The 121,896-nt window shown below is 41.1% G+C and overlaps 1 protein-coding gene across 2 annotated transcripts; it reads right to left on the reverse strand.

The window, feature by feature from the left end:
* Positions 1-13,425: 13,425 nt before the first annotated feature.
* On the reverse strand, positions 13,426-115,662 carry LOC136874999 (phospholipase A1 1). Of its 2 annotated transcripts, none has more exons than XM_068227950.1 (7): positions 115,537-115,662; positions 87,347-87,424; positions 74,550-74,698; positions 70,595-70,834; positions 53,987-54,190; positions 21,350-21,518; positions 13,426-14,644 (listed from the first exon to the last, which is right to left on the reverse strand). In XM_068227950.1, the coding sequence occupies exons 3-7, from the start codon at positions 74,647-74,649 to the stop codon at positions 14,569-14,571; spliced, it is 789 nt and encodes a 262-aa protein (XP_068084051.1). In that variant the 5' UTR covers positions 74,650-74,698; positions 87,347-87,424; positions 115,537-115,662; the 3' UTR covers positions 13,426-14,568. The 2 variants fall into 2 exon arrangements, with proteins under 2 accessions (XP_068084051.1, XP_068084052.1); XM_068227951.1 differs by lacking the exon at positions 87,347-87,424 and adding an exon at positions 83,122-83,164 and having other exon boundaries at positions 115,537-115,620.
* Positions 115,663-121,896: the final 6,234 nt, after the last annotated feature.

The raw sequence follows: 121,896 nt of genomic DNA on the forward strand, positions 1-121,896 counted from the left end.
CAATACAAAACAACCATCTATATTAGAAGGGACGATATCTATACATTTATCAGCTTATCTAAAGTTGAAGCTCAAATATTACATTTATGCAAACAAAGAAAAACACTGACGTAGTGTGTGGAATTTAAATACAATGATCATGATTGACAAAGTAAAAACATGTTGAGGTAGAAAATTCTCTTGTCTAAAAACTCGTTTGGTTGACATAAAACTTGCAAATCCTTTCAAAAATGTGGAACACTGTGTTGTGTTTATCTACGTACAAATTAAGAAAAAAACTATTTCGACGGATTCTACAATACCGCCCTGATCATTTCCCTGCAGAGTGACATTATGCTAGGGTATATTATTTTTACTTTTTTAGGAGGAGTCTCCGGGGCCCCTTAAGACCCGGGCCCGCCTCCTGCAGGCTGTAACGTTACGCCCCTGTATCTGCCCAATATTAAGTGTGGATCATTCGTATCAATAGTGACACGAGACCGACAAGGTCGTATGACATGTGACCTACAAGGGCGTACCATTTGAGACGACAGACTTTTAACGAACGATTGATGCACACTTATTATTCCTTTTATTGACGGTCTCACTACGTTATGCAACACATTGTTCCACTTTATGAAAAAGGATTAGCAAATTTTTGTCAACCAAACGAGTTTTTAGACGAGATGATTTTCTACTTTATCAATTATGATCATTGTATGTTAATTCCACACACTACATCAGGGTTTTTATTTGTTTCTGAGGAACGTGTAGTGGTGTTGCAAGCGATAACAAGGGCATATGTCTTATTCAACACAATAAACAGCTGCTAGATGCAACCAAGTGGCGATTTATCTACGTACAAATTAAAAAAAAAACTATTTTGACGGATTCTACAAAACCGCCTTATCATTTCCCCGTCCCTTGCAGGCTCTAACGTTACGCCCCTGTGTCTCCCCAATTACTTCACCCTCCTTAACTTTAATTGAGCACTTAACTTCTGAGTATATGCTTTTCACCGCTCAGGTCATCTTATGTGACAAGTGCCTTTGAGCATCTGTATTACCAAAATACACACATAAACGTAAATTATACACTGACAAAACCTATATTTAAGCTCATTAAGTCTTAAGGATTTTTCAATCGTAAAATTACCAGCGCTTCGCCCCAGTGTAGCAGTGAGCTCATCAGTTGGAATGCTACACCTTTCCAAGACGCTGGCGCTAGTGGGCCGTTGAGACGCCACTGCAAGCCTCCTATGTAGGACAAAGGTGTTAGCACTCCAACTGATGAGCCCACTGCTACACTGGGGCGAAACGATGGTAATTTCACGATTGAAAAAACCCAGAGACTTCATGAGCTTAAATGTTTTTAACATTACGCAATCGATGAAATTAAATTATGGTTTCCTTTCAGGAACCTTAGTTTTTGAAAACCTATATTGTTACTTATAGGAGGCATATAGCCGGACAGAAATAAGATGGGAGTAAATATATGCTACCTAATATTCATCGTCACTTTCTTTAGCACTACTATCGGATTCACTATAGTGGAGTACGATTGGAATATCTTCAGTGTACATGTCGTACAGTCGAATTTGGGACTCGATACCTGGAGGAATACGCACAGAGTTCAGCAAGCGTTTTCCTCCTGGAGCGTTTAGCAGTGTAATGCAAGCTATCTCTTGCAGTGTAGGTATACATCTTGGAAACAGAACTTGAACTACTTGCAGTTCATTTCTGGTAGACAGAAATATATAACTATCATTATGCGCCCATTCTAAAGATGAAGCTACAGGACTGTTCGCTATGGCTACGCGTTGCAAAGGGAATCCACGCTGAGAAAGTATGAGCAATGTGGTGAGGTAGGATACTTTCTCGTATCCTATAACAGCCAACCATTCTCCAGAGTGACTCCACTGGATGACCGAACCAAGTAGATCCGTGTTAGTTTTGTACGGTTTAAAATCATCGAAGTCTTGTGTGAAAAATATCGCACCATCAGCTAGAGCGAAGGCCAATGTGAAACTTTTGTCTTTCCAGTCTGATGTGCGGTAACGAGGGCAGTTCCACTGTAAAGACAGGATGGCACAACAACCAACGTGGTACTGAGTGAGTTCGTCAACGATCATATTGTACTCGAGAACGTCGCCATTGCTTGTGCCAAGGTAAATGCGGGTATCTTCTGGTGAAATAGTACAACAGCGTAGCGTGAGACCTGAGCGAAGTAAAGCGTACGATCGTTCATTCTGATGTCTGTGAACACTTCCGTCACTTCGGCAGATAAAAAGCGTTTCATCACTGTGAGACCACACCATGTCCACCACCCTAATATCACCACACGATTTCTTAGACTGACCAACCTGTTCCTTCTCAATCCACTCATCCCCGTCCACTATCCACTTGGTCACCTTTCCTGAAACGTCACATGCAGCTAATTCCCTGGAATGTTCGTTCCACTTGGCTGTTACCATTTGTGTACTAGGCTGGTAGGAGAATGTGAAGTCTAACTTTTTGCCCTCACTGCCCGCGACGGTACGTGAAAACGCAATTTCTTTCTTTCCACCACAAACAGCCAGGATTCCCATATCTTCAAGATCATTCTCCCACGGCATCCATGCTAATATCAGACTTAGTCCTGAAGTCTTTGGAAATACGAATACTCTATCGAAGAGGAGTATCATGTTAACTTGGTAGAATGTGAATGATCAGAGTACTAAACGGTCGTCCAGGGAGCAATGTTTCCACGGTAACATAACCTATTGTTGTGGCAGACTCGAGTATAAGTACGCGAACCTTTTCTTGAGCCCTAGTTCCCATTCACCACTATGGAACTCAGGGCTCAATAAAAAGGTTCGCGTACTTTTTTATATATCCTTCTTTAACTCATCGACATTACATGGTTGGTGGGAAATATTATCATCCTCACGATAGAGGTATTCTCTCTTCTTTACAGTGGGTGGCTATGTCTCTAGAAAATAGAACTTAGAGAATTACCGTAGAGTAAGCGAAGCTTTATATGTCCCTGCAATAATTAAGAGGGGAATTCCTCAAGGCAGTATTATTGGACCTTTATGTTTCATTGATGTGTGTAAAGGAGTGGAATCAGAGATAAGCTTTTTGCAGATGATGTTATTCTGTACGCCAACGGCCGTAACTGTGTTGAAACACCGGATCCCGTGAGATCTCCGAAGTTAAGCAACATTGGGTGTGGTCAGGAGTTGGACGGATTGCCACGCGCTGTTGGTGGGGGGTAAGGGAATGGAGGAGCGGAAAGGAACTGGCCACTCTACCGCACGTAAACTCCGGCTCAGGAACACCTCTGCGGAGGTTCGGACCTGCCTTCGGGCAGAATAACCCTTACCTTACCTTACCTTATTCTGTACAGAGTAATCAATGAGTTGCAAGATTGTGAGCAACTGCAAAATGACCTTGATAATGTTGTGAGATGGACAGTAGGCAATGGTATGATGATAAACGGGGTTAAAAGTCAGGTTGTGAGTTTCACAAATAGGAAAAGTCCTCTCAGTTTTAATTACTGCGTTGATGGGATGAAAGTTCTTTCTGGGGATCACTGTAAGTACCTAGGTTTTAGTATAAGGAAATATCTTCATTGGGGTAATCACATGAATATGATTGCAAATAAAGGGTACAGATCTCTGCACATGGTTATGAGGGTATTTAGGGGTTGTAGTAGGGATGTAGAGGAGAGGGCATATAAGTCTCTGGTAAGACCCCAACTAGAGTATGGTTCCAGTGTATGAGACCCTCACCAGGATTACTTGATTCAAGAACTGGAAAAAACGAAAGGAAAGCAGCTCGATTTGTTCTGGGTGATTTCCGACAAAAGAGTAGCGTTACAAAAATGTTGCAAAGTTTGGGCTGGGAAGATTTGCGAGAAAGGAGACGAGCTGCTCGACTAAGCGGTATGTTCCGAGCTGTCGGTGGAGAGGTGGCGTGGAATAACATCAGTAGACGAATACGTTTGAGTGGTGTCTTTAAAAGTAGGAAAGATCACAATATGAAGGTAAAGTTGGAATTCAAGAGGACAAATGGGGGCAAATATTCGTTTATAGGAAGGGGAGTTAGGGATTGGAATAACTTACCAAGGGAGATGTTCAATAAATTTCCAATTTATTTGCAATCATTCAAGAGGAGGCTAGGACTGGCCAAAATGCAGATCAGTACTGATTGATTGTTTGATTGTTGTTGTGTACGATCGTTCGTTCTTTGTCTTCCTCTTCACTTTTTGGCCTCCATCCTTCCCCCCATCAGACTGATGCTCCAGGTTGAAAGTCTTTGCAGGTGACCTACGAATCGTTCCCTTCTACTTCCTAAACTTTTCAATAGCTGGAATTCTTCATTCAAACATATCATCACTTGCCTACCTCTTTTATCTCTCGCCATGAGAGCCCAATTTTCTGACCCATAAAGTCAAACACTCCCATCTCGTCTGGATTTTTGAGGCGTGAGATGTGAGGCTTAACGTTCTTGATTTCATATTAGGGGTGGCAACCATGGAGCCTCTAACATAAGAGAGTACGGTGATGGTGGTAGTGGTGGTGATAGTGATTGCTTTGTTCTCAGGAAGTACAACTGGGCAACCGTCCTCGCTTATCACTCACTATTCACAGGGCAAAAAATGGAAGCGATCCGACACTTCGAAAAATGAATGTTCGGCCAAAGGAATGAGAGAGCCACGTAGGGGTAAAAATAATCCCTTAGGCTTCGCAAAACTTCTTATAGAAGGCTTCCTTGGCTTATGCTATTCTAATCCTTATCTGCTCCGTTTGAGGTATATTTTATTAATTTAGATTTATTCTTATTTATTTTAAGTTTACATTTTTCGTTGAGCAGGTTGTTCAATAGTTCTAAACTTATCTCCATATCACGCCCGGTTTCTGTAACCAGTGCAATATCGTCTGCAAAGAGTACAGCCTTCCATTGATGTTAACTTCGCACGTATTCCCTGCCCAGTATTCTTTGAATGCTTCTTCAATATAAATGTTAAAAAGCATTGGTGATGGACTATATCCCAGCCTCACCCCTTTATAGATCTTTGCTTCCAATTTCTGCTTCCCTATTAGTGCTATCTGGTGGTTATGTAGACCAAAGGTATCTACGAAATGTCACTGTAATATTTGTCCCAAATGGAACATAATTGCTTTTACACAAATAAAGTCTAAAATCTGCGTAAATAAAGAAATAGTACGAAATATTTTACTTGCAGAGAATAATATGGATACATACTTTACTACCTTACAACTATTTTTTCTGTTAGGTTGCAGCGCTTCCGTATGTGTTTTACACTTTCCTTTGTGATGTCTTTGCTCACTGAAGTTGTTTGTATTAATGTGTCGTTTTCTTCTTGCTGTTCATTCGTTTTTTGCTCTAACTCATTCATAATGATGTATTTATTAATCCAGAGTTCATGCTATTTTGCTCTTTGAACTGCCCGCGCTAGTCATATGGATAAAGATAACGAGAATTCACAGACATAGCACTCCCATTCGTCGGTGCTAGCCCTGGACCTCAAGAAGGAAACAAAAGACGGCACGAGCAGCGGAATACAACATAAGGGAGTCCTGTCTACAGCCCGTAAGTACGTATACATATTTCTCCAGATATTTCTCTAGTAACGACGGTATTTCTTAATTTACCGCAGATTTTTCACTTTATTAGTGTAAAAGTAATTATTGTGTTCCATTTGGACATATATTACAGTGATATTTCGTAGATAGCTTTCGTCTACATAACCCTATATGGTTCTTGTATAGCTGGAATATAATTCTGCGATCCCTGTAGTCTATTTTGAGATCTCTTAGGGCTCTGAACAAAACATTCCAATTGGCGTGATCGAACACCTTTTCCACGTCAATGAACAGTAGAGGCGATCGGCAGTTAGAAGTGGGAGTGGGGCAAAACATGTATAAAGAACCAATTGTACTCGGGTCAAGGACTATAACGGGGAGAGAAGGGGAGGGTAACAAACTGAACAATCTACAAAATGGTAAGTTTTTTATGCTTTCTGAGCAAATTTCGATAGAGGCGTAAAGGTTGAGTCTACCTAATTTAATACGGTAATGTCCAGCTCCATGGCTAAATGGTTAGCTTGCTGGCCTTTGGTCCAGAGTGTCCCGGGTTCGATTTCCAGCCGGTTCGGAGATTTTAAAACCTCAAACGGTTAATTCCCTTGGTTCGGGGACTGGGTGTTTGTGCTGTCCCCAACATTCCTGAAACTCATACACCACGCATAGGACTATCCTCCACCACAATAACACGCAGTTACCTACACATGGCAGATGCCGCCCACCTTCTTTTTTTTTTTTTTTTTTTTTTTTTTTTTTTTTTTTTTTTTTTTTTTTTTGCTTGACGTCGCACCGACACAGATAGGTCTTATGGCGACGACAGGACAGGAAAGGGCTAGGAGTGCGAAGGAAGCGGCCGTGGCCTTAATTAAGGTACAGCCCCAGCATTTGCCTGATGTGACCGCCCACCTTCATCGGAGGGTCTGACTTACAAGGCGGCTGGAAATAGCCACACGAAATTATTATCAGTACGGTAATAATAGTACTATACAATAAAACTTTCATCAAAGGAACAATAATTAGACATGTATTACAATTAAATAAGTTCGGCGTGATTATGCAATTAAAATGTCATTTAGTATTTGACTACACACTAACAGAGTAACAGACCCTAAATAGAACTGCACAGACATATTTACTGAGTAATAATAACAATGTCGTGTGGCTATTTCTAGCCGAGTGCAGCCCTTGTCAGGCAGACCCTCCGATGAGGATGGGCGGCATCTGTCATTTGTAGGTAACTGCGTGTTATTGTGGTGGAGGATAGTGTTATGTGTGGTGTGTGAGTTGCAGGGATGTTGGGGACAGCACATACACCCAGCCCCCGGACCATTCGAATTAACCAATTAAGGTTAAAATCCCCGACCCGGCCGAGAATCGAACCCGGGACCCTCTGAACCGAAGGCCAGTACGCTGACCATTCCGCCAACGAGTCGGACATATATTTACTGAGTGAGACGACCAGACTAATGACTGTGAACGGTAAGTGGGTGAATGTCCGCCTCTGTGGTGTAGTGGTTAGTGTGATAAGCTGCCACCCCCGGAGGCCTGCGTTCGATTTTCGGCTCTGCCACGAAATTTGAAAAGTGGTACGAGGACTGGAACGGGGTCCACTCAGCCTCGGGAGGTGAACTGAGTAGAGGTAGGTTCGATTCCCACCTAAGCCATCCTCGAAGTGGTTTCCTATTTATCCTACAGGCAAATGCCGAGATGGTACCTAACTTAAGGCCAGGGCCGCTTCCTTGTCTATCCCTTCCAATCTTCCATCCCCCCGCAAAGCCCCTGTTCAGCATAGCAGGTGAGGCCGCCTGGGCGAGGTACTGGTCATCCTCCCCAGTTGTATCAACTACCCATAGTCTGAAGCTCTAGGACACTGCCCTTGAGGCGGTAGAGTTGGGATCCCCCGCTAAGTCCTAGGGAAAAATCAGATAAAGCAGAAGAAGAAGGAGAAAAAGAAGAAGTGGGTGAATCATACCTCCAAGTCCATGATCTTGGCAAAAATATACCCGTGCTGTCCTTCCTCAAAACACATGAGCCTACTACATGCTGCTGTGCGAGTCTCCACTACTTGCTGTGACGCTCTACGAATAGGTTAGCCACAACGAATGATATTTTGTGCGTATTCCGGCTAAGTATGTTTTCTTAATAATTAAATACATTAAAGGAAGGAATTAGGTAGAAACAACAAGAGGGATTTTACAAATTGCTTTTTTTAATAATTCCTAGTTTCAGGATATTTTTGATATAATTGTTAGGTTTTTCAGTCTGCCGAAACTTAAAACAAATCAGGTGGCTGAAATGGAATATCTTTTCCTCGACAAAGGAGGGGGAGGGTGGGGGGGGGGGCGACCGCTCCCCCTCGCCCCAGCCCCTAATAGCCGCTACAGTCAATGAATGCTATCACTAAGGAAGCCTCTGCAATTTCTAAGAGGTTACCTTTACTTTTCCTTTCCACGCGATGGTAGATAATTATTGTTAGATTTGTGAGGCTTAATGTTACTCCAGTATGGGTATGCTGACCCTGTATAACAATGCTCTCTCAATCCCAGCTTCCTTCCTAACCATGCCATTCCTTAACCAGTCCAGTTCTTTTTATTTGTAGACCTCAGGAACATCTCAGATTAACAAAATAATAATAGATTTTTAATTATCATTTCCCGCAATACCCAAACCTGTAAAATAATACATCACTATTTTTGGTATTTTAAAAATATAGATAGTTCCTTAGAAAAGTATGTCATTGGTTAAGATGAATAATCATTCTGCATCAGGACCAAGCGATATGGCCGTGCTGTTAGGGTCGCTCAGCTGTGAGCTTGCATTCGAAAGGTAGTGCGTTTGAACCCCGCTATCGGCAGCCCTGAAGACAGTTTTCCGTGGTTTCCTATCTTTACACCAAGCACCATTGAGGCCACGGCCAATTCCTTACCACTCCTAGCCCTTTCTTATCCCATGGTCTGTGTTGGCGTGACTTAAAAACGAAAGAAAAACTGACAGGCAGTGCAGTGACGGCACTGCATAATCTAGTGCTTGTGATAACAGCTCAAAACGTGACCAGTCTGAGACAAGCGTCCGCAAAGTAGAGGAAAAGTTAAAGCAACAGAGTCCCATTCCCTAGTTCCAGATCGCCTCGAACTGTGGACAGAGTAATCATATTGCAATTCGTATTATTTTGATTATGAATTCTTTTTTTATTACATTTAAATTACCTACTACTATCTTAAACATTACACACACCTAATTACTATTTCCACCTAATCTCTAAATTGTAGTTTGAAAACAAGAAAACTATTTATTTTAGTCCTAGGCACTAACAGTATTTTATTTATCTTTCCTTTATTATTAATTGGCACGAGTATTTGTTTGTTATGAGTCCGAACAGATTTCTCCTCAGCTTACAATGGGTACCGTGAATTCTCGACCTACAGCTACGGAATTCCAGCAACTGAGGAAGACACAGTTCATCCATTGTATTTTAAGCTAAGCAGATTCACACGCAATTTAAAACATTAACAGTGGCAACAACAATACAACCATGATTCTAAACGTTGACTTTGTTCTTGGTTTCTTTTCATACTTTTAGTTATTGCTAATCTCTTTTCATTTCATTTTGCCACATAGTTCTTAAAATACAATACAAATTTTGCTGTTAGTCCCGGTGTGATTAATTCTTTATTAAACATTTAGAAATTGTATAGAATTTTTTCACTCTTTCTATTTCATTCTAAGTACACCAGTTCCCTGCACACTCTCAATAGATGAGCCTCTTCTATTATTTCTCCACAGAGTACACAATGATTTTCATAATGTTTTTCTCTCAGCCCCTTATTCTCTATTTGGGAGCTTTCTTTCCTTATGGACATATTTAGGATAACTTCACAAAATTCTGATAATGTTTGCCTAGTCTCACATCTTGCCACAATCGTCTGCTTCTCAATGTCCTTCACTCTGATCGTTACTTTCTTGATGAATCTCTTCTCTTTACTGTGCCTCTCTTTATCCCAATATTCTCCCATTCCTATTCTGTCTAGCACGCTTTTCACTTTCGTCAGCCAATAATAATCATTTAGATGTTTAATCTGGTTTGGCATGCTAGGTTCAATATCTCCCTCCCATCTCCCCTTCTTAATCTTAACCAACATTTTACTATTTTCCTAGTTATATCTGCTTGGATGTTGATATCTTCGCATAGTCTTCTAGTTGATTAAAGCAGCAGTCGCGTTTAATGGTTACGCTCACGTGAATATAACATGGAATGGTACAATTCTTCTACAGAGAAGGTGCTTCGGTCGGGAAGTGTTCTTGTGCTCCATCAGAACACACCTCCACACTTTGCCAAAGCAGCAATGGGCACCCGGCACAGTTTGCACTGAGCTCTTACGGATCACTCGGCTTAAATCCAATCCAAGATCTCTGCCCCTAGCGACTGTCACGTATTTTATTCGTTGAGGAAGACTATAAAGGACAAGTGTTTCGTCACTGATCAAGTAGCTCCTGATGCTGTGGCAGACTGATTCAACAGAAACGCATGTTAAGTATTGGGATAGGTGCCTCGACGGTGAAAATAATTTTCCGTAAACTCTCTCGAACTATCATCTGCAGGGCTAGGATTTATGTTTAAAAATATGGCTAAATATGTTAAATATACGAGCTACCAAATACCAAAATATGGAGTGAAATATGGACTATTTAATAAAAGGGTGAAAAAATAATATGAAGAATATTTATTGTTGTAAACAAGGTTGGGTTTACAAAAACACAACTTCTTTATTTAATTCACATGTAAAATTACAATATTTATACTAACAAAACTGAAAGTTATCTCGAAGCAAATTGAACTATGAATTTGGAAAAAGAGTCTGTCTTTGTACACTATATACACGTTGGAGTATTCACGTTCACTACTATTTCGGAAAGATAGTCCTTGTGACATGAAAAGTTCTTGATAGTCGAAAACTATCAGAAGCACTGACGTAAATATCTCAGAGAGTCCTTCCTTGTTGAAGTGTCTGAGTTCATTAACGTAAGTTCAATGACTGAAGAGTTCCTACTTAGCAAAACTAAGTTGATAATGGGAGCTCGCATTAGCTAGGGAATGATAGTGGCATATAATGGTAAGACTGGGCATGGACAGCGGAATAGGCAAGAGGAGTGGTGACCCGAGGTGAGACCTCTTACTGCCAGAAATTCAGTCCACCTGGCCGAAGCACATTTTCAAGAGGAGTAGCCTCCGTGCTCGACGTAGGGTGTATTCTGGAGCTGGACACCGGGGTCAGTGGGCGTCTGGACCACGGGTGGCCCAGATTGGTTGCGCAGTAGATGTTAGTTTTCCCTCGTTATGCTCGTGACGTCATCACAGGAGCACCGTGACTGTGTAGCATACAACCGCAAGTGTATCTCATTTCGTTGTTTATATATTATTGTCTTATAAATAAATGATTTCCACGTAATAACTATACGTTATTTCTTTCCGTATATTGCTGTTGGTTTATATAGTGGCCTACTGTATTTTGCGTAGTGTGTGTGTCGTAGTTCGTTTCTGTGAGATCTCTGACTGTGTAGCATACAACCGCACGTGTATCTCATTTCGTTGTTTATATATTATTGTCTTATAAAGAAATGATTTCCACTTTACGTTATTTCTTTCCGTATATTGCTGTAGGTTTATATAGTGGCCTACTGTATTTTGCGTAGCGTGTGTCGTAGTTCGTTTCTGTGAGATCTCTGTTAAGTAGCTGTGTTTCGTGCAGTGAGGTGCACTTATTTTCTTTTCGTTAGTTGCGTGAACAGTGTAACAGTAGCTGGAGTGAAATTTATGTGTTCATAGTACAATATCGTTGCGATAGAAAACCGTGCCGTTAATGATTCACCGACCGAGCTCGATAGCTGCAGTCGCTTAAGTGCGGCCAGTATCCAGTATTCGGGAGATAGTGGGTTCGAACCCTACTGTCGGCAGCCCTGAAGATGGTTTTCCGTGGTTTCCCATTTTCACACCAGGCAAATGCTGGGGCTGTACCTTAATTAAGGCCATGGACGCTTCCTTCCCATTCCTAGGCATTTCCTGTCCCATGGTTGCCATAAGACCTATCTGTGTCGGTGCGACGTAAACCGAATAGCAAAAAAAAAAAAAAAAAAAAAAAAATTCACCGCACGCAATCTACAGCGACACCTGATTGTTCAGCAGAGGGATTTCGGTACCTCGCCGCCTACATCGCCGACCGTGAAAGAAAATATGACAGGTCAATGCGAAGTCCCACTGGAGAAATGCTTTACATTTCTTCTGGTACAGCGCCTGTGGGATGGATAGAAATGTTATCTCCGGGAGGTCTACTCGTTCCATCGTTAGAATGGTAAACCAAATAAAGGAATTTGAGTTAATTTTCAGGGACACTCACGGACGTGCTGAACTGTGACGCATACCTAATATTATACGCAAAGTGTGTCAAATAATTAGCAGTAAATTCCCCGCTGTACCACCAGAAATATTAAAAAAGTATGTTAGAACGAGAATATTTATACGCATAGGACAAATGAACATTCGGAGAAGAACTGAAAAATTCATAGCAGCTCATCGGCGAAAGGCACGACAGTGGATTTCATCTTCAAAAGCAACCACTTCATGACATCTAATCTCACAGGTAGGACTGTGTTCTAATGAAGTGTTTTCCTGTTCTTTCTTATTGTTTAATTTTTAAAAAGTAAACTATCTATGCGGAGCCTCCGTGGCTCAGACGGCAGCGCGTCGGGTTCTCACCAGTGGATACCGTGGTTCAAACCCCGGTCACTCCATGTGAGATTTGTGCTGGGGCGGGACAGGTTTTTCTCCGGGTACTCCGGTTTTCCCTGTCATCTTTCATTCCAGCAACACTCTCCATTATCATTTCATAGCATTTTCAGTCATTAATAAATCACTTTGGGAGTGGCGACGCCATTGTAATAATAGGCTATATATGGTTCATTCATTAAATCCCTGACCCGGTGAAAGACTGGAAAACAGGTTGCAGGTTTTCCAGCACTATCTATGCATGGTTTCGAATATGAACTTACTTCTGCTGCTGTTATAATATGTGTTAAACTTTAAACTCGATACCTGCGGAAGTGAGTCAGTATATCGTATGTTAACATACGCTAGTTCCATAACGGAATTTCTGCTGTAAAGATTTAATATGACAAAGATTTCATATCTCTAAATAGTTAGACTATGTTTACAGATTTGAAAGCGCGTAACCTTCCTCAAACTAAATAGAGGAACTTGGAAATGTTAATACATTTTAAGCGTTGGTCAGTGTGCCGTCACGTTACATTTACGGCTTATTCGTAATGGAAATAATGAAAAGTTACTATGCTGTACTCTTTTTCAATCTTATAACAGCAGTCATCTTTGTCTGGTCTGCAATTAGTTCTGAGAAACTGTAATGTTTGCTGATAATATGAGATTCCTACTGATTTGCGCGCTCTGGGCTCGGCTGCTTTGCTCCTACTGTGACGTCATTTCGTTAACCAATAGCAGCTCGGCTCGCGTTGGGCCCAACCTTTAGTAGTGTTTAAGAACCTTGGTCTGGACAGACTAGGAGCTCCTTTTTATAGCACACACGACGTTCCAGGCACGCGCACTGAGAGCTGCGCGTCGAGGCTCGAAGAATAACACACTGGCACGCGTGTAGCTGGCTGGCGGATCGAGAAGGGAGCGACGGACATACAACATTTATTACATTAAATTTTAATATTTATACAAATAATACAATTAAAGGTGCTTAAACACGAGAACCATAAAAATAAGAATTAAAATTAAAGTCACAGAACAAGAGTTTAACCTTATTGATATGGGTCACAGCGAGTTTAGTGACAAGGCCAAAGCCAGCAATGTACACAGAGTAGAACTTTCCACATTTCACAGAAACAGTAGAATCCAGCTTTCAGTTATTGATACTAGTACAATGAATTTCAAATTATTTTCTGGTAAGATTAATTTGAAAACCATAAAATGAACATGAAAATCTACAGCCTGTTTCCGGTCATTCGACCGCCCATGTAGCGGCGAGGATAGGAAACGTGCCGGCTGCCGAAGCCTGTATCACTCCCCTGGGGCAATGATTAATGACTGAGAGACGAAATGAAATGATATTGGAGAGTGTTACTGGAATGAAAGATGATAGGGAAAACCGGAGTACCCAGATAAAAACCTGTCCCTCCTCCATTTTGTCCGGTAAAAATATCTCTTGCAGTGACCGAGATTTGAACCACGGAACCCAGCGCTTCCGATATAATGTTAAGTTATATTTGCAAGTTTTCTTCAAATATGTGGAAACATGTCCTGAAGATGGAAATATGAACAAATATGGAAAATAAAATACATTTTAAAATGCTCCAAATATATTTTGTAAAGATATGACAATATTTTCAATGCAGCTAATGAAACAACGAATGAAGACCTCTCCGAAATAATGATGTAACTAACAAATCAGTATTTTTTCAGGAGAGAGGATAATTATTTTTGGGGTTTATTTCATAATATACACTACTCGAACCAATTGCATAAGCAAGTGCATAAATGAGGTCATCTCTTGAAAATCATATTTTATTGTTATAACTTACGGTTTTAAAAATAATGTATGAATAAGAAGTGATACAATTGAAAGTAATCTGCAAATATGCCTTACGTTTTTATATAACGGAAGAGAAAATCCTTTACATGCATTTGGAACACAAATTATAGCAAATAATAACAGTGTAATAATAAAAATAACAACACAATGTCAAGATAATATTTCAAAATATAGATATGATTTCGTCTACAGCTTTAATAATTTAAATAATTTAAAGTTTAAATGTTGTATTACACCTGGTGATGAACCAACACAAGCACTTGACTGATGTTCCATCCTTACACCACGGAGGGCAAAGTTCTGCTGGCAGTAAACCACACGCAGTGACTAGCTCTTATTTTAATTCAGTCTACTCAGTATTATTTTCTTACAGTATACTAGACATCCGTATCGAGATTACGTCGTGGCTCCTCTTGCTCCCTCGCCGAAAGGAGAGTGGCAACTGGTTCTGAGAAAATAGCTGCCTCGTTTGCTGTGGACATAGATACGACGATAATTACAAGTGTGACTTAATAAATAAATAAATAAATAAATAAATAAATAAATAAATAAATAAATAAATAAATAAATAAATAAATAAATAAATAAATAAATAAATAAATAAAAGCTTAACAATACAAAATCATCATCACGCATTTTCAGTCTTGCACTGGTTTCTCACTACAATGCAGCTCCTTCAAGTGAGTCTATCTTTAGGCTGTCCTTTTAAGGGAGGAGACCTAGCTTAACACGGGGAAAATAGGCCAATATTCATTCGATTGTTACATATGCTACAAACGTTGTTGACAAATGCTGCACATATCCCAGTATTGGCATGCTTCAGAGCAATCAGAAGCAACTTCAATAATGTCAAAATTCTAATTATAACATTTTCAAATGAAATGTTCAAAATTTCCTGCCTTTTTAACAATATATTACGGTTTCCTTCATAACCCTCTTACTGATTCACGGATAATTATGGATTTTTCAGAGTTTCCTCCTATAGTGTTGTACTACAATCTGTACCTCGTTCAGGTCAATAAGATTTTAATTAAGTTTTATATAACATTTTTATTTAAAAAACTATAAATATTTTCTGGTGCTCAGAATGAAAACGCGACAAAAACTCCAAATCACAGTCTATGTTAATGATTGAGGTTCATTTTGTACCTGGAGTTTTGATACACACTTTAAAAAAGGAAAAGTACGAAAATTCTTATAAACTTGGAATTTATAAAGAAACAGTGATATACTGTTAACAAGGCGGGAAATTTTGAACATTTTATTTTTAAATATTAAAATTATTAAAATTCTGACATTATTAAAGTTGCTTCTGGTTGCCAGGAAGCATGCCAATACTGGGATATGTGCAGCAATTGTCAACAACAATTGTAGCATATTTAACAATCAAATGAATATTAACCTATTTTTTTCCATTGTTAAGCTGGGTCTCCCCCCTTAACATTTCCTGAGATCTTAAGGCATCTGCCAGTGAAGAACGTCTTCATTATCGTATGTCCTAGCTTTCCGCGGAGCATATTCCAGGTATTTTAAGCTGTAGGACATCTGTCATCAATCCGTCACATCACAGTCTGTCCCCCAGCCACGGCGATCTCCTTCTCTAGAGCTGGTTCATCAGCTGCCGTTCTTCACTAACTCGATCTAGCAGATGTGTTTTGGTCATATACTGCACACACCTGTGTTCTCCAAACGGCGGGAGCACCACCTTTCAGAGGTTTCCATTTTCTTAATGTGAACTTTGTTCAGAGTCCATATATCACTACAGTACATCACAAGTCACTAAACGTATATTTTAGCGAGTTCTCTTCTTTAGCTGAGGGACATGATGAGCTGACATATCAGAGACAGTTGAAAATCAGACAAATCAGTTCAAGATATGGCCTTTTGGGTTTATGCTGTGTCAAGAAAACAAGGCGAAATTCTGTACGTTTCGAAGAGAACTTTGCTCTGTGTCTTCAGAAAAGAAACTCGACTGTCCACGAGGTTCTAAATAATGAGGGTTTGAATTTAAGAATGCTTTACCATTGGAGAGCTGGAATGGTACGCTAGTTCGTCACCAGGTGGCTCTCTGTATGCTGACACAGCGCTCAAAGTGGTAGCTGACGACAACATTAAGCTTCAGTCATGGCCGACTGGATCGCTCGCTGCGCTCCGAGCTAGCTAGAGCGACGCATCAAGCCGGCCGTGCTCCAAGTAAGATCTTAATTGGAGCTCAATGTTGTCGTCAGTTCACTCTTGGAGAATACAGCGAGCCACCTGGCGATGAACGAGCGTACTACTACAGCTCCAACGGTAAATCATTCTTAAATTCAAACCTTCATTATTGTAGAAGACTTCCTCGTGAACAATCGAGATTTGTTCTGAAGACGCGGAGCGAAGTTCTCTACGAAACATAGAAGAGTTTCACCTTGTTTTCTTGACACGGCATGTCAATGCTAAAAAAACAGATCAAAACAAAGATAATGGAGGAGTGTCTTTTCATAAGGTGCTATTTCCGCCTTAAAAAGTTGTGGGAAAAGCGCAAGAAACGTAAAATAAAAGGCACATGGAACGTTCCCATGATCAGGTTTGGCACACATTCTAAGGAGTTACATCTTCCTGGCCTGAGTTGCTCATTGCAATCTATACTATTCAACTACAGTGATGCATGTGGACGAAATGATAATTTGTTTCATCGAATTGGAAGTAGCACCTTTTGAACGTACTTAGGCCTACCTCAATTAAAGCATGTTAGCAGGAGAAACAGCTGCTGATGTTGCCTCCAGTACTAGTATAGATGGCTACCAACTGAGACTTTTATCGTTACCTTAGCAGTGAGGGTAAACGGGGTTAAAAGTCAGGTTGTGAGTTTCACAACTAGGAAAAGTCCTCTCAGTTTTAATTACTGCTCTGATGGGGTGAAAGTTCCTTTTGGGGATCATTGTAAGTACATAGGTGTTAATGTAAGGAAAGATCTTCATTGGGGTAATCACATAAATCTGATTGTAAATAAACAGTACAGATCTCTGCACATGGTTATCAGGGTATTTACGGGTTGTAGTAAAGATTTAAAGGAGAGGGCATATAAGTCTCTGGTAAGACCCCAACTAGAGCATGGTTCCAATGTATGGGACCCTCACCAGGATTACTTGATTCAAGAAATGGAAATAATTCAAAGAAAAGCAGCTCGATTTGTTCTGGGTGATTTCCGACAAAAGAGTAGCGTTATAAAAGTGTTGCAAAGTTTGGACTGCGAAGACTTGGGAAAAGGAGGCGAGCTGCTCGACTAAGTGGTATGTTCCAAGCTGTCAGTGGATAGATGGCGTAGAATGACATTAGTAGACGGATAATTTTGAGTGGTGTCTTTAAAAACAGGAAAGATTACAATATGAAGATAAAGCTGGAATTCAAGAGGAAAAATTGGGGCACATATTCGTTTATAGGAAGGTGAGGTAGGGATTGGAATAACTTACCAAGGGAGATGTTAAAAACATTTCAAAATTATTTGCAATCGTTTAAGAAAAAGGCCAAGAAAACAACATATAGGGAATCTGCCACCTGGCCAACTGCCCTAAATGCAGATCAGTAGTGACTGATTGACTGATTGATTGAGGGTTATCATGCTGTTTATGATTTCAAATTTCTTACCAGTTTAAGCATCCTTTTACACCTTTCTAATATTATGATATTATTTATTACTGTGATAAGGAATTGTTGGTAGGTGTCTCATTTTCCTACATTTATTTCCATCGCTTGCTCAGAGCCTCCGTGACTCAGGCGGCAGTGCGCCGGGTTCTCATCGCTGGGTTCCGTGGTTCAAATCCCACTCACTCCGTATGAGATTTGTGCTGGACGAACGGAGGCGGGACAGGTTTTTCTCCGGGTACTCTGGTTTTATCTGCCATATTTCATTCTAGCAACACTCTCCAATATCATTTCATTTCATCTGTCATTCATTAATCATTGCCCCAGAGGAGCGACAGTCTTCGGCAGCCGGCACAATTCCTATCCTCGCCTCTAGATGGGGACTTCATTCATTCCATTCCTGACCCGGTTCAATGATTGGAAACAGGCTGTGGATTTTCATTTCCATCGCTTGCTCGGGGATGGATTCAAATCTGATTCTTTGATGCAGAATACAGGTTTTAAACGATTTTTTTGGAGGCAATAATGTCAATCTTTCAAGAGTCGTTGGACCTGCAGCCTCTCCGAAAATAATGAATCTAACCTCCTTCAAAAATGTTACCAGAATTTTATTTTGACATGAGCAGTATTTCGTCGTGATGAGAGAAGCAAGTGTTTATATCTCACCGAGTCATCACCCGACTTCCTTCTGGCTACGTCATTTGCAGAGTCTCATTTATAGTCTTATAGTTGCACCACGCATTGCATTTCTAAAATATTTTACCCGTTGTCTTTCAGAAAGTAACTGTGCACATGACGGTGTGTACGGAGGCCGATCGAAAAGTAAAGCATTACATTCCTTTTACGAGATACTTGATGAGTACGAAATACACGTATTTAAACACAAAGAAATTGCAGATTTAACCTATTTTTCAACATATGAACCAGGTCCCACAAGACATCTCTCCCATCGTGACACCAAGTTGATATACCTCGTTCGTAGAACTTGGTAACATAGCCACCTGTGCACAACCGATTTCTTTCTCCATCTGAACCGAAGCGTTGACCTCCAAGGAATTTCTCTAGAGGTCTGAAGAAATGAAACTCAGTCGATGTAAGATATGGGTTCTGTAATGGATGACTGAGTACCTCCTAGCCATATTTCTCAATGTTTGCAAGAACAACACTCGTGAACAGAGCATAAATTATTAATCTCAATACTATTTAAATAAAATGAGAGAAAACCCGTTTTAGGGAATCAGAATGAGCGGCTTCCCAATAAGTTCATATTAACAATATTTAATTACTTATCTGTTGTTTTAATTTGAAGCAAGCGATGTTTGAGTTATGATTTACAATCGAAATTGCCATACACCAGGTGGATTTTCTCTTTCCATTATTATTATTTCTTCGATTTTGGCCATTGTACGACGGTAAACAATTTACTTGCTGGTTAATACTTTTTTCTTCCCACAGGACTTCTTCCTCTTCCTTTTCCTTTCCTCTGACCACATGTTCTTAGACTTTTCATTTTGCTTTTTCTGGAACCCCTTGAATTTATCAATTTTAGCTCGAAACGTATCTCTATTAAAAATGTATTTTGGATTGATGCCAACTTCCTTCATGTTTTTTATTGTTTCTTCTAACCACTTAGTAGTTGATTTTAATTTGATGATGTAATTAAAAGAATTTCTTTGTTAGTCGACCATCGTTCATTCTTTTGAGGTACCCATAAACCTTCAGTCTCCTCTTACGCATGATGTCTGTGATCTTCTCTATCTTCTCTTCCTCCATGTACCATCCTTTTTTTTTTCAGATCTTAAGATATTTCTCAAGATTTTTCTTTCTTCTCTGGCTCATCCATTTCCCCTTTTTTTATTCACTATCAGACATGCTGTAAAGTCTCTCTGGCTTGATAACCGTGGTATAGTGTCTGATCTTTGCTCTGGAAGATATCGTTCTTTTATTGTGTCTATTCTGTACTCATCTGTAGGCTAACTCCATTTTTCTGGCCCTTCCCTTATTTGTTTCTTTATCAAGCCCATTCGCTGGATCCATTTACCAAGATATTTAAATTTATCTGACCTCTTGACTTTCCCATAAATTGTTTCCAAATGCTTTTCTTTATTATGTCTGTATTCTGTGAACTCTGTCTTTTCACATGCGATCCTGAGTACTGTATTCTCTGCGATTTCATATATTTTCAAGTATTATTATTGTTATTATTATTATTATTATTATTATTATTATTATTATTGACATAGTCCTACTTAGCAACGGCTGAGATTCCGGAAGAGTTTCCTGAGGACGCCTGAGAAAGCAAAGCTGCTTCTGTGGAAGAATAGGACCCCTCACCTAAGCGGATGGAAGCCAGCAGCTGAGCAGTTACCAGCTGAACATAATGAAAGCTGGCTGGTGTGAAAGTCCCTGAACAGGCTACTATCAGGAGCGGGAATGTCCAGGGATAACTTGAAGAAATAGGGGTTCAACATAAGTGATACAACATGTGAATTTGGACAAGAACAAACCACGAGCCACTTGCTTCAAGGGCACTCTGTGCCCCACATCTTGCACAGAGGATGATTCCGAGTGCATTGGACATGTGTAATATGATCTCACATGTTATGTTTTGTGTACCTCAAAGTGACTTGTATATCAGCTTTAAATTTGGATGTTTTAGACTCGAGTATATTAATAATAATTGAAAAATAAAGTCCAATACATGATATATGAAGGCAGCGAGTACAAATCGTGTCTAACAATCCCCAAGGAATTTTTCAGCGCAGTCCGCTGTGGTCTGAACTTTGCCGTCCGGGATTTTGTTTATACTTAGGGAGTCCAGCGTCTCCTGAGGAATTGTCCCTTTAGCGCCAATCATAAGCCCAATTACTTCCCACTATTTAATCCCATCCTTTCAGAGATCATCAGTGAAGATTCATATATGTCTTTCTTCTTCTCGCACACTAATCGAGATTTCTCTTCATTGTACTTGAATCTTAAAGCGAGATCAGTCACCATGCTCGTATCTTTTGTCCGGTTAATGACAAAAATATCAGTTTGCCTCATGGATCCATTTGCGGAAAAACATTCAGTTGTGTAGAGCTCGACGTGTTGTTATTTATGAAGATTTCCAGACATCAATAAGCGAACTGTATTGTGCCAATTGATTCTCATCAGCTGTCCGTTATGACAGAGCACTTACACATGAGGTAACGTTTCGAACTCATCGGATCTTCTGCAGCGGGATGTATTGTCATCTTGTAAAATGAACCTAAAAGTGACTTGTATATCAGCTATCAATTTGAATGTTTTAGACTCGAGTATATTAAAAATAACTGAAAAATAAAGTCCAATACATGATATATGATATATGAAAATAACTTGAGAGTTATTCTGTGTCCTTTGTCAAACACAACTTGATGTTGGAATAAAAAGTATTTTACATGGTTGAACATCATTCGGTATTCGTTTTGAAACTCTCAGTTCTCAGTAACTCGAAAATCTCATCTCATACGCGCCTGTAACGCAAATTCAGAAAGTAGTATCTTTCATAAGTTAATCATATCTACCTTACCTTTTATCACATTGACCTATGTGAATTGTAGGGTTATTATTGCACTGTCCTCGGTTAAAAGCATCCAGTGACTGACACTGTCTAGCTAATAATGCAGAGCTATTTCTTATCGCCTCGGCTGCGTAGAACACAGCCCGGTCGTGGCTGCATGAAAGCCTTATGGTAGTTACTGAAACAAGAAGAGTTATTCATTAAGGAGACAACAAACACTATCAAGGGGTGAAAGAAATACTCAGAATATAAATTATTATTCACATAAAAGAATATAAAATTCATGAACAACTATGTTTTTGGAATTTTTAATTTTATTTATTTAATTGACCTGTTTTTGGAGCATCATTTAGTCATCCTCCATGTACAAGGAACACTCACAGCACACATACAAAAATATAAATTCTCAGTGCAAAGTACATATAAGAAATGAATACCAAATCGTCCACATTCTTCAAGTACATACTGAATCTCTCTTCCGGGAGAAGAGGGCGAGAACTAACAAAACACTGGCAACAATGCAATGAGCACGAAGTCAAATTCTTAAATCCGTGGTTCTCAAAAAGTCCATAATTGAGAAGTGAATTGGTTCACCGTGCAACATCAATGCAGCGCTGGTCGGGAACGGCACTTGTAGATGAGATAGCTCAGATAGAAAGCGGCTTCGAGAAGCATCACAAAGGCCACACTTAAACAAAATGTGGTTGAGATCTCCATTCTCCGCATACTGACATCGACAGCGCGGTGAATCCAAAACCCCCATGCGATGTAGATGTGCAAGGGAATGATCCACGATTGAGCCTCATTCAGATTACTGAAACTGTTAGAGACCTCGTGACCAATGAAACTCAGAATTGGCTTATGAGGGATGTTGGGTTGTACGAGAGCATACGCTCTACCTTTATGCAGTTGAGATGTTTAATCTTTTTAGTATGAATAAGCTGCTCCACTCGAACGACAACGCTTTCATTCTGTAGAAAAAATCACAATATAAAGTTGGAATTCAAGAGTAACAATTATTACAAAAAATCGTTTATAGAAAGAGGAGTTAGGGATTGGAATAATTTACCAAGGGAGATGTTCGATAAATTGAGGAGCATATTTCCAAAACGTCCTCTCTCCAGCAGCTTCTAGTTTACAGAACGGAGAAAAAACGAATAGAAAATGTAATTTTGAGTTTGACTCACCCATACATTCTTCTAGCTAATTGTTATACATTCCATAATTCCCCACAGTCAAAGAATGCATTTAATACCATACCGTTAATTAGATATTAATACAAATGAGTTGGAGAGGGGACATTTTGGAAATATAAAAAGGATAAGAGACGTTTTGGAAATACATTTGAACATCCTGCATAGATAACTCTTTACACTTCAAAACACTGCTGACATGCGTACACTTCGGCATCTGTGGTAGTCTCTTCTGAGCATAGAGTTTTCGTTTCTTAACATTTTTCCTCCACTGCTCCTCATTCCTGGTACGTTTTCTCCCTTTTCTCAAGGGAGCAGGAACTACTCCACTGTTTTTCACACTATCTTCATTTGACTGTTTTTCTGCCATTATTTTGCGTGGAAACGAATGTAACAGTAAACACCTGACAAAAAGTATGTCCAAACTTATTAAATATACCGAAGAATATGCGTAAAAGCACAATAACTTAGCAAGAAACGCACACGAAGTTCAAGGACTTGAATATATTATTACACCATAACCTGTAGTTCAATTTTTTTCCTAAATCTCATAGTCATGCAACAATGTTACCACTACACAATTATTACCATATTTGCAAAGAAATTGCATAAAATGCTCGTTTTGCATTGGCTTTATATCTAGTTGTATTGGAGGATAAGGGACAGCTTTGAAACAATAATGGCAGTCCTTGTTATACAGTATAGAGCAGAAGAGACATTTTGTAATCATACTTGTGATGCACTCCAGTCAACCATATTGCTGTGGAGAAGAGACTCTTTGGAAACATAGCTCATATTTAACCGTGTTTTGTGCTTATAAAAAGGACATTCTGCCTAAAAAACTCATCACCATTCCACGGAGAAGGAGATGGACATTATCAATGTACCCATAAGTCAATTTCCTCAAAAAGTGGAGAAATGACGTTCTGGAAACATGCTCCTCAATTGCCAAATTCTTTGAAAGTATTTAAGAAAAGAGTGGGTAAACAAGAGACAGGGTATCCCCCACCTGGCGACAGTCCTAAATACAGACTAGTGGTGATATATTGAGAGGTGGATATTTGGCGGTCGGACACAGTTTAAGGTCTTCCATTTTAAAGAATTAAGGAAATTAAAGTAGCATTGACAACAGGGTTGGAGTGAGAACTAGTGTTAAAATGAGTTTCCATAGTCGTTACAAGGGGCACCGAGCGATTTGGCTGTGCGGTTAGTTTCGGGCAGTTGTGAGCTAGCATTCGGGAGATAGTGGGTTCGAACTCCACTGTCGGCAGCCCTGAAGATGTTTTTCCGGTGTTTCCAATTTTCACACCAGGTAATTGCTGGGGCTGTACCTTAATTAAGGCCACGGCCGCAATCTTTTCCTTTCTTCCATCGCTGTCGCCGAAAACCTTCGATGTGTTAGTGCGGGGTCAAATAATTAACAAAAACTTTTTGGAAGGGTCAGACAAGGCCGTAGCATTCATAACCAACCTCCGGCACAACAGCCCCGAAGGGCCATGGCGTACCAAGCGACCGGTTCCATGGAAGCTCGACGAATCCTCTCGGCCATTATTCTTGGCTTTCTAGACCGGAGCCGCTATCTCACCTTCAGATAGCCCCTCAATTATTATCACGTCGGCTGAGTGGATCGTACTTTCTCTTAAGTTAATAGTCACCACCAAACCTCAGATCCAGGTGAAAATCCCTGGCCTGGCCGGGAATCGAATCTGGAACCCTAGAGGTAAGGGACACCACGTAGTATACACGGATCGTTTTATCTAAGGTATACAGTGGTAGAGTGTCCGGCTCCAGGGCTAAATGGTTAGCTTGCTAGCGTTTGGTCAGAGGGGTCCCGGGTTCGATTCCCGGCAGGGTCGGGAATTTTAACCATCATTGGTTAATTTCGCTGGCACGGGGGCTGGGTGTATATGCCGTCTTCATCATAATTTCATCCTCATCATGACGCGCAGGTCGCCTACGGGAGTCAAATCAAAAGACCTGCATCTGGCGAGCCGAACATGCCATCGGACACTCCAGGCACTAAAAGCCATTCTATCAGAGGCAGAGTAAGTTATTTGGCCTATGCGGACGACGTGGTCCGAATGGCAGACTGTGCTGAAAGCCTGCAGTCTATTGGAGCTTGAAAAGACGAGCCGGGATGAGTAGCTCAGACAGTAGAGCACTGGCCTTCTGAGCTCAAGTTCGCGGTTTAGATCCCGGCTGAGGCCAGTTGTACACCAGCCTCGTGTCGGTAGACTTACCGGCACGCACAGTAACTCCTACGCGACAAAGTTCTCGCACCTCAACGTAAAAGTACTGTAGTTAATGGGACGTAAACCAAATGACATTATAATCTAAAAAGAGGAGCAGCGAGTGTTACATGAAATATCCAAAGAGGACTAAATGTCAGGCGGAGAATGCAAAACTAAAACAGGTAGATCATTTCAAGTACACTGCCTAAAAAAAAACAAAAAAAAAACAAACACCCGGAAGAAATGATCTGACGTCAATGTAACTTTGTACACGTACACACTATAGATCGATATATAAATGATTAGCGTTGCAATTCTCTGTGACAGGTTGTTTTTATTTTCTATAGGTGTTCCGTGCCGTAGGGGCTGCCTGGCCGAGGCGGTAAAAGGCGTGCTCGGTTCGTCCGGAAGGACGTGGGTTCGAATCCCCGTCTGGAAGTCGTAAAAATTTAAGAAACGAGATTTTCACTTCCGGAGGTGCATATGGCCCTGAAGTTCACTCAGCCTACACCAAAAATGAGTACCAGGTTAATTCCTGGGGGCAAAGGCGGCCGGGCGTAGAGCTAACCACTCTACCCCATCACGTGCCGAGGTTAACAATGGTTGACGCCTTTACCTTCCACTCCTCCAAGGGCCTTCATGGCCTGTTCGGAGGTGATTTTGCTTTGCTTTGCTTTGTTCCATGCCGTAGAAGAAAAGAGTCAATCTGAACGAGCGAACTTATTCGTATCAGATACTCTACCATACAAGCGCCATCCTGTGTTAAATAAGAGTCCACCACAGATGAGACAAGAGAATATCTCATAATTCTCATATCGGTCCACTTCACCTGTAGAACAATAACAATTCCTTTTAGCATGACAACAACGGGGCAACAATATGACTTCATTTTTTATATGTAACAAAACAGTGTGTATTGATGATGATGATGCTTGTTGTTTAAACGGGCCTAACATCTCGGTCATCGGCCCCACACAGTGAGTGTTAGGAGGAGTCATGGCTGAAACTTGGGTATTCTACAATTTACCACTTATCAGAACCAAATTTAAAACACGAGCGCATTTTAATACGATATAGCACAATACAAAATTTGGACTTCATTAGTTAGGCCTAATTTTTTCAAAGTTATCAACAATTTTTTATATGTGCATGGAAAATGCTCCTTACGGCGGAGTTTTCATTATTTTTGGACTATTATTTTGCAGACTTATCAAAACTACTCATATTCAGGTAGGAGGACCACATTTCGTCCCCTTAGCAGATTTGGACCTGTAGAAATTTAGGAATATTATGAACAATACTAGAAATTGGTATATATACACTCCTGGAAAATGAAAAAAGAACACCATGAATTCGTCGACTCAACAGAGGAAAATTTTATTGACACACTCTTGAGGACGTATAAAAAACACGATAACACGGACGGAAACATACGCATTTGAGTGCAGTATCAGCGCTAGTAGCGTGCGTACCCTGATTACGCAGCAATGCAGGCTGCAATTCTCCCATGGAGACGTTCGTGGAATGATGAATGTAGTCTTTCGGAATGGCCTGACATGCAGTCTCCACCTGGTGTCTCAATTGGGTCAGATTTCCTGTCGGTCGTGCAGACCGCGCGAGATGACGTTTCATCCGGTCCCAAACATGCTCAATGGGGAACAGATCTGGGGATCGTGTTGGCCGAGGTAGTTGACGTAGGCTACACCCTGGAGTGCAATTTGGGTGGCACGGGATACATGTGAACGTGCGCTGTCCTGTTGGAAAAACACATCACCTTGTTGGTGCATAAAATGTAGCACGACGGATTGAATGATGGTTCGGATGCACCGTGCAGTATTTACTGTTCCCTTGACGATATCCAGAGAACGGCCAGTATAGGACATGGCTCCCCACACCATGATGCCGGGTTTTGGCGCTCACCTGCATGACGCCACCCACACGTACGACCATCATTGGTACCAAGGCAAAAGTGACCCTCATCACTAAAAACGACACATCTCAATCGTCCTTCCACAAGCGCCTATGGCGACACCACTGGAGGCGGGCTGCTCGATGTTGGGGCGTAAGGGGAAGACGCCCTAACCGTATGCAATATCGTATCCCTGCTTCACGGAGACAGTAGCGAATGGTCCACACTGATACCCCCAGCGCAATAGTGTCACTAATATGTTGTGAAGTCGCGGTGCGGTCCAATATGGCACTTCGTAAGATGCGACGGTCTTGGTGGGCATCTGTGCAGCGCCGCTGTCCGGACCCAGGCTGACGGGCATGTGCACCTTGTGCTGATCACAGGTGACAACATTGATGCACTCTGGAGACCCTTCACCCCACGTGTTGCGCAATTCTGCGGTACGACCACCTGGCCTCCCACAGGCCCACTATACGCCCTCGCTCAAACTCCGTCAGTACCACAAACGGTTAACGTACATGCTGTCGTCGTATGCTAACAACGTTGCAGACACAGACAGAGCTCCATATGACATGGAAAATTGGCTGCCACTGGCTCTGGAAGTGACCAACTGTTGCAAGCTTGCAACCAACATTCCACGGCTGATAACACGGTTCCTGGTGGGTCCGCAGCGCTGCGCGTTTGATCATCACATGCACTGCTCTGTCGCAGTGTCCCGTGCAGGTATCGCAGGCCTTATTCACTTGCATCAAAGTGTTCGTTTTTCTGTTTCCGGGAGGGTGTTACTGAATATATTCTCCACTTACGAGCAAGTTACAATGAAAGTGGTATAACGTAAGATGGTCAATATTTGACATAAACGTCAACATTACAAAACTGAACTACCAAAAATGTGTTCGCAATTTCGCCCCCCCCAACAAATTTATGAAAATATGAATTTATGAAAATACGCCTTCACATATACCCTTTATCACACTGCTTGCGTTTTTCCAACTGAAGATAATAATAAAACTCATAAATAACAAATAAAATGTTGGGGACGAAATTACGAACATTTCCTGATTTATTATAATGGACGCTACAGTAACTCACGCCAACCACCTCACTGTAGCGTGTGCACGTCAGGAACTGCATCACACCAGTACTTCATACACATATCAGCGCTCACTCTAGGAATAATAGGCTCTTAATTTGAATGCTACACTAACTCAGCTCAGCATGAAAAATTAATCCTTCTTGCACACGGAAACTAAACGTGGTGCACGCAACCAATTCTCACAACAAGACAACGGGATGAGGCTACGCGTAAGCGCGCGGCTAAATATTTGGTACCAACCGTGCAAACTGGAAAACTCTATTGGGACGAAATAGGTGTGGGGACGGAATTTGGACCCACTATTTTAAACTTAACAACAAATTCGGGTTTTGCAGTAGGTATAAACTATTGGTAGCACTATATTTTCAGTTTTCCACTGTGCATACAATAGGCAAAAATCTAGTCTGGTGTAATTTTAGGAGCAAAAACATGAAGGTAATATTCAATCTAGGTCTATATAATATATAAAAGAACATGTCCTGACTGACGCATTTATCATCGCCGACCCAAAACAACTGGACATAAAGAAATGAAATTTTGAGGATACATTTATATTACAACGCAGGTGCTCGCTAAGGGAGGGTTTTTGGATATTCCGTCGCTAAGGGGGTGAATTTTTAAAATGATTGTATGTATATCTCAAAACTTTAAAAGTTTACAGGTGTAAAAATTGGTATTTAGAATCTCCTTTAAAAATAAAGAAACGTAATTTTTGTTTTCGGAAAATCTCACTAAGAGGGGTGAAAAAGGGCGAAAAATGGGTTGAATGCCTTTAAGGATATATCTCAGAAAATGAAGATATTACTGACCTGAAAATTGGTATTTTGAATCTCCTTTAAAAATAAAGGAACACTAATTTTTCTGTTTTTGGAAAATCCAATTAATGTGGAGTAAACAGGAGTGACAAATGGGGTGAATTTTTAGAAAAACTATATCTACAGTATATCTCAGAAACGTAAAATGTTACAGACGTAAAAATTGATATTTGGAATCTCCTGTAAAAGTAAAGAAACATAGGTGATTTGTTTTCGGAAACTTCAGTTCAGGGGAACTAAAAAGGGGGTGAAATTTTAAAATGAGCATGTCTACAGTATATCTCAAAAACTTAACATATTAATGAAGTGAAAAATGGTATTTGTAATCTCTATTAAAATAGAGAAACATGCATATTTGTTTTCGGAAAAGACACTTGGGTGGGTGTTAAAATGGCTGAAAATGGGGTTGAATTCTTTTTATACGGATACTGATATCTCAGAAACTGAAGATGCTACAGGCGTGAAAATTGTTTTTTGAAATACCCTTTAAAAATAAAGAAATACGTATTTTTTGTTTTCGGAAATCCACTTAGGGGGGAGGGGAGAATTTAAAAATTACGTGAATTATTTGTATGAAGATACTATTATCTCCAAAACGAAAGATGTTGCAGACTTGAAAATTGGTATTTGGAATCTGCTTTAAAAATAAAGAAACACGTTTTCCTTTGATTTCGGAAAATTGCTTTTTACACCACTTATCGTGAACATCTCTATTGTTTTATAAATGCCTCCGTTCGGTTCATGTCCCAGTTGGTCATGCTCTTGTAAGTTGACTTGCTGCGTTCCAGTCTCGACAATAATCTGTTTCAATTTCTTTTTACTCGAATGGAGGGTTTGATGTACTAGTCTGTAAGTAATAAACTAGTCAATCTGACTGGCATTGGATACTAACTGTGTATATCAGCTAGTTAAATTGGTTTTTGACTATTTTGTCTATTTTTTGTTCTTCAAACATGTCTCGGTGTCAAGAACTTTGCCAATCGAATTTCACTAGTATCATGTTTGTGAATAATGTATAAATACGCACCTACCTAATGTCTAAAGACTAAATACTGTACTGTATCTATAAACAGACAAATTAGATCGTAAAATATGTATGTATACGCAAATGATGTTTAAGACGAAGTTTCTTTTTAAAAAATCAAATGTTAGATTTATTTTTGTAACCTTTCTGTGTACTTCAAATTTGTGGGTAATTCGAATTTTTGATGGTTCCTTGAGGTTTTAATTATCCAACTTCCACTGGATATATTTTATAAGTTGCTTTACGTCGCACCGACGCAGATAGGTCTTATGGCGACGATGGGACAGGAAAGGGTCAGGAGCGGGAAGGGGACGGCTGTGGCCTGGTGTGAAGATGGGAAACGACGGAAAACCATCTTCAGGGTTGCCGACAGTGGGATTGGAACTTGCTATCTCCCGAATACTCAATACTGGCCGCGCTTAAGCGACTGCACCTGTACCTGTTAGACATTTTTCCGGATGTACACTACTTTGATTTGACAATGTATACGCATAGTTCAATTTGTAGTTTTTCTCACATTTTCGCCACTAAATATTTGTAATTAACGCTGTTCCTCCACCCCCCGCCCCACACTTGCGCTATCGGATGCGAAGGGCGATCTCTTCACTGCCCGAAGGCCTGCGGATTATGAGGTATTCATCGTCAGCGCGACGAATGATCTTGGCTGTTATTGTTGGCTTTATAGACCGGGATCACTATCTCACCGTCAGATAGCTCCTCAATTGTAATCACGTGGACATCGAACCAGCCCTTATATAAAAATCTCCGACCTGACCGGTAACCGAACCCGGGGCCTCCGGGCAAGAGGCACGCACCTTACCCCTACACCAGGGGGCTGACACATAATTACCGTAATGGGAACCAAAACTGATACAATGGGATTTGATTACAACTGAATTTTCCGTCGTATTGTATAATATCAGTCAGACACTTCGTGAATTTCCTCGTGAGACCGAGATGATGAGACCATAACGGTTGCCCTACGGACTTCAGAAATAAAGTTACACGGGATTAAAGATGTGAGCTCTTCATTTGCTTCAGGTCGGCGTCTGAAAGAAAATTCTGAAGTCGGGCTGAGTGGCTCAGGCGGTTGAGGCGCTGGCCTTCTCACCCCAACTCGGCAGGTTCAAAAATGTCTGAGTCCTGTGGTGTCTGAAAGTGCTCAAATACGTCAGCCTCGTGTTAGTAGATTTACCGGCACGTAAAAGGACTCCTGTGGAACTAAATTTCGGCACGTCGGCGTCTCCGAAAACCGTAAAAAGTAGTATATGGGACGTAAAGCAAATAATTATGAACAATAAGGTATGTATCATTGAACAGAGAATCTTATGCCCTGTGTAATGCTAGCATTGCACGATATTTAGTGGGGTGGGGATGGGGGCGGAATGAAGGAATGATTAGCTCAGTGGCTTAGCTGCCGGCTTCCCATCCGGAAGGGTGAGGTTTGAATCCCGGTCGATCCTGGGTCGAGATTTTCATCTCAAGAATCACGTTGGGCATTCGGTCGTAAATCTCCTGCCAAAACAAAAAGTGAGCCCTGGTGGCTACTGTGACGCCAGAAATAATAACTGGGATAACGTGAAGAAATTTACTTACGATTCTTTGGCTGAATGGTTAGCGTTTCGGCTTTTGGTTCGGAGGGTCCAAGGTTCGACTCCCGGTCGCGACGGGAATTTTAATTGTGTCTGATTAATTCTTCCGGCTCAGGGACTAGGTTTTTGCGTTTTTTCCGACACTCTCCTCTTCATGTTCTGACAACACACATCACTACCAACCCACACGGAAACATGCAATAGTGATTAAATCCCTCGTAGTTGTACTTCCTCTTAAAACAAAAAACTCAACACCACCACCACCCCCACATAGGTTTGGCGTCAGGGAGGGAATTTGGCCGTAAAAATTGGGCCAATTCCACATGTGCGACACAGCTCGCACCCACGATCCCACAGGTGTAGAAAATTTTTTTTTTTGCTAGTGGCTTTACACAGATAGGTCATAAGGTGACGATGGGATAGGAAAGGCCTAGGAGGTGAAAGGAGGCCTTAATTAAGGTACAGTCCCAGCATTTTACTGGTGTGAAAATGGGAAACCACGGAAAACTATCTTCAGGGCTCCCTACAGTGGGATTCGAACTATCTCCCTGATGCAAGCTCACAGCCGCACGCTCCTAACGGCACGGCCAACTCGCCCGGTGTGTGGGAAAAGTGTTGGAAGAAGCAAAAGAAGAATACGGTAGACTTAGGGCAATTAGGGCAAGAGTTACATGGTGTCCGAAATTTCAAAAGTTATCTCATAATTTTTTAACATTATCGCATTTAATATTATCGAGAAAGGGAATTCGAATAGGATTGAACTGTGCCATCATAACTCTTCAGCTTGACAGGTAATAGCCGCAAGGATCATCATTTGATTTAGGCCTACGTAAGCGCAGGCGCCGACAGATTCGGAATAATACAGGCTGACCACATAAAGTTTGTTCGCAATAAATAATATAACAGTGGTAAATATAAAATCAGTTGATCCATTTTATTGTCGGCCACTTGAAGATAATATTAACACGGAAATGTTTTAGGTCTATCTAGAATTAGCGTCATAAATTTCCCGACCCCATTGTAACTATGACAACCACTGTCAGTCTATGTATACTAGATGAGTAGCGTCATCTTCTCACTGCGCGCTTTTTCCCCGTAACTATGCGCTTGAGAAAATCTCGTATCAAGCGAAGCCCGTTCGACTCCTAGTCCAGAATTAAAATCCTTGGGCCGGCCGATAATCGAACCCAGGGCCTCCGAATAAGAGAGAGGCGCGCTACCTCTCTACGATAGGGCTGGCTAATAATAATAATAATAATAATAATAATAATAATAATAATAATAATAATAATTCATGATCCTTACAATTATTTTGTGGATACATTCATATTTCTTTAAATTTATCGAAATTCATTATCTCTCCTATGGGCGAAGTCAAAGGATACATTGCCTGTACCCATTGTATGTCGTAAGAGGTTACTAAGAAAAAAAAAAAAAAAGGGAAAACCAAACAATCTGTACTCGTTCTCTCGTCCTCTAAGGGCCCAGGGGCTCTTAACTTGAGAGGGTGGATTGGCACCTACGGGCCCCTAGCTGACAAGGGGGCATTCCCTACTCGTCACCACTGATTTCGCTCAAATTTATAGAACATGCAGGCTTGGTTAGAAATGAAAGTACCCGAACTGACAATTCCAGATGGTCAAACATATAGAAAATACAAATAAAAATAGAAATGTTGATGCGGCTCTCACACCGTATAAGCCACTTACGTTAATGCGCACGCCGAGCCGTTGTTGTCCTAGCGGTAAGAGCTCGGACTGGTAATTCGATGGTCGTGGGTTCGACTCCCCGTGTGGAGCCTTTTTTCTTTCTGTCAAATTTTATATTATTCATTTTCCAATTACGGAAAGAGGTGAATAATTCATTTGATTTATTTATACGCAAAAGGCATAGAAAAGGTGAAAAAATTGGGTTTTCATTGTCATTGTCTACCTGCTCCAAGAATCTATTGTTTGTGTACAGCCGCCAGGAGTAACCTTCACTTGTCAGGTGAAAAAGAATCTTACAGCGAAACGACTATTCACGTTTATGGCACATTCCCTAAGGAGGGGAAATGGCTAATAAAGGAGAAAAAAGAATAATTTCTGTTTGAACAAGTCGGGAAAGTTCGCAACTCCAAACTTTCTACAATGTGCGATCATTAACAAAAATGACGTCCTATATGCCTTTTGCATAAGTAAAATAAATTAAAATGAATGAATAATATAAAATTGTGAAAAATATGGCCGCCTCTGTGGTGTAGTGGTTAGCGTGATTAGCTGCCACCCCCGGAGGCCCGGGTTCGATTCCCGGCTCTGCCACGAAATTTGAAAAGTGGTACGAGGGCTGGAACGGGGTCCACTCAGCCTCGGGAGGTCAACTGAGTAGAGGTGGGTTCGATTCCCACCTCAGCCATCCTGGAAGTGGTTTTCCGTGGTTTCCCACTTCTCCTCCAGGCGAATGCCGGGATGGTACCTAACTTAAGGCCACGGCCGCTTCCTTCCCTCTTCCTTGCCTATCCCTTCCAATCTTCCCATCCCTCCACAAGGCCCCTGTTCAGCATAGCAGGTGAGGCCGCCTGGGCGAGGTACTGGTCATACTCCCCAGTTGTACCCCCGACCAAGAGTCTGAAGCTCCAGGACACTGCCCTTGAGGCGGTAGAGGTGGGATCCCTCGCTACGTCCGAGGGAAAAACCGAACCTGGAGGGTAATCAGATGATGATGATGATGATGAAAAATATTCTCTGCGCGGCGCGCGTATTAACGTAAGTGGCTTATACGGTGCGTGAGCTGCGTCAACATTTATATTTTTTTTTAAATTTTCTATACGCTTGGCCATCTGGAGTTCCCACTTTAGTTACTTTCATTTCTAGCCAAACCCTGCATGCTCTATAAATTTGAGCGAAATCGGTGGTGACGAGTAGGGAATGTCCCCTTGTGAGTCCTGGCATTGCAGTCACAGTTGAATCTATCCTATGCGGCCTCCCTTGTTCAACATTTGTTGTTTTCCGACCCCGACGGTATTATAGCATTCGAGGCCTAGGGAGTCTTTCATTTCAACACCCTTCGTGGCCCTCATCTTTCTTTGGTCGATATCTTCATTTTCCGATGTGTCAGTCCCCTCTCATTAGTGTTAATAGAGGAAGGTTGCCCAGTTGTACTTCCTCTTAAAACATGAATCGCTACCCCACCACCACCGCCTCTCGTCCTCTACCCCGAAAACATATCCGTGTTTCTACGCTTTTCCGTGTGGAGGAGATATTTTGTTTCAAATTAAACATTGACTGTTTGCGTAATCCTAAGGAAAGAAAACGGTCTGTACTTTTCGGAAATGCACCGCAATTAACAGTTCATCGATGTCGTTTTTGATACGAATATGTCTTACGATTGGGGGTCTTCCGAAATATATGTAATGCAACGAGACATAATGTGCACCGTCAGTGATGTCACATGAGTCATTACCGTAGGCCCTGGTCCCCAAAGTTGTTGCGGCTACAAGTTAAGTTCCTTTGACATAGAGTTACAGTTCTCGTTGATATAGGCCTAACATCGGGTTTCATTTTATGAATGCCCCATTCATGATAATTAGCTTTTCGCAAAGGGAAACGTTTCTTTTCATATGTCGGCCTGTGCCATGAATCGCAATAAAATATTTTTATTGAGTTCATTATATTATATGTCTCTTATTCCACCCCAATCAGATTTGTGTCGTGAGACATTATTACGAAAACTTAGCGGAACAGTCACTCTCCTATTTGAACCGTATGATGGTAAGTGCTGTTATCATAGCGAGTAGAAGGTAAAAGTGGTGATCTCTCCCCTAGTTCATCGGTTCCTCCGCTATGCCGCTCTTCCAGCAGTAAATGAGCTCGAGCTTACAAGTCAGCATACGAATAAAAGACAATATATTATTGCATGCAAAATATTATGCTTCTGCTTACCATTCCAGAAGTCAGTTGTCAGTTTGTGTAGCTTCCAGAGAGACTTTGTGGTCTTAGAAGATTTCAGTTCCGTTCTCATCTATCTTGTTACAAAATAACATCGAAACTTCACATAATGTAACACAGGTTTAAGGAAAATGTCCGCAACATGTTCATCGCAGCATCCTAATTTTTTTCGAAGTAATAGTGATACTGTGTAAACTGTCCAAACGCTCGTAAAATATATCACCCCATAGACTATGTTCACAGGAGATATTTTGTTCCACTACACTTTCAACTTGAAAGAACACATTATAAACTGCTCTTGAAGGATGGGCGAGCAAAGTGCTGTCAATGCTGTATTTATTTCTCTCTTTCCTTCTTTCTTTATTAATCTGTTTACCCTCTAGGGTCAGTTGGTCCCTCGGACTCAGCAAGGGCAGTGTCCTGGAGTCTGAAGCTTTGGACCGGGGGATACAACCGGGGAGGATGACCAGTACCTCGCCCAGGTGGCCTCACCTGCTATGCTGAGCAGGGGCCTTATGGGGGATGGTAAGATCGGAAGGGATAGACAAGGAAGGGGGAAGGAAGCGGCCGTGGCCTTAAATTAGGTACCATCCCGGCATTTGCCTGGAGGAGAAGTGGGGAAACAAGGAAAACCACTTCCAGGATGGCTGAGGTGGCAATCGAACCCACCTCTACTCAGTTGACCTTCCGAGGCTGAGTGGACCCCGTTCCAGCCCTCGTACCACTTTTCAAATTCCGTGGCAGAGTCGGGAATCGAACCCGGACCTCCGGGGTGGCAGCTAATCACCCTAACCACTACACCACAGAGGCGGACTGTATTTATTTCTATAGTCCCGGATAAATGTGAGGGCTGCGGCAAGTATTTCTTCTGAAGGCTTTTCGTGAAAAAGGCTGACACATTTAAGACATTTTGTGACCTTGGATACGTTGAGTACTATCTACACTCCTTAGCAGGACTGTGGCTATCACTATTAAGTAGGCCTAAATTGTTCTCCCAGTTCGGAAAGAGGTCATCCATGTGCTCAGTGAAGTCCAGTGCTTGCCTTATTTTATTTTATGCTTTTCTTACTACAGCCTTATTTGTCTCTTCTGTCTTCTTTTTTTCTTTGCTAGTTGCTTTACGTCGCACCGACACAGATAGGTCTTACGGCGACGATAGGATAGGGAAGAGGTAGGAGTGGGAAGGAAGCGGCCGTGGCCTTAATTAAGGTACAGCCCCAGCATTTGGCTGGTGTGAAAATGGGAAACCACGGAGAACCATCTTCAGGGCTGCCGACAGTGGGGTTCAAACCAACTATCTCCCGGATGCAAGCTCACAGCTGGGCGCCCCTAAGCGCACGACCAACTCGCCCATCTTCTCTCTTCTTAGCCAATGTTCTCATTTGATTGACGAATTATGTCAATGTCAGTTCAGATTTGGGCTCACAATTACTACCCGATGACAGGGCAAGTTTTGTTGGGATATAAATAGACTGCAACATGTGTAAATTCAGAATATATATTGTAGAAGGGTGACCGTCACAACTTCATTAGCGTAGTATACCAAAGTTCCGTTCTAGTGGATCTTGATTAAATTTGGTTATGGTCACATATCGGAAGTCATTATTCCATAAATACTCGGACACCTGTATGGTGCTCTCAATTGCTACTATTTTAATGAGTTGGTATTAAACTGAACCCTTTCTCTTAGTTTTACTTCGTCAAATATAAGAATTCCCGTGCGATTGTTTTCACCCTTCTCATCGCAAAAATAGTTCTCAATAGTACTAATGGCATGGGTGTTCACCGCGTAAGGGCACTTAAGACTTTTACCTAGTTTTCGTAGACAAGCCTCCGAAGAAAGGGGAAGCATGTCATGCTTTAAACAGTGTCTATAATCCTTAGGTGATTTAATGTAATAAGAGACTATCTAAAAGGAGTTCGTTTTCATATCTTATCCTTTTCTTATTTCTTAGCTGACTTTTTTTAGCATGGTATCAATGATCACCTTTTGATTTCTGCTTAATGTCGGCTCACTTAAATAATTTGACTGTAATTTGGAATCTTTTAGTTGTTTTTCTAGCACAAAATCTTAGCATTTAGCTATTTTCACTTTATTGCGCATAGTCATTATATATTACGCCCCTGTCTCTTTAGTTTGTTTGTAAGTGAACTTATTGTCCTTTTGGCCGTGTCTGAACCTCTCATTTCTTAAAGCACTTTCAGATAAAGCATTGAAATTTAATTCGTGGCGAGGCCTATGCAATTTGTCTCTTGAGGGACAGCGCCAGTTTCCATCTATCTCTAGGAATTTCTACCTGTTCGCGTTTTATTACAAATGAATCTGATTTAAGTAAAAATTAATCAGAAAAATGTTAATCGCACACATGACACTTACCAGACAGCTTTTTGGTCTTTTCTGGGAAACGCCTTTTCCCGTTTTGAAAATTCTGCTTCATTTTTAGTTCATGTGAAGAAGTGTTTACCTTTCGTAGTTTTATAGCCAGACTTACATCCTGGAACGAAGCAAGTAGGCATTCTTTCCTCATTCGTATGTTTGTAAGTAGGCCTTTGCCGGCAAGATGTAGTGTTTACAGTGCACTCTGTCTTCTGGCATGGGCTAGAATAAAATTGTTACTTTCATTGACCTGTCTCAGTCTTATACTTGGCTTTGACAATGTGAAAGTGGCAGAGGTATTAGTGACGCTAGTAATGCCATCCCTTATGCAGCCAGTCCCTGCTATGAATGGTGCGAAAATGTCACTCATAGGGTCGGTTGGTGCATGCATTTCAGTGGGCTTGGCAGAATGATGTGCAATAGCAACTTCTGGTTCAGTGAGGAAAGCAATGCGAAACTACCTCACTCCTCATTTCCCTAGTACGCCTCTTCAGTGACACGTAGGCCATCTATGACAGCTAATGGTGAACCTGTTGAGGATCCAACCAGCCTTCGGGCTGAATACCCAACAAACAAACATACATACATACATGTTTGTAAGTATTAAAAGTTCAGCACTACGTTTACACTAAATAAATGAATACCATCACCAAATCACACGATCTTCACTTTCACTTAACAATAATGCACGACACTTATGTTTTTGTCCTCACAGAACAACACTACCGAACATAAACATATTACCACTACAGATACCAACCCTCAAATAGTAACGGTGCTACCCCTAGCGGACGATTTATCTCGGAGTCCTCATACTAGCCAACAGGGAACAACTTGAGAACTCACAATTTCTCTTCTACTCGTTATGCTGTTACTATGACGAAGCAGCTTTTTCAGGGAGGAAGCTCTTAAATGCCAGTCGGATGCGTGCTACTTGACCGGTGGACACATGCTATCACTAGTGGAAGACCAAGCTCGATAACTGCATTCGCTTAAGTACGGCCAGTATCCCAATATTCGGAGATAGTGGGTTCGAACCCCACTGTCGGCAGCCCTGAAGATGGTTTCCTGTGGTTTTCCATTTTCACACCAAGCAAATGCTGGGGCTGTACATTAATTAAGGTCACGGCCTCTTCTTTCCCACTCCTAGCCCTTTCCTGTCCCATCGTTGCGATAAGACCTATCTGTGTCGGTGCGACGTAAAGCAACTTGCAAAAAAATGCACTAGTGGAAGAGCAAACAAAAGCTATTGATCTTTATGTCGCGCCGACACAGATAGATCTTACGGCGACGATGGGATAGGAATGGCTAGGACTGGGAAGGAAGCGGCAATGGCCTTAATTAAGGTACAGCCCCAGCATTTGGTTGGTGTAAACATGGGAAACCATGGAGAAAACACCTTTGGGGCTGCAGACAGTGGGGTCCGAACTCACTATCTCCGGAATGCAAGCTGATAGTGACTTTCGATCAATATACCTGTTCAGTGGTGTCTATATCAAGTACAGTGTTCTTTCCTTCTATTTGATTTTAGCAAATAAGTATGTCACAGGTTTAAATTCTGGTGACTTAAGATGAGTTGTTTAGTAGAACCAGTGCGTGATGACAAGAAGATCTAATCTGAAACTGGGTGTTCCACTCACACCACAGAAACATCGAAAGACGATGTTGAAGAAACAAAATCATTATTAAAGGATAGAACGCCTGGAAGTTTGTAAACTGGTCCCAAAATTAGTATTATTTCTTTATACTTACCTATTTGTTTTTCTTTTCTAGTCTGCCATTTCATTATTTCCAGGAGGGAATTCCCTGGTTAACTTTTATGCCTACACTTCCTTCCTGACCTCATTAGATTGCATTCAAACAAAATTATGCTAATTTTTTTACGATAGCAGGGAGGAATGAGATAACACGCTTAATGTATGCAAATCAAATGCCGTTGTGCAAGTTAAGAGGTTAGTTAAAGGAGGTGATATAACATAAAATAAGCACTTTTGCATCACCAATTAAGAAAATATCTTATCTCAGTACGAATAACTACGTCTTTAGTAACAATTGTGGTCAAAGTTTGGTTCCTTAAAAAGCAATGTCCATAATGATACAAAACTGATATGACGTTTATCTGATTGCCTGTGACATCACGTGTAAACAACTGGGCGGAATTTAAAAAAATGTACAAACATATGGTGTATGTTCTACACGTCGGGGTCAACAGAAATCTTAAACCTGACATTTTATCTTTTATTTTTTTAAAAAAGAAAACGTTTTAAACAACTTGTTATAACCTCTATAGCAGAAGACTCAGCCGCTGCTGTGTCTGACCTTTTGAGCTACCCTTAATCTGCCTCTGGCACGGTTCATATTTTGAACCAAAATGGAAGTGATAATAGTAATGTGGACTATCAAATTTGCGAACCATTCGGCGAGTTCGTCGTCGCCACTGTTGTTGGAGTTTCCTAGTTTTGCTTTTCCGGACCTCATTTTCCAGCTCCTAAATCCTGACTAGAAGAACCTGCTCCGACAGTAAAGATGGAGCAGCTGCTACAGACGACACTTGCCACGAAGTTCATCAGTGTTTCACAGTTCCATCATTCTGTCAGCCATTTGTGACAGCTTATCAACATTTTCTTCTGAAATTACTAATACATTTCTGAAATTACCTGGAAATTTATATAGTAAAATGTTATTTTTTTAATTTTAGCGGATACGAACGACTTGGTGAAATTTGACCAGAGGAAGAGTTAGAATGATAGGACACATCTTAAGACACCAAGGACAAGTTCAGTTGGTTTTTGAAGGAAGTGTAAGTGGTAAAAGCGATAGAGTTTTACCAAGATATGAATTTAAAATGAGATTAGATCTGGGATGTAGTAGTTACGCAGATGTAGTTGTTACATTAAGCACGGAATAGGGTGGGACGGATAGCTGCATCTAACCAGTCTATGGGCTGGTGACCCGAAGAACAAAAACAACAACAATATCAAAAACGTATTTCCCTCTCTATTCCTGGGATTTTTTTCTTCGTAATAGTTGACTGGGCTTCATAATACCGTGTGTATCTCACTGACAAGCTTTTTGATTTTAAAGGCCATCAATAGTCTTTCCTTCTCTAAATAATATTAGTTCTGCTCACTGCTTGTTACAAGATCTCATAAATTTTCGACGAATCTACACTCTAACTGTGTTAGTTTTATTATTTATAATCCGTTTACAGTACAGGCTTGGTTTTTCCCTCGAACTCAGAGAGGGATCCCAACTCTACCGACTCAGAGGCAGCGTCGTGAAGCGTGAGACATTTTGTCGGGGATACAACTGCTATGTTAAACAGGGGCCTTGTAGGTGATGGGATGATTGGAAGGGTTAGGCAAGGAAGAGAGAAGGAAGTGGCCATGGCCTTACGTTAGGTACTATCCCGCCATTTGCCTGGAGAAAAACTGGTAATAAGAGCTAATAAGTAATTAAACTTGGTGGATTAAGCTTTTCAACTCCAGAAGTGGGTAATTTGATTCCAACTTTGTCGACTTGCAGGTTCAATCAATCATCACTGATCTGCATTTAGGGCAGACGCCCAGTGGCAGATTCCGTATCTGTTGTTTACCTAGACTTTTGTTAAATAATTGAGAAGAATTCCTCTTGAATTCCAACTTCATGTTCATATTGTGATCTTTCCTACTTTTAAAGACACCAATGAAACTTATTCATCTACTAATGTCATTCCACGCCAGTTCTCCACTGATAGCTCGGAACATGTCACATAGTCGAGCAGTTCGTCTCCTTTCTCCCAAGTCTTCCCAGCCTAAACTTTGCAACATTTCCCTAAGGCTGTTGTTTTGTCTGAAATCACCCAGAACAAATCGCGCTGCTTTTCTTTGGATTTTTTCCAGTTCTCGAATCAAGTTATCCTGGTGAGGGTCCCGTATACTGGAACCATACGCTAGTTGCGGTCCTACCATAGACTTATATGCCGTCTCATTTACATCCTTACTACAATGCCTGAATACCCTCATAACCATGTGCAGAGATCTGTACCCTTTATTTAAAATCCCATTTATGTGATTACTCCAATGAAGATCTTTCCTTATATTAACACCTAGGTACTTCCGGTGATCCCCATAAGGAATTTTTACCCCATCAACGCAGTAATTAAAACTGAGAGGACTTTTCTTATTAGTGAAACCCACAATCTGCCATTTAACCCTGATTACAATTGCCTACTGTTCATCTCATTGTCGAGGTCTTTCTGCTTTTGCTCACAATCTTGTAACCTATTTATTACGCTATAGAGCTATGTTATCATCCGAAAGAAGCCGTACATCCGATTCCAGTCCTTTACTAATATCATATATATATAAGAAAACATAACGTATAATATTGCTTTGAGGAATTCCCCTCAGGTTACAGGATTCCCTGAGTTCTCCTCCCTAGAAATACGGGTATAGCCACCCATTCAGTCACTCTTTTGGAAACTGCACTGATATTTGATGTCAGTCTAGCATGATATACCCTGTCGAATGCTTTGGGTAGGTAAATCGCGACACAGTCCATTTGGCCTCCCAAATCTAGGATATCTGTTTTGTCTTTCCGGAATCCTACAAGTTGAGCTTCAGTGGAATAACCTGTCCTAAATCCGAAATGCCTTCTATCGAGCCAGACATTAATTTCACAAACATATCTAATATAATCGGAAATAATACTTTCTCAGTGCTTACATGCAATGCATGCATACTGACTGGCCTGTAATTTTCAGCTTTGTGTCTCTCACCCTTTCCTTTATACACAGGGGCTACTATAGCAACTCTCCATTTATTCGGTATAGCTCCTTCATGCAAATAGGAAGCAAGTAAGTACTTCAGATATGGCACTATAACCCAACCTATTGTCTTCAGTATATCTCCAGAAATGTTATAAATTTCAGCTGCTGTTTTAATTTTCAATTTTTGTATCGTATTGTAAATGTCTTTGTTATTACAGCTAAATTTTAACACATCGTTAGTATTTCATATTTCTCAGCAATATTGCCTTAAACCCCTCCCAAAGTCTGTTTACATTTTTATTTATAATTTTCCACCGATCATAGTTACTTTTTTAAAACGTCGTCATACCTGTCTTATCAGCCATATGCTACTGTCTAATAGTTCTACTATTACGACCTTCCTATCATATTTATTTTTAACTACAAAGAAAAAACAGCTTCTTCACCACTAATACTACTTCAGTTTCTCTATAGAGCTCATCTGTTTTTACCAACACCACGTCCAGAATATCCTTCCCTCTAGTTGGTTCTATCACTTTCTGATTCAGCTGTCCTTCCCAGATTACATTATTTGCCGTTTGTTGTCATGCTTCCTTTCGTTCGCATTACCTTGCCAATTGACATTTTGCAAATTGAGATCACCTGCTACAATCACATTCCTTTCCGTTTCGTTTCCCACATAGCTGCTTGACTTATCAAATAATTCTCAGCGTCTGTGTCACTCTTTCTAGGTCTATACACTCCTAAAATATCATGTTCGCTTTTATGTTTCGAGTTGAGCCGTGAGATGAGATGAACACCTTCAGTGTTGAGGTTATTGTCGTAGTTCGGCACACTCGCTTTGTCTTGCGACATATTTACGTATTTTCTTGATTTCTGGTCACGACTGGGTCACGTTTTATAGGTTTCCAGTATTTTATTACTAACTAGGAAACGTATACTAATCAATATAAGGAGGTACAATATGACATACTTTAATAACACATTTTATATTGTCATTCTCATTTTATATTACTTATCTCGCATTAATCAATCAATCAATCAATCAATCAATCAATCAATCAATCAATCAATCAATCAATCAATCAATCAATCAATCAATCAATCAATCAATCAATCAATCAATCAATCAATCAATCAATCAATCAATCAATCAATCAATCAATCAATCAATCAATCAATCAATCAATCAATCAATCAATCAATCAATCAATCAATCAATCAATCAATCAATCAATCAATCAATCAATCAATCAATCAATCAATCAATCAATCAATCAATCAATCAATCAATCAATCAATCAATCAATCAATCAATCAATCAATCAATCAATCAATCAATCAATCAATCAATCAATCAATCAATCAATCAATCAATCAATCAATCAATCAATCAATCAATCACCACTGATCTGCATTTAGGGCAGTCGTCCAAGTGGCGGATTCATGTGTTCAAGTTTTCGGAGCTTGCTGAAGTAATGACCATTAACACAGCGGTCAGTTTTGGTGTTTTAATTTGTGCTCCCTTAAAGATTTGCCGCGTTGTTGCATGATAACGCCACAAAATATGCAGCCAACAACAATCTGTTAAAAGAGTAAGGAGACAACATTGACTCCACTCATTCTTGGAGTAAATTGTCATATGACTGCTCTGTTACATAATATTGAGCTGAAAGTATATTACTCGTACCTCCGAAATTATTCGCAAACGATTATACTGTATAATAGCTCAAGATGAGATGGCGTCTGCCTTTTTCTCGCTCAATTACGATAATACTACCGGACCAATGGAGCTGAAATGTGGAAAGGTTATTTCCCAGATATTCAGTTCAAACTCAGGCCTATTCTAATTTTTCAATAATTCACCGTTCCAAAATGGTTGTCATTAATACGTTGATATTAAAAATGAACTTGTGCATTTTATCCAACAAAAACGAAATAATCGCCAAATGGTTATGCTGTCAGAAAATAAGGACTACCGTATAATACTGAGTTTTCTGCAAAGGAGTTCATTTGCAAACTCTTTGTAACTCTAACAATTCTCCAGGAAATAACACTTTCATGCATTCCAGAGCACCAACCAGGCATTCGCTGTTCAGCTGGGTATAGACAGGATACTACAGTGTTCGGAGTTTGCTGAATGGAAATGACCACTTACACGTCTATCAGTTTTGATGTTTCAATTGTGCTCTCTTACGAGGCGTTGTGTTGCTGCACGGTCACTCTATAAACATGGAACCAGCAACGCGCTTGTATTGTTACGCCGCTGTCGGTGGGATGCATTGGACCATCCTCCATATAACCCCGACCTGGCACCCAGTAATTTCTATATCTTCGCACCGTTGAAAAAGCATCTGGGTGATAAGCGCTTCAACGATATGGCCGTTCATCATGCTGTCATGGTATGACTTTAGGGACTGGGCAGATATTTCTTCCATGCAGGCATCGATGCCTTGGTGTACAGCTTGAATAAGTGCTAAGACAAGAACGTTGATTATCATCATTACATCTCCGATGTTTATGCATTAATAGGTTAGAATGCAACTTGCAGAAGCGAGTAACAGATATATTCTAGCCCGGGTGACAGTTCTGCCAAGATATTTGCATTAACATTAAGGACCCGGCCTCTTAGAACCCCTACATGTTATGTTACTCTCGTCTAGTCGGCTCTTCCTCCTCGACAAATTGGTTTGAATTCTAACCTATTACTGTATAAATACCCGGACTCCGTTCATCATCATCATCATCATCATCATCATCATTACTGATCTCTGTTTTCTTCACAGAATTGTTAATGGTACTCTTGGATGCACATCGTTGTCACCGCATTTCCCGTTACATGCTCACCCACGTAGGATCGGAAATAGGCCAGTACTCTATATTCCCCGTTGCGCCTAACGCTCCAACAACGCTCCATATTTTATCACCTTCCCGAAACAGCTGATGCCCTGCATGCAACTGGCATCATCCCCTGTCATCTCTTAAAAAATAAACTGAAACAAATACTAACGGAGTGAGTTCTCGATTCTTCGTTGATAACCTGGCTACATTACTACACCGATATTAATATATATTGAACCGTTCTGTTCATGGGAGCAATTGTATTAATTTGAGTATTGGATATTGGAATAATACTAGGCCACCCACGAAGCCGATGTCTTACAGTATATGTCATAAAGGGGTCCAGAAGAAGCGTTCTTATGTGAAGTGAGCGCGAGCGTCATTATGAGAAATCTCCAGAACCCATTAGAAGGAGTTATGTCCAAAGCGAAGCCTCTTGATGAAGCTTGGGGACGCTCTTCCAGTTCCCGGCTAAACTTATTCTAGGAGGGAAGAATGAAATAAATTAATATCTTTGGGTACAGAAGAGTTGCATTGGATTTGAGACAAGAATTGCAACCTGTATTATATCTGCTTTATTTTGATAGGCATTAGGGCTGCATTAATTAATGCATTCGCTAAGTTGCGCTCATGATAATTAATGCGGGAAAATTTTCCCGGGCACGCTAAGATTGCACGCAGCCAAGTGGCTTGATGACGCCACCCGGAATTATAAATTAAGGCCGCCAGGGCATATCAGGGTCATTCTTGGAACGAGAGGCTGCAGGAACGAATCGTCATACGGCGTGTTGGTACTGAGAACAACGCTTTGTCTTCAAGCTACACCGACTACCTGTACTGCTATTTCTGCAAAGATGTAAGTAATCAACTTGAATATCCAGATGAATTGAAGATTTTACCTGTGAGATTATGCTATGGGGAGATGAGGTACTGCTTATAAGAGACTAATGAACTAGGAGCTTCATATTTCTGTGAGGTCAAAGTATGACGGACGAAAGGCTAGTATTAATATTGGCTCAGGTTAGGAATTCTAAAACTATATGTTGTCCGTGTGATAGGGTGAGAGAACAGTGACGGAGAGTAGTAAAGAAACTCTTGTGTACCAGGTTAAAACTCTGAACGAGACTTGGTCAGTGTAACGTGTGAGACACGCTAGTAGTGAGGACAGGCATCAAGTTTGGACAGTCTGTAATCTATGAATTTATTTTCAGTTACCCCAGCATCAAGTCAGAACGAGTGTTTGACAGCATCATTCCAAAGAAGCCACAACCAGGAGCTGAAGCCAACACAACAACGGGCATCGAGCCAGGAACATTGGGAGCACCTGACCAGCACAACATCGAAGAGGACACCTTCCGACTACAGAGGGAGCTGTACGAAGACGCCACACCAGCAAGAATGTCTCCAAATGGTCAACAGTATCTGATGCAAGCCCGGCAGTCTATCAGAATGTGGTAGATCCAGTGGTCCACAGGGATGGCCGCTCCGCTATGTCTTCTATTTTAAGGTCAGAGCTTTCCAATTCTGTTTCAAGCATGTCATTTAAATTTAGATAGGAATATGGGGGCCGTCAGTCAGCATATTTGTGTTAATAGGAGAGTTTCCCTTGTAATATAGAGCTAGGCCTCAAACTCGAACCCCGTACTTTAAGGTAGATGTTATTTGTAGAGTCCTTGTTAACGAATTTATAGTTCATTTTGATTGCGTTATTTTGAAGTACATGTTTGTGTAAGGGTCTGATCGAACTCAGTTGGGCATAGGAGGTTAGTCTACAGATAGGTACTTTTATTAGATCACATTCAGGCATTTGTTTCTGCAGACGTAGAAGTGTATAATTATGACCAAGTCGTGACCAGTAATTCACCCAGATTCATTGATAGAGCGAGCGAGTCCAGGTATTAAGAGATGTGAGCCCATAAGAGGCAATAGTAAGATTTGCAGTCGGCCTGAGAGAGCCCAACCATTGAGAGTTTATTGAATATATTTTGGAAATGCCAAGTATGGCAATGTGACGATCGCTTAATGATTAGTGTTTTGTAGCACCAGGATTTAGCCCATGAGAGGCATAAGTAAGATGAGCGAGATTGCTGAAGTATGGAGACAAGGGCAGATAGCCCAGGTATATTTAAATGAGGGCTTTAACAGCTGACTACGTGAAGTGTTCTTTGAAAGGCAAGACTTTAGCCTGTCTTCCCGTTTGAGCTCGTAAATTAGGGAACTGCCGCAAATGGAGGGGTGAGAATGGAGGTCATTGAGCTTGACGTCACAGGCGGATGTGTTGGTCGTCTGCAGTATTTCAAGTATGCCAGAAGGGGAAGAAACGACCTTCATGGTTTGAGAGCAGAGAGAGATTTGTTTTATGTCCGATTTGTTTTACGTAAGTTTTTAACACTGGCCCATTTTATACTGACACCCTTGTATGTGTTGATTGGATCTTTGATATTGTTTGCATAGGTATCTTGGACACCTTACCTGTCATAGGACTAGGGTTCGTGACCGTGTCAGGTCATTGTAAAATTTGTGGTGATTTTGTTTGCACCGGGGTTCGACGGCGCGAGGCATTGTAAATTTTTAAGGGAATCATTGTTTTTGTGTCATTAAGCAGATATCCATCTTTCTAAACTTCGTGACTTACACTATGGTTACATGCTTGTTGCAGATTCACGTGTTTTTGTGAAGGCAGTGAAATGATAGTCATCGGCTCAGCGTCATTTTTCCATCTCATATTGAAATGATCTTTTATTTGGAAACAATTCAATTTTATGTAATAAATCCCGATTTGTTAAACTTGGAATGCAGCGGTGTTTTCTGTTAGATATTTTATTTTAAATTTTTTATTTAGTCGAATTCTTACCTGAGGAGGCACATGTCCTAGTGTTTTATCTTTATGTTGCCCCATTATACCCATGTTATCCTGAGAAGAGCGCTCTACCGGCTGATTGAAGGGGACAGTGTTCAGGTAAGACTATGTGCACCAGCTCACGTCTGTGAGAGTTCGTTCACTACTGTACTCTGGGTTCGAGACCGGCCTTCGCCTGGACGGAACTTAATAGTGCAGTAGGGCACAATATAATTACAAAATTTCAAGCTCCTATAACAAATGATAGTTTTATACGCCTACTGAAAAATTTGTTTGTCTACACATAACAGATTTTGCAACTGGACGTCTCATATGTTTTTACCCCCTGTTATTTATTTTATTTCTAATGAATTTGTTTATGTTAAGTCCCTTATTTGTTACATTTTATTGTTTGTTTTCTTACTCTTAATATTTTGTATTGCTATGCAGTCAGTGTAAAGCGGAGTACATCGTACCTGTATCTGATTACTACTAAATAAATAATCATCATCGTTTTCCAACTCTAGTTTCCGGAGTGTGATGTACAAGTGCTCGTCATCTCTTCCTGTCTGCATACATCTTCTGTTCCAGGACACCTTCCCATCTGAGATCTCTTTCCTCTACATCTGATTTTACTGTCTCTATCCAGCATTTTCTTCGCCTTCCGCTTGCTACTTTTTCTTGGACAGTAATGTCAAAGTATTTCTAGGTCTTTCGCTGTCCGTTCTCATAATGTGTCCATACCACTGAAGTCTACGTTTCTTTATTAAACTGGTAATGGGGACCTCAATGCCAGCCACCCTCCTATTTACTTAATTCCTGATTTTGTCCTTTCGAGCAATTTGATTCATAGTTCGAATGAATGTCATTTCTGTTGCCTGAATTCTGCTTTAGTCATTGTTTAGTAGAGTACTTCCCTCTAAACCATATGTGAGAACTGGTATGGAGTAGCTGTAGTACAGGGTTGTTTTTGCTTTTTGTGGTAATTTGCAATCCCAGAGTAGGTTTCTGACTTGATTGTGAAAGTCTGATTCTTTTTTTGTGTTCTGTCGAGTATTTCCTGCTTGATAGTGCTATTTTTGGTATTGTGCTCCAGAGGTACTTGAAGTGAGAAACTGATATAAATTTGCTTCCTTTGGAGGTTTGCGTATGTTGAGTAATAATGCGTATCAGTGATATACTACTGTGCATCCTTTTACCTGCCTGTAAAATCACATTTGTTAGTGCGAGCTCTCGTTACCTTACTTTTTGAAGCCATCTCGTACTTGTGACTTATTAAGATTTAGGGCTACACAGTATGCTCAAATATGTCCAAACCACGGAGTATCCATTTATATTGAAAATGGGAAACCAGAATATAGACCTTCAATCTAATGACGGGTCAAAGCTTTACATTTCTGTAATGAATACAGGAATGCTGGTCACAAAAATGTAACTGCGACATATAACGGTTCCAACGTTCTAGGCAATTTGGAGTCACAAGTATCGTTGGAAGTTATCTTCCGTAGAAATGCAATTTAATGTAACTTCAGCATTCACTGTTACACTCTGTGCAGAAGAGCCGCTACTCGTTATTTGAACCTCGGTCATATCTTGATGAATCGATGATTCACCACGAAAATATTGCTTGTTGTCTAGCAAGACTTAGAGATGTTCTCAACCTATATAACGATAACAGTAAGCCGAGTGTCAGACGACGGGGAATAACCTGACTCTCTACAAGGGTCAACGGCTTAAGGTGGATGGACCCCTGTTGATTCCCTCCTACAGGGGTCCATCCATATTAAGAATCTTAGCTCTATCAAACTAAGAAAAAAATATGAAAAATCACTTTCGGTCTTTATGAAGTTCCGGAAAAACAGCCTAAGTCGTAAATTCAAACATTCTCCGCTAATCCCTAAGCTATGAGAATTGCCCACCGTACGTTGGCCCAATCTGGCGGTTAGCCGCGCAACTAACGGGAATGAACACCCGAAAAGCTTAATAATGAAACGTTATTCATCTTTATACTTCTGTGTTGTACAGAAGAATCACGTATTGAATATAATCTCCTGAACGCTTTACTAATTGTTAGAAGATGTGGTGGCTGGAACTCTTAATCGATCCAGGGTGATAATTCCAGCAATCCCTGGCGAAATGCCTTGATAAGATTTGTTTGAGGAAGCTTTCTTCCTCGTTTTTCTGCTTATTCCAATTGTAAGTATCGTCGTCAAACTGTTTTCCTGTAGGAAGAGTATGGATTGCCCTTCAAGTACTTGTCGCATCGTGCACTATCTGTGACCCTGATGATGCTGATTTGTTGAGAGTGATGAATACACGAAGCTTCTAAATATTTCAGGATCATAATATTACCGTAAACAAAAAGTAATTCAGACTTATAAACTTATTACATTATTTTGAAACCTCTTTGTCATTTGGTAGTGCTCGACTATCGTTAGAATTTAATCATGGGCTTCATTTGATTGTCGTAATAATTTTTTATTATCATGCACTAATTCCTTCGGGAAGACACATTCATGTCATTGTGCTGATAACTTACTCGACTGAAATTTTTTTCGAACTTAACCTTTTTGGTCTGTTCTGTACTTAAATTCTGAAATTTTGTTATTGGTCCTCACTACTAATGGTGCCTCGCGGGTTATTTAAGTTCGCCTTAAGGTATTCACTTGAAATGGGAAGTCCATATGGACGGAGTTTCTTTATTTAAATTTCTTAACAATTAGACTTTCTTGAAGATATTGGAAGGTATTCATTGATTAATTTATTCCTGTTATTATATTGTATTTTATTCTTGAGAACCACCATGGTGATTTTCTATAAATTAATTAGCCATAAATCTTTTCTTGTGGCTAGCTCGCTTGGGTATTGTCTGCCATTTTTCTTCTATTCAATGTCATGGGATCGTCATGCGAAGGCTCCGACATTTTGAGAGATGAGCGTGTCTATTGTTTTGATCTGTTATTGACTAATACCCGAAGATGTTTTTATCTTCTTCTTCTTCTTCTTGGTCTTGTTGGATGATCTGAAATATGTGTATGTTGTCTGACAACTAATCTGTGAGAATACATTGGTATTAGTTAATTTTGCTCCGTTTGCGAATGTAATTATATTTGTAGCATAGCATGTTTAGTGTTTTTGCTCTCCCTTCTGAATTTGTCATTCATGTGCTATATGATATTTAACTAATTTTCAGTCAACGGTGAATTTGTAATCTCTACTTATTTTAATGAATGTTGCAGTATTAATCCTTCGGTTATTATTTCTTCTATTGTTCTAAGAGAACATTTTGAAGGGAGGCATTTGAAGCTATTTTCAACTTGTTCAATTAATTAAAACTACACTATTGAAGAAGGTCTTCAACTTTAAATACTTTAAGAATTTATGATTAGAATTGGACTGGAGGTCTTTAAACTAAGTATGACTCTTACTGTCTCTTAATTAATTGGGGATCTGTCCAACCATATTATAATTGATTAATTAGTTAATCTGTCGTACATTTGATTTAACTATAATTAACTTCGATCGAAATTTTTTTCTTGAATAATGATAATTAATTTTCTTTTTCTTGTACCAAATTATTTTGACAACGCTTTTAAATTACCATCACTAATTAATTAAATTATTTGTTGAATCTCCCTTTAAAAGGTCTTCTCATTTTAGTTCATTTCACCTAATATATTAACTTTGATTAGCCTGGCCTCTTTTGGGATTATTAAAACTTACGACACTTATTGGGAACGGCTGAGATACACTGACTGACAGAGCAAATGCAACACCAAGAAGGAGTGGTCAGAACTTTATGCCAATTGCAGGGTAGACTGACGTCACTGAGGTATGCTCATGATGTGAAATGCGCCGCTGTGCTGCGCACGTAGCGAACGATAAATGGGACACGGCGTTGGCGAATGGCCCACTTCGTACCGTGATTTCTCCGCCGACAGTCATTGTAGAACGTGTTGTCGTGTGCCACAGGACACGTGTATAGCTAAGAATGCCAGCCCGCTGTCAACGGAGGCATTTCCAGCAGACAGACGACTTTACGAGGGGTATGGTGATCGGGCTGAGAAGGGCAGGTTGGTCGCTTCGTCAAATCGCAGCCGATACCCATAGGGATGTGTCCACGGTGCAGCGCCTGTGGCGAAGATGGTTGGCGCAGGGACATGTGGCACGTGCGAGGGGTCCAGGCGCAGCCCGAGTGACGTCAGCACGCGAGGATCGGCGCATCCGCCGCCAAGCGGTGGCAGCCCCGCACGCCACGTCAACCGCCATTCTTCAGCATGTGTAAGACACCCTGGCTGTTCCAATATCGACCAGAACAATTTCCCGTCGATTGGTTGAAGGAGGCCTGCACTCCCGGCGTCCGCTCAGAAGACTACCATTGACTCCACAGCATAGACGTGCACGCCTGGCATGGTGCCGGGCTAGAGCGTCTTGGATGAGGGAATGGCGGAACGTCGTGTTCTCCGATGAGTCACGCTTCTGTTCTGTCAGTGATAGTCACCGCAGACGAGTGTGGCGTCGGCGTGGAGAAAGGTCAAATCCGGCAGTAACTGTGGAGCGCCCTACCGCTAGACAACGCGGCATCATGGTTTGGGGCGCTATTGCGTATGATTCCACGTCACCTCTAGTGCGTATTCAAGGCACGTTAAATGCCCACCGCTACGTGCAGCATGTGCTGCGGCCGGTGGCACTCCCGTACCCTTCAGGGGCTGCCCAATGCTCTGTTTCAGCAGGATAATGCCCGCCCACACACTGCTCGCATCTCCCAACAGGCTCTACGAGGTGTACAGATGCTTCCGTGGCCAGCGTACTCTCCGGATCTCTCACCAATCGAACACGTGTGGGATCTCATTGGACGCCGTTTGCAAACTCTGCCTCAGCCTCGTACGGACGACCAACTGTGGCAAATGGTTGACAGAGAATGGAGAACCATCCCTCAGGACACCACCCGCACTCTTATTGACTCTGTACTTCGACGTGTTTCTGCGTGCATCGCCGCTCGCGGTGGTCCTACATCCTACTGAGTCGATGCCGTGCGCATTGTGTAACCTGCATATCGGTTTGAAATAAACATCAATTATTCGTCCGTGCCGTCTCTGTTTTTTCCCCAACTTTCATCCCTTTCGAACCACTCCTTCTTGGTGTTGCATTTGCTCTGTCAGTCAGTGTATTTGCGCTTTAATTTTCTTAATTATTGATGTGTACGTTTCTTTATTTTTTGGTATCCAATTTTGTGCAACACCACTGCGTGTAGATACTCTGAAGGTACGCGATACGCAGCAAAAACACTAAACACGAATTTCAAAGGCCAGATGGAGGAACTCGAGCTAAAATAAATGGAAATTTTAAGTAAGATCATAGGACAAATATACTTCAAGAATGAAACACTACAAGAAAATTAAAAATCTCTCAGATACTGTGCGAGAAAGGAGGATAATTTTTACGGTTATATTCTCAGAATGAACTCTATCAGATTAACCAAACAAATCTTTGACTTCTTCGGTGACCTCAAAACAAAACCCAACTGGTTTAAGGAAACTCAAAAAGACCTAGTAGAATAAAAATATACAGAAAATTTACTATTCGATCGAACAGCTAAAGTAATAAGTAAAGACGAGAATATAAGGATCCAAGACAAATCTACATTAAAGGCCAAATCTATTATCACGGAAGACGAGTAGAAATGAAGATCAGGAAGACTGAAGAAATACTGGGCACGAAGAAAAGAACAAAACACAGAGAAATGATTGATTCATCATATCCCACAGGGGGTGAAACGAAAGAAGAAGAAGAAGAAGAAGAAGAAATACACAAAGGCGAAATAAATAAATTAACCGTACTCACATAATTGAAGTATAATTTCCGAAATTGTCAAATATATACTGTAAAGTCTCCTTCAATAAATTTCATGTACTTCTGCAATGGAATGACTTATTTGAGCTTCATTACGGTAGGAATATTCTCACATATTATAAACTGTGAAAACAATACGTGCTTCTCCCAGTGTATATTGTTACATGAACAGTAATTTTGAATTCGTAATTCACACTAACCTTCAAAACTATTGCTCACGTCTTGACATCCAGGCTGGCGTGCTACTCCGCCGTTCACAAAAATGTCCACCGCTCCAGCTTTTTGCAGAGTTCCATACATGTGCCCATCTGTGTGAATGGCCTCCACGCAATCGGCATCTGTTTCTAAGATGTTATCTACGCATTTTTCCGGTGGGTAGAAAAGCGGTCCAGCAGGATCCAAAGCTGTGAACCAAAGGTAATCATATTATGAAGTGCTACGATGCTTACATATAACGTGGGTACAGGTGGGATGAGGAAAAATCGACTTAAATTTAATAGCGCACACTCAAGGTTTAAATTTGTTATTGGTATTTACAGGAAACAGAAACAGGCAAAAATACCTAGTGCAGGGTATTATCTTTGTTTGCTAGGTGATCATCCTGACTTCCCTTTGGAGCCTCAAGAAGCACCTCCGTAGATAAAGTGATTACAGGAATACCCGTTATTTATTCTTTATTCCTTATTATTATTTTTCTCTAGATCACAGTAAACAAATACCAAATTGATCCGTTGAATGAGAAAAATAACAGCTTCAACTTTAGCCACACACACACTTCTACTAACTTAAAACAAACAGACATAGTTAATAGATCTACAAGAAAGAAAAGAACACCACAGATTTTAGGCAAAGACAAAAAGAAAAAAGAAAAGAACGCCACATAATAACCTACTGTCCGGCCGAGTCATCACCCCTGGTGAGAAGACGGCCACCCTCCCGATGATGACCCGACCGGCCCTGCCCGTGTAGACCTCCTGAAGGCCCCAAGATCTAACCAGATGACAATGTTTTCCCTCTCACCATTCCATTTCTAAACGTACCCCTTGGACATGCCATGAAGTCCTTCGGATACTCCGGATATGTGACTCCCTCTGATAGGGTCACCCAGTAGTCATCCTCAGTGTTTTCATGTCATGTCCAGCCTAAATATATTTGTCTTGGGCCCTTCCCCACCTCAACTTCTTACGGGTGAGTCCTCCTCACCCTTGTCCCTCTTCCCTTGCACCCTTGCCCCTCTTTCCTTGCCATATACACCATCATTTCTCTATACTTACTAAATGACACATAAACAAACAAATGGCCCACGGTCATTTCCCTCACTGAACCGTTGGCCATAGAAAGAAGAAGAAACATACACAAAGAAAGGCCAGCACATACTTAAATATAAACATAGCATACCACATATGCAATCTCAGAGCAAGACTAGACCTTCTAACCACTGTTCTTGTCGACACGGCACATTCCATCACCGCCATTGTTCTTCTGCTTGACCTACTCCGGATTGCTGAGCCCAGACAACCTTACCTCACCAGCCGTGTCTGTGTTTACATTCTCCATCTCCTGTTGCAACCTCATCCTTGCTTCATCCTTGCTTAATCATGCTAAATCTAATTCAAATACCAAGCCATGCTCTACATTAAATTTGCCATCTCGTCCACAAAACCACAATTTGCCAACTCTCACAAATACATATAGACCCCCTATGTGCTACTTCTCTAAAATACAATATAGTTAAAAGACATACACCACACACCCCTCCATCTCCTCAATTTCGCCACAAATAGATTTACATAATACATAATACCTACACCATCACCTCACCCTACTTCTCAAACACCCCATTACATCACATCACACACACTTCATTATTTACCTCTACCATCACCTCTCAGCCAATACTTTAACTTCACTCTTTAATAATTTATTACAACAATAAATACACTACCACTCTTCTATACTACTCCAGTACCGCATTTCAACATCTCACATTAAATTTGCCATCTCATCCACAAACCACAATTTGCCAAACTCTCACAAATACATACAGACCCCTATGTACCACTTCTCCCAAATACAATATAGCCAAAAGACACACCTCTACCATCTTTTCTCCACCTCCACCTTACAGCAACGAATACACCACACACCTCTCCATCTCTTCAATTCCACCATAAATAAATTTACATAATACACAATACATACACCATCACCTCACCCTACTTCTCTAACACCCCATTTCATCATACCACACACACTTCATTATTTACCTCTATCATCACCCCTCAACCAATACTTTAACTTACTTCTCTAACACCCCATTTCCTCATACCACACACACTTCATCTCCCACACCACTTTTCAACATCCAGCCAACTTCACTTGCCACTTCCTCGATCCTTCATTCAATACCCACACATATTCATACTCCTTGGACATGTCATGAAGGAATACCCGTTGTACTGAAGCCGCTGTGATGTGGTGACCTAAGCATATTGTGATTTTGAATATTGTTTTATGTAAAACTGTGGGATGATAAATAAATAAAAAGTAATGATAGCCCAAATCTGTGGTGTAGTGGTTAGTGTCATTAGATGCCACCCCCGGAGGTCCCGGTTTCTATTCCCTGCTCTGTTATGCAATTTCAAAAGTGGTACGAGGGCTAGAGCGGGGTCCACTCAGTCTAGGGAGGTCAACTCAGTAGGAGGGGTAGGGGGATTCGATTCACATCTCTCCCATCCTCGAAGTCGTTTTCCGTCGTTTCCGACTTCTCCAGGCAAATTCCGGTATGGCACCCAACTTAAGGCCACGGGCGCTTCCTTTCCTCTACCTTGCCTATATCTTCCAATCTTCCAGTTCCCTACAAGGACCCTGTTCAGCATAGCAGGTGAAGTCACCTGGGCGAAATACTGGTCCTCTTCCCCAGTTGTATCCCAGACCAAATATCTCACGCTCGAGGACACCGTCTTTGAGGTGGTAGAGGTGGGATCCCACGCTGAATCCGGGGGGAAACTAAACATGGACGGTAAAATTACTAAACAAAGATAATAATAATAATAATAATAACAGCAACGGCAGCGAATGAAAGAGCACTGGGCAAAGATCAAAGCCCGGAGAAGACAGCTGAAATAACGTGGTCTTTAGAAGGAAAGAAAAAAATACCGTAGCTCTAAAATTGCGGGAGGCTTAGGAAGCGGTGGGGTTCGGGTCTGACGAGATACTTGGGAACGATCATACAAAAAGGTCAGTTTCAAAATGCATGTGACATATTTCTATTTTTTATTAATGGACTAAATTATGTAATAAACCAGTGGATAAATAAATAAAACCAGGCCACGTAAACATGGAATTCACCTCGGTAAATATATATTAATAACGAAGAAAGAATTTTAGCGATAATTGAATTAAATAAAAGAGTGCCCTGTGGTGTAGGCATAGCGTGCTTTCCTCTTATCTGGAGGCTTGGGTTTGATTCCCAGACAGGTCAGAGATTTTATCTGGATCTGAGCGCTGGTTTGATGTCTGCTCACCCTACGTGATTACATTTAAGGACTTGTCTGACGGTGAGGTAACGGTTCCGGTCTAGAAAGCCAAGAATAACGGCCGAGAAGATTCGTTGTGCTGACCGCACGACACCTCGTGATCTGCAGGCCTTAGAAGGCTTAGCAGTGGTCGCTTGATAGACCAAGGCCCTTTAAGGCTGTTGCACCATGAGGTTTGGTTTGGTTTAGGGAACTCAAAACACAGACTCAACGAAATATAGTTAAGATAAGTGCAGAAAAATCAAGTCTGAAAGGCTAGAAGAGGAATCTGCTAACACCTCAACCCGTTGTACTGGGGTACGGTTGCTCAAATAAACGGCAGTAAATCCTAAACTACCCTGCAACTGGTGGGAATAAAAGCTGCATTCTAAAAGAGCACCATATTTGAAAGGTGAAGAGGATTGCAAAGGGAAGACACTAAAATATATTTTCTTTAACAATTTCTTTAACAATTGGCTTTACGTCGCACGGACAGAGATAGGTCTTATGGCGACGAAGGGATAGTAAAGGGCTAGGAGTGGAAAGGAAGCGTCCGTAGCTTTAGGTTCAGCTCCAGCATTTGCCTGGTCTGAAAATGGGAAACCACGGAAAGAACCATCTTCAGGGTTGCCGACAGCGCATGGCCAACTCGTTCTGTAAACAATTTCTAATACCTAAGTTCGCCCTACGTGGCGATACTAAGAAAGGGCTTAAATTGACAAATATTTGCTCTATCACATCCGGAAAATAGACAATGATATTACCCACATGATTTAACAATAAAATAGGATAGTGTTAATTGCCAACTCCCAAAATTTACATGATAAACTTACATTAAAAAGGGAAATTCCTCAACCAAGAAGCTAAGGACTTGTGATTGCTTCTTAAACAGTCATTTTTAAGTTTTCCCACATCTTCGCCCACCCACCATTCTCGGGAACGCTTTCTCACTCAATGCACGCAAGACAAAATCCATAAGTAGAACTTGGTGTTGCTTTTAGAGGATCCAACCAGCCTGCGGGCTGAGGATTGACAGACAACATTTAGGTAGTGGTCCAACGCTGGACGTAAAAGCCTCAGTTGCTACAACATATAGGAAACTGAGGTCATACGATTATTATTATTATTATTATTATTATTATTATTATTATTATTATTATTATTATTAATAGAACTAGTGGATCCATGCCGCTCCGCAGCATTAATTATAAATAGGTCATATAACTCGTCTCGATATGCCTGTCGCATCATATTGTTTTGCCTGCCATTTTCAATTGTTTTATGAACATTTAATTCGGGTACACAATCTATCTATATATATAAAGTACCTTGTCCTGACTGACTGACTGATACATCATCGCCGAGCCAAAACTACTGGACATAATGAAATGAAATTTTGGAGATACATTCATATTAAGATGTAGGTGCTCGTTAAGGGAGGATTTTTGGATATTCCGTCGCTAAGGGGGTGAAAAGGGGGGTGACATTTTAAAATGAGTGTATCTATATCTCAAAACTTTAAACGGTTTTTTTTTTTGCTAGTTGCTTTACGTCGCACCGGCACAGATAGGTCTTATGGCGACGATGGGACAGGGAAGGGCTGGGAGTGGAAAGGAAGCGGCCGTGGCCTTAATTAAGATACAGCCTCAGCATTTGCCTGGTGTGAAAATGGGAAACCACGGAAAACCATCTTCAGGGCTGCCGACAGTGGGGTTCGAACCTACTATCTCCCGAATACTGGATACTGGCCGCACTTCAGCGACTGAAACTATCGAGCTCGGTCTTTAAAAGTTTACACATGTGAAAATTGGTACTTAGAATCTTCTTTAAAAATAAGGAAACACGTATTTTTTTGTTTTCGGAAAATCCCAATAGGACGGGTGAAAAAGGGCGAAAAAGGGATTGAATACCTTTAATCAGGATACCGGTACTTATATCTCAGAAACTGAATATATTACAGACCTGAAAATTGCTACTTTTGATCTCTTTTAAAAATAAAGAAACACGTATCTTTTTGTTTTTGGAAAATCCAGTTAGTGGGAGGGTCAAAAGGCGGTGAATTTTTAAAATGAGTGTATCTATATCTCAAAACTTTGAAAGCTTACAGATGTAAAAATTGGTATTTAGAATCTTCTTTAGAAACAAAGAAACATGTACTTTTTATTTTCGGAAAATCCAAATAGGAGGGGTGAAAAAGGGGTTGAATACCTTTAATGAGGATACTTAAATCTCAGAAACTGAAGATATTACAGACCTGAAAATTGGTACTTTTGATCTCTTTTAAAAATAAAGAAACACGCATCTTTTTGTTTTTGGAAAATCCAGTTAGTGGGAGGGTGAAAAGGGGGTGAATTTTTAAAATGAGTGTACCTATATCACAAAACTTTTAAAGTTTATAGATGTAAAAATTGGTATTTAGAATCTTCTTTAAAAACAAAGAAACATGTATTTTTTATTTTCGGAAAATCCCAATAGGAGGCGTGAAAAAGAGGTTGAATGCCTTTAATGAGGATACTTAAATCTCAGAAGCTGAAGACATTACAGACCTGAAAATAGGTATTTGGGATCTCCTTTAAAAATAAGGAAACACTTTTTGTTTTTGGAAAGCCCAAATAGTGGGGGGGGGGGTGGGGGGTGGTGGTGGTGAAAGAATGATATTTAGAATCTCCTTTAAAAATAAAGAAACACGTATTTTTTTGTTTTTGGAAAATCCAATTAATGGCGGCTAAACAGGAGTGACTTATTGGGGTGATCTTTTTGAAAGACTATATCTACATATTATCTGAGAAACGTAGAATGTTACAGACGTAAAAAGTAATATTTGGAATCTCCTGTAAATGTAAAGAAACGTAGGTGTATTTGTTTTTGGAAACTCCTCTTAAGGGAAACTAAAAAGGGGGTGAAATTTTAAAATGAGAATTTCTACAGTATATCTAAAAACTTAACGTGTTACACAAGTGAAAAATTGTATTTTTAAAACGTGCAATTTTTAGTTTTCGGAAATACCACTTGGGTGGAGTGGGGGTAAAAGTCACTGAAAATGGTGTTGAATTCTTTTAATTAGGCTACTGTTATCTCAAAAATGAAGATGTTACAGACGTGAAATTTGATATTTGGAACGTGCTTTAAAAGTAAAGAAACACGTATTCTCGGAAAATCCAATGAATGGTGGGTGTGGGGGGAGGTGAAGGAATTGAAAAAATAATTGACTTAATTGTATGAGAGTACTTACATCTAATAAAAAATAAAGTTGTTAGGGCCTACAGACGTGAAAATTGGTATTTGGATCTCCTTTAAAAACAATGAAAAGCCCGTTTTTTGCAGGAGGGAATCAATTTGGGGGGCGGGAGTGAAAAGGAGTTGAATTCCTTTCATGAGGACACATAAATCAAAAAGTGAAGAAGTTGCAGTCTTGATAATTGGTATTTAGAAGATCCTTTACTATTAAAGAAACAAGTATTTTTTCCCGGAAAATTCACTTGGGGGTGGGGGGGGGGGGGGAGTGTGAACGTGAAAAAAAGTGAATTATTTTAATCTCAAAACTGAAGGTAATAGACGTGAACATCGGTGTTTGGAATCTCCTTTAAACATAAAGAAACACGCCTTCTTTTAGTTTTTTGGGGTGGGGGGTAAACTTAACGGCGGTGGGGTGTAAAAGGAGGTGAGACCAATTGATTTTACTGTTCATTATGTATTCATAAGGAGCCTCCGTTGCTCAGGCGTCAGCGCGCCGGCCTCTCAGAGCTGGGTTCCGTGGTTAAAATCCCGGTCACTCCATGTGACATTCGTGCTGGACAAAACGGAGGCGGAACAGTTTTTTCTCCGTTTACTCCGGTTTTCCCTGTCATCATTCATTCCAGCAACAGTGTCCAATATTTAATTTCATTTGTCATTCATCGATCATTGCCCCAGGGGGGTGCTTCGGCAGCTGACACAATTCCTATTGTCGCCGATAGATGGGGGCTTTATTCATTCCATTCCTGACCCCGTCGAATGACTGGAAACAGGCTGTAGATTTTCGATGTACTTATCCTGATCATAAACCGATCTTTTATGATCTCTCCTGGGATCGTTTTCAAGAGCCATCTTTTCCTTCGGAGAACGTTCTTAGATTACAGTAGATTCCGCTGGCATATAAATAACAATTTAAACACATTTGAAATAAACGATAGGAATGAGATTGAACGTTCAAATTTTTACTTCTCTAATAAGTTCAATAATGTACGGAAGTATGTCATTCGTATGGCCAGAAATCCCGCACACTTGGCTACGCGCGACAATGGTGCTGGTCACATAGTCAAAAATGACAGTGGCAGCAGATGTAATTTACCGCCAAGTAGCGGTCTTGCATCTTGCTATGGGGTCCAGAACATCTATAATAATAATAATAATAATAATAATAATAATAATAATAATAATAATAATAATAATAATAATAATAATAATAATGTTCTGGACCGTCGTCAAATGTGCGGACCGCGCTGGAAACGGGTCCGGGACGGGTAATGACTAAGAATGCAGTCCGGCCGCGGGTTCAGTATCGCCAAGGAACCCAATACGACACTACGCTGGATCTCCTGAAAGATTTGATCCATATTAAATATGCTTATAAGAAAAAATGGCAAAGATTTAGGGACCCAACTGACCGGGTGGAAATTCTGGACCTAGCCCGGGAAGTACTAAATCGATTGCTGGAAAGAAAGATTGAAAAAAGGGAGGAAACTTGCCGTAATCTATTAGAAAACGAGCCAGATCACGAATTTTGGCGAATTCTCTCAGGAAAAGAGTCAGATCACGAATTTTGGCGGATTCTCTCAGAAAACGAGTCAGACCGCGAATTTCGGCGGATTATATATAAATCAATAAACATTCAATTTTAAATTTCAGTATAATACCGTAGCGAAGCACGGGTATCTTGCTAGTCTATATATATAAAATAACTTGTCCTGACTGACTGACTGACTGACTGACTGACTGACTGATTCATCATCGCCGAGCCAAAACTTCTGGACGGAAAGAAATGAAATTTTGAGGATACATTCATATTAACGTGTAGGTGCTCGCTGAGGGAGGATTTCTGGATATTCCGTCGCTAAAGGGGTTAAAAGGGGGGTAAAATATTAAAATTAGTGTATCTAAATCTCAAAACTTTAAAGGTTTACAGATGTAAAAATTGGCATTTAGAATCTCCTTTAAATATATAGTGAGCCGTATCCTGCCGGCCCATAAGAGATACTCGCATTATTATTTGACATAATATGTAAATTTTATTGATATGAATTGCAGTCATATTGCACCCGCCCCTACCCTAAAAGGCACCGGCATTGAATCTACAGGGTCGCACATGGGTCAAGAAAAATTATAAATAAATAGGCGCTGAACTAAAGTAATCTTAAAGGCGTACAGGGGAGGAGAAGCGGGTCATACTTAACTAGAATGAGAATACTTTCGAATTAAAAATTTAACTCACAAACCGGTTTATTCAACCTTAATGATGATGGGAAACGGCGCATTAAGATACACTGATGAACTACATTAATATTAATAATTGTTGTGAATTATCATGTGGACGTCTGTCCATTATGCTTGATAGAAATGAGTACGTTTATAGCGAAGCGATGTATCGTGACATGAAGCGAATGGAAAATTTTACCATAACCCTGAGGCTATATTATATCACTATCACATAAAACCAACATGCACCGACAACATGTCTGAGCAATCCCTACTCTAATGAAGACCTAGATTTCCCAATGAAATGACGTGAAAGAAAAATGCACTCATATGAAACAACACCTGGGTTCGAACCGACCCTCGCTAGTATAGACATTGCCAGGCTGATGGACAGAACCACCGCTGACCTTATTTACAATCAAACATGACACAAAGAACACATAAAAACATACATGATATGCAGCAAAATACGCGAGGCACTTTAATCTTCCTTCTGACGCTGTAGGCTTCCAATGCCTACGTTGAGCATCGAACTGACAACCCCTTGTGATGAAGACAGGGTCCTTTAATCCCTATCTATATTATACTCAAACAATTAACAATGATTCACTGGCAAACATTAGCATTATCGGCCGGGTCACTTGTTAATAAATCCACTACTCTGGCGGGTTGAATAAATCACATATTTAGCCGTTCAAAGAGGCCAACTTCCCTTTAACAGAAATGTCCCTCCTTCCTCAGCTACGGGACACCCGCACACAAGAAAAGAAACACAACTCGGGCAAGGTCGGACGGCCACGTCCGCCACCCCAAGGGTCAATAGCCCACATAACAAGCGTAACATTCCCTTTCAAAAGGAAACAAGAACACTTCACACTGAAGTACATCTACAAGATAATCTAAGGGCTCATAACTCGCGCAGATCACCTTGAATTCAACACATATTTTCCCAACAGTATCACGTCACTTTCACAACGCGACTCCGGTATTACAATGCTAATATTTGCGCGATCATTATTATTATTATTATTACTGCCATTCTACATGACTTACCCGCTGCTTTGATCATACCTGGTCATCGTGCGGAATCTACTTAGCAATTACAATATAATTACGTACTCGCACAGCAATTAACATCTAATTACTAACTTCTAGTTAATCGATGGTTAGCACCTGGTTACTTTATCGTCACACGGCAATACATTAATTAATCAATTAATATTCACACGGATTGCTATTTGACACTCGCATTATAATCACATCCTGGTAAATTTAATCACATAATCAATTTAAATCATAACGCTTCCTATCTAAATATTTCAGGAAGTGGGGCTTTGGTTGTCAGTTCTGTCGGCGCTTCGTAGTTCCGTGCCTTCACACCATATAGTACTTACCATTTTTACTTGCCATGCATTTATCAAATTAGAATAATTACTCTAATTAATAACTACTCTAACTGCAATCCCCTAAACTCATTACTACCGGTCTTCTGAAGCAAATAATCAAACAAAATCTCCCAAGATAAAATAATTGAATAAATCTCTACCACATGCAAAACTAAAGTATTATATTCTCTAAATTATTTACAATCAATGACTCAGACCTGTCGTCGGCTTCCTAAACTAAGAATTAACAACTACGCGCCCATTTCGGCGCTTTATTTCAACTGGACTACATCTTTAACCTTTTATAGCGCCAGCTTACGATAAATATTTCCCATCCCCACTAGGCATGCCAGATATGAAAATCAACACTCATCTCTATCACATGACGACACCTTCGTCATTTCAGGAGGTCCATCCTGGGCTTACTCTTGGTCCATGGGCACCGCGGTGATTACTTGCATTTCCATACCACCTTGAAGTTGAGAGTCCATGGTTCCTTGCTGGTGGAGCCGCTGGCAGTAAATCCTGTGCACAGAGACGTCACTGTTTAATTCCACACTCTGGTTAACAGCGTTCAACGTGAACGTCCGGTCACGATCTCGGATACGACTACGTAGTCCGCGGTTCAGTACAGAATCCCGTCTATCTCTCAGCCACTATTCAGTCTGCCGCTACGTAATACTATCGTGCTATAGTAATGATAATAAAATTACTTTCAGCACTGAGTGTTCGCGACACATCACGGTTTTATAAAAAGTTAACACTGGTGTCACGGAGACCAAATCTATACACTGTTTATGCGAATTCTATTATTTCACTTGAAATTGAAGTTAAATTCACTTGAACAAAGAACTAATGATGGCTTAACCAAGCATAGGGTTCGCCGTCGATAAGCCGCGAGTCCCGAGTGACGCTCTTCCCTTACTGCAGTGGTTTTTACCAGGGAGCGATTACCCTTCCAATAATAATAATAATAATAATAATAATAATAATAATAATAATAATAATAATAATAATAATAATAATAATAATAATAATAATAATAATAATAATAATAATCGTATGGCCTCAGCTACCGTGTGCAGACATTTCAATTTGACGCCATCTGGCTGTCTGCTCGTCAATTTCGACGTTCCGTTTTACTCTAGGTCCCCACTAGATGGCAGACCGAGTAAACCGAAACTCTCTTGGGCGTCTATGGCTGAGATTTAATGAATTTCGTCGGGTAATCAGCAAATGTGTCACCAGAGATCTTTAACATGCCGACATCGTACGACATGGAGTGTCGAATGGACTTTTTTCCGCCCTTCAAAAATCCGACTACCTCTGCCGGGTTTGAACCCGCTATCTTGGGATCCGGAGGCCGACACTCTACCGCTGATCCACTAATTTGCGTGTTGCCTATCCACGGCACACTTGAGGTGTAATAGTACGGCTAATCAGGTGACCAATATTTAGTTGATGTGATTGAGACATGTCCATTCAATATCCTTCGGTGGATCTCCTTTAATTAATTAAAATCTGCCCGGCTTCCTCTACCACGCGGGGTGAACTCCCTCCGTCAAGGACGTGTCATGAGAATAAACAGATGGCCCCGGTACTTTTCCACGCAGAAACAACACAATATTCTTTCTTCTTCTGAAAGTTATCAAGAAAGGGGACATTAGACACTCTAAATAAATGTCCCAGTGACATTTATCCCTTTTAAATCGGGAGACGACTCCAGAATTCGAGTTTTATTAATTTCTAGATCGTAGATAATTAAGTTGGCTAGTCCGAATTCAAGATGGCTCCTATATTTCCTTTCGAAAAAGTTGGTTTCCCCTCATTCTCTGAGTCTTGAGGAGGGATGTCTTCTCTCGAGTGATGTCACTGGGAATCCCCATTCATAACCCCTCCCGGGTCCAGATGGGCTTGCGTTCCACTGCGGGGCCCCGCTACACAAAGGACAATATGGCGCAATAGGTCGCAAACAAAGAAATCTCGTAAAATAACTTTAAAGGACTCAATTTATCTATCTTAATGGTATGAATATTAATTAGTTTCGGTATTACCTGTATTAATGATATGAATATTAATCAATTTCAGTATTGTTTTCCTTAAATAGCATTGCGTGCGTAATTACGAAGATCAATATCAACCAAAGGTCCTTAGATCATGCCCCTGTCGGGTTCATTATATGGTAAAGTAAGGAATCGTAGGATAGCTGAGACCGGAAGTTTATGGAGCCATCAAGTCGCTGGTTATTGCCCAATACTTCCTCGGGACCGTGAGAATGGCTTAGCGTCACTAGGAGTTGGCACATTTCGGCACGTGTACAAGATGCTGACAAAGCGAAATATTCAGCCAATGAGAACGTGAGGATATGGCAAATATGGAGTCTACATCGCGCGAAGTCATAATCACAGGTTGACCAACGTGTACAGTTGCTTGAGATAAATTCTATTATTTGGCGAATTTCCACAGGTCTATAAGTGAAATATAAACAGGAAGACGGTATAAAAATTATACGAAGAGATTTGGTATTATTTGAACTGTGTTTTATTGACATGTTATAATTGATATTTTGTCATTATAAATGGCAAGCACTCTGATTGGTGGTTTGTCTAGACAAGCGGGAATCCCATAGTTGCAACGGCGTTACCTACGCTTCCTTAGCACCCCAAGCTCCGGAGAGCGTCACTCTGATCGGGTAGTTTGTAGAGTGTAGAAGTGCGACTCTGATCGGGCAGTTTGGACAGTGTAGAAGTGTAACTCTGATCGTGGATACTGACGCGAGGTGGACGTTGTTCGATGTGCTCAGAGTATTGTACTTAAAAGTTGCCACGTGAATATATCATTAACAGAGCACGGTTAATAAGACCAATAAACAGTATTTCAGTCGTGCTGTGGAATAAAGTAACTGATGCAGAGTTAATTGCAAATTATATTATCGCAAAGTTCACTACCAATATATAGACGGTGATAATTAGCCGCAGTGTAGAAAGTGCAGGAAAGACGTTCCATTGTCTCATATTTTCGTGTCGGTCGCGTTTCGCGAGGAACTCTCGATTCGTACCGTGTGCCGCTCTCAAAAACTGTGTACATAAACCCTCAAGTGTAAAATTTACAGTGTATTTATATGTCAGTGGCTGAGATTATAGCCACAAAAAGGGTTGTTCGGCACGTGCAGAATTGAGCGGTGAAGAGATATTCATACAAAGCCTTCGGTGTTGCAGTGTTCAATAACTTTCAGCAAGAAGATGGCTTCGCCTATGGAAGAAGGAAGTGTATTCTACGTGTTGAAGCAGTGATCAACATGGAGTAGAAACCCAGCAAGGCAGAGATGTGAGCTGGACTCCTTTCATGAGGACATATATCTAAAAAACTGAAGATGTTAGAGTCGTGATAGTTGGAATTTAAAAGACCCTTTACTTTTAAAGAAACGAGTATTTTTTGCCGGAAAATTCACTTATTGGGGGGGGGGGGGGGGAGGAGTGTCAAAGGAAAAAAAAAGTGAATTATTTTTGTGGGGATAATTGTATCTCAAAACTGAAGGTAACAGACGTGAACATTGGTGTTTTGAATCTCCTTTAAACATAAAGAAACACGTCTTCTTTTTGGGGGGTTGGGGTAAATAAACTTAACGGTGGTGGGGTGAAATATGAGGTGATAACAATTGATTTTACTGTTCACAATATACTTATAAGGAGTCTCCGTGACTCAGGCGGCAGCGCGCCGGCCTCTCACCGCTGGGTTCCGTGGTTCAAATCTCGGTCACTCCATGTGAGATTTGTGCTGGACAAAGCGGGCACCGGGACATGCTTTTCTCCGGATGCTCCGGTTTTCCCTGTCATCATTCATTCCAGCAACACTCCCCGATATCATATCATTTCATTTGTCATTCATTAATAATTGCCCCAGAGGAGTGTAACAGGCTTCGGCAGACGGAACAATTCATATCCTGGCTGCTAGATGGGGGCTTTATTCATTCCATTCCTGACCCGGTCGAATGACTGGAAACAGGCTGTGGATTGTCAGTGTACTTATTCTGATCATAAACCGATCATTTTTAATCTTTCCTGGGTTCGTTTTCAAGAGCCATCTTTTCCTTCGGAGAACGTTCTTAGATTACAGGAGTTTCTCCTGGCATATAAATAAAAAATTAAACACATTTGAAATAAACGATATGAATGAGATTGACCGTACAATTGTTCACCGCTATAATAAGGTCAATAATGTACGGAAGTATGTCATTCCTATCGCCAGAAATCCCGCGCACTTGCCTACGCTCGACAATGGTGCTGGTCACACTGTCAAAAATGACAGTGGCAGCAGATGTAATTTACCGCCAAATAGCGGTCTTGCATCTTGGTGTGGGGTCCAGAACATCTATAATAATAATAATAATAATAATAATAATAATAATAATAATAATAATAATAATAATAATAATAATAATAATAATAATAATGTTCTGGACCGTCGTCTGGAAACGGGTCCTGGCCGGGTAATGACTACGATTGCAGTCTGGCCGCGGGTTCAATACAGGTACCGCCAAGGCACCGAAGACGACACCACACCTGATCTCCTGAAGGATTTGTTCCATATTAAAAATGCTTATAGGAAAAGATGGCAAATATTTAGGGACCCAACTGACTGGGTGGAATACCTGGACCTAGCCCGGGAAGTACGAAATCGATTGCTTGAAAGAAAGATTGAAAAATGGGAAGAACTTTGTCATAATCTCTCAAAAAACGAGTCTGATAGCGAATTTCGCCGGATTCTCTCAGAAAACGAGTCAGATCGCGAATTTCGCCGGATTCTCTCAGAAAACGAGCCAGATCGAGAATTTCGGCGGATTATATTCAAAACGTTAAGCATTCATTTATAAATTTCAGTATAATACTGTACTTGCTAGTCTCTCTATATAAAAGACCGTGTCCTGCCTGACTGACTGACTGATTCATCATCACCTAGAAAAATCTACTGGGCAGAAATAAATGAAATTTTGGGGATACATTTATGTTATAGTGCAGGTGCTCGCTAAGACCGGATTTTTGGATATTCCATTGCCAAGGGGGTAAAAGTGCGGGGTTTATGTGTGTATAAATTGTTTAAATTAGTATATCTATATCGCAAAGAATTGACAGTTCAGAGACGTAAAAAGTGGTATTAGGAATCTTCTTTAAAAATAAAGAAACCCGTATTTTTTCGTTTTCTGGAAAACCTTTTAAGGGGGTGGGGGGGGGGGTGAAAAGTGGTGAGAAACGGGTTCCATTCTTTTTATGATAATATTTATATCTCAAAAAGTAAAGAGGTTAAAGACGTGAAGGTTGGTATTTGCAAACACCTCTAAAAAAACCATTCATTTTTCGGAAAATCTACATAACGGGGTAGGCTGAAAGGACTTTTCAAGAAATGCAAGATTTTTCCTGTATTATTGAGACGATTTTGAAGATTTTTTGCAAACCGCACCTTTTAACTCCCTCTGGTTTAAGAGCTTGAGTTTTGTGAACGATACACGTTAGCGTTTTATATACGGTATAGATAATTATTATCGTATGCTCGACGTTTAGTAGAGTTCATAACTTGTGCAATCGACATTAAATATTTACCAGAATGTATGGTTCACGATACTACAGACTTCCCAAATTTACATCCAGACAATGATAGTATATCCATACGAAATGAAGATAAAACTTTATAAGAGATACTGGCGAGTCTTTAATATGGAAACTCATAATGCACAAGGTTTAACAAAATAAATTTTGAAATATCTCCAACCAATGTTACAAGATTTTCCCGAAAAGTTAATCACACAAATCTATGATGCGGCTGCGGTATTCCGAGGACATTCAGTTCAAGATCTATATTAGAATCCTCATTATGTTCACAGCTACTCACACCAACTCAACTAACTGATGGAAAATTCTTTGCAAGTAACATTTCCAGCGTGAATATGTATTTGCCAACCTTAGAGGGATTTTAGTATTTTTTTTAATACTCCTGATAGGAGAGCCACATTAGCTTGAACATGCAGCGTTAGAATACCAAGGCAGTGCAGGACAAAGATGGAATTCTCGTTCAAGATAAGTGCAAATGAAAATCTTCAGCCAGTTTGCAGTCATTCGGCCGGGTCAGAAATGGAATGAATGAAGCCTCAATCTAGCGGCGAGGATAGGAATTTTGCCGGCTGCCGAAGCCTGTTGCATTCCTCCGGTGCAATGATTAATGATTTACAGATGAAATGATATTGGAGAGTGTCGCTGGAATGAACGATGACAGGGAAAACTGAAGTACCCGGAGAGAACCCTGTCCTACCTCCGCCTTGACGAGCACAAATCACACATGGAGTGATAGGGTTTTGAACCAGTGAACCAGCGGTGAGAGGACGGCGCGCTGCCGCCTGAGCCACGGAGGCTCTATTAAAAATGAGTAAAAGTCGTAAAAAAATTAAAACTGTACTCACCAATTATATGAGGAAGAGGGTTCTTCATGTGTCTACCAATCTGTCCTGACAACTGTGCCCCAAGGCTGTGTCCTCCGATGTGGCAAATTCTTGCACCTCGATCTATAAGAGCATCCATAGCTTTTGCGATCTCTTTACCTGCAGGCTTAACGAGAGATGCGGAATCAGGATAGAGATTAAGCTTTGTAACTGGCGTCCAATCGTTGATGAATAGATTGTAGTTACCATTTTCTAGGTATGCTGAAATTAAAAATAAAGTTTAGTTCAATCCGTAACTCAATTTATTTCATGAAGTTATGATTACTAGTTGTGCTAGCCTAGAAGGTACATGTGTGTTTAATATTTTAATCTTCCTTCCCTCCTTCCTTCCTTCGTTCCTTCCTTCCTTCGTTCCTTCCTTCCTTTCTTCCTTAATCCGTTTACTCTCCAGGGTTGGTTTTGCCCTCGGACTCAGCGAGGGATTCCATCTCTACCGCCTCGGGGCACTGTCCTGGAGCTTCAGACTTTGGGTCGGGGTTACAACTGGGGAGGAGGACCACTATCTCGCCCAGGCGGCCTCACCTGCTATGCTGAACAGAGGCCTTGTGGGGGGATGGGAGGATTGGAAGGGATAGACAAGGAAGAGGGAAGAAAGCGGCCGTGGCTTTAAGTTAGGTATCCACCATCCCGGCATTTGGCTGGAGAAGTGCGGAACCACGGAAAACCACTCCCAGGATGGCTGAGGTGGGAAGCGAACCCACCTCTACTTAGTTGACCTCCCGAGGCTGAGTTAACTTATCTTACAAATAGCAGCCAAACATATGACGGTAAAGCAGAGTTAGGCGCTACTTACCCACAAATTAACAGTGTACTTCTGTGGAAATGGAAAATACATTTTTAATAATGGATTCCTTCCCACAACCACAGAAAATATGAATTTTAAAAATAATAACCATAGACACAACTTCAAAAGTAAGCAATCCATGTATTTAACCAAAATTCAAATGCATAAATTAGTGATAATGTAAGAACAAAGGAGAAGCTTGTAGCGTAGTTTCACCTCTACACTCGCAGGTACGCGTATTGAATGAGAGTTACTCTATATCCCGGCGAACGTGAATTGGAGAGGAGATATCTATTTACATCGAATTATAAAGATGAAGAAGTGGACGCTTAACAGGTTGACATAAGACACTAAACCGAGCGTGTTGGCCGTGCGGTTAGGTTCGCATAGCTGTGAGTTTCCGTTTGGGAGATAGTGGGTTCGAATCGACATTGGCAATTCTCAATGTGAGTTTCATGTAGAGTATACCACGGAAATATAATGAAAGTATGAGAGAGCCTTCAAGTCCTCGGGTACCTACTCCAATAATTGTGAAAATACGATGACCATGACACCCAAGGAGTCTGGCATTGCTTATTCCTTCCCAAATAATATGCTGATGTTGACGGACCACGTAACTACTAAATAGTTTCATTCCTCCCCTGAAGAGGGAGGCGGGCTTCCTAGACGGTGACACGTCTCTCGGGCCTGGAGATTTATTTCGAAGATAATATTATTATCATCAGAACAGGAACAATAATAAAAAGTAACCTAAATTTTGCCGTCTCATGGTCTGCGTATTCACTGTACCATACCTTGTCTGCTTATTGCTTTAATCCATAATTTCCTAGGTGGCTCTTGGCAAGGGAATTCATGGAAACTAGTTCTGGGAACTTCATTTCTAGAGCCGTGTTTACAAAACGATACGCAACAGTACACCGTTGTAATATAATTGGTGTATTTTAACAATACGAAGTCACCAGTAAGCATACAACGTGTAGAAATACCACCAACCGAGGTGTTCATGTGAGGTTGAATTGCAGCGCCTCTAGCGGCAAATGTAGCATCCACAGGGCGGACAGCTATGAGCGGCTATTGGGCAGACCTTGTATTCCTTGTAGGCTAAGTACCAGAGGTGAGCAGTTAACGAACTTCGGTCCCAAGCTCTCGAATAACTGCAATATCTTTTCAACACCAACGTTACAACACTGAAGGTATCTAAACCTGGAAGACGAGTCCGTGTCATCACTCATTGGAACCAGGAAAAGTGATCAGTAACTCCTTCTTCTTCTTAATCTGTTTACACCCCAGGGTTGGCTTTTCCCTTGGACTCAGCGAGGGATCCCATCTCTACCGCCTCAAGGGCAGTGTCCTGGAGTGTGAGACTCTGGGTCAGGGGATACAAATGGGGAGGAAGACCAGTATCTCGTCCAGGTGCCTCACCTGCTATGCTGAACAGGGGCCTTGGCGGAGGATGGGAAGGTTGGAAGGGATAGACAAGGACGAGGGGAGGAAGCGGCCGTGTCCTTAAGTTATGTACCATCCCGGCATTTTCCTTGAGGAGAAGTGGGAAACCACGAAAAACCACTTGGAGGATGGTTGAGGAGGGAATCGAACCCCCCTCTACTCAGCTGACCTCACGAGGCTGAGTGGACCCCGTTCCAGCCGTCGTACCACTTTTCAAATTTCGTGGCAGAGCCGGAAATCGAACCCGGGCCTCTGGGGTGGCAGCTAATCACACTAACCACTACATCACAGAGGTGGACGATCAGTGACTTACTACAGAGTATTTACGTCCTGTATCACTGCTTTGACACACATTTAATCTCCTCAAAAAATGACCGCAAGTAGAATCTCCATTACCGTTGACAAAAATGTTATTCCTGAACAAACCGGCTTTAGATCCGAGAAATCCTGCTACGGTCAAATGTTTTACCTGGTACAAAATATAAAAGATAGTGTTTGAACATGGAGAGATCAGTGACCTTGCTCTTGTCGATCTACCACCTACGACGCGGTTAACAAAAGCAAACTGCTATAGGAGCTTTACTGTCTTACAGGGGACATTCAATTGGCATCTTTAATCAGCACATTTTGACATAATTACACATTCTGTATCAGTCTTCTTGGAAAATACTTCAAGTTGCATTTGCAGAAGAATAGACTTTCCCAGGGGAGTGGTCTTGCCCCTTTGCTACACAAGATCTATACCAACGATCAAACCTTTCAGGAAACGATTGGGAAGTTATTTTTATACAGATGATACAACTTTAAATGCACAAAGAAAGAGCTTGGAAGAAGTGGAACGTAAGATGATAATGCCCCTGGAAACACTGTCAAGCTATTTCGACAAACACACATATCTCTCATTCCATATACGGAACTAGAAGTAGAGGGAGAAAGTAAATATATCTTGGCGGGTTCAGCAGCAGGATTCAAAATACTCGGGTTCTCAGGCGATGTTGCCTCAACACAAGAACTATGGTTATTACCAGGAACAACTCCTGCAAAAGCTTACTGGGAAATCATCGACAGTAAAACCATCAGAATATCAGGCTTGACACTCTGTACCTCTGCAACCGAGTACTCTGCTCCTTTACGGAGTGCATCAGCCCTCACCGAAACCGTTCATCTCATTATGGGCTACTTCCTTCCACTATATGTACCCTATTGTTGTCATTGCGCCGTCCAAGATAAGAAGAGACAAAAAGGAAGAGGCATGAGGCGGACCCTAGGCACCCACTGTATAGCCATCAACCAGCCAGATCTAGACTTCAGTCTAGTCATAGCTTCCAGGCAATAACAACTCCTCTGGAAGAAAACAGGGAAGCTAGACATGGAGAGATGAGAAACAGTTGCCCACCGTTCTACTAAAGGGAGAGCTACCATCGGGACAAAATCTGGTATCCCTGTGTGGAAGATGTTCTACCGGCTCTGGACAGAGATTTTAAAATTTAGAGTGATGGAGGATGCTTCCGAAAGGAGAAATCACCTTGTGTTTCTGTGGGAAAAATCAGGACTCCCAGCACTTGCTGACTTGCGTAAATCTAGGTCAGACCTTTACAAAGGAACATTGTATGCCTGCAAGTGAAAATGCAGTCAACAAAGCAACGTTAGTGTAATAATGACACGAAACCTGAAGTATGTACTTACCGTCGATTATTTCCATGGTGTCAAAAGAATCCGGACCTCTAGTGTACCCAGGAGAGTACATAACTATACAGGAGCTTTTGTTAAAATTGGGATGTGTCATCAACTCAGTAGATTTGTCCAAAGGAACGACTGCAAACTGCGATGAGTTTCTAAAGTAAAATAGTATGTGTTAGTAGACAGATAGACAGTAAAACAGTACACCGTAATGTCTTGGGAATTTCTGTTGAATGCTATGCCAAAACGATACTTGTGCGATTCTGTGTATTATTGTGATGAAATAATTGAATCGAATATTGGGTATTGATGAGTCTTGCCGACTCCTTTCCATAAAGTAATGAACTGATGAAAGCTGCCTATTTATACTTATTTCGAATAATTTATTTATTGTTCCTCGTAAATACGTTAACTTTAAACTTAAATATTGATGAACTGATACGAATAAAATAAATATAATACTATATTCAATCAATCAATCAATCAATCAATCAATCAATCAATCAATCAATCAATCAATCAATCAATCAATCAATCAATCAATCAATCAATCAATCAATCAATCAATCAATCAATCAATCAATCAATCAATCAATCAATCAATCAATCAATCAATCAATCAATCAATCAATCAATCAATCAATCAATCAATCAATCAATCAATCAATCAATCAATCAATCAATCAATCAATCAATCAATCAATCAATCAATCAATCAATCAATCAATCAATCAATCAATCAATCAATCAATCAATCAATCAATCAATCAATCAATCAATCAATCAATCAATCAATCAATCAATCAATCAATCAATCAATCAATCAATCAATCAATCAATCAATCAATCAATCAATCAATACTTCCTCAACTTCTGAACTGCGCGACCCATATTTTAACTTCCCTCTCTCATATTTTAAATGGCTTAAAATATAATAAGCTTATTTTATTATTTTAGTGCAGCAGTTAACCTTCAATACCGGTGTGTAGTTGTAGGTGTGATGTGTGGGTTTTTATTTAATTCAGGAAAATGCATATGTGTGTGGCTGGTTGTGTTCCACTGCCGTAATGCGTTGTCAAGCACTGAAGAAAATGTACATATTTTGTTGAAACAATATGATGATGCAAATTTGCTTTGCCCTAATGTAATGGCAAGTATTGCTTACAGGGAAATTTTGATTGTTTTTGCGGCTAAATTTACACATTTTCTTTCTGTTAGTAGGCTTCAAGTTAAAAGGAAAATTTTCCAGCTCTTAAATGTAAATTCATTGAATCATGTATGTAAGGAATGTGCCGATATTCTTAATGTCAAGTGTCCTATTGTGATGATACAATGCTTTTAAATGAGGAAAAAGACAAATCTAGCCGTCAAAGTTCAGGCAGGTATGCTAAAGCTGAAAAAGGTAATGAATAAATGAAAGATCAAGCCCTATCACAGCAGTCCATTTCACATCTTGATTATATATCTAATTTCAGTCTTTAAATAATAACCTGTTAAATAATTCTTCATTCATTTATCCAGAATTGCTTTAGCAGCTTTGAAGTTAATATTTCAGTAATACTTTCTTTCTAGACGTAATTTATTTATCCATTTCCGTATATACATTTCTTTGACTTTTGAATTTAGCGCGAATTTTCAGGTCAAGCGACTAGGAGAGCCACTTGCGAATTGTCTCCCATTTAAACAAGGCTAAATCCGTAAGTGTCGCGTATTGTCTGGACAACACACACAAACTTCAAACACACTAACAGTCTTACTAATAAACGCTGTATAACTTTTATACCATGTTTATACACCGTTTATGTGAAATTCGTTACTAATAAACCGTGTATAAGCCTCCTGTTTATACATCTGTCATAGTTATTCATTGAATTGCTTACACAGACCAGGACCCTTGTATAAGCGTTGTATATCAGCGAGTGACAGAAAAGAAACAACGAGTGATCAGTTTATTTCAGTGGTATTTACTGTCTTCAGTAACATAATCGTGTTAAAATACCTTATTTATCCATTAATTAAGTACATATTGGAAGAATGGAAAATGACGTTGATGGTCACCACGATATTCGTAACACAGAAGGCATTGAGCATTTAGAGGTTATGGAGGCTGGACATACTCGTAAAATAAAACACTTAAAGAGACGTAGTGACCCATTTCTTCTAGATGACGAAAATATTTACGTAAGGGTATGCTCCAATTTTCATTATTACCACAGGCATAAATTACTTAATCAAAGATCCAAGAGGTGGCTCTTAATCGTGCCAACTTCAAGTTCTCACAGTGCTACGGACATGAGCGCGGAATGAGGTTAGTAATTATTATCAGTGACATAATTATTATTAGTGAGAATATTATACCGCTAAAATGTATGTATTACTGTTCTGATTTATTCCAGGATTCGGTTCTATTCGCACTACCACGCGGCTTCTTGAAATGTTTTGCTCCTAGATAACCAGCAAAAGCGATCATAAAGGACCTGGCCAAAGATAAGGCGTTACCTTCTTGGTGGCCCGCCCCTCTACCTTCAGGTAGGGGAATGAAAACTGTTTGATGATGATCATAAAGGTGGTGAACATGAAGAAATACGGCAGTGAAGTACAGGACGAGATATCTACGGCTTGGAACAAGTGTATACACGCAGTATAGTAATACAATGCTTATACCACGTTTATTAGTAGCAAAAATATGCAAAACGTATACGAGGTTTGTTAAATGTTCAACACGCGTTAAAAACTGTATAGGGATTTTTTATTAGTAAGACTGTAAGTGCACAGGAGTGCCGACCACCAGGTCTTAGACGATCAGAAATTTAAATAATGTTCTAATAATCATAGATAATAATAACTAATAATACATGGTAAGTCAATAATTAAGCTATCATAAATTTGAAGAAAAATATGGGGACCATTGAAATCGGAGATGGAAGAGTTTAGACACAGCAGAAATAAAGATCTATACAAGGACGAAGAAAGCGAAAGTCTCATAAGACACGACCAGAAGGAGGAGAATTAGATTTTTTCGTCATATAACGTAATGGGGATGGATAACAACAGACTTACAAAACGAAATTTCAAGAATGGCAGAATGGCAGCCAGTCAGAATAGAAGAACAACTTGCAATATTATTTCTGAGAATAATAATAATGACGAAAGGAAATTAAAATATTTAATGGATGATGATTCAGTGTTACGAATATGATAATCCCTAATAATAACAATAATAATTTATTATAAAACTGATCGTTAATTTGTGCGGATTAATTACGAGGAAACACGCCCCTTCGTTTGAAACGTAGGCGAAGGTTAGCATATAATAATAAATGATAATAATCAAATATAGAATGATAAATTGACAATAATTATAATAATAAAATAATTGATGGTACTCACTATGTATGATAATAATCAGATAAATAATGATAATTATAATTATATAATAATCATAGGAAGATATGATAGGAACAGTCGTCATGTGTCGGATTGGTCGGAACCAAATTTTGGTACTCCACAGGGGGGATAACTGACAGTATGTGCGAAATAATCCCCGGGCGGCCCATGTCTAAATTGTGCGAACATAATAAGTAACCTTTCGGTACCTTGTTGTCGTATTGACAAATGTAAATATTGAGATAAGCTTTGAGTTGACGAGCTACCTCTGGCATGTTTGTAAATCTGGTTATATAGGCTAGAGTTCGCCCGTACAATTAGTTCCCGTTTTAGGTACGATAACATTTCCACAGTGGAAATCCGGCCTACTAGAATGTAAATATCCGGTGGTGACTCATATCCAACGGAACGTGGAGATGACGGTAAATAGTTTACTCTCATGCCCACGTCTCCGAAAGAAGATTTTCAGCAGTGAAATGTCCACTCATACGGACGTAGATTCGATCCCCAGTGACCAATGGGGCGAATTCACCAAATATTATTCACACTACCAGAGTAGTGAGGTGAATCCAATTTTATGTATTTTCAGAATGGAAGTTTCTAAGTGTAATAATTGTCATCACTTGCAGTTTGCGAATTAAGTTAATAAATTGCTCCTTATTGCAAATTCAATAGGAAAACAGTTTTCATATATTTTTATTGTAGTTAGTCTAGTATGCCTATGGAATTTAAGTTGTCACTTCCCAGTCCTATTGTGGAATCCTATAATTAGTATCTATGAATGAGCTGTCCCCCTACCTTAATTTGCATGCCCCGTTCATCCCTGTGTTTATTTGTGCGCCTTTATTTTTTATTTTATTGATTAAATTTTTGACATCTATTAAGAACTGATCAGCCCTGAGTTGAATGCTAGTCTGGGACTCAGAAGGTGAGCGGGTGCAATATATCACCATTCTCCCATAGCAATGTTAAAGGTCACCTAACCACAAGCAAAAGTAAAAGTAAACCTGAGTGAAAATCAATCAACTTCATTATTTAGAGATTATCTGCAAAATTAACCACGTTAAAATACAGTTAACATCCGCCAACACACTCATTTTGCAGAGATCCATGAATATCCATATCCATGCAGGGAACTACATATAAGTGTATGGGACTCTCACCAGGATTACTTGATTCGAGAACTGGACAAAAATCCAAAGAAAACAGCTTCATTTGCTCTGGGTGATTTTCGTCAAAAGAGTAGCGTTACGAAAATGTTGCGAAGTTTCAGTTGGAAAGACTTGGGAGAAAGGAAACAAGCTGCTCGATCAAGTGGTATGTTCCGAGCTGTCGATGGAGAGATTGCGTGGAATGACATTAGTAGACGAACAAGTTTGAGTGTTGTTTTTAAAAGTACGAAAGATAACAATGTGAAGATAAATTGGGAATTCAATAGGGCAAATTAGGATAAATACTCTGACGAAAAAAGTATCCAAACACCATGAAATAAGGAATGTAGAATAAGGAATTTTTGGCAATATACACTGACTGACAGAGCAAATGCAACACCAAGAAGGATTGGTCAGAACTTTATGCCAATTGCAGGGTAGACTGACGTCACTGAGATATGCTCATGATGTGAAATGCGCCGCTGTGCTGCGCACGTAGCGAACGATAAATGGGACACGGCGTTGGTAAATGGCCCACTTCGTACCGTGATTTCTCAGCCGACAGTCATTGTAGAACGTGTTGTCGTGTGCCACAGGACACGTGTATAGCTAAGAATGCCAGGCCGCCGTCAACGGAGGCATTTCCAGCAGACAGACGACTTTACGAGGGGTATGGTGATCGGGCTGAGAAGGGCAGGTTGGTCGCTTCGTCAAATCGCAGCCGATACCCATAGGGATGTGTCCACGGTACAGCGCCTGTGGCGAAGATGGTTAGCGCAGGGACATGTGGCACGTGCGAGGGGTCCAGGCGCAGCCCGAGTGACGTCAGCACGCGAGGATCGGCGCATCCGCCGCCAAGCGGTGGCAGCCCCGCACGCCACGTCAACCGCCATTCTTCAGCATGTGTAAGACACCCTGGCTGTTCCAATATCGACCAGAACAATTTCCCGTCGATTGGTTGAAGGAGGCCTGCACTCCCGGCGTCCGCTCAGAAGACTACCATTGACTCCACAGCATAGACGTGCACGCCTGGCATGGTGCCGGGCTAGAGCGACTTGGATGAGGGAATGGCGGAACGTCGTGTTCTCCGATGAGTCACGCTTCTGTTCTGTCAGTGATAGTCACCGCAGACGAGTGTGGCGTCGGCGTGGAGAAAGGTCAAATCCGGCAGTAACTGTGGAGCGCCCTACCGCTAGACAACGCGGCATCATGGTTTGGGGCGCTATTGCGTATGATTCCACGTCACCTCTAGTGCGTATTCAAGGCACGTTAAATGCCCACCGCTACGTGCAGCATGTGCTGCGGCCGGTGGCACTCCCGTACCTTCAGGGGCTGCCCAATGCTCTGTTTCAGCAGGATAATGCCCGCCCACACACTGCTCGCATCTCCCAACAGGCTCTACGAGGTGTACAGATGCTTCCGTGGCCAGCGTACTCTCCGGATCTCTCACCAATCGAACACGTGTGGGATCTCATTGGACGCCGTTTGCAAACTCTGCCCCAGCTTCGTACGGACGACCAACTGTGGCAAATGGTTGACAGAGAATGGAGAACCATCCCTCAGGACACCATCCGCACTCTTATTGACTCTGTACCTCGACGTGTTTCTGCGTGCATCGCCGCTCGCGGTGGTCCTACATCCTACTGAGTCGATGCCGTGCGCATTGTGTAACCTGCATATCGGTTTGAAATAAACATCAATTATTCGTCCGTGCAGTCTCTGTTTTTTCCCCAACTTTCATCCCTTTCGAACCACTCCTTCTTGGTGTTGTATTTGCTCTGTCAGTCAGTGTATTTGTCAACGTAACATATTTAATTGATTAAAGGTACAAGACTACAAGTAAATATACGCTCGAGAAAAGACAACGCAAATGTGCCATGCTGGTCCATTAATAACCGGTGTAATCGCCTGACTGTTGAATTCAGGTATGCAAACGTGCATACATTGTGTCGTACAGGTACCGGATGTTAGCTTGTGGGATAGAGTTCCATGCCTTTTGCAGTTGGGTGGTCAATACAGGGACGGTTATTGCCGGCTGTGGATGATATTAGAGTTGTTGTCGAATCATATGACATACGTACTGGATTGGGGACAGATCAGGGGATCGAGCAGGCCAAGACAAGATGTTGACACTCCGTACAGCACGTTGGATAACAACAGCGGCAAGGGGGTGTGCACTGTCCTGTTAGAAAACATCCCCGGGAATGCTATTCATGAATGGCAGCACAACAGGGAGAATGGCCAGACGGACGTACATATCTGCAATCAGGGTGCGTGGGATAACCACGAGAGTGCTCCTGCTGTCATAGGAAATTGCTCCCCAGACCAGAACTCCTGGTGTAGTTTCTGTGTGTGGAAACAGCACACAGGTGGATTGCAGGCGCTCACCTGGCCTCCTTCTAACCAACACACAGCCATCACTGGCACTAACGCAGAGCCGGCCTTCATCGGAAAACACAGCGAACCTCCACTGCATTCTCCAATGAGCTCTCGCTTGACACCACTGAAGTCGCAGAAGGCGATGGTTTGGGGTAAGTGGAATGTACGCTGGAAGGCGTTTGGCTCGGATCTGTCCTTCATGTAACCGATTTCGAACAGTTCGTCGTGTCACTGTGGTGCCAACTGCCGCTCGAATTGCTGCTGCAGACGCAGTCCGCTGCACCATAGCCATACGCCGTATACAGCCGTCCTCCCTCTCCGTGGTGCCACGGGGACGTCCGGAGCCCGGTTTTCTTGCTAGCGTACCTTCTCGTGACCATTGCTGCCAGCACGCATGCACAGTGGAGACATTCCTGCCAAGCCTTTCTGCAATAGGGCGGAAGGAAAATCCCGTTGCCCTATTATACGGCCTCGTTCAAGAGCATTGAGTTGTTGATACTGGCCTCTTCGTCGTCGTAAAGGCATTCTTGAACTACTCACAGTCACTCCACCCATTCTCACAGGTAACTAACGCTCTCGCCCAGTACATCCCGTATTTAAAGCAAACCTGATGTGCAACGTCATGGGGCCGCTACTAGCGCTACGTAGTGCGATTTGCGGGAAAATTGAATCAACGTCATCTTTCAGATGTATAAACGTGCCTTTCGACGTTCGTTAATCTAGCACAACCCCTTCTTCTTGTTTAGACACTTTATTCGCCAGTGTATTTGTTTACAGAGGAGTTAGGGACTGGAATAATTTACCAAAGGAGTGTTCAAGAAATTTACAAATTCTTTGAAATTATTGAAGGGGACACTAGGTAAACAACAGACAGGGAATCTGCCACCTGGGCGACTGCCCTAAATGCAAATCAGTGGTGATTGGTTGATGACTGAACGTATGGGCACGATGGACATTTGTCTGGGGACGCCATGAGCATAAGGGCTCAATGAAAATCTAAGTACAAACCAGAATTTAAATCTAATTTTCAGATTACTCGCCTCAACATTCAAATTTCCCAGTCTTATATTACTTGAAATGTCACGGAATCGGAATAATTTAATGCGATTAAGTCTGGGGCAAACAATGAAGACTGTGCATTTCTATAATCGGAAGCAGAGTCCCCACAGTTTCTGTTCCAATAACTATATTTGTGTAGTGAAGGCTTATCAAAATTGAGGAAAGAATCGTATTGATTCCTGTGATTTATTACATGTTAGTGATGTTATTTCCCCATGAGTTACTGTGTAGACAGGGCACAATGAGCTGCTTTACCCGGGGAACTTTATTGCTGAAAAGACGGCCCTTCAGCCAGTGGATCTAAGGAATAAATAAAGTTATAACAGAGACTGGGATAACGGAAGATATAATAGAAGACAGATCAACTTTCAAAAGGTTGATAAAAGAAACTTTAAGGATTTACTGGAGCAGAAGGTGAAAGAAAATCAAATCTGATGGAGGAGAGAAAAAAAAACATAAAAGGAAGAAGGAATATTGGAAAGCTAAAGAAGCAACTTTAAGAGGAATGCTTAGGTTTATTTTACACGGTCCTTACAAGGCGAAAATTGAGAAATGCTATCATATGAAACGATCAATTCAAACGTTATTGCCGAAGTACTTACCCATAATAAAATCGAAGTGTAATTTTGCTGATGAGGCTCTTTTCTGTAGATGGGAAAAAAAGTCCACTTAAGAAGGTTACATATACATACATATTATCTGCGCACTTTTTAGCGATAGATTTACACCCTAGTGCTGAATCGGTCGACTTCGGTTATCTTCGAGATGCGTATTGGCAACCTTTCAAAACTAAGAATGCTTATGATCGCTGTGCGACATCTGGCGTACACTTTAAGTACTCGTACTGTTGTTGTTTACACAGCAAAGCCAAACTATAGAATTCATGCTCGGAACACGTTTCGCATCGGGAAATGTTGTATAGTATTATATATTGTGTGTGTGTGACACAGTTGTTGGCGTAAGATAATAAATGTTTAGTAAATTCATATCGATCGATCATATTATCGATTCAATTCAGATTTCATTTTCATTCAGTTGGCAGTACTACCGGAATCGGCAGTGCTCCCTTCTTACACCTCAACCAAGTACAAAAATCTATCACTAAAAAGTGCGCGTACTATACAGTAAACTTCGTAATTGTAGCAATCAAGTGTTCATATGTAATAATAACAATAATACTAACAATAAATTACGAAAATTAAAATTATTCATGAGATTAGGTCAAATGAAAGTGAGAAGAATGACAGGCATTCCTTGGTCTCAGAGTGGATCTAATTGCATTTAATCGATGTAAATCCGTGCCTCAGTCTACAGTAAGTGCAGTGAGTGGAAGTTGAATGGGTCTGGTAAGTAGTAAACTGGATTAGGCGAGTTGCACTGCATTGAACAATGGATGAAGTCGGCAGTAGAAGCTCCGGAAAGAAACGAACATAGGGTGGAAGTTTGATTGTTGAAGGTCAAGACGTTTCGTCGACTAATATTTGTTGTTTCTGGCAAGTATTATGTTTTATTGGTCTTATTGAAGTGATGGGTAGGAATCTTTGAGGCGGGACGTAAAGACTGCAGAGATCACCCGAAACTAAAGGAAATTGTTCTTCTGATTGCACTGAACACTATACATAACATAAATTTGGGTGGATTTTATTTGTTCTAATCACAAAAATGAACGTTAAAGGACTGCAGATTTACTCTGGACGCTGAGCTGTGGGAGCCAAGGACACTAATATGTATATTGAAACAATCAATGTCTACGAATTCAGAACAGACAAACAAACTGGTCAATCAAACAAGTGCCTGAATTTTGGAAATAACTTCTTTGACTTAGAGGCAATTCTTTTGTCCCTTAACAACCTTAGATCAATGTCATTTGATGGATTTATTGGTTGATGCTTATTCTGGAAAGGTAAAGATTAATCATCTTCTCTTACATCTCACCTCATTAAATAAAGGGTGTTTGGGAGATACGTACAAATACTTTAATTGATGGTTGTTGGTATAGCCCGGAATACGTATGACTTCAAAATAATGCCCTGTTTTTCAAAAATTGCAAGAATGAAAGTTTACTGTTTATAAAGCAAGAGAAATCGTTTATACCTGCGGTACAGTGATGTATTTAGAATTTGCTGACATATATTATAATAATTTTCGGCGTGAAAACGTTCGCTTATTGTACGTAGAAGTTTTTCACACAGCCTGAAGTTGCATTGCAGTGATGTGTACAGCTGCTGTGGAGTGATGTATTTAGAATTACTTCTTGCATATTACGCCTGCAGAATACGTGATGAAGCCGCAGTGCAGTGATAGGTACAGTTGCAGTGCAGTTACGTACTTAGAATTGCTTCTTACACGTTTCGCATCCATATCGCCTGAATCAAGGTACGGCGGGTTGTATAAGGCGACGGGCAAACTAAGCTACTACCTACCTCACAATCATCGCCCTCTACTTCAAGCTCTTCCTTCAGACAAACCATTCGTTAAATTGGAAGGAAAACAACGTATTTTACGAACTGCGGATATTCATCCCCACCTTCCCGAAGGTTACTTTTACTTGTCTCCCAGTCACCTTGTATATACTGTACAAACAATACAACAAAACATTCCTAATAAGTCCCACATATGATAACTGGGATGACATGTAATTAATTACTAGTAGGCCTGCATAAATACTTTGCACCTAGGTTAAGAACATATAAACGAATACAGTTATTAAACTCCGTGCGCTTAAATGTGTACTTTGTATACTAACTATAAGCCTAATATTATAACAGATTACAAGTAGATAATTAAGAAGCAAAGAAAGTGAAGAATAATTCAATAATTAAGATACAATGAGATACTGTATTATACAAAGATGTAATAAGATACATACAGTACGATTTGCAAGAGTGAAATTAACATCAGTCAGTGAGTAACGCAAAGGCTAGTTTACATGACAACACTTAGTTTTGCAACTAATTTTGTGAAACTCATTTCATGAAAGTAATTACATGGGTGGTTGTTTACGTGGAGACATCAATAAGTACAGTAGTTTAATAATATATTCTAAATTTTACTTCGGTATTATCAAGTGATATGGGTACTCACATCCTGTCAGCAACTGTGGCAGAAATGTTGTTAGTGACACCAAAGGAGGAGATAAGGAGGAAACAAATAAATACTTGTCTTCTTTCTTCATCAGATTTGTAAATTTCCCAACTGAAAGTTAGCTTATTTTAAAATAATTATTCCATGATTATAATAACTTTTAGGATTGTCTACTAGTATTTATTTCAGTAAGGTTACAGAAAATACTAAATGTGATATTCTTCCATTTTCATTTAGTAAAGCAGATAACGGATCGAAACATTTATAAGCCTTAAATCAATAATTAAATTGCATGAAAACTTGGAAGTAGCTGAAAATTCCGAGTTTCGTAATTCATACATGCACATTCCAATAAAATCCAGCTAAGAAACATTGCTGCGAAACCTAGTGTTGTCATGCAAACTAGCCTGAACAATTTATACATATATCAAAATCTTGAACGTCTAGAAACAATTTGTAAGATCACTCAGGTTTAGCCATACAAGAATTCCCATACATCTGCATTAAATTAATTTGTCCTTCGTATATGCCTATTATGACCAGAAATTATATTCTATTCACGGGATATAAAAATAGTGAAGGAGTTGTCATGCATGGTAGATCTAGAAAAATCGAAGGATCGAGTATTTCTCTCATGACCCGGAAAAAGGTTTTTAAAGAAAATTCTCAGGTAGCTGGGTTGTGAAGTGTACGGTACTTTATGGAGGACATTTTAGGAAAGTCTGTTCAAAAGGCGCTATTTACACCCTAATAAAGTTGTGGGAAAACGAAAAGAAACGCATAATAAAAGGCACACGAATGTATCCATGATCGCATATTGTACTACTTTTAAGGAATGACATCTTTCTGGGTCTGGATTATTCATGGTGTTCGATAGTATTCATCTACTGCAATGCATGTGGGCGAAATTAAAAAAATTAAGCGGAATAGTGCCTTTTGACCAGACATCATCATCATCTTCATTTCCCGTTTCCAGCTTCCCGGGTCGGGTTGTGAATCAAGGTCCTCCATCGCTGCCTGTCTCTCCACCACTCTTCTCCTTTTTTAAGTACATCTTCTGGTTTTCCTCCCCTCTTCTCTATGCACTCTCACACTGAATCTGTCCACCACTTTCGGGGTCTTTCTCGTGGTCACTTTAATGTTAACTTCTCTGAAAAAGCCTTTTTTGGCACTCTCTTCTCTCATTCTCATCATATGCCCATACCACTTTAGCTCTGTTGTTTCTATTCTGTCTTGAAGTTTCAAGATTCCTGTCCTTTTCCTTATCTCTTCATTTCTAATTCTATTCTTTCTAGTCTTGCCCTCGATACCTCTTAGGAATTTCAAATCCTCTGCCTGTATTCTACTCTCCTCTCGTCTTGTCGTAGTCCACGATCCAGCTGCGTGGTATTTGTATCGCACATCAAGACGAGGTAATACGAGAACAGTAACCGACGGTGATACATGTTCAAAGTGTACAGATGTTTCGCAAAAATTCGTTCTGCCCTCCTTGTAGTCTATTCAGAAGGCCTATTCCCTCTACACGTCACAGTAATCAAAGTTGGACAAGACTGGAGCTTGAACGATATATTTCAATTTAAATTGAACTCTAAAAGATAAGAATCTGATTCATGCATGCATATTCGAACAAAAGCCAGTTACGAGACTTAGTTGCGAAATCTAGTGCACTCGTGTAAAATAGCCTTAGTAATTTATGAATCAAATATTCATAATATTGAAAAATAATAATGATAATTCACGAACCTGTAAATCGGCTGATTATAGGGCAGCTATTGATACCAAAATGAGAGACTATTTTTAATATTTGTCCAGTGATGGTACCTGTAACAGAATGAGAAATGTATCAATGAAATTAATTTAGTATCTGTTGTAAACAAGGTTGGGTTTACAAAAAAACACAACTTCTTTATTTGCTTCACATGTAAAATGACAATATTTACACTAACAAAACTGAAAGTTATCTCGAAGCAAAATGAACTATGAATTTGGAGAAAGAGTCTGTCTTTTGTACACTATATACACGTTGGAGTATTCACATTCACTACTATCTCGGAAAGATAGTCCTTGTGACATGAAAAGTTCTTGATAGTCGAAAACTATCAGAAGCACTGACGTAAATATCTCAGAGAATCCTTCCTTGTTGAAGTGTCTGAGTTCATTAACGTAAGTTCAATGACTGAAGAGTTCCTACTTAGCGAAACTAAGTTGATAATGGGAGCTTGCATTAGCTAGGGATTGATAGTGGCATATAATGGTAAGACTGGACATGGGCAGTGGAACAAGCAAGAGGAGCGGTGACCCGAGGTGAGACCTCTTACTGCCAGAAATTCAGTCCACCTGGCCGAAGCACATTTTCAAGAGGAGTAGCCTCCGTGCTCGACGTAGGGTGTATTCTGGAGCTGGACACCGGGGTAAGTGGGGCTTGGACAGGCTAGGAGCTCCTTTCTATAGCACACACAACGCTCCAGGCACGCGCACTGAGGGCTGCGCGTCGAGGCTCGAAGAATAACACACTGGCACGCGTGTAGCTGGCTGGCGGATCGAGAAGGGCGCGACGGACATACAACACCCTCCCCTCCTAAATACGCCGGTACGGCGTGAAACGGCGGCGGCGCTGGCGGCGGCTGCGATGCTGGGCCGGAGCTGCTGATGTCCCTGTTGTATTGTCCGGAGCTGGGACTGGGCGGAGTGGCGCTGCCTCGTCCTGAAAGGAACCCATGGTTATTAAATGGTCTAAAGCTCGTTCAGCAATAGATTTATCTGGCTTAGCAATAGAATCAATAGCTGGACAGGGGCGGTAGCGCAGACGTATCTGGTCTTGATGGCGGCAGATACGTTTCTCCGTAGTCTGTATCTCGTATAGACGATGACCCAACGATCTGCAGATGACTCCAGGTATCCAGAGTGGGTTTGACTTGAATGTCCTGGTGTAGACCTTGTCGTTGACGGAGAACTTCGTTGGTGAGGTCTGAGGCTGGGCCGGAAGAGGCTGCAACAGAGAAAGTAAAGTTCTGTGAGGTCGTCCATGGAGCTTCTGTGCAGGAGTGATATTATCAGCGCCGGGCAGAGTTCTGTAGTTGCTTAAGAGTTGGAGCAATGCTTGGTCTTTAGTTAAGCCTGAAGAGACAGCTTTTTTCATACTTCTCTTAAATGTTTGTACAAAGCGTTCAGCTTCACCATTAGATTGAGGGTGAAAAGGCGGTGCTAGGATATGACGAATGCCATTATATGTACAAATGTTCTTAAAAGCAGTAGCTGTAAATTGAGGTCCGTTGTCCGAAATGAGTACTTGAGGTAAGCCTTCTGTAGTAAATATTTTCTGAAGAGCACGAATGGTAGCTTCTGTCGTAGTAGTCGAATGCATATCCACTACATATGGAAAGTGCGATAATGAATCGATGACTATTAACCACATGGAACTGAGGAAAGGACCTGCGAAATCGATGTGAACTCGTTCCCATGGAGTAGTAGCAGGAGGCCATGAAGCTAGATCAGAAGACGGGGCGTTCTGATTCAGTTGACATTGTTCACAATGACGGATGAGCTTTTCGATGGCGGCATCAATACCGGGCCAGTAGCAGTGTTGACGTGCTAGTTACTTTGTTCTTGATATACCCCAATGGCTTTGGTGTAATAATTCGAGAACTTGTTTCTGTAGGCTAAGTGGGATAACCACTCGGAAGATGGTGCCCTTTTCTAGGAGTACGACTCCAGCACGAGTCGTGAGACGATGCTGCATACGATGATAAGGTGCAAGGTGGGCAGGAAGCTTGCTCTGAAGAGGCCAACCGTTGCGGATGTAAGTACGCACAGTAGCAAGTGTACTGTCCCTATCCGTAGCTTTAGCTATACAGGTAGCATCAATAGGAAAACTGGATACAGTATCTTAAAGTTCTATGTCCAACTGAAGACATTCAGATTCTTGAGAATCAAAGGCAGTATCAGGACCAACTGGTAAGCGTGAGAGGGCATCAGCATTACAATGCTGGGATGTGGCTCGATAGACAATCTGATAGGAATAATCAGAAAGGAACATGGACCATCTTTGAAGCTTTCTGAGGGAATTCTCAGGGATCTTATTACCAGGATGGAATAAGTGTACTAGAGGCTTATGATCAGTAATGATCAGGAAATGGTTGCCATAGAGATATTCATTGAAACGGCGAATACCAAAGATGATGGCTAAAGCTTCTTTCTCTATCTGTGAGTATCGACGTTGATGGTCATTAAGTGTTTTCGAAGCGAAGGCGATGGGGCGTTCCTGTCCATGACGATCCTTCTGGGAGAGAACGGCACCGACACCGTAGTCTGAAGCGTCAGTAGCTAGCGTGATGATCTTGTCGGGCTGAAAATGAGTGAGTTGTATAGCTTGAATTAAGGCGTTGTTGATGGTTTTCCATGCCTGTTGGCATTGCGGAGTCCACTGAAATTTAACACCTTTTTTACGTAGAGCGTTTAATGGAGCTGCCACTGTAGCGAAGCGGGGAATGAACTTATTATAGTAGTTCGCTTTGCCTATGAATGACTGGAGCTGCTTGAGGTTCTGCGGTGCCGGCATGTTTACGATAGCTGAGACATTCTGTGCACTAGGGCGAATTCCAGTCTGATCAAGTATATGTCCGAGGTAGTGAACTTGAGGCTGAAAGAATGTACATTTAGCGAGATTCGCTCGTAGGCCATTGTCTTTCAATTTCTGGAGAAGGAGGCGTAGATTGGTTGGATGTTCCTGATGATCTTTTCCAGTAACAATAATATCATCCAGGTAGTTAGCACAACCGGGAATGGAGGCGGTGAGTTGAGCTAAATAGCGCTGAAAAATAGCCGCTGAGGATGAAACACCGAATGGGAGCCGCTGGAGCTGGAGCAGTCCGAGAGGAGTGTTGAGTGTGAGGAATTTCTTAGATTCTTCGTCTAAAAGTAGCTGGAGATATGCTTCTTTAAGATCAACTCGAGAGAAGAATTGTCCACCAGAGAGACGACGGAATAAGTCTTCTGGACGTGGAATAGGAAAGATATCTGTGTCGATTTGTGCGTTGACGGTAGATCGAAAATCTCCACAAAGTCGAACATTACCATCAGGTTTCTTGATGACCACTAGTGGAGTAGCCCATTGACTAGAAGTAACTGGTACCACAATTCCAGTTTGTATCCATCTGTCTAATTCTTTCGTGACCTGGTCTTGAAGTGCGAGGGGTACTGGACGTGCTTTGAGGAAGCGAGGCTTAGCTCCGGATTTCAGCTGTATGTGAGCTGTATAGGCTTTTGCTGTTCCGAGCTGAGAGTCGAAGACTTCAGGAAACTGCTCCAGGAGAGCGGTAACGTCAGAAGTAGGATGCAATGTAGATACGACGTTAATGTTGTCATGTATCCGGAAACCAAATAAGTTAAATAGATCCATGCCCAGAATGTTGGATGCAGTGTAGTTGTTAACTACGAGAAGAGGAATGGCCTTCTGAATTCCTTTATAACGAGCCTGAAGCTTGATTTGACCTTTAATGTCAATTTTCCTTTTGTTAAATGTCACGAGCTGGATGTCAGCCGGAGAGCATGAAGGTGAACCTAAGTCGTGGTATGTAGCCAGGTTAATAATAGAGACAGGTGATCCAGTGTCTAATTGAAAATCGACAGATCGATCAGAGAATGAGAGAGGAACGATGATCTTGTGAGAATTCTTTGTGGGAAGAATAAGATTGATCTGATCAACTTCCATGTCTTGGCGGGGCTGTAGATGCTGCCGGCGTGCTGCAGGAGTCTTAGCAGGGCGGAGCGAACTCTGACATACAGTCTTAATGTGTCCAAGTTTATTACATCGGTCACAAGTGGCTTTGAAAAAACGACAGTCACGACGTTCATGATGCTTGAAACAGCCGCGGCAGGAACGCAGGAGTTTCGAGTTGCTTTTAGAATTGGGTTTCCTTGTAGAATTACGAGAGGGAACCGTGCGAGAATGCTTGGTAGAGAGCGCCTTGTCTGCGCGGTTCACTGTAGCAGAGGACTTGCGGGCCTGCGTCGAGACTTGAGCAACTTCGTGTGGAGAAGCTATGGCTGCGGCAGTCTTGGTAGTAAGCTCATAAACCGTAGCAATACGCTGGACGTCTTCTAAAGAAGGGTTACTCTGCTTGACAGCGTCAAAACGTATTTTGTCCTGAGGAGTATGTAAAATTACCATGTCCCGAATGAGAGAATCAGTGTAGGGTGAACCACAACCGTCCTTGGAGCATATGAACTGGCAGGGTTTAGCTAGACCACGCAATTCAGTTATCCATTCAGTATGTGTCTGATGGGGTTGCTTTCTGCTCTGAAAAAATTTATAGCGAGCAGCCACTATGTGAGGAGCTTTGGCATAGTGTTCAGTGAGACGGGCCAAGAGATGTGCGAATGGTACCTCAGATAGGTTTTCTTCTGGACTTAATTTACGTAGTAATTCACACGTAGCATTGCCAACCGAACTAAGAAATAGTGCTCGGCGGCGTTGATCATCTGTGACAGAATGGCAGATGAAATGCTGTTGTAAGCGGGCTAAATAAACGGACCATTCTTCCTTAGCCGGATCAAAAGCAGAGAACGGAGGAATAGCTGATGGCTGTGTAGAGACAGAAATAGCTTGAATAGCCTGAATTAATGCTGCCTGTTGTTGTTGCATAAACAGTTGTTGTTGCTGCTGTAAGGCCTGGAATACTGTAGCGAGTTGCTCAGCTGTAGCCATTGCGAGATGTGTGCAATAAAGAGCAAGTATAGCCGTGTGGCAGAACTGGTTGTAGGCGAGACCTTGACCGGTATAGCTGGGAGTGAGAGAGAGAGCAAGCAAACACACTGGAGCGTGCCACACTGGTGGAGCGCACGACAGAGAGCTGTGGAATGTCGGTTGACGTTCCGTAGTGTGAAGAAGTCTAATAGCTTCACTGGAGAAAAGCGAACTGCTGTGATAGGCCGTACTGGTGCCAATGTGGAAGGATGATAGTTACGTAGTAGCATGTCACTGCGCCCATGAGTGGACAATATCCCGCAAGCGTTTGTTGGTCTGTTGCAAATGAGTTGATAACCGAATGGACACAGGTTTGTACTTTGTGTCGACTGAGTGGGCGACACACTGAGCACTGATTGACTTCGTTGCCAATGTATAAGTGTCTGAGGGCACGGCGGTTGCTGTACCTCGTGGTGAATGAGTGGATGACGGGGCCTATAAAGTTCGTGCTGTTTCTCGTCACCACCGAGTGTCGATTGGGGCAGATGAATTGCAATTTTGTGTTTCTTTTTGTTTACCTCGTCGCCACAGAGTTGTGTTGTAAACAAGGTTGGGTTTACAAAAAACACAACTTCTTTATTTGCTTCACATGTAAAATGACAATATTTACACTAACAAAACTGAAAGTTATCTCGAAGCAAAATGAACTATGAATTTGGAGAAAGAGTCTGTCTTTTGTACACTATATACACGTTGGAGTATTCACATTCACTACTATCTCGGAAAGATAGTCCTTGTGACATGAAAAGTTCTTGATAGTCGAAAACTATCAGAAGCACTGACGTAAATATCTCAGAGAATCCTTCCTTGTTGAAGTGTCTGAGTTCATTAACGTAAGTTCAATGACTGAAGAGTTCCTACTTAGCGAAACTAAGTTGATAATGGGAGCTTGCATTAGCTAGGGAATGATAGTGGCATATAATGGTAAGACTGGACATGGACAGTGGAACAAGCAAGAGGAGCGGTGACCCGAGGTGAGACCTCTTACTGCCAGAAATTCAGTCCACCTGGCCGAAGCACATTTTCAAGAGGAGTAGCCTCCGTGCTCGACGTAGGGTGTATTCTGGAGCTGGACACCGGGGTCAGTGGGGCTTGGACAGGCTAGGAGCTCCTTTTTATAGCACACACAACGCTCCAGGCACGCGCACTGAGGGCTGCGCGTCGAGGCTCGAAGAATAACACACTGGCACGCGTGTAGCTGGCTGGCGGATCGAGAAGGGCGCGACGGACATACAACAGTATCCATATATTCTATTCACAGGATGTGAAAACAGTGAAGGAGTTGTCATGCATGGTAGATCTAAGAAATTCGAAGGATCGAGTATTTCTCTCATGACTTGAAAAAAAAAGTATCTGTGGAATCTTCTTTATATTATCTCACGAATCTTCAGGAATCTTCCTTAATTTATCGGAAAAAGAATAGGAAAAGCAACGAAGGACGTGAAAATAAAAGACTTTCTAGGCCTCGAGAACCAAATACCGTCGGGGTCGGGAAAGAACAATAGCTGAGCAACGAGTGCTTTTCTCTCTTCCCTCACATAAAAGAATGAAAGATGTACTTCCTTTTGAGGTCAGAAAGATGTTGGTTCAACAGCTAGTGAAATGAAATGGCGTATGGCGTATTAGTGCCGGGAGTGTCCGAGGACATGTTCGGCTCGCCAGGTGCAGGTCTTTCGATTTGACTCCTGTAGGCGACCTGCGCGTCGTGATGAGGATGAAATGATGATGAAGACAACACATACACCCAGCCCCAGTGCCAGCGAAATTAACCAATAATGGTTAAAATTCCCGACGCTGCCGGGAATCGAACCCGGGACCCCTGTGACCAAAGGCCAGCACGCTAACCATTTAGCCATGGAGCCGGACAACAGCTAGTAGTGCTTCCGTTTTATTACGGCGGCGTCGTGTAAGGTAGGCTAAGTGACACCTTCTATAACGAACTCCGCTTTGTAATGAACATTCCAAAATTTCATCATGTAACTCCTGCATTCTAAGAACTTGGCTTAAACCAAACCAGCATCGGAGCTATCATTCGTTGCTTCTACTCTACACAATAAAGGCAGACACCGTCTCATCTAACAGATTATTTCTAATTATTCATGACCTAACCCTCGTCCGGCTCTATGGCTAAATGGTTAGTGTGCTGGCCTTTGGTCACAGAGGTTCCGGTTTCGATTCCCGGCAGGGTCGGGAATTTTAACCGAATTGGTTAACTTCGCTGGCACGTGGGCTGCGGTGTATGTGTCGTCTTGAACAACATTTCATTCTCATCATGATGCGCAGGTCGCCTACGGGTGTCAAATCAGAACACCTGCATCTGGTGAGCAGAACTTTTCATTGGACACTCCCGGCACTAGAAGCCATACGCCATTTCATTTTTTATCTAACCCTCAAAATACCAAATCACATTTCCACACTCTGCAATAATTCTTTTGTTGTCAGTACAATTTGAACACTGAATTCGTTGCTCAATGACCGAAAGAACACCCCATCCGAACCGGTGTTTTTAAAAATATATTGGCTGTGGAACTTGGACGGATCAAGTTGAGTGTAAATACGTGAATTCAATTTTCCTGTTTTGTTATTTCATTCCATGTCCGACTCCATGGCTGGATGGTCAGCGTACTGGCCTTCATTTCAGAAGTGCCGGGTTCGATTCCCGGCCGGGTCGGGCATTTTAACCTTAATTGGTTACTTCCAATGGCTCGGGGCTGGGTGTGTGTGGCGTATTCAGCCTTAGAAACCATCCTAGGTAGGACCCTAATCTTCACAGACATGCAGGTTGCTTAATAAGCCGTCACGAGAAAAAGATCCGCACCAGGCCTCTCCGGAGGCCATACGCCATTTCATTCCGTGTCACTAAGTTTTACTAAATGTGTTTTTGTTGATACATTAGGACAATTTTCTTTATTTTGGGTTATTTTATATACGTTTCTTATTTTCTTTCTTTCTTTCTTTCTTTTATCCTCCAGGGTTGGTTGTTCCCTGGGACTCAGCGAGCGATCCCACCTCTACCGCATCAAGGGCAGTGTCCTGGAGCGTGAGACTTTAGACCCAGGGATTAAACTGGAAAGGAGGACCAGTACCACACGCAGGCTATGCTGAATAGGGGCCACGTGGCGGGGATAGAAAGATTAGAAAGGATAGACAAGGAAGGGGGAAGGAAGCGGCCGTGGCCTTAACTTAGGTACCGTCCCGGCATTTGCCTGGTGGAGAAGTGGGAAACCACTTCGAGGATGGCTGAGGTGGGAATCGAACCCCCTCTACTCAGTTAACCTCCTAAGGCTGAGTGGCCCCGTTCCAGCCCTTGCACCACTTTTAAAATTTCGTGGCGGAGCCGGGAGTCGAAACCGGGTCTCCGGGGATGCCAGCTAATCACACTAACCACTAGACCACAGATGCGGACATGTTTCTTATTTCATTCCTTTAATGTGTTTTTATAACTATGCGTTCAGTTCAGTATTATAATGTGTGTGTTTGTGTAATAATCATGCCGTATTGTTAATCTGTATGTACATTGTAAGACATTGCTTGGCAGAATAGGAGGCTTTATAGCCTGAGTCACGTATGATAGGCATCCAAGTATTGCTGATTTTATATCCTTCCTCTAAATTCATATTGTTAGGGTGTTTCTTGATTTCGATAGCCTTACGGGTTTTCCTTTCAGATTCCAAGGGATAGCTGCTAGGATCTTGGTCTTGTCAAATGATTAAGATATGCAGACTTCAACATAAACACGCAGGATGATCCTCTAATTGCGGTACATAACAGCGCGGGCAAGTCCCACTACCTGGCTGTGACACATACTTTCCAGAATTCTCACGAGACAGCCAGGGGGCTTCCGTTGGCCAGAAAGGGTGGGATATATTAGACCAAGGTCTGGAACCACTCCGGTAGTTGCTGCCTGGGAGACTGATTACCTCGGAGGGAGTACGGTTCGCCTTGATAAAGAATACTGCAATGTATTCGAAACGTCGGTACGAAATATGCAGAAAACAACAACATGGTTCAACAGGGAAAAAGAACTAAATAATTCTACACACCGTGGAAGTTTCACTTTTAAGATCAGAGACAACATGTCCACTGCCTTATTTCGCTTTTGGAAAATGACAACCATAACATAAACATTATAGAAAATAAATACACAGAACCTGGTCATAGTAACCCAAGTGCGATAACAGTTATAACTTGAAAACAATGTTCTCTCACTCGTGGGTAACCAATTCAAATATCGAACTCGAATTATTATTATTATTATTATTATTATTATTATTATTATTATTATTGATGATGATGATGCTTGTTGTTTAAAGGGGCCTAACATCGAGGTCATCGGCCCCTAATGGTACGAAATGAGACGAAATGGAATGACAAATTAAAAGTCCAAAAGTCTCCACTGACCAGAATTCAAAACGTGAGGACGAAGAATGAATGGATGGACATGAATTTAAAACAATCAGTGGATGCGACCCGCAATGCCTTACATTCACAGAAACTGACGTAAAACAATAGGATTACTGACCAAGGGACTGCAGCTATAGCATACACTGAATCGATGATGCTTGCAGTCTAAAGGGGGTCCAAAATCCAGGTTATCGGCCCCTCATAACGGTACTTATCGCTAGGAAAGTAGAACCATGGTATTTGTCATGTTGCGGTACTAATCAAAAGTCGCAGAGACTCGCGGTATTCCACACATTATGGTACTACTCACAGGTTATGAAATTCAACATACAATACAGACCTATGGTTTTTCTCACCTTGCGGCGCCATTTACAGGCAACGCAAACCTATGGTGTTCATCGCATAAGAGTACTAACCACAGGGGTTTGTGTGTTTGGTCCGCGAGAGGCATTTTATTTCACTCAGTCGACCGGCAAGCCGGTTAGGATCCCCTACCCCGCTATCCGCCACCTGGAACGCGCCACGTGGGGGTATCACCTCCCCCCTGCTACGCGAGCGTAGTAGGTTCGTGGTATTATTATTATTATTATTATTATTATTATTATTATTATTATTATTATTATTATTATTCGTATGTATGGCTATGAAGTGAAGTACATTCATTTAGAATTAGTACTATTATGTACGTAGTCGAAAGATCGTATTGTTTGTGAGGTTATGTCATGAAACATGTGCTATATATATAAATATTCCTATCAGTTCAGTTAATGTAAATATCTGAAAATTAATATTATAATTTATTCTTACCTGTATATATAAATTGTAATCCATAATTATGAAACACACTGTAACTTCTAGAATGGTAATAGACACTAGAACGATTGAGAATATTCTGTATATTGAAATCTTTGTATGAGGCACTCTAGAATTTTCACGAAGGTATTGCTTGTAACGTATCTTTCTGGAAGCCTGGCCAGGATATATTTAAAGAGACTATCTTGACGGTGAAGTTTGTTAGTTATTGGAAGTTACTGTTAAGTGAGTTATTGTTCAGTAGATTTATGGTGTAGCAAGAATATACTTGTGACTTCGTGAAATGCGGTGGATGCAGTCGCCATCTTGAAATTACAGTCAGTTGCTTTATAATGGCAGTTTGTGATGTGAGTGTTTTGTTTTGACAACGGTGATTAAGGTTATGTTTGTTTTCAATTTGTGAATACGTGAAAATAAAAATAATTGTACCAACTGACAGCATCTCGTGTGCGTCTTTGTGGATACGTTAATAGTGCTATTCAAGATGTCTGTTCAATGAATGCAGTTATAGGACGACACAGTAGAAATATGGAACTCCACAGTCAATCGTCTATGTTCAGGGTTATTCTGAACAGTACGTCAAATAAGAAAGTTAAAATTAGCCAAATGGTGCTAAAATATACTTTTAATTTTGATTTTAAATCAGTTGCTCAAATTGAAACAAAGTACCATACTCAAAATTAAACACGCACAATGTGAAAAATGTAGTAGTTCAGTGAATAAAGGGGATGCCTGGCCGAGGCGATAAACGCGTACTCGGTTCATCCGGAAGGACGTGGGTTCGATTCCTCGCCAGGAAGTCGTAAAATTTCAGAAACGAGATTTTTGCTTCCGGAGGTTCACATGGCCCTGTGGTTCACTTAGCCTACACCAAAAATGAGTACCAGTTAATTCAGCGGGCAAAGGCGGCCGGGTGTAAAGCTAACCACTCTACCCCACCAACTGCCGAGGTTACGGATAGTGGAAGTCTTTATCTTCCACCCATCCCGTGGCTTTTGCAGAGAAATACAAATGCTCAATTTCGGATAGTAATTTTCAAAAAGTGCACTTTAAGATGAGGTCCAATTCTACTGTAAGTTTAAAAACCAAACCCCACGGCACTTAACGCCCTTGAAAGGGCCTTGGCCTGCCCAGCAACCGCTGCTCAGCCCCAAGGCCTGCAGATTACGAGGGGTCATTTGGTCCTCTCGGCCGTTATTCTGGGCTTTCGAGACCGGGGCCGCCATTCACACCGTCAGATAGCTCCTCAATTCTAATCACCTAGGCTGAGTGGACCTCGAACCAGCCCTCAGGTTAAGAGAAAAATCCCTGACCTGGCCTGGAATCGAACCCGGGGTCACCGGGCGAGAGGCAGGCACGCTACCCCTACAGCACGGGCCGGCTTCCTACTGTAAGTTTACGACAACCAAATTAATTAGCATTGTAAGGCGTAAAGTTTATGCACTTTAAAGTATTTCTCATTAGAAGGCAAAGAGATATGGAACTGTTTCCTGAAGTGAAACTTGTGTCAATGATGGCAGAAGCTGAGAATAATAGTGTATTACAAGTATTTGTTAAAATGAATATGACTATATAAATATAAAATATATAATATAAAAATATGCCGTTGCTGGCGGGACCTAGTGTTTACACTGCACTAAGTCTTCTGGTATGGGCTAGAGCAATTTTGTTACTTTCATTGATCTGTCTCTGTCTAATCCTTGGCTTTGACAATATGAAAGTGACTGAGGTATGAGCGATGCTAGTAATGCCATTCCTTACGCAGCCAGTCCCTGCTATGAATGGTGTGAAACTGTTGCTCATAGGGTCGGTTGGTGCATGCATTTCAGTGGGCTTGGCAGACTGATATGTAGGCCTAATAGCAACTTCTGGCTCGGTGAGGAAAGCAACGGGAAACTACCTCACTCGTCATTTGCCTAGTACACCTCTTCAGTGATGCCTAGGCCATCTATGACAGCTCATGGTAGAACTGTTGAGGATCCAACCAGCCTTCGGGCTGATGACTAAACATACATACAGTATAAAATTAAAAAAATGAAACTATAAATATATATAAATATAACTATGTCATATCTGAAATGTCCGACTCGTTGGCTGAATGGTCAGCGTACTGGCCTTCGGTTCAGAGGGTCCTGGGTTCGATTCCCGGCTGGGTCGAGGATTTTAACCTTCATTGGGTAATTCCAATGATCCGGGGGCTGGGTATTTGTGCTGTCCCTAACATCCATGCAACTCACACACCACACGTAACACTATCCTCCGCCACAATAACACTCAGTTACCTACACATGACAGATGCAGACCACCCTCATCGGAGGGTCTGCCTTACAAGGGCTGCACTCGGCTAGAAATAGCCACACGAAATAAAAAAAGTATCTGAAATACTGTACATCTATTTGTGTAAGCCATTTTGTTCTATGTCCATCACCATCACCTCCCTGTGGCCTATTAATTTCCACTGTTTGGAATGGTTTGTTCATTAATACATCTTATAACTACACAAGAACCTAATAAAGTCACAAGGTCAATCTATGATAATAAATAAGGTATAATTTGACTGCCATAAAATGAAATCGCATCTACAGTAAAAATGAGATAAATGGGACTTGAGACAACATGGTTCCAGACCATCGACAAGCAGGCCGAATGCTACTCTGCACCCGCCCACCAGCGGACTACAATGTGTTCAGCATGAGGTCAACTAACACTCAACGAGATTGTCTTGTAGTGAGTTGAGAATCAATGAATGGAGTTTACAGAGCGTTGAGTGGGGGTAGATAAAATAAAAGGTAAGTACTTACCAAAGTAGAGTGAAATAGTTATTGTAATAACCAGTAAACGAGTCGGTAACATGATTTATGAACGTTATTACGTTATTATAGCACTTAGATGGCGACTGCCTTGTGCAGTTTCTTCGTATTAACTGAGTAAGACAACTGAACAAATGGTCTGTATTATCGGCACTTTCACATGCTTATAATGTGGAGGAGAAAGTATTTCAAGCTATTTAAACCTATTTTGCGAAACAAACAAGTGTGACTGACAGTAATTGACCTGTTCATTAACTTTAAATGAACAGATATACTGCAGTCATTCACTGTCCAACGTAACGCAGCTGGTGATTACAGTTTATGAGCCCACAATCTATAAAGTTGTGGTAGTTACTTTAGGTGTTGTGAGTCCTGTTTTAGCATAATTCTGGTGTAGAAAGTCAACCAATTTTCCACGGTAATTTATCGAAAACTTAAAATGTATGGGAGGAAACAGGAAATAAAGGACGGCCATAGGATTGTAATGTGAATACGTTGTCACGCGATATGTTTGTGTGTGACAGCGTGCGCGTGTGTTCGGTTCTTCCGATTGTTCAAAGGATACTCAAAATGTGGTCACAGTGAGTAGCCGAGCGGTGTTTAAGTCCTTTCTTCAAAGGTCATGGGGCTTTTTGTTTTTCTTTTAAGTGAATGGGTGTCGTTGGATTTGTCTGGAAGCTAATCACGCTAACAACTACACCACAGAGGAGGACATTTGTATTTAAATAAGAATCTTAAAGCTGGGTAATTGTTTTTGTATTTTTTTTTGCTAGGGGCTTTACGTCACACCGACACAGATAGGTCTTATGGCGACGATGGGATAGGAAAGGCCTAGGAGTTGGAAGGAAGCGGCCGTGGCCTTAATTAAGGCACAGCCCCAGCATTTGCCTGGTGTGAAAATGGGAAACCACGGAAAACCATCTTCAGGGCTGCCGATAGTGGGATTCGAACCTACTATCTCCCGGATGCAAGATCACAGCCGCGCGCCCGGTGTTTGGTATTATTAGGTACAACAATAACTTCTTGTATTTGCTTTGTAAAATATTTTTTTGGAAATAGAGATGTATACTCATAGGTCAGGCGTGTAGCCAGTGCGGGTGGGAGGGGGGTTACTGAAGGTTAGAACACACCCATGGGATTTTAAAAAAATAAAATGAACAGAAACTGTCAATAAACTAAACAGACATTCAGAGACTTAATAGTAGAACCAACAACCTATTTTCAAAGCAGCCTCGAAAATTGTATTTTAGATTATCAATCAATCAATCAATCAATCAATCAATCAATCAATCAATCAATCAATCAATCAATCAATCAATCAATCAATCAATCAATCAATCAATCAATCAATCAATCAATCAATCAATCAATCAATCAATCAATCAATCAATCAATCAATCAATCAATCAATCAATCAATCAATCAATCAATCAATCAATCAATCAATCAATCAATCAATCAATCAATCAATCAATCAATCAATCAATCAATCAATCAATCAATCAATCAATCAATCAATCAATCAATCAATCAATCAATCAATCAATCAATCGCTACTGATCTGCATTCACGGCAGTCTCCCAGGAGGCAGATTTCCTATCTGTTGTTTTCCTGGCCTTTCCTTAAATGATTGCAAAGAAATTGAAAATTTATTGAAAATCTCAGCTGGTAAGTTACTCCAACCTTCCTATAAACGAATATTTGCCCCAATTTGTCCTCTTGAATTCCAGCTTTATCTTCGTATTGTGATGTTTCCTACTTTTAAAGACACCGCTCAAAATTATTCGTTTACTGATGTCCTCCCACGCCATCTCTCCACTGACAGCTCGGAACATACCACTTAGTCGGGCAGCTCGTCTCCTTTCTCTCAAGTCTTCCCAACCCAAACTTTGCAACAATTTTGTAACGCTACTCTTTTGTTGGAAATCAAACAGAACACATCGAGCTGCTTTCCTTTGGATTTTTTTTCCAGTTCTTGAATTAAGGAATCCTGGTGAGGGTCCCATACACTGGAACCATACTCTAGTTGGGGTCTTACCAGAGACTTATACGCCCTCTCCTTTACATCCTTACTACAACCCCTAAACACCCTCATAACCATGTGCAGAGATCTGTACCCTTTATATACAATCCTTTTTATGTGATAACCTCAATGAAGATCTTTACTTATGTTAATACCTAGGTACTTACAATGATCCCCAAAAGGAACTTTCACTCCATCAACCCGGTAATTAAAACTGACAGGATTTTTCGTATGTGTGAAACTCACAACCTGACTTAACTGGACATACAATTCGCTGTAAAAATTTTGGCCTTGATCGTATTGTTCTTGTTCTCTACTTCACTGTAAGCTTTTGTAGTGTTCTGCAATCTGATTATCGGCTTCAGTAACACTTGTATCATTGTTCTTAGAATGACAAGTCACGCATACGCGCACCATACACGCACCATCATTATGTTCTATGTTCTCTCGGCCGGTCCTGGCTACGCTACTGCCATAGGTACGGCTCCATGGCTAAATGGTTAGCCTGCTGGCCTTTGGTCCAGAGGGTCCCGGGTTTGATTCCCGGCCGAATCGGAGACTTTAACCGTAAATAGTTAATTCCTCTGGCCCCAGGGACTGGGTGTTCGTGTTGTCCCCAACATCCCCGCAACTCACACACCACACATAACACTATCCTCCACCACAATAACACGCAGTTACGTACACATGACAGATGACGCCCACCCTCATCGGAGGGTCTGCCTACAAGGGCTGCACTCGGTTAGAAATAGCCACACTATCGGCAGCCCTGAAGATGGTTTTCCGTGGTTTCCATTTTCATACCAGGCAAATTCTGGGGCTGTACCTTAATTAAGTCCACGGCCGCTTCCTTCCAACTCCTAGGCCTTTCCTATCCCATCGTCGCCATAAGACCTATCTGTGTCGGTGCGACGTAAAGCCCCTACAAAAAAAAATAGCCACATGAAATTATTATTAAAGGACTCAATATTAGTTAGAAATCTGTGGGTGGTTTGACGACGAAGTGCAATATGGACGAAGCCAAAGAACATGACAAACTCTAAAAGCTGGAAAAATTCTCTGTAACTTAAATACTGTCCGCCTCCGTGGTGTAGTGGTTAGTGTGGTTAGCTGCCACCCCCAGAGGCCCGGGATCGATTCCCGGCTCTGCCACGAAATTTGAAAAGTGGTACGAGGGCTGGAACGGGGTCCACTAAGCCTCAGGAGGTCAACTGAGTAGAGAGGGGTTCGATTCCCTCCTCAGCCATCCTGGAAGTGGTTTTCCGTGGTTTCCCGCTTCTCCTCCAGGTAAATGCCGGGATGGTACCTAATTTAAGGCCACGGCCGCTTCCTTCTCTCTTCCTTGCCTATTCTCTCCGAACTTCCCATCCCCCCACAAGGCCTCTGTTCAGCATAGCAGGTGAGGTCGCCTGGGCGAGGTACTGGTCATCCTCCCCAGTTGTATCCCTAGACCCAGAGTCTGAAGCTCCAGGACACTGCCCTTGAGGCGGTAGAGGTGGGATTCCTCGCTGAGTTCGGGGGAAAAACCGACCCTGGAAGGAAAACCGATTACGAACGAACTTAAATACTTCGTTATCATTCTTTTATCTATCACTGATCTGAATTTAGCACTGTCACCTAGGTGGCAGATTCCGCATCAATTTTATACATAATCTTCTTTAAAATGACTGAACAGTTACAAATTTATCGTAAATCTCTGTTGGTAAATTATTCCAATCGTTGGTGATTCCGTACCCGGTTCGGGACTGGAAAATAAAAATACGTTTTAGATTACCTGAAGTAGCAGAGAGGAGAGATCCTTCCTGGATGCTTGCTTGTGACCATCCCACTCGCCCTAAAAGGTACTTTTACTTATATACTAGAATTAAAACCGGGACCGCCTAAAACTGGAGATCGGCGTCATTTTCTTTGTTCCTATTGGCTAGCGTCAATCAGCTGTGAAACGCTTTGACGAAACCAATGTTATTATTCTCTCCGATAGGTTTCGCATATATTGTAGCCACAGAGTTACCACATTCGGTGAAAGAAGGAAGAGCGGTTGTTTGAACGTGGAAATAGCGTGTGATGGATGTAATTCCACTAGTTTCGACATAAATGTCTTGTGAATTGTTCACCAAAAATTGAAGGATTATTTAATGATCTAAGGCTTAATTAAGGCTTCCATTCTCTGTGTATCGTGTGCTAAGAAGGTAGAAGTGAAAGCTACCGGCCTGAACTACTCTTTACTTGCGGCAAAACCACGTGCAATTTTAAGAGATCAGCGAAGGCGGGAACATTCTTAGAAGCCCACTTTTCGCCCGTAAAAGTAATTCGTTTTGTGGCATATTGGTTATTGGGGAATAGGCCACACGAACTGAAGCTTAGTTTGGAGGTTATATTCGACAGGATGCTTGGCTCCGTGGCTAAATGGTTAGCGTGCTGGCCTTTGGTGCAGAGGGCCCCGGGTTCGATTCCCAGCAGGGTCGGGAATTTTTACCATCATTGGTTCATTCCGCTGGCACGGGGGCTGGTTGCGTGTGCCGTTTTCCTCATAATTTCATCCTCATCACGACGCGCAGGTCGCCTACGGGAAACAAATAAAAAACCTGCACCTGGGGAGCTGAGCTTGGCCTTGGGCACTCCCGCCACAAAAAGCCATACACCATTTTACCTCTAATCCGACTAGTGCAGCTACTCTAGGGAAGTGTGCGTTGACTGGGCCGAACGGAATTCCACTCCTGTAGGAGGAGTCAGTTCTATTGTAGAAGTAGATGAGGCCAAATTTTTCAAGGGGAAATACAACCGCGGTCGTAGAGTTTAAGGGCAGTCGGATTTTGGGGGCGTAGAAAGAGCCAACAATTGAGAGTTCTACCTCGAGCCCGCAGTCCCGTGACAGTGTCACATTACTGAACATCATTTGGCAGTATATTCTTCCCTGCACAACGATAGTATCGAACTTCTGGAAGGCATATACCAGCCTACAGAACGAGGGATTTGTTCATTTGCAAGTGAACCATTCGATCCAATTTGTGGACACTCGCAGGAGTGGACGGATCCACGCTTTGAATCAACAACACTGTTGTGCACACTAACACAATAGAAAGGAAGTTGCTCATAATATATGAATACCTACCCATATCAGGGTGCAAAAAAAGAACACTTCATTGGCTACTTGGCAGAGCATCTGTTTAAATATTGCCACCCCAGGGAAATACGGAACCACCAGTTCCTACTCGCAGTCAGCACCTTACATCCCCCGCGCCAGTGAAGATAAGTTACTTTTTGTCATTTTGTAATTTGTTCCAGAGCCTTGTGACTAGCCCGGACATAACTTATCCAAACCAATCGTTTAATTCTTCCCATAAACGAATATATACCCTAAAACTTGAATTCCATATTTTATTTTCATACGAGTATGAAGCTCCATTCAACCTTATTTGTCTACTAATGTCATTCCGGGCCATCAATCCACCGAAACCTTGGAACATACCACTTGGTCGAGCATTTCATCTCCCTACTCTCAATTCTTCCATGCCCATTTTTAATATTCCTCTTTTGTCGAAAATCACCCCAGAACCAATCATGCTGCTTTCCTTTTCATTTCCCTACTTCTGAAATCAACTAATGCTGGTGAAGATCCCATGCACGGGAACTACTCTAGCATGAAAGAACAAATCACGTCAACAACTAAAGAGAAAAATGACTGTTTTATGGGCACATTTTCCGCATGACTAATGATTGACCGACTAGCTTAAGGAAGGCGTTATGGCTACCTTATAACCCAATATTCAAGCAGTGGACGCCATCCATGAAAAATCGATGTTGTTGTTTGTGTCATCAGTCCAAAGACTGGTTTGATGCGGCACTTCATGCCAATCATATCCTGTGCTAACTTTTTCATTTCTATGTAATTTCTACATCCTTCATGCACTCTAATCTGTTTGTGATAATGATGCCTTGAGTTACCTGTGCTGTTCTTACCGCCTACACTTCACTCAATAACAAACAGAACATGTTTTTGGTATCTTAAAATGTGCCCTACCTCTTTTTCTGGTCTAATTTCACAAAATCATTCTCTTCCCATCAATTCGATTCAGTGTTTCCTCATTCGTGGTTCGATATACCCATCTCACCTTCAGCATTCTTCTTGAACACCACATTTCAAAAGCTTCTATTTTCTTTCATTCTGAGCTAGTTATCGTCCATGTTTCACTTCCATACAATGCTACGCTCCAGACGTAAGTCTTCAAAACCTCTTTCTAATTCCTAAATCAATGCTTGTACCGGTACTGAGCAAATTTATTTTCTTAAGAAAGGCCTTCTTTGCTTTCGCTAGTCTGAATTTTATGTTATTCTTACTTCTGCCATCGTAAATTATTTTACTACCCACGTAACAATATTCACCTACTTTTTTAAGATATCATTTCCTGATCTAATATTTCCTTCATAACCTGCCTTCGCTCGACTGCACTCCATTACTTTCGTTTTGGACATATTTGTTATCATGTTATACTTCTTCCTTTAGACTCTTCATACTATTCATTAGTTTCACTGTATATTCTGTAGACTCAGATAAAATAACGATACCATAGAGAAATCTAAGAGTTTTGATCTCCTCTCCGTGGGTTGTTATTACTATTCAAAATTCCTCCTTGATTTAATTTTGTTTTGCTAGTGGCTTTACGTCGCACAGGTCTTATAGCGACGATGGGATAAGAAAGGCCTAGGAGTTGGAAGGAAGTGGCCGTGGCCTTAATTAAGGTACAGCCCCAGAATTTGCCTGGTATGAAAATGGGAAACCAAGGAAAACCATCTTCAGGGCTGCCGACAGTGGTATTCGAACCCACTATCTCCCGGATGCAAGCTCACAGCCGCGTGCCCCAAACCGTTCGGCCAACTCGCCCTGCCTCCTTGATTTCCTTTACCGCTTTTTCTATATACAAATTGGAAAGTAGTGGGGACAAACTACAGCCCTGCCTCACTTCTTTCTGGATTGCTTCTTCTCTTTCACAGCCCTGAGTTCTTATCACTAAAGTATGATTTTTGTGCAGATTATAGAATAGATCTTTGTCCTTCCTAATTCTATCCTCTAAAATGAGACGTAAGGTAGAGGCTGTTTGGCGTGTTCCTATATTTATTATGAAGGCAAATTGGCAACTTGATCTTCTCCCAACTCAGTTTAAATTTCTCTCTGTTCTTCTGTTTAAAATGGGTCCTCAAAAAGAAACTCATCACCGAACACCCCCCCCCCCCCATTCGTTCGGTGGTAACTAGCATACATTCGTATTTCATGACCGGATCAAACACAATTCTTCCAGAACTCATCAGTGAGAAAACCTCTGGTACTGGCAACCCACAGATCATCTTGGAAGCACACCTGATTCTTGTTTGGGCAGACTAGCAGATTAAGTGTCTCCACACTCACGACAGATGTCTTCCTATGCAAGAAGGAACCCCCACTTCCTTAAGTTTTTCATAGAACTGAATGCACCATTGCGTTAAAGGTTGACTCTTCGACGTGGTATATTCTGTGGCAGGGCCTAATGTGGTGGCAGATATTCCTTTACCTCAGTCGGTGGCAGATGTAGTTCCAGATAGTTAGTGGTAGAGGTACTTGGTAAGGCCAGGGTAGTGTGAGTGTAAAGTGCTCTCTCTTCTACCTAAAGAAAACCCCTGCAAGAACAACCGCATCTACGTACGGAAATTATCTGTGTAGCGCTCTAGTTGAAGATTATTGCTAAAACATAACACTTGAAGAATAACGAATAACTGAGTGACAACTTAGTGACTTCAAATATCGCCTTGCAGCAGCGACTACCAGTGCTGGCGACAGTACTGCCAATCCACCAGACTGCCGACTGTGAAATCTACAAGATCCAAGTTTCCACTAACGTTACTGAACTAAGGACGAAGATATCGGTGATGTGCGAGAGCCTAAACCATCGCGAACAAATGATTGACGACTTAACTCAGGAGGCCTACTGACGTCGTGACAGTTTTCTACTGCATAGCGTTGTCGGGGAACCACCTGAAGGCGTATATAAAAATCTTACCGACCTCACAAAAGAGAAGCTACAACTGGAAATCTCATTCGGCTTGCTGAGTGGAAAAGAACGGCAGCTGAATACGCAGTGACGGGAAGACGACTGATCATCATAAAATTTCTTTGGTTCCCAGATCCTACCCGTGAAGGGAGAGGAAATAAACTTTACAAAGGTATTAACCTACTCATAACTGAATCACTGACCAGCGTCTGGAAACAGACATTAAACAGAGCTAGGGTTTCCCCTGTGGCATAAGCGAGTATGGAAATTTGTGGGACGTGCATTAGTGTTACTAAATAATAGAAGGATTGGACGGCTGCGATGAGGTCCTTGGAAGGACATCTGGAGAGGAATCACAACCTCCGTATCACTTGTACAATTAATTTTTGCTGTAAATGTAGATGTGAGTTAGGCCTCCGTCCCTCTAATCACTCATGTGGATCCTCTACTCCACAGGTTTTACGGCGAGCTCGTGAGAGCACTATCATCTTCGCATATGCCTGTACGCAGTGTGAGCAGACGTTCCCGACTACTGTGGGACTGAGGAACAATGTGCAGTGGCACCGTGACCAGCAAATACGCAGCCAGAATGATGTGGTCCTCCCGACGCAGGCTACGAGGAAGTCTCGCAGATTGAAGCGTGGTGGTCTTCAGAGTCCAGGTCGGGCTGAAGTCCTAGCTGTGACTGCAGCGGAACTGGCTGAGGCATTAGCTGTGTCCGCACCAATTCACAGACCATCCAATATTGTGGACATCGTGTCGGGGGACGTTCCTGTCTACCATCAAACGCAGAAGGGCTGTGATATTCAGAGCCACCCGGTGCCAAAAACGTCTGGACCGGCTACGGCTCCCTCTAACAACTCTGTTGACAATATTATCGGTCATTCATCCATATCACATTATCTAGCACCTCTTTTTCTACATACTACCACAATATTGCTTGTGCAAACCTCAACGACAGTGGACGAGGAGAAGATCATCGGTACGGCGGAACTAGTGGAAGAGGACACCCTTCCCAACTACGGCTCTTTAATTTTGTCCCTCTGGCCTGGAGGTTAGCCCCTGGCAAGGGTGGGGTGGACAGGGCTCCCTAGCCGCAGTGAAGGCAACTTGTCTATGGGTGACAACCCCGAAGAATAAGCCTCTCAAGCTAACAACTTGGACATAACCTTGGACAGTGATTCGTCACTGCCCCATGATGAATGATCTTCAGCTGAGTATTGAGGAAAATTTCCCTAAATGCACTCCCCAAGGTGGTAAACAATCCACCGTTGCCCTTGGCAACGTTAGTGGACCTTCGGATTCTGGGGAGTTCGCACCAACATGCTTTAAGGATTGGTCGGAGCATCCTGAAATCCTTAGACGTAAACTCAGATCAAGACGGCAAAGTTTCTTCGCAACATTTAATGCTAATTCACTGCTCAAAGTGGCTAAACTGAAACATCTGATCGACTTTAGTAACATGACATAATATAGTACTGACAGCAGCACAGGAAACCAGATTCACTAATGAACATTCCTTCTAGTTACAAGGATACAGAATCCTAAAAGACAAAGTGGGTCAACGGGTAATGAAGAATTTACCTCACTTACAGTAGGTACAGGATTTACAATCAGCCACAATATACTGGATTCAGTCATTGATTTTACCTCCGCAGGCAGTCGTGTATCCATTCTGTCCGTCAAATATGCTAACAAGGGCTACACTTTAGTCAATGCATACGCCACAATCAACGAGGACAACAAACGCAACCCAGACAGAACTGATACATTCTGGGAAGACCTAGAGGATATTCTTCCTAAAATTCCAGAGAGATGTACAGTATCATCATACTGCTTGACGATTTCAATGCCCAAATGGGAAGAGAGAATAAATACAGAGACATAGTGGGCAACTTTCCGGCGCATAAACGAACTAATCACAACGGAGAACGATTAACAGAAATGTGCGGGACTTTCGGATTGGTCATGAAATCTACAGCCTTTAAACTTTTGTCAAGAAAACAGAAGACTTGGATCTCCCCTAACACCAAACTGGGTGAATTCCATATAGAAAATGTGGCCATCTCAAGAAAATTCCAAAAGGAAATTCAAAACATTAACGTATGAATAAGTGCCAAAGCGGACTCAGACCACTACCTCTTAAAGATCAAATTGAGATTTCAGCCTAGAAACACTAGATTACACAGAACATCCAATGGGATCAGATTCGATATAGAGCGACTTAAAAATAATCAAGAAGTAAGTCAAAGACTGAACAATGCAGATCTTAACATTTTGGATCAACTGAAAGAAGCTACTAACAGGGGCAGAAAGTCAAATGGACGGTCAACTCGGAGAATATCAAGGAGGCTTCAGGAAGAGTCGATCCTGTACTGAACAGATACTCAACCTTATAACTGTACTTGCCTACTCCAAAATGAGAAACCGCAAGGTGGTCGTCACTTTTTATGATTTTCGGAAGGCCTACAACTCCGTTGATAGGCGAACACTTCATAAAATTCTCCAGTTATATATTAGACAACAAAATCCACCTATTCATTTTAGAAAGTTATATTTGGAGGCATGGTTTCGGAAAGATTCGAGATTTAAAAAAGGGGTGAGAAAAGGGGATGGACTTTCGCTAGTTCTGTTCAATGTGTCCTTGAAAAGGTTGTGAGAGAGGTGCGCAGAGAACTGGCCAACTTGGGTATCCAGAGTGGGATATACCTGGATCATAAGAAGGAAGGGCTGGTGTAGATTGCCTGGCCTTTACTTACGACATGGCACTGATTGCCGATTCGCTGGATACAGCAACAATACAGATCAATTGCCTTCAACAGTGACTCTTTCAACCAATAATAAGGACATTGTAACATTATAATTCATTTTCTCAAAAGACAGGCAGCCAAGGTTGGTCTCTAAGTGTGGAGAAAACATTCTTTACCAACATGGAAGAAGCTAGCAGAGAGATACTGCTAGAACGGGGAAAAATCAAAAGGACTGATACATTTAAGTATCTGGGCGAATGAATTGAACCAAACTTATCAGACAGAGCTTCATTATACAATGAGAGTTAACAAGTTGGAACTGGCCTATTGACTGACAAGGAACACTTATAACAAGAAATGCCTATCAGACAATGTGAACCTGAAGCACTACACGTCAACATATGACCGGAAGCTCTGTATGCAAAGGATTGTCTTTCATTGAACGGAAGAGGTCTGATGGATAAAGTGGAAGTCAGAGAGGGGAGAATTCTCAGAAAGGTCTTAGGTCCGGTAAAGGAAGATGAAGAATTCCGTATACGGCACAATTCGGAACTCTAGGAACACATAGAGAGACTGTCTGATTATGCTAAGAAAAGGAGATTAGCCTTCTATGGTCATATAGTAAGATTGCCGTCCGTGAGACTGACCAATCGCTAGTTCATCTTCTGGCAGAGCAAGAAGATCCGTACCACTTGGCTGACAGAAACTGAGAAAGACGTTAAAGAACTCGGAATATCAGATATTCAAGATAGACGGTCTGTACGACGTACCCTGAAGGAATTCCATGGATTTCAGGAAAACCCTGGAAGAAAGGTACCCCCTGGACTAATGAAGGAAAGGAGTTACACCAGCAGAAAATGCAGCAATACTGGGCAAAGATATAAGCCCAAAAGTTGAACAAGCTTGGTCAAAAGTAGACCCATTCGAACAAAGAAGAAGAATAAATTATATTGTTACTTGTTGAAAATATCGTACACTCTTATCTTAACTCGCTTCAATATTTATTGGAAGGAACTGGTGGGTCAACTGGGAGCTCCGAGACTGAGGGCACAACGACAGCCTTTCAGCTCTATTGTTGTCTTCGTCTGGAACAAGAAACGGGAATGTTCCGTCTGTAGCCGAGGCCAGAATGTTCTAGTACTTCATCATCAAGATATAAATACAATGCCGCCACGAACGAGGTGTGGCTGTTGCGTCGGAGTGCCGAGTGAGTAGCTGGTCTGTGACGGCCGTAATAGTGTTGGCTCTGCCGTCAGTGTCCCATCGGTGTCAGTGTATCGTGTGGAGCAGATCACTATGAGTACTGTCTTAAGCCGCGTATATACACTTGAGCATTCGTTCCGAATGAGCATTCGTTTGCCCAGTTTTGCTCAGATGAGTACAGGACGAACCGAATGGATCCGCATGCCTCAGCCCGATCCGAATGTTGTCGGTACCTCAAAGTGAGCACGTGCTCTGTTCGTGCTCAGGGTGGACGGTTGATGACGAGTGGGGTCGCCTGAACAGTATGAGCAGACTACTTCCGCTGTCGCTATGCATACGCGATCTCGCTCGTGCAAGTGAAGTGAAGTGAGTGTGAAATATAATTTCAAGTTGAAGTGGAATTGTCCCAGGATAATTCTCTTATCCTCCTGGGGTACTACCACAAGTATCCCGTTCTGTGGAGCCCCAAGGACGAGTTTATTACGATACCTTCACATAATCCTTTAAGGAGGCGACGATGGCTTGGCACACTTCAGGTATGATTCTGCCAATGGCTTGTTTCGAAATTTTGAAGAGGTACCGCAAACTCGTGTAAGAGTCTCCTCTATCTAGAAATCGTAGTGTCACAGCTAGTCGTTCCTCGGCAGATATGGCTTTCCTAAAAGTTGTGTCCTCTCTCTCAATCGTAGCCCCGATACTATTAATATCCATTCAAAATCCTCGGATGACATTCCCGTAAAATTTTTAACGTTGTCATCTGTTTCATGTCCGATCGTTTTTAACAATTGAGCATTGCATCTATCTTTATACAGTTTTCTTTGCCACCACCGCTTTCTCCTTTTGGTTTTCAAGGAATGCAATATAACAATAACTGGCGACGATCAATTTTCGATTCACCATTGTAGCCTCAGGTCAGACAAAACACTACACTACACCTAAACACAGACGGTGTCCGAACACAGTGGAAACTTGCTCAACAGATTGGCATGCGGGTCGTGCTTGTGCGCTCCCGCATCGGCAACGCATGCTCATTCGGGGCGAATGCTCAAGTGTATGCGCGGCTTTAGAGTAATGCGTGTGTGTACTACCGTGAACTTTAGATCGTCGTGTAGTCAATGCGGGGAACAGTTAGCTTGAGTGCAAATGGAACAGTGTTAATGATCGTTGTTGTGAGGAGTATTGTCCTGCTAGTTAGCATAGTTGAGTTGTTGCTGTTTAGTTGTCAGTGTTAAGTAGTTCACTGTGTTTGACTCTGTGAACCACTGGACTTTCTCTGAAGTCGAACCAAGGAGCAGCCATGTGTTGTGGGGGTCAGCAGTGCTGTATTCAGCCCTCTGCTTGCAGCTGTGTGTGTGTGTATGTGTGAAGGGACTTAGCTTGCAGGAACAAAAGTAAAAGTAAGGCGAGTCTGTCAATAAGATAGCCATCTCAGGTAATGCCAAAGGACCGGATCGCCTACTGTGAAGAGGACAGAGATTTTTAAATAAGCAGCAGGTAATTAGTGAGGTTATCCATAGTTGAACAGAATTGTCTATGTATATATATATATGTGTGTGTGTGCGTGCATTTATTTGATCATCCTGAAATGAATTAGAGTGATATAACAGACGGTGTTTTATTCGTAACAAAATATTTTTACAGTAGGGGGAATTGAATACAACTCGAAACTAATCAGGCAAAACAGTGAATCAAGGTGTTGAGTTCCATAATATAGTCTTCATGTGAATGCGTACCTGAGTGTGTGTGTGTCCAGCGCCCATCGAATGCACCTGGAAAATTCTCGGTAAGTGTTTTTTCCGTTATGCATGAAAATGGCCAAGACTAGCGAGCCTGTACTTGTAGAAGTTGACGAATTCTTGCATGCTATTGACCTGGGGGTGTTCCAAAACAGACAACCTTCGTTCATTTTCACAAGTCACTCTCCTTTCCTAACCTGGGTCCATAAGAATCCTACTGAAACGTGTTTTGCTGCAGTTTCCTAGAACCTTGCAATGTTTTCATATTAATTGTCTATCACACTTTAAGTCACTTTGACGAAGTCGAACATCTCAAATGAAAGGATCAGATCATATTCGAATATGCTTTATAAAAAGGTTCAAAACGCGGTCTTACCGATCATTACCCATATATTCAATTATTGCTTCATCACAAATCGTTATCAGTTTGTTTAAGTAAAGAATTTTACTGTATATCTCAATGGGCTATCAGATTATATGGCACTCCGCAAGGATCTGTGCTGGGACCTTCATTATTCGGTCCGCATGGCCACATCTCAGGTAATGCCAAATGGCGGGATCGCCTACTGTTAAGAGGACAGAGATTTTTAAATAAGCAGAAAGTAATTAGTGAGGTTATCTGTAGTTGAAGAGAATTGTCTATGTATATATGTGTGTGTGTGCGTGCATTTATTTGATCATCCTGAAATGAATTAGAGTGATATAACAGACGGTGTTTTATTCGTAACAAAATATTTTTACAGTAGGGGGAACTGAATGCAACTCGAAACTAATCAGGCATAACAGTAAATCAAGGTGTTGAGTTCCATAATATAGAGTAGTCTTCATGTGAATGCGTATCTGAGTGTGTGTGTGTGTATAGCGCCCATCGAATGTACCTGGCCTGTACTTGTAGAAGTTGACCAATTCTTGCATGCTATTGACCCGGGCGTGTTCCAAAACAGACAACCTTCGTTCATTTTCACAAGTCACTCCCCTTTCCTAACCTGGGTCCATAAGAATCCTACTGAAACGTGTTTTGCTGCAGTTTCCTAGAACCTTGCAATGTTTTCATATTTAATTGTCTATCACACTTTAAGTCACTTTGACGAAGTCCATTCCATAATTACTAATACGAGTATGCTTTTAATCGGTTTGAGCGAAAGCTGGTTGACGCACAATACCAGTTCTGTGCTTGTAAGAATAGATGGATATGTTTTACACAGGCATGACCTCGCAGCTAAACTAGGCGGTGGTGTGTCAGTGTACTGTAAAAATAATAACAAGAGCAAAATAATCTCTAAATCTTCTCTTGATATCACCTACACATGCTGAATTTATTTCTAGTGACGATCGACAATCACCAGAAAGTGTTAATGATAGTAGTTTACAAGCCATAAAAAGTAGGAAATATAGATGCTTTGGAAACTGATCTAACGAAACTTACACCAGATTAAGAACACACCATCATCCTCGGTGATTTTGAAACATGAACCATCTAATTCAGACTAGTGACTCGAATGGAATTCATTGACACTTCACTTCACTGGTCATGACAATCTTACAAATAGACGCAACTAACCACGTAATCACACATAGCAACTCAACGTCACTCTAACTGCCAACTGCTGAGTGACAAATAATCCTCATAAGGCTGTCAAGCATAGAATAATTTCTGTTCTCGGTATTTCTACATACGACCTCATTTATCTGTGCTACTCACTGTGGGTGTCGTAGTATAAAGATAAATATATAACCTACAGAGTCTTATCTCAACTACAAAATTACTTATAGGTCCTGGTTTTCCTTGGGACGACATACGACAATTGCCGACGAGTAATTGAAATACTTCGATTTAATTCCTTATTATCAGGAAATTTTATGCATAAAGTCAATTGCGTTCAATAGGCACTGGAAAAATAAAGAACCTCATATACCAACAATATTGCTTGACAAGTTTAACTAACACTTCACTGGTAAAATATATAAAAGACAATCGACTCCTATTAGAATTTCTGCACAAGAACAAGACAATTACTTAGCTATCGAACCAAATTTTCGTTTCGAACTGTCAGTATAAATTAAGTAAAACGAGTCTTATACATTACATCTCAAACGAAAGGATCAGATCATATTCGAATATGCTTTATAAAGAGGTTCAGAGCGCGCGGTCTTACCGATCATTACCCATATATTCAATTATTGCTTCATCACAAATCGTTATCAGTTTGTTTTTGTAAAGAATTTTACTGTATATCTCAATGGGCTATCAGATTATATGGCACCCCGCAAGGATCTGTGCTGGGACCTTCATTATTCGGTCCGCATAGCAATGATATTTAATCCCCACTTCTTCACTGCAAATGCATTTATGTGTTGATGACTTACAGGTACATTACCCTATTAGTATAGATAGTATACGCGAATCCTTCCAATATATGAATAATGATCTACGACAACTCAATGCATACAACAGAAACAACTTCTTAATCATCAACCCGTGACTCAAAGAATTAAAATTGGACGCCAGAAATACCTGCGTACTCTAAATAATCAAATCCTCCTCCAGTTACCTCTGGTTACATTGAAGTTAAAAACCTTGGGATCACATTAAATGAGACTCTGATCTGGAATGAACATATAACTATTGTGTGGGGAAGGGTTCATGAATCCCTTTATAACCTAAAGCGTCAAAAGTATACTCCACCCCTGCACTTTAAATTAAAACTTATGCAAACACTTCTATTACCAACCTTTGACTACTGACTGACCTAACCTGTGAGAAAGCAGCAAAACTACAATGTGTACATAAATCTTGCATTCGATATGCTTTCCAGCTCCGACAAGATACTCACATAATACATACTACAAAATGTTAGGATGGTTTCGTTTCAATTACAGAGGAAAAATTCACCAAACGACCCTCGTCTATCAGATGCTTTATTCAAACAGCCCCACCTAACTATCGTCCAATTTTAGACGTCTTTGTTCATGTCACAATAGCGATACTGGATCACTGTTTGAAATGTGTAGTGCCATATAGAACGGAAACCTACAGTCATTCCTTCCTAGTCACTGCCTGAAGGGTATGGAATACGATACTGGTAGATATTAAAAACACTTCTTCATCCAGGACGTTTAAAAATGTCTGCCGTAAATTCCTTAAGAGTATATACAGTTAACTTGAAAGGATTTATTGGGTGAATGAAGTATCAATGAAGTAAAATATTATATACTAGCAGAAGTACCCATTCTTCGTACGGGTTATCAGAAACTGGCTTTAGTTACTCATACTATCGGTGTGAGCGACTTCATTAAATATTTATATCACTGGTGTATTTACTTAAGTACGTAGAAATTAATTGTCATGTTTGGAATTATGATGTATCTTCTTCTTCGTTTCTTCATGGTGCCCTCTAAATATTAGTTCGTAATTAGCATCGACCTCTAAGATCTTTTGCTACGATGTTTTTCCTTCATTACCACCTAGATATACCTGCTCCCTTCACAAAGCTGCAGGTTTAGTGTAACTATACTTCCGCTATATAGTATCACAAATATAAATATTATTAAATGCATTTGTTTGATCCGACATCTCGTAATTATTACAAATGATCAAGGAAATACGCGATGCATAAAAGAAACTACTATAATTATCGAGAATTATAATTTTCAGGGCTTGTCACTCATGTCGCACATCATATAATAAATCTGAGTATAAATTAGTATTACATTGTACTTGACAATTGTGTACAGTATATAGGTTGTTTTTATGGTTACAATGATCGTAAAAGTGGAACAAAATATCGGCACTAATAACATCAGTGATCCTACTACTCCATGATTTGATAGAAAATACTTTAAACTATAGGTAACAGACTCCGCAAAATGTTGAAACCTAAGCCAGTACGTAAAAATGGAGGCCCGTCGGCAACCGCTGGTCGCTGTACTACGGAGATCTCCGGGGCTATTATTTTTATACTTCACTCCCTTTCCATCCCCGCCCAAAGGAGTGCTATTGCGTCTTACACAACAGTTTAGTTTGTCCAGATAGTAAGTCATATTTGTATCAATTTTGGTTGGCAGCTATGCCCAAACGTACATGCATAATCTAGCTGCTGTAGAATCCTGGAGCTGACGTTTCCATGGTTACGGCCGTTCGTTTCTTTATCCGATTCCTAGAGCAGGGGTAGTGTAGTTCCAATATCTCCGTAACGGATGGTTTTAGGGCCCGAAGGGTTTGCCGAGTTTTGTTCTTTGCGTCAAGCGGCTTAAAAGGAGCTTTGTTTCGTCCTTGTACGACAAATTCGATTTCGACTATATTAGCCTATTATTTTAATATTTTTATATCTCCCCCCGTCGCCCCCCTCGAGTTGTTTTGAAAATAAAATACATCCCATGTTACTCACTGGTAATGTAGCTTTCTATAGGTGAAGTAATTTTTAAAATTGGTTCAGTAGTTTTGTGTCTATCCGTTACAAACAAATATACACATTTTTCCTCTTTGTAATATTAGTACAGAAGTATAGATTACATCCCTACACATACGGTTGCCGTCAGGAAGGGCATCCAGCCGTAAAACAAGTTCGCACCCGCAACCCCACAGGTGTGGGTAAAGCGTTAGAAGAAGAAGATACTCATTTTAAAAATTCACCCGCTTTTTATTCTTTTCACCCCCTTAAGTGGATTTTCCAAAAAGAGTGTGTTCATTTTTAAAGGAAATTCCAAGTACAAAATTTTAAAGTCTGTAACATCTTCATTTTTTTAGATATATGTATCCTCATATAAGTAATTCAACTCCTTCCTCACATCTTTTCACCCCCCCCCCTTAAGTGGATTTTCTGAAAACGAATATTTGTGTTCTTTTATTTTTAAAGGGGATTCCAAATATCACTTTTCATGTCTGTAAAATGTTGGTTTTTGTGATTTATTGTAGATAATTTCGCTGATGTAGAATCCTCGACCTGACGTTGCCATGGTTACGGCAGTTCATTACTTTATCCGATTTCTAGAGCAGGTGCCAATATCTCTGTAACGGTTGGTTTTAGGGCCTTAAAACATGGTTTTCGGGCCCGTAGGGCTTACCGAGTTTTGTTCTTTGCGTCAAGAGGATTAAATTGAGCTTTGTCTCGTCCTTATACGACAAATTCGATATTTTGCCTATGTTAGCCTATTATTTTTATATCTCTCCCCACCCCCCGTGCTCCCCGCCTCGAATTGTTTTGAAAATAAAATACAGCCCATGTTACTCACTGGCAATGTAGCTTTCTATGTGTGAAGTAATTTTTAAAATCGTTTCAGTAGTTTTTGAGCCTATTCGTTACAAACAAACAAATTTTTCCTTTTTATAATATTAGTATAGATAGAATGTATCTAAGGTTATTCCATTTATGTTCTATTCTTCTCATGTAAGATTATGCATTGGTTATTAAGAATAGATAAAGTAAGTTAGTAACACAGTAACATGGCTCTTAGTGACCTTAGATTGTAACAGTGATATTCAGTTAATTTCTTTCTGCATCATATTCAATAGAATAAGTATTACTTTAAGCTAGTTAGGGGATACTGTACTATTGACTTAGATATTGTTCTATTATTAATTTGAAAAAGAAGATAATTTTCCGTTATTGCTTAATCCCTATTTATCCTACACTTATTCATTAATCGTAATTCATTGGATTATTGTTACTCCTTATTTGGCTTACCCTTTATTCGATTAATTGTAATTTTATTAGCAAGATATTTTAAATTAATACCGAAAAATCGAAATTGTATGTGATTATGTGTAAATAAATAAATAAATAAATAAATAAATAAATAAATAAATAAATAAATAAATAAATAAATAAATAAATAAATAAATAAATAAAACAACTCAACTCAACCCTCAAGACTGCCTCTTTATGTACATTGCCTGGCCAGGCTTCTAGAAGAATATGACACGACATGTTTTCTCGTAACTTCGAGAGTCTCCAATAAGCTATTTACCATAAAAATATTTTTCTATACAATTCTAGTGACAAGATGCGTTCTGATGGACTATTACCGTGTATTACACACTATTGCACTGGATTCATAAATCATATATGCAAGTAATAATACGGTATATACTATTAATTACGTGTTCTTATATTACATAAAGTCATATTAATATACATACTCATGACATAACCTCACAAATAATACGATCGTCCGTACATGACTAAGTAAATAATACTAATAGATGTAAACAACTTCATAGCCACACCTCACAAATAATAATAATAATAATAATAATAATAATAATAATAATAATAATAATAATAATAATAATAATAATAATAATAATAATAATAATAATAATTTTTCGAGTTGGATATTTTCATTATTTACCCATGGGTTAGAGAATTGTTTCCATGGTATACCAGTCCATTACACTTGCACCCAACAACTCAACTCAACCCTAAGACTGCCTCTTTATATACATTGCCTGGCCAGGCTTCTAGAAGAATATGACACAACATGTTTTCTCGTAACTTCGAGAGTTTCCAATAACCCACATCCTACTGATTAATCCATAACGACAATTAGAAAATACTTTTAATTAGTTTTCATTTGAATTTCAATAAATGTTGCCATATTTCTTCATTTTCGGGCTGATTCTCCCCCCCCCCCCCACCGATGGATTCTATTTATTCAACTAACTTTTAAGTTATGCAGATGATTTTGTTTTATTTGGGGTGAATCTTGTATAAACGAGACCTCATCTCATCATACTCTAGAGAACTAATTATTCCATTCGTGGGAGTTTCAAAGGCTCCGAGTCAGTTTCCCCCCTATCGATGCACTGAATCCTGCACTTGTCGACCCCACATTCCATACTCATGTCTCTCGAAAACAATTCGTTGTGTAAAACATCATAAATTAAACGTAATCAATTTGAGATTAATTTTTCAAAAGCATATTTACCATCATGTGAATTTCGTAAAGGGAAATTCGACACCGTCATCCTCTGTGGTGCAGTGGTTAGTGTGATTAGCTGCCACCCCCGGAGGCCCGGGTTCGATTGCCGGCTCTGTCACAACATTTGAAAAGAGGTACGAGGGCTGCAATGAGGTCCACTCAGCCTAGAGAGGTCAACTGAGTAGAGGGGTGTTTGACTCCTTCTTCAGCCGTCCTCTAAGCGATTTCCCGTGGTTTCTCACTTCTCCTTCAGGCAAATGCCAGGATGGTACCTAAGTTAAGACCACGACCGCTTCCCTCTCTCTTCATTGTCCAGTCCTTCCAATCTTTCCATCCCCCCCACAAGGTCCTGTTCAGCAAAGCAAGTGAGGCAGTCTGGGCGAAGTACTGGTCCTTTTCCACAGTTGTATCCACGGCACAAAGTCTCTCGCTTCATAACACTGCCCTTGAGGCGGTAGAGGTGGGAACCCTCGCTGAGTCCGAGGAAAAGCCAACCCTGGAGGGTAAACTGATTAAGAAAGTAAAGAAAAGAAGAAATTTGACACCATTTCCTTTTCCTTTTTCTATTCATAAATTCGTATTTTGTGTTCGACAGACTGAACAAGGATATCGAAATGTCGGTTGCTCCCCACACTCACAGAGAGATGTGTTAAATATAAAAATATTTATATATAGTCGCCCATTAAATGAATGAGCACGTGGTTATTTTGTGTTCCTGACATTTATTATTTTATGGCCGGACTGAATGTCTCAGATGGTTGAGGCGCCGAGATCGTATGCCTCCAACTTGGCAGGTTCGATCCTAGCTCAGTATGGTGGTATTTGAAGTTGCTCGAATACGTCAGGCTCGTGTTGGTAGATTTAT

This window comes from Anabrus simplex, chromosome 5 (genome assembly GCF_040414725.1).
Source record: "Anabrus simplex isolate iqAnaSimp1 chromosome 5, ASM4041472v1, whole genome shotgun sequence".
In the NCBI taxonomy this organism is placed as follows: domain Eukaryota; kingdom Metazoa; phylum Arthropoda; class Insecta; order Orthoptera; family Tettigoniidae; genus Anabrus; species Anabrus simplex.

Coding starts and splice junctions, on each gene's coding strand:
- LOC136874999 (XM_068227950.1), bottom strand. CDS start 74,649: ATGACACATCCCAATTTTAACAAAAGCTCCTGTATAGTTATGTACTCT. Junction 70,835..74,549: donor CACCATGGAAATAATCGACG/GTAAGTACATAC, acceptor TTTTAATTTCAG/CATACCTAGAAAATGGTAAC. Junction 14,645..21,349: donor ATAGGTCAATGTGATAAAAG/GTAAGGTAGATA, acceptor CTATGTCCACAG/CAAACGAGGCAGCTATTTTC.